This window comes from Patagioenas fasciata, chromosome 21 (assembly GCF_037038585.1).
Source record: "Patagioenas fasciata isolate bPatFas1 chromosome 21, bPatFas1.hap1, whole genome shotgun sequence".
Taxonomy (NCBI): domain Eukaryota; kingdom Metazoa; phylum Chordata; class Aves; order Columbiformes; family Columbidae; genus Patagioenas; species Patagioenas fasciata.
The window spans coordinates 2,757,805-2,895,580 of record NC_092540.1 but is presented as its reverse complement, the minus strand read 5'-3'; the positions used below and the strand labels follow the sequence as shown (position 1 = coordinate 2,895,580).

General features: G+C 51.6%; 7 protein-coding genes and 1 long non-coding RNA gene across 13 annotated transcripts; 4 read left to right on the top strand and 4 right to left on the bottom strand.

The window, feature by feature from the left end:
• Positions 1 to 21,435: 21,435 nt before the first annotated feature.
• On the bottom strand, positions 21,436 to 25,049 carry LOC139829573 (uncharacterized). The gene is made up of 3 exons (XR_011742094.1): positions 24,911 to 25,049; positions 23,603 to 23,700; positions 21,436 to 23,282 (listed from the first exon to the last, which is right to left on the bottom strand). It is a non-coding gene; the product is annotated as an uncharacterized lncRNA (long non-coding RNA).
• Positions 25,050 to 28,290: 3,241 nt separating this feature from the next.
• Positions 28,291 to 45,541, top strand: WNT2B (Wnt family member 2B). Its single transcript, XM_065854703.2, has 5 exons — positions 28,291 to 28,954; positions 40,960 to 41,180; positions 43,133 to 43,410; positions 43,780 to 44,044; positions 44,500 to 45,541. Exons 1-5 carry the CDS (start codon positions 28,791 to 28,793, stop codon positions 44,727 to 44,729), a joined length of 1,158 nt encoding a protein of 385 aa, XP_065710775.1. The 5' UTR covers positions 28,291 to 28,790; the 3' UTR covers positions 44,730 to 45,541.
• Positions 45,542 to 52,100: 6,559 nt separating this feature from the next.
• Positions 52,101 to 75,220, bottom strand: ST7L (suppression of tumorigenicity 7 like). Its single transcript, XM_065854567.2, has 16 exons — positions 74,775 to 75,220; positions 73,763 to 73,845; positions 72,412 to 72,571; positions 71,848 to 71,902; positions 71,064 to 71,179; positions 69,469 to 69,547; positions 68,036 to 68,190; positions 67,195 to 67,292; positions 66,475 to 66,589; positions 64,777 to 64,849; positions 64,041 to 64,143; positions 59,925 to 60,075; positions 59,686 to 59,778; positions 57,069 to 57,208; positions 52,856 to 52,932; positions 52,101 to 52,631 (listed from the first exon to the last, which is right to left on the bottom strand). The coding sequence occupies exons 1-15, from the start codon at positions 74,977 to 74,979 to the stop codon at positions 52,879 to 52,881; spliced, it is 1,680 nt and encodes a 559-aa protein (XP_065710639.1). The 5' UTR covers positions 74,980 to 75,220; the 3' UTR covers positions 52,101 to 52,631; positions 52,856 to 52,878.
• Positions 75,221 to 75,268: 48 nt separating this feature from the next.
• CAPZA1 (capping actin protein of muscle Z-line subunit alpha 1) lies at positions 75,269 to 85,581 on the top strand. Its single transcript, XM_065854623.2, has 10 exons — positions 75,269 to 75,364; positions 78,921 to 78,984; positions 80,288 to 80,339; positions 81,192 to 81,255; positions 81,413 to 81,619; positions 81,995 to 82,074; positions 82,496 to 82,574; positions 83,068 to 83,139; positions 83,478 to 83,540; positions 84,113 to 85,581. The coding sequence occupies exons 1-10, from the start codon at positions 75,326 to 75,328 to the stop codon at positions 84,251 to 84,253; spliced, it is 861 nt and encodes a 286-aa protein (XP_065710695.1). The 5' UTR covers positions 75,269 to 75,325; the 3' UTR covers positions 84,254 to 85,581.
• Positions 85,582 to 87,518: 1,937 nt separating this feature from the next.
• MOV10 (Mov10 RNA helicase) lies at positions 87,519 to 94,643 on the top strand. The gene is made up of 22 exons (XM_065854600.2): positions 87,519 to 87,814; positions 88,855 to 88,951; positions 89,062 to 89,195; positions 89,287 to 89,525; positions 89,605 to 89,845; positions 90,087 to 90,209; positions 90,315 to 90,468; positions 90,548 to 90,702; positions 90,802 to 90,978; positions 91,064 to 91,211; positions 91,301 to 91,462; positions 91,557 to 91,660; positions 91,889 to 91,986; positions 92,242 to 92,361; positions 92,449 to 92,551; positions 92,704 to 92,827; positions 92,911 to 93,102; positions 93,243 to 93,317; positions 93,425 to 93,550; positions 93,663 to 93,751; positions 93,881 to 94,008; positions 94,319 to 94,643. Exons 1-21 carry the CDS (start codon positions 87,681 to 87,683, stop codon positions 93,999 to 94,001), a joined length of 2,916 nt encoding a protein of 971 aa, XP_065710672.1. The 5' UTR covers positions 87,519 to 87,680; the 3' UTR covers positions 94,002 to 94,008; positions 94,319 to 94,643.
• A 490-nt stretch (positions 94,644 to 95,133) lies between these two features.
• Positions 95,134 to 105,053, bottom strand: RHOC (ras homolog family member C). 2 transcript variants are annotated; one of them, XM_065854635.2, is made up of 6 exons: positions 104,897 to 105,053; positions 103,687 to 103,759; positions 97,556 to 97,713; positions 96,773 to 96,893; positions 96,438 to 96,568; positions 95,134 to 95,969 (listed from the first exon to the last, which is right to left on the bottom strand). In XM_065854635.2, the coding sequence occupies exons 2-6, from the start codon at positions 103,691 to 103,693 to the stop codon at positions 95,796 to 95,798; spliced, it is 591 nt and encodes a 196-aa protein (XP_065710707.1). In that variant the 5' UTR covers positions 103,694 to 103,759; positions 104,897 to 105,053; the 3' UTR covers positions 95,134 to 95,795. The 2 variants fall into 2 exon arrangements, with proteins under 2 accessions (XP_065710707.1, XP_065710708.1); XM_065854636.2 differs by lacking the exon at positions 103,687 to 103,759 and having other exon boundaries at positions 104,897 to 105,041.
• A 1,409-nt stretch (positions 105,054 to 106,462) lies between these two features.
• Positions 106,463 to 114,754, bottom strand: PPM1J (protein phosphatase, Mg2+/Mn2+ dependent 1J). Of its 4 annotated transcripts, XM_065854794.2 has the most exons (10): positions 114,504 to 114,754; positions 113,089 to 113,215; positions 112,274 to 112,582; positions 111,653 to 111,765; positions 110,534 to 110,618; positions 108,916 to 109,034; positions 108,654 to 108,717; positions 108,363 to 108,470; positions 108,096 to 108,247; positions 106,463 to 107,846 (listed from the first exon to the last, which is right to left on the bottom strand). In XM_065854794.2, exons 1-10 carry the CDS (start codon positions 114,752 to 114,754, stop codon positions 107,699 to 107,701), a joined length of 1,476 nt encoding a protein of 491 aa, XP_065710866.1. In that variant the 3' UTR covers positions 106,463 to 107,698. The 4 variants fall into 4 exon arrangements, with proteins under 4 accessions (XP_065710866.1, XP_071673884.1, XP_071673886.1 ...); XM_071817783.1 differs by lacking the exon at positions 108,096 to 108,247 and having other exon boundaries at positions 108,248 to 108,470; XM_071817785.1 differs by lacking the exon at positions 108,096 to 108,247.
• Positions 114,755 to 121,560: 6,806 nt separating this feature from the next.
• On the top strand, positions 121,561 to 137,265 carry TAFA3 (TAFA chemokine like family member 3). Of its 2 annotated transcripts, none has more exons than XM_065854501.2 (6): positions 121,561 to 121,695; positions 126,750 to 126,834; positions 127,103 to 127,218; positions 133,866 to 134,015; positions 134,950 to 135,074; positions 135,750 to 137,265. In XM_065854501.2, exons 3-6 carry the CDS (start codon positions 127,104 to 127,106, stop codon positions 135,759 to 135,761), a joined length of 402 nt encoding a protein of 133 aa, XP_065710573.1. In that variant the 5' UTR covers positions 121,561 to 121,695; positions 126,750 to 126,834; position 127,103; the 3' UTR covers positions 135,762 to 137,265. The 2 variants fall into 2 exon arrangements, with proteins under 2 accessions (XP_065710573.1, XP_071673787.1); XM_071817686.1 differs by lacking the exon at positions 121,561 to 121,695 and adding an exon at positions 122,230 to 122,500.
• The last annotated feature ends 511 nt before the right edge of the window (positions 137,266 to 137,776 follow it).

Here is a 137,776-nt window from a genome sequence, read left to right as displayed (position 1 = left end):
GAGCCCCGCTCAGCACTGAGAACTCATGCGGATTGCTGAGCCCCATGGAGAGCTGTGCTGGATGCGCCCGGGGCATACTTTGGAAGCTGGAGCTGGTGCTGGATCCAGGCTGGCTGCTCCTGTCCCAGTGCATCCCCAGGCTGTGGAGCACCCCGCCGCAGGCTCCAGTCCCCTTCGCTGTGCTCCCACAGGGCGAATGGCTCTCGAGTGCCGCGCAAGAGGGAATCCAGCTGAAGAGCTGATGCTGATGGTTTTCATCCTGCTCTGAAAGCAAGAGGGGAATTTGTTTCGTGAGAGTCCAAGAGCTGTTTACATGTTAATGAAGCATCTCCGTGTGCTGCTTGTGAAGAGCACGAGGAGCAGCACGTTCGCTGGGCCCGGGCACAAGCTCGCCTTGTGCCCACACACCGCAGGCAGAGACCCCCCTTGAGCCCCCATGCTGGGGATGGGGCTACTGCCACCAGCATCTACTACCGGGTGCCAGAAATGGTGAAATGTTATGCAGTGCATGGGGTCCGTCAGGGCTGCAAAACCCCAAATAAATCCTGGTGACTTCAGCAATGGTTTCAAACTAAAAGACGGGAGATTCAGGCTGGACATGAGGAAAGAATTGTTGGCCCTGAGGGTGGCGAGAGCCTGGCCCAGGTTGGCCAGGGAGGTGGTGGATGAACCATCCCTGGAGACATCCCAGGCCAGGCTGGACGGGGCTCTGAGCAACCTGAGCTGGTGAAGATGTCCCTGCTCATGGCAGGGGGTGCACTGGAGGGGCTGGGAAGGTCTCTCCAACCCAAGCTGTTCCATGATGTAATGCAAGGTCGCTTGGTGACACAACGGACTGAGACAGACACATGACCTGGCCACAAGCGCAGCAGCTTCCCAGGTGGGTTTTTGGGAGCCCCTTGGTGTGCAACCTGCGAGACCCTCCCAAAATCTCGTCCCCACCACAGCCAGGGGCAGCCCCATCCTCCCTGGGTGCAGGAGCCCAGCTCTGCCACAGCTGCCTCTCGTCTGCAGGAGCCTCACGGGCAGCGCAGCCTCGACCGGGTGATTAATCTTTTGTCATGGAGGAATAGGGAGAACCAGCAATTAATAAACCCCCTGGCTTAGGCAGTAACACGGCTCTGCCATCCCCGCCGTAAACATCACCCTTTTACTGCCTGTGACTCGGGATGTGCCGACTGCCGGGCACGGGCGCAGTGCAGATGTTACTGGAGGGGCTGCCTGCGGGGAGTGGGGTCAGGGCTGTTTGACTAGGAGGAATCGCCATCGGGAGGATGTTTGTTTTTGTAGCAGCTGGATGTGTCTCGGGGAGGGATGGGAACGTCTTCTGTCACTTGTGGGCTGGGAGGAGGCTGGCAGGGCAGGGATAAAGCTCCTGACAAGTTTGGACTAGCAGGCGAGTTGATTAGCTGAGAGATGAAAATTCACAGCTCGGCTCTTGCAGGGGCCGTGAGCTGCCTGAGATGTGTTTATGTGAGGGGAAAGCCCCCGGTGAGCCGTGGCAGCACTTGGTTTGCCCTTGTTTCAGTAACAGATCCCATTGCAAGAACAGCATTCTGGGCTCTGCAGAGCCATGTCCCTTGTCCAAAGCCGTGGTGCAGTGGTGGCCGTGCCATGTCCCCCAGGGCACCACAGGGACCAGCTGGGAGTATGGCTGATGGCAACGTGCTTCAGGACTGTTGTAGAAATGCTCTGTTGGCTTTGACTGTTGGATGAACACAAGGCAAAGAGCACCCCTAAAAGAGGGAGGGCAGAGCAGGGACTGCGGTCACTGCGGGACACGTCTGTCCCCTTGCTGTGGCATCATGGGCTCCTATGGCTGCTCTCTTGGCAAAACATCAGGTGCCCGTAAGCACTGTGACCTGAGCAGGGGCAAAAGTGTCACACACAGACACACACACGTGGAATTTGCAGGCGAGGGTGGAAGAGGAGCCCCGCGGTGAGCAGGGGCCTCGTCAGCTGAGGGAGCGTCTGATGGTCCCGATTACGCGATGATAGACAGAGATAAACGCGTACAGCTGGAGGCAGAATAAATTGATGCTATATGTTGTATAATTGTCTTGAAAATAAGGTAATGACTGGCTCTTGGAATGCTTTGATCTTATCAGAAAGACAAGGAATACACTAATGGCTTTAATTAGACTTTGAGGATGAAATGAATTCAGCCTCCTGGGTGAGCTGGTTTGTGGAATTGACCACTGGTGGGGATAGAAAGGCTTTAATCAGATTTAGGCTCTTTAATACCCACAATAGTGTGTGGCTGCATGTGTGATACAGACCTACTGTTATGCCTGTTTGGGGGGGTCTGCAGGCTGCCTGTGTTTAGGCTGCCCTGCATATTTAGAAACCTTTTTTTCAATGTACTTTCCCGTTTGTGTTTGAGCTCTGCACAGTCCACTCTCTTTATTTATTGACTTGTAAAGGAAAGCTGAAACGACTTATCAGAAAACAGTGGAGAGCTGGTAATTGTTTAATTTCCCAGCAGCAGGGCAGGGTGCTGGCCACGCTTGAGCATCCAGAGCAAGCTATTGCAGCAGCAGCTTAATTATTCCATGTAATGTCTACAGTCAAAGCAACGGGAAAGCTTCTTTTCTCTCCAGGAACATAACTTGGTGTTGTCCCCCAGAACACGTAAAAGAAGCAGTATTTAACCCGCGGAGGATGAGCAGCATCTGACTCAGCACTGTGACTCACCAGCTGAAGCCATTGCTCATCAGCTGTGGTCCCAGCTGTGTGTCCTGGGCAGCAGGGACACAGCTCCGGGGGATTCCGCCTCTTCTCTCCCCATGTCCCAAGGTGTCCCCAGAGGGACCCTGAGTGCCCAAGGGTTTGGCAGGGGCTGGCAGTTTTCACAGGTTGCACCTGACTTTCCCCTCGTCATTTCCCGGTGGAACGGGGTGACTTTCTAAGTAGCAGCAGCCCAGATGTTGAAGCTAAACATGCATCAGTTATTCTTCCCAGGCCGTGTTTATGTCTTCCCTGTTGTAACTACAGATTTGGATTAGTTTGGTAGGTTATTAGCTATCGCATTTCCCTTATGTTAATTTGTTGGGCTTAGATGAGCTCCTGAAAAAGGGATTTAATAACAACAGCTATTGCCAATGAAAGCATAACCTTGTTCAACCATTACTGTACAGCCAAATATTTCTACCGCCAAGCCTCCAGGCGTGGTGTAAGCTGCTTGTAAGTAGCTGAGGTTTTGTGTACGTACGGGGGAGAGCACAGCGAGGGCAGCACAGGAGGAGCTGGGGATGGCTCCCAGCTCTGCTGGGGGGTGAGACCCCCAAGAGCATCATGATCCAGGGCGCGAGCTCCCCAGGATTATCACGATGGTGCTGGGGACAGGGACAGGCTGTGGCAGCTCAGCCTCAGAGGGGGATTCTGCCTCAAACGGCAGAGCGTAAAGCAGTGACCCCCAAAACAGTGAGCAAGGCTGAGCCCCCTCCCTCCCCACATCCTCAGCGATGCTCACCCTGTATCCCCCATCCCAGAGGGGTGACAGTGCCAGTGTGGCAGCAGGACCCCTCTGCGGTCCCCAAGGATGCAGGACCAGACACTCACGGGTGTCCTCATGGATGTCTCACTGCCAGCACGGCCCTGGGAGGGAGAGGATGGAAGGGGAGGAAGGGCCATGAGCCCAAGAACCTGTCACCCCAAACTCCGTTGCCCCAGGTTGTGACAAATCACCCATGTGTGTGTGTGCAGAAAGCTCCTCGCCACGGCACAAACACACACATGCTTAGTAACATAATCTCTTAAAAGCAAAATCCCAGAGATTCCTTTTTCTTCATGGAAAATGTTGCCTGGGGGAGAAGCTCATAATGAAGGATGAAAGCTTAATCCTTGAGGTAGAGCAGGACTTGGTGGGGAGACTATAAACATGACAGTTGTTGCTCACCGAGTCGGAAAAAAAAGGTGAAGGGATAAAAGTCGCGGTGGGGCAGGATGGCGGGTCCAGCTGCGAGGAGCCCCAGCAGCATTTCCTCCCCAGCCGTGTCACATCTGTCACTCCAGTGCCATCTGTGACAAGTGCACAGGGTTATCTGGGCAATTTCAGACGTGGAAAAATGCATTGCCCTTTGGTAGGTGAAGAGACGGTGCTCCCAAGACATGCATTGATGGAAGGAGCTTCTTGACACCTCCCTGCCATCCCTGGGCAACCACTGCTCAAACCAGCCCTCTTCAAAGCCAGAGAAACAGGCTTTGCTTCTCTTCTTGAGTTTTTAGCTCGGAAGAGGAGCGGCGGAGGTGAGGTTACACTCTCCAGAGCACAACCTGCTCTGCCTTTGCTCACTGCGCAGCAACGCTGATTACGGACCCGGATTCCAACCCTCTCCTCTCTCAGGGCTGTGAAGATGTATTTCCTCTTGTGTCATTTCTCCTTCTGGCAGGCAGGCTCCCAGGTGGGTCTGGAAAATGTCAAAGTGGGAAATAAAGTTGTTCACTGAGGAAGAAAAAAATAAAAGAGGGGAAAAAAGGATAAAGAAAACATCAAAAACCCCCAAGTTGGGTGATGCTGGGGCAGGCACTCAGGCAGGAGTTGGGGGGTTAGATGTGGAGCATCACAAGAGCTCCACGCTGGTGCTGTGATGTGCCCAGCACTGGGCAGGATGGTTGTGCTACCGCCAGCGCCTGCTCTGCACCACCGTATGAGTCTCAGTGGCTTTTTATTTCCTGGAGCAGGCTAAAAGCACAGCGCAAGGCAACGTCACAGGGACACACCACGTGTGTGTCGCTGGTGGCCCTGCAACCTCCCGCCTCACAGCCGGCCCAGGTTCCCGCAGTTTTCCTGCCGGGAGCGTGTGCTGCCCCTCCGGGCTCTTCTCCGAAGGCCTCATCGTGCTGAGACAGATGACTCTATTTATCTGAAGTGACTAATGGGCGAGCGCATTCCTGCCTCTGCCATCATCTGGTTCTCGTAACGTCAGGCGTGATTAGCGCCAAGGAACATGCGCCAGTGTTTGCAGCGGCGACGGGAGGCAGCGAGGTGGGCTGGAGGTGGCGTTTGTTCTCAGCCACACTGTCTTTAAACCTCATTATTTTGCATAACAGAAACCCACTGGTATCACTGCACCGGAGCAGCTGCATCGTGGGACCGGCAGAGCTGCCACCACCCCAGCATGGGGACAGAGCCCCATCCAGCACCAGGGCAGGTGTGTGGGGGCAGACGGGGTAGTGAAGGTGATGCAGCAGTGCAACTGGCACTGGGGAGATGCAGAGCGACCCCCTCCATCCCACACCACCCCTGTGCTGGGGAGGTGGGTCCAGCTGCCTCCCCGGGAGGGACTGGGAGCACCGGCCAGATCCCCTCCCCCACCCCGCCCAGGAAACTTGGTTTCCCAGAGAAAATTAGATGTTGACAAAACAATGTTTTTTTCACCCAAACAAGTTTGCTCTTCATGGAAAATATTTGGACTCAAACAGCTCTTCACGCAAACAGCTGGAAGGAAACAGGCGGTGCAGGAGAAGCCCCGCACCGGAGCTGCCGGCACGAGCAGGAGGGGCCCCTCAGGAGCTGACCCATTCCCCATCCCAGGGCAGTGCAAACACCACCCTGTCCGTCCAGTTTCCTGGCGAAAAAGGTTCCATTTGGGAAGCCAAAGAGGTCAGCAGAGGTGAAGTGGCTGTCAGCAGGGCTGTCGGTGCAGTGGAGCTGCTGACCCCAGTGCACCGGGATGATGCTCGCTGCCGGCACCTGGGTACGGCAGGGACCTGCACCCACCATGCAGCTTGGGCTCGCTGACCCTGTGCCCTTCACATGGGGAAACTGGACTTGGTGTGAGCAGGAACCCGGCCCTGGTGATGTGATAACTCACCGCTACATGCACTGGCGCTGGGGCTCCCCAGGGCAGCAGTACAGACAGAGGGACAGCAGTGATTTAGGTGGCAGGTGCATTAGGAAAAGTTGGAGCAGCAGGTTGTCCTCACCCTCTGCTCTGCCCTGCTGAGGCTGCATCTGCAGTACTGGGTCCAGTTCTGGGCTCCCAGGTTTAAGGACAAGGAATTACTGGAGGGAGTACAAAGATGTTGAAGGGTCTGGAGCATCTTTCTGGTGAGGAAAGGCTGAGAGAGCTGGGGCTGTTCAGCTGGAGAAGAGAAGCTGAGAGGGATCTGATCAATGTGATCAATATCTCAGGGTGGGTGTCAGAGGATGGACCAGACTCTGTTCAGTGGTGCCCAACGCCAGGGTGAGGGGCAACGGGCACAGACTGAAACACAGGAGGCTCCATCTGAACACGAGGAGAAACTTCTTTGCTGGGAGGTGCCAGAGCCTGGCCCAGGCTGCCCAGAGCGGGTGTGGAGTCTCCTTCTCTGAGACATTTGAACCCGCCTGGATCCACCTGTGTGATCTGCTCTGGTGACCCTGCGTGAGCAGGGGTTGGACTGGGGGATCTACAGAGGTCCCTTCAACCCCAACCAGCCTGGGATTCTGTGCCACACGTGCAGAGGTGACAGGTGGCATCGCAGCAGCGCGGCGAGGCTGCAGGTGCCGGTGTCACCTCCGGCAAAAGAGGCTCAACCTGCACATGTCTGCGTGCGTGAGCTGCCGGGAGCGGACACACCACGGCAGCCCGCAGGAGCACATGGGCTGGGCACAGATGCTGCGCATTAGAAAATTAGAAAGCTGGGAGGTTTCTGCTGAAGACATTTTTCCGTACATGAGGCCATGGGGTGGAGCTGGGGGGGGGCAGCTGCCTGCAGCAACAACAAAAGGCAGAAGGGGGAGGGGAACACGAGGGAGAGATTTTTGATTCGCACTCAAAAATTACCCAAACTTTATTGCCAAAATGTCTACATTTTTATGTGCTTAAGCACAGTGAGTTATGGAAATCTTAAAACAATGGAATGATCTCCTTCATTGCCCTCGATGTGTTCGAAGCCACCACCCCTCCTAACCAAGTGGAATCTCTTTTTCCGTTTTATTGACTTACAAAAATGTCCCTGCTATCAACACCCTCTGTGTGCATCTCATAAATACGAGGGTGGGACATGGGGCTTTTGGTGGGTATTCTTTATAAACCCATCTCTGCCCCAACCTTTCTTCAAAAAACATTTTTATGGCATTTGGTTGATTTGGCAAATTCTCTCTTAGAACCTGCCTGAACAAGAGGGGCTGCAAATTCCTTGAACCAAGTCCAAGCACACAGCTTTCTGGTTCCCCCGCTCTCATCTTTGCTCTGTGGGAGTCCCTTATCTGTCAGTCACGTACTGATCTTATAAATCTTCCGCAGCTCGATGGGAGAGCATTACAGGGTGTGTCTTACACGTTCCATCTGCCAGGTAAGGGACCGCAGGGGCAAAAGTAAGCGCCAGCAATCCAGCTAGACACATGTTTTGCAGCCCTGGACATGCAGGATAAAGTAGGTATATATATATGTATTTATGTTGGGTTTTCTTTTGAATTTTGCATTGTGTAGCAGGCTTGGAGCAGACCCGTCTGAGCACAACAGTAGCAGAGAGGGGCACATACCCGCACAGGCAACACCGGCAGGACACACGCATCCATCTTCAGGCTTTACATGCAATACTCTGAGTGATGCTCTGCTGCAGGGAAAACAATCCTTCTTGCAGCGACTGTACCTGTGCATGAAACCATACCCGAGTGTGCGTAAGGGCCAACACGAGCAATACGCACAGGGGTGGTTTCCTTTGCTGTCGAGATAATTTTTCCCCACCCCTCCAAAAGATAAGCCTGGGCTCTGATTTACAGCCTGCCATCTGACAGCTACAAGCAGAGAAAGCGCTGATCTGGGAGAAAATGAGGAGCAGCTCAAGGGGAAGAAAGGGGGTTTTGCCAGGGAGGTTTCAGAGCCGTGTGGGGGGATTACAGCCCCCATTCCACCCACAGCCCCCATCCCACCTGCAGCCAGGGCGAGTGATGCCCGTGGCCAAGGAGGCGGGCAGAGGGCAACTCAGCCCCCCAAAAGTACAAAGAATTTGGGAGGAATTGAGGCACCAGTGGCACAAACCCTCCACTAATCCCTTATTTCCCAGGCGCTGGGGCGGATGCTCAGCCCGGCCACGCTGCCACGCTCACGGGAGAGAAAAGCTGTGCGAGCCGCGGGAAAACGTCTGCAGCCCTATAAACTGACACAGTTGTTTATAATATTCCTAAGTGCCATTGCGTGATGATAGCAATTCTCTGACAGGGAAAATTTACTTCTCTTTTTTTTTTCCCCCTTTCTTTTTTAAATAAATTTAGAAAGCTGCAAGTCCCACGAAAGATGTTTTGGCTATTATTCAGGGTTTGTTTGTTTTTCTGCTTCCTATAAGTGACACACTGAGGGCCATTTGCTGCTGATAATGTTACAGGGTTATTCCAGCGCCGTTAGCACAGCAATGGGTTCAGGCTGAACAGGACAAGTCATCTCCCTGCAGCTGGCAGTGAGGAAGAGGGGAGTGATGGAGCAGGGAGTGATGGAGCAGGGAGCACACAGTGCTGCATGCAGCTCAGGGGTCCTTAGTACAGGACAGTACATGGACCTGTTGGAGAGGGGCCAGAGAAGCCACAGAAATGATTCACGGGCTGGATCTCTGCTGAGAGAATTGGGGTGTTCAGCCTGGAGAAAAGATGCTCTGCATAGACCTTATTGTGGTCTTTCCATACGTAAAAGGTGCCGATAAGAAAGATGGGGACAGACTTTTGAGCAGGGCCTGTTGCGATAACACAAGGGGTGATGGGTTTAAACTAAAGGAGGGAAATTCAGGCTGGATATGAGGAAGAAATTGTTGGCCCTGAGGGTGGTGAGAGCCTGGCCCAGGTTGGCCAGAGAGGTGGTGGATGAACCATCCCTGGAGACATCCCAGGCCAGGCTGGACGGGGCTCTGAGCAACCTGAGCTGCTGAAGATGTCCCTGCTCATGGCAGGGGGGGCACTGGGAGAGCTGGGAAGGTCCCTCCAACCCAAACTGTTCTATGATTCCATGATTGAGAAGGGAGCACAGAACACGCATCATGGTGCAGCCTCTTGCAGCTCCTTGGCTAAAGCCCCAGCAGCCTCCTGAGCCACCCGCAGCTGAACTTCCTGGGAAAGCGCCTTGGATTTGAACAGCCAAAAGTTAAAAGTTGTTGACCTTCTGGATAAAACTTAACTGTGCACATTTCACATCCTGGGGGATGAAACCATTACTTTGTCATTACTTTTTGTGTGGAAAAACTCCTCTGTACAAGTCAGGCGCTTTGCTGAGGATGCTGCAATCTCCAGTTTGCTTATATTGTGCTAAAACCAAACAAACAAAGCCTGAAAGGCAGCGGAAGGCTGCAGCAATCCTTCAAGCTAAAAAAAGAGTAGGAATTTATCAGGGTCTTGGTATGGGACACAACACAGCTTCCACAGGGCCGCCAAGCTGACCGACGGGCGTCCCTCCAGCACGGCTGTGCCTTCGGGTGTCTGACGCGGCTGTTTCCCGTGGTTGGGGCTGACATTTCACTGACCTGTCCCTCCATCAAGACAAAGCACGAAGGAGACGTTCACAGCCTGGAACAGAGAGCAGGGCTCATGGAAATCACAGCTGGATGGGCAGACAGACTGATGGAGGCAAGGGCTCAAGTCCCTGTGTGGTGATGGAGCAGCAGCAGCAGCAGGGCAGGAGGCAGGAGCGATGTTGTTGTCTAACACCTGTCCCTCCAACTCCCTGATCGGTGTAAGAAATCAGGCTGGAAGTGAAAGTATCCCTATGTCCTTGAGGAAGAAGTCCCAGAGGAGCTGACAGGGTAATACAGGGTGCTTCAAAAATTTGGAGACACTACCTCAACGTTGGATAGGTTGCACAGGACCCCAAGACTTGCACTGTTGGCCCCCAAGATCCCCAGACTTTACACCCTGTGACTTTTTCTTGTGGAGGTTCATCAAAGACCATGGTTTTGTGCCACCATTAGCAACTAATCTGGATGACCTCAAAAACTGAATCATGGCAGCGTTAACCTCAGTGGACAAAGACACTCTGAGAGGCGTTTGGGACGAATTCAACTATCGTCTCAATGTTGTCCATACATCAGTCTGCATCTTTGGAAAACAGGAATTTAGACTTAGAGAACTTTGTTATCTCTCCATCCATGTTCCCAGATCCCTTCCTGCCACCGGGAAAGCCCAGTCCCATGACCACAGTGACAGGCAATGCTGCCCCAGGTACCACGGCTCTGTGGGCGTTTGCTGCGAGAGCCAGGAAATAAGAGCTGGGAAGTTTATAAACATGCCGTGGATGGTTTACGGAAAGAGGTTATGAAATGCAGTTAAATGTTTTATAAAGTGTCCTGATTGCATTGCTTGGTCGCTGTATGATTTTGACCATAAATCAGAAAATGAGCTGGAACTGGAGACCTGAAGGGAAGGGGTTGGCCAGGAGGGCAACAGAGCAACATGGTTCTTGGGGGGAGTCTCTTCAGCACTTGCTTGTACCTGGGGTTCTGCAGGTGTGATGTTCATGCTTTGGGAAACACCACAGAGACAATTAGTCCCAAGTGGGAGAGGATGTGCGGGTGTTCCCCCCCAGCTCAGCAGCCCCCAACCCTGCCTGATGTTGCTTGTTTAATATGCAACAGAAGTTTTGACACAAGGAAGAAATTGTTGGCCCTGAGGGTGGTGAGAGCCTGGCCCAGGTTGGCCGGAGAGGTGGTGGATGAACCATCCCTGGAGACATCCCAGGCCAGGCTGGACGGGGCTCTGAGCAACCTGAGCTGGTGAAGATGTCCCTGCTCATGGCAGGGGGTAACTGGAGAGCTGGGAATGTCCCTTCAACCCAAACTGTTGTATGATTCTACATGCAGATTACATAGCAAAGGTGAAGGGACTGATGGGGAGGGGGCAGGCACTGCCCTGTGATCTGGGGGGACCCCATGCAGTGCAGAGAGCTGCAAGAACGACCCAAGTCCAGCAGCTCCAGCAGCAGCAGCAGCTCCAGGGCACCAGCACAGTGGCAGTTGGGTACCCAGGTGTGACAAACCAGCCAGCGCACCCAGGGAGCAACAGGGAGAAACACTGGCCAGAGAAGAGAAGTGAACATCAAGAATCCAAATGAAATCGTGTTGCAGCGCATGATTTACGGGCTGATTCAGGGCTGCAGCATGCAAGGCTCCCTGGAAGGAGCAGCCGCCAGTCGGTGTTTACCAGGGACCGGCGCAGTCGCTGCAGAGCTGGCCAAGAGCTGATTGCAACAGTCTGAATCGCATCCTTCCACTGAGAAACAGAGGAACAGGGCCTGCCTAATGAGCAACAGCATGGCCAGCACTCGGACACTGCCTCTCATCTTCCCTGGAACTAAAAACCAAATGTCTTGCGCTACTGGAGAGGAACCTGCAGCCCCGACACCGGGCGTTGGAGCAGCGAGAGTCTGTCTTCTCCCCTAGGACCACGTACAAGGGAGGTCTTGTCACAGTGATTCAGCCATGACTGATACACAGACAAACTTCTAAAAACTTGGAAAACTAATTAACAACCCCCCTAAAGCCTGAAGTGCATCATGTGTCTGACATTTGGCTTCTCATCCCTGAGCTGCTGGACCAACAGCTCGTGAGCCAGAGGTTAAGCTTCCCAGTTCCTCTTTTTGATCCACATCATTCACATTTTTCCATGTTGTTGGACACACACACACAAAAATCCCTTTGAATTAGCAGGCAGGGCGAGACTCTAATTGCCTTCCCAGCTCGTCTCGTGTCAGGTCCAGGTGGCTGCCCAGGGACCCGCACACACACGTTCAGCCTGGGAGCTCGAAAGGTGAAATGAGAACAAGGCTTAGGGTGGACAAACAGACTGCGAAATGCAGCTGAAAAGGCCCTAATGTGACTGCATTGCACTCCAGCAGAGATGCTGCCTGAGCACCTGACATCCCTAGGGATGCCTTCTGAGCACCCAACAGCACCCAGGATGCTGCCTGAGCACCCAGGATGCTACTTGAGCCTCCAACAGCACCCAGCACTTGAGAGCCTCAGGGATGCTACCTGAGCACCCAAGATGCTGCCCAGGCACCCAGGATGCTGCCTGAACACCTGAGAGCCTCAAGGATGCTGCCTGAGCACCCAAGAGCCCCAGGGTGCTGCCTGTGCACCATCCCCATGCCCCGCTGCTGAGGGCAGGGCAGGGTGGGGATGCTCCCAGCCACGCGTGGCTCCGCGTGCAGGGGCCAACTTGGCAGGCGTCTTTCTATCCATTACCAGCTAATGCAATGGAACAGGCTGACAATGGGCTCAGCGGCTGCCAAAATCCAACATGCGGGCTGCAGATGTCCCCGAGCCCAGCAAATGCTGGGAGATCCGCGCAGTACGAGAGTTCCTCCACAATTCGCTTCAGATGCTGCTTGCACCATTCGACAGCCATCATTGGAGAAGGGGGCTCCTTCAGAGAGAGAAGCATAAATCCAGCTCTCCATCCAGACTGTTATTATCTTCTCTGGTTCAAATTAAGTGGCTAAGGTCATTTTTTATATGTTGCAATTCGTCTTTCACCTGAGGGCATTGTGGAAAGGAAAAAAAAGGTGAATCTAGCACGAAAGCAGGGAAGGAGCAGAGTCTTTAGTAGGCAATTAGCTGAACAAACATCAGGTTCTCCTTGAAACATCAAAATGAAGATTAAATGTAGGCAGACACAGGTAATTCCTTGCCAGTGGGTCTGGTGATAAATCAGTGCCTGTGTGTGCGTGGCAGGAGGCGGCAGGGAGCTCATACAGCCCCGATCCCCGGTGATGTTACAGAACAGGATGGGATGGGAGAGACCACAGCTCCTGCACCATCAGCCTCATGTCAGCAACCCCCCAGTTTGCTTTCTAAGGACAAGGAGTGAGGTTGACACTAAAAAAGAATAAAAAAGAAACAAACACCATAACTTCTTCAGTAGAAATATAGACCTAAAGCCAGTGGTCTGATGTGTTTTGATTAGAACACAAGCAGCTCCGTCCCAAAGCAGTCTCTTTTCAATATATTTGGCGATTTAATGAAAAATATTGTTTCCTTTTTGTTGAAAGCAGATGTGTTCCGTGTTTCCACTCAATAAAAATAGAACCTTTTAGGGGAAAAAAATAAATGACTCAAACCTGTTAAACCCACTCTGTTTGTAGCACCCACAGAGAACTTGATCTCGACACCCAGCTTTAGACCTGGCTAACCACAAGCCGCACATGTGCTTTGGGTCCAGCTCTTTTTTTCCAGCACTCAGATTCTTTTTTCTCATGAGGATGAGGCTGGGAAGGACTCAGCACAACACAAATCCTGCCCTTTCACTAAAGTGTAATAAACTTCTTCCCCTGACACATAGGAAAATGTTTTAAGGCAAGACTTTATAGAGAGCATCAATCACTTCAGAGGTGATGGAATTGCTGCAGAATTATAAGCAAGTCTGAAGTGTCTACAGAGGACTCTAAACACTGTCTTCTATTTATTCTCTGTGTCCTTTGTAAATGTAAACTTCAGTGGAGCCCGGAGGCCCTTCCGTCTCCACGGCTTGTCAATCCAGCACCTTTCACCACCGCTAAAATCACAATTAAAAAAAAAAAGGAGGATTACAAAAACAAACACAGAGCTCACGCTCGCCAGTGATGGCTGCGGACTGGTGTGTCGGCTGCTACGGAGGGATCCTGCCCTACGCCCACATCTTCCCACCGTCAGCAGGGAAGAGCCCGACACCCAGAGCCACCGCCTCAATAATATATTAATTTTACTAATTAATTATCACTTAGTAACTAGATATTTAATCATAGAATATCCCAGGTTGGAAGGGACTCATAAGGATTATTGAGTCCAACCCATTGTTGGTCACCATCTGTCACCATGGGCAGGAGGTGAGGGAGGAGCAAGGAGGGGGGACACATGTCCTGGCCACAACACCCAGTCCTGGGTGCCCACCTGGGAACGCATCCCAGCCCCCAAGAGGGGCAGAAGGTAAAAATCCAAACTACATCCTAGAAAAGATGGAGATGGAGACCTGGCCGGACGCACGTGCACCCACATGTGCCCTCACTTGGGTTTTTATCTCCTGCAGACATTAGACTACCAGTGAGGAACGGTTACCGGTGCAGCGCTGAGTAAACAGAGATTATGGCTCCGAGAAGATCAAGCAGAGGACAGTGCTTGACAGCGGGATGGGGTTGGGTGTGGGAGAGCCGTCCCAGCTGGACGGCTGCTCAGAGGACAGAGCACCGGAGTGGGAAGTGACTTTTGCTTCCACAGACAGAAAATAAGATAAAAACTCTACAAAATTTTGAGGAGAATCTACATTAAAACCTTCTCTTCGCCAAAATAGCTGGGAAAAGATATTTTATACATTGAAATGTCCCACAACTGCTTTAGCAAAAAAAAAAAAAAAGGCCTGTTTTGAAACGTACCTTGCACAAGAGGCTTGATTCATCCCTGGAGCATCCTCATCCCTGCAGGGGGACAAAGCCAGCACACTCAATACAGAGCGTGCAGGGGGACAAGCTGCAACACTTTGTCCCTGCCTTTGAAGGGGTCAGGAGATGCACATGGAAAAAAAACACTGGGACTCTTTTGGTTATTTGCATTAGCAGCTGTTTTGGTAGGTACAAGTGGCTCCTTCACGCACATCTGTGCACATCTGTGAGCATCAGTAACTCTGGGCAGACCTGATGTTAAACAGAGGAAAATTCCTGCTATAGCTGACACCACAGCTCAAACCACCATCCACTTTACCTGCAGCTGAGGGATAATCCCAGGTGCCACTTGTTCCACCACCTTGCTGGGACCTTGCTTTATCAGCCGGGATGTCACTGGCTCTTGACAGCATCTCTAATCTTCTCAAAAGACATTTGCCCCGAAAGACAATTCAGAACACAATTATCCTGACAGTAAAGCAGCTTTTTTTTGGAGAGGTCCTCACCAGCTCATGACATCCCTCTGACAAGCCAGAGCTCAGAAGAGTAACATGGGGCACAAATGTAGACAAGTCCACCCGCACCCCCCGAAGCGGCTCCCAGAACCGCGGAGCCGGTAGCCAGGGGGGCGGTAGCCAGGGGGGCGGTAGCCAGGGGACCGGTAGCCAGGGGACCGGTAGCCAGCAGGTAGCGCTGCGGGTCCGTCCCTGCGCTCCGCCGTGTCCCCGTTCCGTGTCCCCGGGACCCGCCGGCCGGGCGCGCCCGAGCCCCGGCACCGCCGGGGGGTTCGTCTTTCCACCCTCCTCGGGCACCCCCGCGGGTCCCTCCACCCTCCTTGCAGGCGAGGACACCCCCCGCAGGGACCATGGGTGACAATGAATTGCTGGGATTCTCCAATACAACCTTTGCTCACCAGTTTCAAACTGGAGTTGGACCCCATGCTCGGGCAGGTGCTCAGGACACGATTGAGCGCAAAGCACTGGGGCAGGTTCCCATTTCACGCCTCCTCCATGCACAGGACCCACCATCCATCGGGATTCCCAGTGGGAGATGCACCAGGGATGCTCCAGCTGCCTGAGACAGACAAGAGCAGTGTTAATTTTCCTTTTTACCAGTGCCACCACCTGCCAGGCATGAACCTGAGCACAAGTTCCTGCATCCCTCTTATGCCAAACAGCTCTTGTGACCACAACTCCCATCCCTCACTGCTGGCTGCATTTAACTGCAGAACAGTGTTATCAGTGGCACAAGGCAAATCCTTCCTTTCTGCACTGTTGGTTCTTTCCTTCTGATAACAGAAATTATTCCAGGGATGTCAGGAGACGGCTCCCTGAGAACTCCCTGCCATGTGCCTGGACCCGAAGCACAGGGCAGGAGCAGAGGTCCCGGCTGCCAGGTGGGTCCGGAAAACAAAATCCGCCTCTTACGCAACTCCTTAGTGAGCTAAGAATAGCTCAGAAGCGATCTTTCCTCAATTGCGGGATCAGATTCCTCCTCTTAATGAATGGGCTTGATCTGTCATTAGTCACAAAGGAAAGGAGCAGCGGTGAGAGGAAAATCAAGCTTCAAATTTGGACAGGCTCCCTTGCCGCGCTGCTGGCATTGGCACAGAGACAGCTTGCCAGACCAGCTCCGACTCCTGACTGTGCATCTGAGGCGGAGGACCATCCAGCTTCTTGCTTCACCCTGCTGAAGAAAAGCTTTAAGGCTAAATTTTCCCAACATCACCCTGGGAGAACAGGTATCACCTCCCAGTGTTGAACTGGGCATTTCAATCCCATTTGGGCTGTCCCAAAGCACTCCTGACTCCCCAGTTCCCTGCGCAGCCTCCACAACTTTCCGCATGCCGTTTGTTTTCACTGAAGAGTTGCTGTAGCAAAAAGTGCAATACCAGCAAAAGCTGGCAGGGAATCCAGGGGCCAAGTCTGGAGTAAAATTCTGATAATGCTGTGTTTATACCAGGAATTTCTTTGGCAGATTAATCAAGTGAGTGAAGTAACAGATGGGAACTAGCTGGAGACACCGCAGGGGGAATTTCAGCGCAGGGTCAGGCTGGCAGCCCTGCTGCATTACAGAAATGACAAATATCGAGGGCATCGTTAAAGGAAATGTCTCGTGCTCCTGCTTCCTCAAGCGCTGAGTACCCTCACCATCCCTGTCTGCTGGTTTTACCAGCTCCAGACTCAGATTGCACTTGGAATTTAAAAACACACAAGGTCAAATTCTGCAGGGAGCAGCTGACCAGCCCAGGCATGGCCGTGAGGCTCTGGCGTGTCCATCCCTGGGGGGCCAGACACCACCTACCACCATGGCTGCATTCTATCTCCCAATGGCTGGGATGCCAAACTCCTCCTGGACTGGAGAACTGGGGAATTATTCCCAGAGTCAGCCACTCAGGTACAGTCTTGTTCAAACAGCATCAACCCGCAGCCGTGTCTGTGTGCCCAGCGTCCCCAGGTGCTGCCCCAAGGAGCCAAGTCTGGCCAAGGGCAGGGAGCAGACACCACAAAGAAGAGGGTGGGAAACTCTTCACCGATCGCAGATGGCTGTTTGCAGGAGGCAATGGCCTTCACATCACTTCCCTCTTCATTTGCAGAACAAGATGGATTCTGATTTTTGGCTGAATAACTGCAACCAGCCAAAACACACCCTTAGCAGCAACACGCGAACGGGAAGGTGGCAGCGGTCCAGCCAGCGCTGTGCAAACAAAAGCAATGAGACAAAAGCCTTTCCCTAGTTCAGCCCTGGCATAGCAGCGGTAGCAGTTAAGTGCAGGCTGGTGGAAATTACCCCAGGATGATTTCTTTGTGTTGTAGGTCCTGGAAAGTGACCTCTTCAAGCTATGCAATTGCCTTAGGGTGCTTCTGCTCCTTCAGAGAACTTCTGTGCTGCTCTGCCAGCAGCACCCATGGGCAAATGTGGGAATGTGCAACCAGGAGCCCAGGTGCCCAAGGAGAACTTCATATCCACATGCTTGACTCAGGTTTTAGCTGCTCCCTGCAATAAAACTGCACGCATTTTTTACTAAGCATGATTTGTGAGAGCTGATGAGTTATTTTAATGACACAGCAGCTTGCTGAGGAAACACCACTTCCCCTCCTGCTCCGTCCTCCCGACAGGCTACAAGAGACGGCTCCAAGCCAAGGGTATCAATTCAATCACGACAGTCTCTTGCAGAGCAAGAGATCCAGGCTAGCTGGGGTAGACTGGAGACTTTTAGATCTCTTCATAAATCTATTGAATTCAGCTCAGCACTGCCTGCAAAGCTTGCCAGTGGCACCAGAGCCACAAGTACACAGCTCCTGCTACCACCCCACAAGGTTCAGACCCCCAAAAAACATCTGCAGCGGCTCCAGCTCAGGTGTGAGCCCGGACGCAACTGTGGACCAGAAGCCTTAGGGTGGGTAGAGCCAGGAACTGGCTCTGTAGCCAGCCAGGCTTCATGCACCACATCTCGGACTGCTCTCCTCAGGCTGCAGCGGTGGAACATATGGGACCCGTTAGCTGGAAGCATATAAAATTCAAAGCTGTATTAGTCATCGGCTCCGTCATGTTCATTCCACCGCTGGTAGACGCTACTCTTGCAGAAGCGACCGACAACCACTTGTGTTTTTACTGTCAGCTCCAATAAACAACTGTGTTTAATGCTGCAGGGGGGGCTTGGAAACTCAGTCCAAAAATAAGAAGTTTTTAAGCATGATATCCTCGCCAGCTGAATGGTTCAGTCTCTCCCCCAGTTTGCTGTGCTGCACTGAGGGGTGCAGGATCGAAAGGCTGGGATGACCCCCCCATTAATAAATCACTGCCCCCCACATGAGCTGCTGTCCCAGCCGCCTTCCCGCAGGAACCCGCTGCATGGCCACGCATTTTCCAGCACATGGGACCCCCGTGAATCACACGCCATTAACATTCTCGGAGTGACATCTCCAAAATACTTCAAGGGTAAACTGGTTGCTGGCTGATTTGCAAAGCATTTAGGCAACGTGACGCAGGGGTGCATGGGTGGGCACCCAAGGGCTGGATCCTGAGCGGGGCTGAGCTCTCCTGGGTCACTCACCCGTGTCCCCAGCTGGGTGCCACCCCTGCAGACAGTATCACACGCCAGCTGGTAAACACGGCATAGCTCTCGCTCCCATAAAGGGCTTAAGTGCCCTGGCGCTGTTAGATAAACAGGACCCTGCTGAACGCACACAGTGACTTGGCAGAGGCCCTTCAGGCATCTGAGCATCTTCACAAGCCTTCCTGTGCTCTCCAAGTGGCCACCAGCCAGGACCCAGTGGCCACCGCTGGCCCATCACCTGCCCACAGCATTTTTCATTGACTCTTCCAGTTTAAGCTAAAGCGCAGCCATATGCAGACCACGAGTGCCTTCACATCTTGTCTTCGAGCAAAAGCAATCAAATAAAATTAGCAAACAGACTACGAACTCTCAGCTCCTCCTGCAACAGCAGCCGGAGTTGTTCCCACTATTCCCACCTCTCCAGGTGGAAATCAAACCTCCCTGGCTGAGGAGCCAGGACCAGGGCACAGGGGATGCAGAGTGAGAGGTTCCCAAACTAGAAGAGACAAGAAGAAATAAACAGGTGGGGGTGAGCGGCAGGTGGGGATCCCAGGGGGGTCCCAGGGCAGACACCCAGCCCGGGCAGATCCGGGCGATAACAGGAGCTCCCAGGGAAGAACCTGCATCTGTCCCTCATCATCAGCACTGCCAGACCCCACGGGAGAAGCCAGGTGAAAAAAAGAGCTGAGGTTACTCATGCTCAATTAGTTCAGGATAAAAATGTTTTGCAAGAGTTTCTCTTCATTATTACATTTTGGAGGTGATATGGAGTTCTGAGCTGTTAGAGGGCTGGGCAGCTGCTGCTGGAAAACCTGAGTTAGGGAGAGAAATGTCACCCCAAATTTATTGTATTTACTTTCTCCAGTGTTTTCAGAATTTTTTACTCTTCAATAGTTTATATTATACACATTTATCAGCTTTCCTTCAGGCTTTTAACCCCAGATTCACTGTCTCAGGTTATAGCAGAGAGTGATGGAATGGGTATTCCTGGGGCTGAATGCTGGCATCTGCTCAGAGGATGGGTTGTGATCAAAATGTACATAATTAAATGGCCAAAATGAACCCAAAACAAGGGCTGCTGTGCACCAAAACCCTCTGTGTCCCTGGCACCGTGGGCTTCCCATGGATCTCCTCACCTCTCAGGCTTCACAGCTGTTAGAAGCACCAGCATATTTTATTATTGGCTCTATCAACATACTCTTTATTCATCAACACTGGATTTGTTCTTTTTGCAGGGAAGAGATGGGCAAAACCACATTTTGTTCAAAGAGATTTGCAACTGATATGTCTTCTTTTGTCGAAATCTCATATTTAAAGAACAAGGCAGCCGCCAGCAAAACAAATCCCACCAGACCATGTCCTGTCTGTAAGAAGCCAGCAACAGCAGAGGGTGAAATTCCCTGAAATAGGGGCAAATCACAGCAGAGAAGGAAGGACACAAGCGAAAAATGGCATTTTAAGCCTGGCAAATATACAGGTAATGAGTAAAATAAACTCCCTGGCTGTGAAACTATTGAAGCCATAGACCCAAAAGCGGATGATGGGATTAAAGTCAGGACCCCGGTGCCTGGAGGGGCTGCAGAATCTCCCCCGGTGATGGGCTGACACCCGCTCCTGCGGCAGGATTAGCCGCAGGACAGCTGAATCAGATGTTCAGCCCTTAACAGGATTATGTTCTTGGGAACTCCAGTGAAAATACAGACGCCCTGCCTGCGGTGCGGGGGGTCAGCGCCCCACAGCCCACCACTCACACAGCGTCCCCGTGGGTCCCCGGGTGGGAGATGCAGCCCTGTTTTGTTTGAAATGTCATAATAAAGCGTTGCGCTGAGCTCCTCATGTGTGCACACGGAGCTGGCTCAGCTTTCATAGAATCACAGAATGATTTTGGTAGGAAGAGGCCCTCAAGAGCATAGAGTCCAAGTGTTCCCCCACCCCGTCACTGCCCCATGTCCTGAGAACCTCATGTCCGTCTGTCCAACCCTCCAGGGATGGTGACTCCACTGTTGCCCTGGGCAGCCTGTTCCAATGTCTCACAGCCCTTTCCAGTAAAAATTGTTCCTAATATCCAACCTAAACCCCAAGAGTCACAGAAGAGACAGCACACGGAGCTGGGATCCCAGCCCAGCATCTCCCAGAGCGGGTTGGAGCCCCCCAGGAGCGCAGGGGCCGTTCCTTGGGGCAGGGAAGGGACATCCCGTCATGCCAGGCACCACAACCAGGGAGCCCACGGGCAGGAGAGCAGCTGGCGAGTCTTCTCCACTTCTAGGTTTTGTACCCCTGCTATCAAGTGGGGTCTTTCAATATTTCCTAGGAACTCTGGATCAAACCCTGGATTTCCATGGAAACACAAAGCTTCAGGTGTCCAACATAAGGGTCTTCTCCACATTCCTCCAGGGAGCCCGGATGCTTCCCGAGCCACACTCCTCACCCACCAGGATTAACTGAATAATCAGATCAAAACCAAATGACAAACGCAGCTCAGTGAGATGCTGCTCTCATTGTATCTCTATTTCCTTGAACAGCAGATTTGCACCAGATCAGACCTTTTTAAGGCACAGGGAAGCACCGAGCAAAACAGAGCTGCACAATTTCCAGGTTAACAATGATTTTCACCTGCTCCAAGCTGCCATCTCCACAATAGCTCTTGCTGCCTAACGCTGGTTCCCGACACAGCAGCACAAGGGTTATCAGAGCAAACGCTCTGTTCTTGGCACACCGGGGCTGAAAGCACAGCTTGCTGCTCTGGCTCCTTGTTGGATTTCAGAGAGCCTGGCGACTGAAAAGCTGATCCAATTTAGCCACAGTTCATTATCCGGCATAGCATGACATGGGGACACTTGCAGACATAATCCAGCTTCCTCCTGCCTTGCAAGATGTATTGACCAAAGGCAAGAAAACAGAGCATTAATAGCTCTCTGCTGTGCAGATGAATCCAGGCAGCAGCAATGAGATTCTTTGGGCTATTTCTAGCCAATCTCACACAAGAGTAAATCAGAAGCTTCTACAGACTTCCATTAAATTTCTCTCCATTAATACCAATGGAACCGAGATCAGAATTTGTCCTCTTTTTTCATACTTTTCTGGTATTTTTTTAAAAAATGCTAAAACTCTTCAGCTCCTAGCTGAGCTTAGGATGAAAGTTAACCTCTGAACCATACCAGCATCTTTCATGTACACAATACAGAGAGAGCTCTTTTTTACAGCGAGTTTCGATCAGCAGCGGGTATTTCAGCCTGTCTCTGTTCGCCCCCATCCTCACCTGGGAGCCGGGATACAAGGGAACCACCCAGAAGGAGCGAGAACCACAAATGCCACCTCTGTCCATTTGAACTCATGTCACCCAGGGTAGGGCAGTCACACCACGCCAATGAGAGCGGTCCCAGTGAAACCTGGGGAACAAGACTGGCCAGGACTGGGCACGAACAAGAGGAGAAAGAGGACCCTGTTCTCCCTGTCCCCAAGAATCTCGCTCTCACAGCAACAAAGAGATATTCATTAATTAAGACATCTCTCATGCCAGAGAGGTTTTAGTCCATATGCGTTTTTTCAAAATATACACATGTGTATGCACACCTATGCACACCAGCTTTCAGTATCCAAACGATCATTAGCGGTCCTCTTTGCACCTACCACCCATCTCCGCTGTCCATAAAAAGGGGATCACAGCAGTTTAGAAGGGGAATAAAGGGCAATTCCATCTCTTGTGGGTGTTTTGGGGTGGGTAGTCGGGCTCTGCAGGGAGCTGTGGTTTCACAGCTCAGAGCAGCCCTGCCGCAGGGCTCTTGCTCACTGCCTGCCTTTGTGGAGCAGCTCTCTGGGTAGGTCGTGTCCACCCCAGACAGATCTTGGGCAGAAGACAGCCTGGAACAGCCAGGATGGATGCTTGGAAGAGGAGGAGGCTCAAGAAAGCATCACCTGGCCTTGCGGTGGGATGTGCCAGACCTCCCAGCGCTGCTCTGCAAAGGGTCAGCACTGCCCACACTAAATGGAAACTGGATCCAAAAGGCAAGCTGAGCCTCCCAGCCCTTTGGAAAGGCTTTTGCAAGCCCTTTGCTTGCCCATCGGCTCCCACACATGTGCCTCATGCTACAGAGAGCCTGTGCACAGGTGCAGCAGGCTCCGGGAGGGGGGTTACTGATAACCATAGCGTCACTGGGGCTGCTGCCAGCTCCATGTAATGCCTGGTCCAGAGTGGGCAAAGCTCGTGGCAGCTCCTCACCATCACAGCAGGACTGAGCTCAGCCTGTGTCCTGCTGAGCCCTTGGGGCAACACAGCAGCTTCATCCTGTCCCATCCTTTGCCCACGTACAGCTCCCAGGAACATCCAGCACCTCCCGGTGTGGGCTGCCAGGAGCAGGCAGGGATGCTGCCCATCCTCCTCCTGAACCTCCACCACCTCCTGCCCTTCCCAAACCACACCTGAGAAACTGTATTTCTTCCCTCCCCGTGGGGCCCAGCAGCCCCGGCCGTGGTCCTGACAGATGCCTCATGCGAGGCAGCGTACGGGCTTTGTAATAACCTGATATCTGATCTGGAGTTCTCTGGCCTTTCCTCTCAGGCGGACAGTCCTTCGAGCCCATTCAGGGACTATGAGTCACTGAAGAAGCACTTAAAATCCATCCCCGATGATAAGGTTAGAGCGATGCGCGGTGCGTTTCCTGCCCTAGTTTGGAGTTATGGGCTCTCTACACTTCTATGCTTATTCCACCTTCTCTTTCTCCTTCCAAATTCCCCATCACTCTGGGCTGCAGAACCGGGGGAAGGTGAACTCGGAGTCTGAGAGCCCCGGGAGTGGGTGGGCGCTGAGCGCGGGTTCACAGCAACAGCAGTAAATCGTCATCACTGTCGGGCACTCGTCCGAACAGCATCCGCAGCTCAGCAGCATCCCCCTTGCTATCAGCTGCCTAGGATAAGAAATTTGCCTTACATTAGTGAAATTATTATTCTTAATACTTAGACGCTGATCATATTCCCAAGGAAAAGGAAACATAAATCCTTCCTGGCACTGACAGCGACAACCCACATCCCTAGATATAAGGGAACTAATTAAGCCTGGTCTTTGCAGCCAAAGCCCAACCAGTGTGTTTGTACAAGCTTTACGGTCAAAGTATGTGCAGGATTTGGCCCTATTTCCCCGTTTTTATTAATCACAGGAAAAATTCTCCATTTAGAAACAATGCTAGAGATATACCTGATAGGGTTTTTTTTTCCCTTGGCCACTTACCACTTGGCAACAGAGATGAAGTTCTGTCTTTGCAAAACATTTTGAAACCTGTTTCTGTTCCAATTCAGAATCACCCACCCCAAAGCTTTCCAGGTTATCTGTAAAAGAAAACTCAGATAAATGGATGGCTTGAAATGCTTCAACTGATAAACTCTAAATATATTATTTTAACTGTAATTTTGGTTTGCATAATAAAGTAGAGTGAAAATGTTAACAACCACAGAAGAAAAAGTCATTGGAAATGGAATGGGTTGTTTTGAAAATGAGGAAACGGAACATTTTCGTGCCCTGGGGACCACCTCAAAGCTTGACAGAGTTTCACAAAACATTTCAAGTTTGATGTGCTGTGTTTCGGGGGGAGCCGAGCTGTCCCTCCTGCGGAGGGCGAGGGAAAACTCCAGGAGCAAAGAAAACAGCTGGAAACCAGGACATGGCGCAGAAGCACCGCAGTGGTACTGGTCCCTCCAGTTGGGTTCCAGTGCTCCCAAGATGGTTTAGGCTCGGCTTTGCAAGCCTGAGCCCTGCTTCAGGCTCTCCAGCAGTGTCCAGAGGACACTGGGGACATGGGACAGACAGCCCACGCCACTCCACTCCTGTAAAAACCCACCTCAAACCCTTGCCTGGTTCTAAATAAAGCAGCTGCTGACCTCGGAGATTAATCAGTGGGCCGGTGTCTCTGCGTGATGTCACCCCGTGTTTTTCCACAGGCCTGTCAAATTTCAGCCCCGTCTGATCTGCCGATGACAGCCGGGGCTTGCGCCTGCCAGACAGCACCGGGACGGCCGCGGTCGGTGGGAGGGAGAAGCCGAGCGGAGGCCGGCAGGATTTATGGCCGTTTTCTCCCCAGCACGCACTCCTGCGCTCCCCGCCGCACACACAATACACAGATGCCTCGGAAGGATGATGGAAACCGGGGCTGCTTGGCGCGGCGCAGGTATTTTTAGGTGTTATTGCACCGTTTCTGGCTTTCGGTGACTTTTATGACTAATGCAGCTGGATTTGCGGCAATCAATCTGAAGCTGGTCGGTCGTGTGCACCGAGCTGCAGTTCACCGGTCTGGTAGGTGGGGATGAGAAAGATGGAGCTGGGTCCAAGCTGATGTTGTGGTGCAGGATGAGTTCCACAATGGGAAACCAGCTCTTCCCAGGGCACCACATCTGGCAAATGCCTCCAGGAAGGCACAAAACCTCCTGGGTGGAAACCTGGGTCTGATATTAGGCAGAGCTTTAATTTCACTATTCAACCTTTACCTGTGCTTGCAGCTGGACCCAAACACCTTCCCACATTTATCAGGCAGGAGTTACCCACCTCTTGCATCAGTGGGCACACATGGGAGCAGAGACTGTCCCCACATTGTGTGTGCCCAGATAGCAATGGAGTCCAAAGGGTCACCAACACTACGCAGCTGCAAAGCCAGGCACTGCATGTCCACACAGCAATTAATCAATTAATCTGAAAAGGAACAAAGCAATTAACAAGGAAACCAGGGGACCAACAAACAAATCATATGTCACGGCTCTCCTAAAGGGCTGGCTCGTGCCTGTTTGTTTGGCTCCTGTTTCTATGGTGGTGGAGGCCGTTATGAAGGGTCAATTCATCGTTCTCGTTATTTGTAGCTATCCAAAATGTATTCTTAGCCTCTCCAACCTTGGAGAAATAGCCAGGGGCAAACCAGGGACTGTTTGGCTCTTGGGAGCTGCCGTTCTTTTGGGGAATAAAAGACCTTCCTTTCATAGCCAAGTACTGAGGTTGTGAGGGCTCAGCGCACCTGAGGCAGCAGCTCAGCACTAACCACATCATCTCCTGTACCGAACCAGCCAGACGCAGTTTGCCAAGAGCTCTCGGCTCTCTTGACCGTTGTGACACACATGGTATAGGCAGAGAGGGGTCACGGGGCTCCCACCATGTCCCTGTGTCACCCAGGACCTGCTGCACCATGGCCGGAGATGTGATGAGCACAGTGAAGGTTGTGCCCAGTGTGCTGCCCCTGCCAACCCGTTGGCCCCTCTGTGGTCCCTTTTACACAAGTTCAGGAGCTTGGCCGGGCTGCAGTGTCCATACCAAAATAAATTCCCAATAATTGTGTTTATAATGGGGCTTTGTTGCCTCAGAAAATAGGTTTCCCGTGAAGGCAGCAGGCCTGGCACTGAGGGTTATCCCAGGACAGTGATTTTTCCCCTTGGGGTTCCAGGTGGCTGTGATTATGCAAGGCTCCGAGTTATTCCTGGGGCTGCTACATGAAAGGTTAGCTTCCTCGCTGTGCCCAGCACGGGCATTTTGGAGCTGCAGCAATCCCTCTGCAATCTCCGCTCGCTCTGCACGCTCCTGGCACAGCCCCAGCACCTGTGCCCACACAATCAAAGCAGGAATCCAGCACCACAGTGGGGGAGACAGCTGGGGAGGGAGAGCGACGTCCCTGCTCGCACTGCCAGAGCAAGTCCTGCTCAGGGGGCACAGCACCCTCACCCACACCAAGACCGCACGTGAAGGCAAGACCACACCACCTTCACCTCTGTGGAAAGATGGGGAGTCTTCTGCAGAGCAGATGTGGATCTGGGACATGTCCCTGCTTTGCAAACCCTGCCCCAGCCGGTGCCTCAAACATGTTGCAGGCTGAATGCCACCTCCGGGCAGCTCTTCGAGGCAGTGAATGCCATGACTGTCCTCACCTGCACATTTCCTTACCCTGCTTTCCTCCCAGGGGTAGCACCAGCCATGGACTGTCCCTCTGCCCCTCGGTGCGGCTCTGTGCTGTGCAAAAGGAGACACCGGGCCCTGCAGCGGCTGCCCCAGTGTGAGCAGCCATCACCTTCAGCACCCAGAGCAGGGCGGGTGTCTCCAGAGTAGCCGACCTGCTAAGAAAATAGAGAGCTTGTTCCTTTGAAGTTAATGAATCGTGAAAGCCTTTGAAAGCAGAGCCTTGTTTATTTACTCACCGCAGCTCATGTGGACGAAGCACCCAGACATCCTGAGCACGCTGCTAATTTGAATGAAAGATCAAATGAGAGTCTCTACCTGGTTGAGCCACAATTGGAGGAGCAAGGGCTGCCACAGCCTCCCTCACTGCTGAACGTGGACAGGCAAAGGAGAGCCTGACCCAGCCCCAGGGCTGTCAGTCAGGTCCTGTTCGGGAGAGCATCCAAATAAGCAATGAGGTCAACAGAGAAATTCGGCACGCTGGGTGCAAAGCTCTGTGAAACCTGTCCCAAGGGTGCAATTTCAACAACTAAATTCAGTTGCAACCCTCCCCACAGACACCCATCGCCCTCCCAGGGCTGACACTGCTGCCTGCACTGACTGCTTCTTGCCCTCATCCTGGAGCCAGTTACAGCCCGACCCAGATGAACACCCAGGAATTTGGCTCTTGTCACCTCCTCCCCTTCCTTTCCCATCAGAGCAGGACACAGAGAACTCAGTCTCTTCTCTTTGGATTAAAATAATGCGGTTACAGAGAAAAGCCCATGAAATGGCAACAGCAGAGATCCCAGCACGCTATCACTATGATGGGTCTTCAAAATAAATGCACAACCTTCCACACGAGCCTATAAATATCAGCCTTTTCAGTGCAATCACTTTATGAATAAGCTGTAATGCAATATTCCATTTGGGCTCTCAGACAAAAGGACAGCATCCTACCAGCACCAGCTCCCTGTCACTGCAGTTTTCAGAAGAATAATTGGATTATAACCAAGTGCGAGTTTCTAGTCCCAGTTTCTCTCAGGCCAGGGAAGTCACTCTCTGATCTGTGACAATGGGAATGGGAAGGAAAGAGCGGAATGAGCTGAGCTGGGGGCAGGGGAGGGGACAGCTGAGGGCTCCAGCAATGCAAAAAAGCACTTCGGTGGATAATGAGGTTTGCGATCCAAATAAATAATTAGGCATATTGAGAAGTGCCAGCAGTGAGAGGTTACCCGTTGAAGCCTAATGCCTGCTCACCTTCAGGGTGTGGAAGGATCAACCAGTCAGGGGCACATGGGAAAGAGGGAGCTCCCAGGTCAGGTTGGTCTTCACCAGCTGCCAACCAACAGTTTCAGGGCGATGACAGAAGGAGAGCTTAGAGCCAAGGGCAGTATGTCCACCAGGTCTCCTTGTCCTGCTGATGGCAGAGACGCAACAGAGGTGGGAGACCTTTTGCCAACCTGGTACAAAGGGGTACGACCAGTGCTCAGGTACCGACTGTCCCAGGGTGGGATGGCAGTGCCTCTCGCTGCGGACATCATCTCCCCAGGGAGCCCATGTCCTGACAACAGCGGCTGTGTCCCCTGTCCCAGGCCACTGCCTGCAGGTCCCCGTGGAGCAGTGGGGTCTGCACCGCCCGTGACACCTGTTCCTGCCCGCTCCTGCCCGCACGGGGGCCGAGGCCGAAGCAGCCGTCGGGTGCGGCGAGGAGCGGTGGCGGAGGACCCGCGGAACGCCGCGGAGGCAGGCGGGCACCGCTCGACCGGCGGGACGCGGAGCCCCGCGCAGCCCCGCGGAGCACGGGCGGCTGTTTTCCGCCCTGCAGTGACACCTGGTGGGGACCAGCGCGGGAGGAGCCGGCGGCGGCCCCGGCCCCGAGCATCCCACTGCGCCCCTTCTCCGGGCGGAGCCCGACGGGGCGGCCGCGGCCGACGGCTCCGCGTCGCGTCCCCGCGGGTGCGGGCGCGGCGGTGGGAGCGGCCGCGGTGCGCGGCGGCGGGGCGGTGGTAGGGGCAGCCCCGCCGGCGGTGGGCAGGAGCCCGGAGGGGGCTGTCCGACGTGCCCTTGCGGAGGTGGGGGTCGGTTCGGCCGGAGCGGCGGCTCCGCGCCTCTGACTCTGCCCAATGAGAGCCCGGAGCACGGCGGGCGCTGTCAATATTTGGCCACGGCCCCCGCGCTCCCATCCCCAGTGCGTCCTCGCCCTCCGCGCAAGGACCTCTATGGCCCGGCCCGGCCCCGCCGCCCACCCCGCGCCACTCGGGGGGCGCCGGCCCCGCTAAGCGACCCGGACCCCTCGGGGAGCCCCGCCGCTGCCGCCCGGCCCGGCCCTGCCCTGCCGCCCCCCGCGCAGCAGCATGTGCCTGGGAGCGGGGGCCCAGCCGGGGCTCGCTCAGCATCGCGGAGCCGGCAGCCGCGCCGCGGGACCGTGACGGGCAGTGCCCCCGAGGGGAGCGCGGGCAGGACCCCCCTCCCCGGTCATTTCTCCGTTTGGACCCCGCCCCGGAGAGATATGCTCAGCCCAAACCGCCTGGAAGCGTCTCCTGGGATTGCCTTGGCCCCCGGGCGTGCGGAGTGCGGAGCCTTCCCTCGGACGGCGGGTGCGGCCCCGCGGCTTTGCCTGCCCCTCGTCCTCCTCCTGCTCGCCCTGACGCCCCGCGCCGACTCCTCGTGGTGGTGAGTCCCCGCGACGGGTTCGCCGCCCCGACGGTCCCCGGGCTGCCGCCGGCGGGAGCTGCGCGGTGCCCGGTCGCGGGATGGGGAAGCCCGGCCGGGAGCGCAGCGAGCCCCGCCGAACCGGAGCCCAGCGTCCGACGTGCGGCCGTGGTAGCACCGCGCAGGGCAGCGGAGCCAGCAGGGATTGGCCGGGACTTGCACGGGCTCCCCGGTTCCCCCAGGGAGCATCGCGGGTCCTGGCTGTTAGCCCCGCGGCTCGGGGCTCCCCTCGGCTCCACCTGCGCGGCTCCGGCGGCGACTCGGGCTCCCGGGGAAGCGCGGCGGGCGGAGCGAGAAAACCGCCGGCGCCCCAACCTGCCGCGGGGCCGGTGCCGATGCTTTCCCCGGGGCGCAGCATCGCCGTGCTCCCCGGGCATCCCCGCGCCCCGAAAGCGCCGTCGCCGCCCGCTTGCCCCCGGCGCCGGGAGACTCCGCGGCTTCCGCCGCATCTGCCGGGGAGCAGAGCCCCACAAACCGTGACCCCCTGAAAGCCACGCCGGCCCGGGCAGCGGCAGGGAACAGGATTAGTCCCTCGGTAGGGTTCGCACCTGCGAAGCGGTAGCAGAGAGCGGCTCCCCTGATCCACCCGCTGCAGTCCCGGGATCACGCTGAAGCTCCCAGATCCCTACGGGCTGCGGTATCGCCCCGCGCACTTATACTATAGCTTCTCGTAAGTTAAGAAGTTGCTGGTCTCCCTCTTTCGGATGAGGATCTGCAACAGAGAGAAATGATGCCATAGAAAATACCAGACTTTTAGAAATTGATCTCCTCCTGTCGCGATTCCTATAACACAATTAAAATTCTTGTATGCAGAATGAGAGCAATTAGGAAAACAAGGACTGTGAAGTTTTCCAAGCTGCTCGTTCAGTAACACTAGGGGAAAAAAATAGTTTGCTGCAGAAAAGTTCTCGGTGTCCCCCACCCTATAAAAGTCCTCTCTAATCTTGTGCAAATCACTTTTTTTCACACCTATCTCATCATCATTAGCATCCATCCTAGCGGATGGAGGAGAACTTAATCAAATTCAATGCATCTGCCACAGAAAGAGCACAGTCGTTTCTGGAATTCCTCGGCTCCTGTGGAGCACATTGCGAGGCCTCGGTACCACTTAGTAGTCATGCCGATAACACAGGTATTCCTAGTGTTTGAGAGCACGTCTGGGCGTGTGGCAGCTGTGCCCACGCTGGCATCCCTGGGAGAGCAATTCCAGGGTGAGGAAGGTGAATGGGAAAGTTGGGAGGGAGAGGGGAGCCCAAGGGAGATGCTGCTCGGGCAGCAGGTTGGAACCAGACACCAAAAAGGTGAATTGTTTGGGGAGCAGCTTCTTCCAGAGGGCAGCACAGGCTTCGGGGGGGCACGGGTAGAAAATAGCCAGACCAATGCCATCATCGGCCATGCCCAGAGGAGATCTGATCAGCCCACGGGGAACTGAAATCCCCGGGCAAGAAAATGAATCACTATCCGTGTGGATCAGGTTGATACAAGCGCTGGCCTGGCTTCCAGATCTCCCCACCCAGCAGGGCAGGTGAAGACAGGATGGCATCTGTGCAGATGGTGATGTTGCTGATATACTAAAAGCTGAGGAAGCAAGGAAGAGTCTTTGGGCAGCAGAGAAGTTGGATTATTTCACTTCATTACCAAGGAGGCAGAAGAAGTGGAGGCTTGTTAGAGCTGAGGAGTGGGTGCGTGGGGTAAAATAGCTGGAAAAAGACGAGGTTTAGAGTAGTCACAGCATCTTCTGCCCAGAGCTGGGCAGTTCTGGTGACACACTGGTTGGTGGGTGAAAATTCTTTCTTTAGGAGGAGTGTGAAAACCACTTATTTTCCTTGCTGTTGCACCCCACTTCTCCCCACAATGACTCCACTGCGGTGTCTGCACTAATTCCAAGCTCCCGTCTCTTCCCAACAAGCGGGAGGAAAACCAGCCACATTTTAAGCCTCGGTAGCTGTGGCTTATTTGGAGGGAGCTCGATTTAGCTCCCGCAGCAGTTTGTGTTCTCAGCTTGCAGACAGACTCCCTGGCTGGCAGCTTTTCGGCCGAGGGAGAAATGGAACAACACTGAACATTTTCAGCAAGCAGAATTGGTCTTAGGGACCTTAAGTACGTAACAAACAAAAATTAGAACCCAGACACATTAAAGTTCACATTTTCAAATGTGCTTTCTCTTCTGTAGACCAGAGCATTCCTAAGAAAAGCCCTCATTGAAGCAAGTTGTGTTCTGCTTGGACCTGTCAGTTCCGATAAAATAAAACGTTTAGTTGAAATCGTATTTTACTGAAAATGGTTTCAACCAGCTGTGGTTTGGGAAAAAGTTATTCAGTGATTTACATAGGTTTCCAAGCACATCTTTAGCACTACTGATATTGCAGTAAATACATTTGGTGGTGCATCATCGTTCCTTATTTTCATTATTATTGCCAAATTCTTCTAGGGATTCACACACAATAAACTTTTGGAAATAGAGGAAATGCTTCTCATTTTCAGAGTTGACTTTTAAAGTAGATTCATAGAAAAAAAAACTGGGTCAGTTCTGATCGCAGTACATGGAAAGGAAATATCAACCAAATGTTTCTTCTAAACAACTGCAAATTATTAATTTTCAGTGACGTCAGGCGCGGCCAGCGCCGCCTCACAAAAACGCCAGGAATTGGTGAACTTTGGTGCTCAAAAAGCGGCCGTGGGTACGTGTGCGTGTGTGTGTGCTCGGAGCAGCGTCCGCACGGGCAGAGGGGACGGGCTGGGGCTGGCACTGGCGAGCAGCATCCATGCAGAAACGCTCCCCAACTGGAGCGCATTACTTAGCAACAAAATACCAGCTGAAACACAGACGGAAAATTAAGAAGGAATGCAACGGGAAAAATCCCTAAATCCCGTTTACACTTGAGCGCGCCGGGGTAGGGAGAAGAGCGTCGTGCAGGGCGGGCGCCCGCCTGGCAGGGCTGTGCCCCGTGCTGCAAGAGCCCCGAAAGCGGCCTCAGAAATTCCTTCCGAAAGATCTGGAAGATTAGATGAATGTTGCTTATAAACATAAACTGTGCAATAAACAAACTTGGTGTAAATAACTAAGTAGAGTTTACTCGCTATTGAGAGCCCCGCTGGCTGCTCTGGTGTGGAAAGCCATTTTAAATTGAAGGTTTGGTTAAAGAAAAATGTACACAAAGCCGTATGCACACACACCCTGCACCCCACCCTCACACATACCCGCTTGCCTGCGAGCCCACATGAACCCCTCCAACCCCCTGGCGCACCAAATCCTCATTAGCTAACTTGTTTATTGCTAACCACAGCCCTTGGAAACTACAAATATTTAATTTCATCTGGCATTGGAACAGATGGGAGGCATCAGGCTCCCAAAGAGATAAAACAAATCTGTGGAAGGAAGACTAGCACAGGCTTGGGGAGCGTGCAGGAGCCCGGCGGCCACGTGGGGCTCTTCAAGGCATCGGTGGGTTCTGGGGGCTCCTGGCAGAGCCACCACACCCCCGGATGGACACTCTGAGGATGCTCTGGTCCAGAGTGAGGCAGCCACCCCATTCCAGCTCCCCTGCTTGGCCAGAGAAGGTCTATGCTCATGGGCAGGGAAAACACACCGAGGGCAGGTCATAGAATTAGAGAATAGTTTGGGTTGGAAGGGACATTCCCAGTTCCCCCAGTGTCACCCCCTGCCATGAGCAGGGACATCTTCACCAGCTCAGGTTGCTCAGAGCCCCGTCCAGCCTGGCCTGGGATGTCTCCAGGGATGGTTCATCCACCACCTCTCTGGCCAACCTGGGCCAGGCTCTCACCACCCTCAGGGCCAACAATTTCTCCCAAAAGTCTGGCTTAAGGTCATGAGGCAGGAGCACCCATTGTGCCCTCCATGCTGGAGCAGCCCCCGGAGCTGGTGTTGAGCTCTTCCCAAGGGCTTGGAAAGGACACCCCCACTGCAGGGGACTGAAGGGCACATTCCCACCACAATGGGCAGGGTGGCCCAGTGCTCCCTCCCGCAGCCCTTCCTCTCCCTGGTTTGCCATTTCATCGTGACACCAGCACTGGGTCCTGGTCCAGATGCAGTGAATGGGCACAAAGAGTGATGGAAAAATCAAGCCACACGTAGGTGTGGATATAGGATATAAGAGAGAGGGGCTCATTTAAACAGGCATCACACCGAGGTGTGTGGGAGGGGAAATAGCATCAATAGGAATGTTTGAAATTAAGCCAAGGGAAAGACAGCTGCCTGGAGGAGCTCCACAGCCCGGCGGTGTAACCCTCGGGGGTGCACGGGGGGGTCGCTGCCCTCCCTCCGTGCCAGCCTAAGCAGGGCAGACCCAGGAGAGCTCTTCTAGCAGAAGGTCAAGCAGCTCACGATCTCCGAGAACAACATGTTGGTAGCTCCCAATGCCATCCGGCACCGTGGACAAGCCCTTCCCTCCTCCATGAGTTCTCCCACTGCAGAGCAGCTCCCAGTCCAGCCGGTCTCATCCCCAGGGATGTCACAGGTTGGGTACCAGGGGGATTCGCCACCTCGAAGGGAGATGATGCGCAGCACTCAGGGCACAGCGAGTTTGCGGAGGCTTCGCACTGGCTGGACGTCTGTTGTTGCTGAGCACTTTGCGTGGCAATAAAAGCAGGAGGTCAGCGACCAGGAAGTCTTTATCCCGAGGCGCTCCGCAGCTCCGGCTGTCCAGGCAGCCGCGCTTTGAAAAATCAGTTTTAAAGTAATGTCAGACTGACGGGGAATGAACCCTGCGGCCTCTGCAGCAGCCCTGGTGTTCGTGGTTGGGGTGTATTGAACAGATGGGTTCTCTCAGTCATTCTGCGCCGTTATAATAATCCTAATTGCGTTTCTTAGTTCATTTTTCATTAGGGTCACTTTCACCTATAGGAAATCTTTCTTACAAAGAAATGCAGAAGCAAAAAATCATTCTGCTCTTCCAAGCTCATTAGCTTTTCCTATTACTGGTACTGATTTCAGTAGTGCCTGCAGCTCAGCAGGACATGGGTGCTGGGCCAGGTCCTGGAGAAACACGCAGCCTCTGCCCTGAGCCACTCACACCAGAACACAAGATACGCCACGGACAAGAGAAGAATCACCCACCCCGCTTTACCTCCAGAGAACTGTCTTACCAACCCACCTCTTAGCAAAGTGCTTTGAGATTTTGGGAGGGGAAAAAAATATATAAATACTTAAGGATAAAGCATAGTTTTGACAAGCAATCTATATTGTATTTGAAGAGCACCAATAACACCTCTGAGGAACAGCTTTCACTCAGCACTGAATGAGATTTTGGCCATTATTGCTGAAATCCTTTTCTCCCTGTGCTTTTATAACCTCCCACCCTCACCCTCCTCCAGCTCCTCAGCAGCCCAAGCGCTGCGTGGCTTTGCTGCTCGCTCAATACATGTTCTGTGCACACCGTATCTCACCTTTGCACATCGCAGGCAGAACAGACCATGATTTCCACGTCACTCTTGATACAAGATGCTGACATTGAACCCTCCCATGCCAGCCAAGGGGACAGCGGGGCAGCGCTGACTGGTGCAGGGCATGGAGCTTGCTTGGGTCCAACTCATGGGGCTGTAGCATCTCCTGGACGTTTCAGTCCTTCCCACAGGATCCGCACCCCGCTGGCTGCAGAAGAACCACCGAGAGGGGACTCCAACAAGGTACCAAAGGCAGATAACTGGACGTACAAGAAACAGAAAGATCACAGTGCAGAAAATGAAAAATATGTACCTTGAATGGCACTGGTAGTGGCTCAGCATTATGATATTAAAAATCATTCAAGTGAGACTAACACTCTCAACATACAGAGTAGTGGCTCTAAGTGAGGAAATTAGGACTATTAATCATTCCAAGGCGTTAACAATTCCAGCAGGCCAGGATGGCCACATTCCCAGTGGCGCTTAATAAAATACTGAGGGTTTATAATAATAAAATAATATCTCAAATGTCTATAGCACCTTGCAACCCAAAGTGCTTTGCAGTTGGCTATAAATTGTCTGCCCACAGCCAGGGAGGGCAGAGGAAGGAAAATGCGGCATCCTTGGGAAGTATGCAAAGAACTTGAAGAGGTGAAACGCTGCCAGGCGCATTGGAATTTGCTCTTTATCAGGCAAAGAGGCAGGGATGTTGGATTTGATCCTATCGGAACGCGGTGTCTCCAATAGCTGCCTAAGGCTTTCCAGCCTTTCGCCAAAATACAGACGAATGAGACTCCATGAGATGGGAAGAGAACAGAAGCCAAGATAGTTTGGCTCCCAAGTTGATCTTTCAGGACTATCAAAGTGACCACGAGAGCAACGGGGAGGTGAATCAGGTTTCCCAGAGGATGGACTTCAAAGCCTCTGATGCCACCAAGAATCCAGACCCCACTCTCATCTCAACGTCAGCAGCAGAAGTCAGCAGCAATGCTGCTCTCTGCAAAACAACCTCAAGGACCTGGAGAAACCCCCAACATCACCAATGATGGTGGAGCCTAAAGCAGCACCAGGCAGCCCATGCTGGAGCTGTTTTGGGGAACAGATGTTTACAGTTGACCACAGCACAACAGAACTGGTGCCAAGGGGAATGTCCTGAGCCGGGACCAAGCCCAGTTCCAGCTTGGTTTGCAGGTGTCTGATGACACCGATGGGAGCTGTGGAGCTGCTCAAAGCTCTGCATTTCTTCCAAACAGCACTGAGGTTATTTGCCTGAGTGATATGAGGTGGGAGAGATAACTGTGCCAGGCAGGCGGTGGCCATCAGAAGATACAGAATTGAGAGGCCAGGAACACCACCTTGGTGCTTTTCTTGCCTGTTCTTTGTTTTGTTGTTGCTTTCTATGTGGTTTGGTCTAGTCCAGAGCCCCCAAGTGCTGCTCTATCCATCCTCACACAGCGCCAGGCTGCCTGCATCTCCTCCCTGCCAGTAACAAAAGGGGGAGCCCACTGGGAACCCCAGGAGCAGTTGACATTGCCAGGGATCCAGGGATTTCAGCTGTCCAAACTGTCTTAACCAAGTTGAGATCCCGTGCTCAATGGGGAGAGGTAGCATCACGAAAAGCAGATTCTCAAGCTGGAAACATGTTAGATGGGATGTCAGAGCTGAGCCTGTTGCCTGTGCTGAGACCCATCTTCAGGTTGGAGAAGCATCTTTTGATGATTTCAAAGCCATCATGCTGACCAGGTTCATGGCGCTGTGTCTGGCCAAAGCATCTCCTGCATTCAACTGCTGCATTCCACTCTGTGCTTCTGTCCCTGCTCTGCCGCCAAACAAGGAGTTTGCAAAATGTCTTTGGGATCCTCGGGGAGAGAGAAGCCACAGGAAGGAGATCTGTTAACCTGCCATCATTTTTCAGCCACAAACCCTCTCTGCATTAACCGGTGATGGTGAAGAAGCTTTGTGTCTCAGCATGGCACAGCAGCAGACCTGCCTGGGAGGTTTGCCCTGCACCAGGCAAATTTATAAAGAAGGGGTAACTGAATTCCCCTTTGCAGCATCTCCCTGCTTTGGTCTTTAGAACTGTGGTTCCTTCTGACCACTGGTTTTGCAGAGCAGCCCCTAAGCCACTGTGAACAGCTCCTGATGCTCTTGATGCCCCTGCATCTGGGCTAGGGTGCTTCTCCCGAGTCTTTTGGTCTTCCCTATTAAAGAGCTCAGTGATCAGGAAGCTGCATCTGCTATGTTGGGGCCAAAAGCACTGGGTTTTGGTCCAGAAAAAAAGAATTGAGGCATGTTGAAGATGGAGGAGGAGTGAGGCATACCGGGATCTGATCCTTGGGACAAGATGCAGCAGATCCCAGGAATTCGCAGCCCACGTGTAACTGCGGGGATCCCCTCCCAACCCGCGGGAGCTGCACGTCCAGGGAGGAGAGGAAAGCTCTGAGCTCTTGAGTCATTCACCAGAGCAGTTGGAGCTGAGGGCAGAGACATGACATGGGCCACACAGCTCTGCAAGAGCTCCCCGAGGAGTCTGCAAGTCCTTCAGGAAGCCGGGCAGGCTCTGGTGGGAAGTGCGGGAGCAGGACACATCCAGCACGGAGGCAAGCCGTGGAAGGGGCTTTAGCACAAAATGCACGCTGCCAAGTAAATAGATGCGTCTGCCTCTGATTTGCATGTTTATCTTAGAAGCAATTTAGGTTTCGCCTTGTTTACAAGAGTCGAAGTCACCAGACTCTTAGAACAAGAACAACAACTGGGAGCCAACATGTGACAGTTGTCTCCTGTTCCCCCGGCGCTGGCGGGCGGTTGGGAAGAGCTCGTTTTGGCTGCACCGGTGAATGTGTCCGGATGCAATGGATCCCTCGCAGAGGGAAGGAAGGCTGGTGGGGATCTGGGAGTGCTTTACCTGCAGGTTCCAAAAACACTTATCTTCATAATGTGGAATCCCCGGTCTTGGTTGCTGCTTGGTCCTTGTGGGTTGGCCAAGGTCCAGTGTCACGCGGGGTGGCACAACGATTCCTGCAGCACCGCAGCTCGCACCCAGCTCCTGGCAGCTGAATTTTAGGAGCAAACGGGAAACACAGCGAGCTTGCGGTTAGAGGCTGATTCGCAAGAAGGAAACTCTGCAGCGGGGTTGGTGCGAGCCTGAGCGGAGCAAACAGCTCTGCCCTGAGCAGGGAGGTGATGCGGGGGCTTCACAGACACTGGGTGAGCATCCATGGACCCTCATTTGACAGGGCAGGGGGTTATTATCCACACATGCACATCATTATTAACTCCCAGCTCCTCGCTGCAAGCTGCTCCTGCCTCCGTCCTTCTGACCATGCAGAAGTCCCGGCCCGAGCAGCTTCCAGCATCAGGAGCGGTTCCCTCTCACAGACTTTTCTGAACTCAGGGCTTGTTTGGTTTGGTTTGTTTTCTGCTAGAATAATGCCGATTCCCCAAGAGTCCAGCATTTCACAGAAATTTGCCACTTCCAGCGCAGCTTCATTTTTTAAAAATGAAGTTCTGATAAGGCAGCTGGGGACTTCTCAGAACATCCATTGTCTTTCCTATTTCAGTGTTTTTAAAATGTCAGAGATTTTTAGAAATAAAATGGGAAGGGATGCTTTAATCAATCCAAAACAAATGTTTGGGTTTTTTCCCTCCCAAAGTTCTGCTTGGCACAGTTTTCCTGGTGTTCCTCGTCTCGCTCCGTTTCCGAGTAACTGAACCCAACTGGAGCGTTTCTCACGCAATGGAAGATCTCTGTCCCGCCGAGATAACCGCAGCCTTTCCAAGACTCATGAGGAATTTTCCTCCGTCTTGTGCCATGCCACTTGCCAATGCCCCAGCAATCACGGGATGGATTTCAATCCATAATTTCTAACGGAGACCTGTAGGTACCACAGCAAATCTGCTGCTTGTTCGCAGCCACAAGCAAAGGGAGACGCAGCCACCAACCCCAGCGGGGGGCTCGGACCCTGCACGGCGAGGTCGTCCCTCGGCACTCGTTGCCCTTCACCCTGCTCTCCTTCCGCTTTCTCCTGCTGATAATGTTTGCTCTGACCTGGGTATTTGGCAGGAGAATTAACGAGAAGTAATTAGCTGACAGTGTGAAAAAGGGAGTGCCTGGTGTTTATCTTGTCTGGAGGGTTTGCCTTGATCTCAGTCTCCCAGGGGATGGGGTCAGTCTGTGCTTTAGCTGCTGGCTCCTCTACCAGCGTGTCCCCCAAAGCCAGCCCTGCATTCACCCCCCCGCTGTGTCCAAAGGGCAGTGCCACAGCTCAGCAGTGCTGGAGGTGGCCAGGGTCACCACAAAGCCCCTGCTGAGCTGGCCCTTCAGAGAACGTTTTACCTTTTCCAGCTTTCCCAGCATCTCTTCCCTCCACCAAAAGGGAACTGTGGATGCTCCTCCATCCTGCAGCACCGCAGCCTTGTCCCAGCTTTTGGCAGGGACACATCAGTTATTGCCCATCCTTGTGGGGACGAGGCAGAATGAATTCAGGGCCAAGGTACCCCTGCCATGCATCCCCATGGGATCTCAGCATCCCCACTCAAGCCTACTGCCCTGTGCCATCGTCCAGCTGGGGAGATGCTCCTGTGCCCTGTCCTGCTCACCACGGGAAGGAACTGGCCGCTTTCAGGGCCCAGCACAAGCGAGACAATTAAAACATCCACAGCCGGCATTGCTCCACGATCTCCTGGTGACTTTCCTTTTCCTAAGGGGCTTCTGCCATCTCCCATGTCCCCTGCTGCAGGATCAAAGGCTGACGAGCAAACCTCTGAAAATAATGCTCACTGGCCCTGAGTCGAGGCTTGCAAAGCCATGGGGAGCCGGGTTTATTATCCTCAGCTCCAGCCTGAGATGACCTTGTGCTTCTGCCAATGCTTAAACAAAATATTTTTTAAGAAAAGGGAACATATCCCATTGCTTTCTGTGCTTGGAGGGCTTTCCTGAGCCTGCGAGCTCTCTCTGGGGCTGATAGAAGTGATAGAACATGGCTAGAGAGAGACAATGAAATATTGCCCAAGCTTATTGCTTTTCATTATTACTAAAGGAAGGTTCTTCCAGTCTGGGGGGGTTGGAAAAACTGAATCCCACCCAAACCTCATCCCTTCCAGCCAGAATCACGCTCTGTGGCAAACATCATCCCCCAGCACAAGCAGCCGCTGCCTGGCTGGGGCTGACCGGGATGGAAAATTCCACGTTGCCACATTGTGCGGGTTGGTGCGAGGCTGCGGGCAGAGCTCGGGGACCCCCCCGCCGTGTGCGTGGAAAGCTGCCCGTGGGGCTCAGCCAGGCTCCACCAGACTGTTGTTTGCACATTGTCTTTCGGCTTCAAGCTCCTGCCAAAGGGAGGGGACCGGGATGCAGGCAGGGTACAGGGAGGGGACCGGGATGCAGGCAGGGTACAGGGAGGACACAAGACACAGTGTGGTTCTCCCAGTTATCCAGTGTCAGGGCATGATCATAAGCGCTCACCAGTGCAGGAGATGCAGGGGGATAACAGCATGAACAAGGACTGCAGCAACAAGAGGTGAAACCTGCTCCTTTCACCCCTACCAGAGCATGGCATGGGTGCCTGTGCCATCGACCAGTGTTCCCACACTGTGTCCCAGTGAGTGTGCAGGCAGAAGACATAGAATGATAGAGTCTTCCGGGCAGAAGAGACCCTCAAGATCGAGTCCAACCATTACCCCAACCCTGGCACTGTCCCATGTCCTGAGAACCTCATGTCCGTCTGTCCAACCCTCCAGGGATGGTGACTCCAGCACTGCCCTGGGCAGCCTGTTCCAATGCCCCACAGCCCTTTGGGGAAGAAATTGTTCCCCAGGTCCAACCTCAACCTCCCCTGGTGCAACTTGAGGCCGTTTCCTCTGCTCCTGGCGCTTGCTCCTTGGGAGCAGAGCCCGACCCCCCTGCTCCAACCTCCTTTCAGGCAGTTCAGAGAGCAAGAAAGTCCCTCCTCAGCTCCTGTTCTGCAGCCTGATCCTGCACCAGGCTCAGCAGGGCCAGGCTGCAGAGAGGGGCTGGGATGGAAGGGAGAGGGTTGGGAGGGAGGTTTTGCACATCAGCAGGTTCCTCTGCTGCCACCCTAGGAGCTCACAAAGATCCCATGCTCTCGGGGACATGATTCCCCCTGACTTGCAGCACCCGGAGCTGGCTGCGTGCTGGGGAGACAACGCGCTCCACGGGGCCCCTGCCGCAGCGACACACACACAGAGCAGAGCTTTGCCCGCCTGGGATTATCTTGTTAAACACAAAGGCCAAAGCCCAGCGGCTGTGATGGCTCAGCAGTGCCCTGTCCCTGCATCCTGCCCGTCTGACCCACAGCACCCACCACGCAGCGTGTTCCATCCCTGGTCCCCCTTGCAGAAGAGATGCTGCAAGGAGGGCACATCCCTGTGGGGGGGGACACCTTTGGCAGAGCCCAAAGCACCTGTGACACAGCTAGAAAGACAAAAGGGAAAGGTGGGCTTCAATATAAGACCCCCCTCCAAGCATGGTGAGGACCTGGGGAGCCAAAGCCCCATACCTGCCTCTGTGAGCAGCAAAGTAACGGCATCATTCTCTCTCACAGGTACATTGGGGCGCTGGGCGCGAGGGTGATCTGCGATAACATCCCCGGGCTGGTGAACAAGCAGCGGCAGCTGTGCCAGAGGTACCCCGACATCATGCAGTCAGTCGGGGAGGGAGCCAAGGAGTGGATCCGGGAATGCCAGCACCAATTCCGGCACCACCGCTGGAACTGCAGCACCCTGGATCGGGACCACACCGTCTTCGGCCGGGTCATGCTGCGAAGTAGGTTCAGCCCCATCCCCTTCCCACCACCGTGTGCCTTGTCTCCCTGGGAGGGTCTCTCCTCCGGCTGGGCTGCTGTGCCCGGTGGCTTGGGTTACTCCTTTAGGAGAGCTTTGCCTTTCCCTGTAAATTAATCAAGCGCTAATGGGTGCAGAGCAACTGCGTTTGGAATAGCTGCATCAAATGAGATGGAGCAGGGGGAGCACTGGGGGAGAAGGGGGAAGGAGGAGACACCTCCAGAGAACAGGCTCGTATGTAAACAGTAATGGGATATATAAATATTTGGAGAGCAGGGTTGGCCAGGACTCAGCGATTCACGTGGGAACTGGCTGTTCCCTTGCATGGCAAGGGAGGCAACCAGAGCCACAGCTCCATCCTCTCCTCGGGCTCCAAGGTGGAGCAGGAGGGACCATGGCACAAACAGCCGGGCACAGACCCTGCCCAGGAGGGACCTTCCCACTCCTGGTGAGGGACAGATGTGACGCAAGCAGGGATGTACCCAAGGAGCAAAGAGGAAAGGTGCGATGGTGACAGGGATAGGGATGGTTGCAGAGCACGAGCAGCATCGTGGCCTCCAGCAGCAAGCAGACCCCAGGAGCCTCAGGGGGAGCCCCAGCACTGCGGGACAGATGCCCTGTGATGTGCCGGGGCGCATCCAACCCCAAATCAAAGGCGGCTGGGAAGAGCCGGGAGCAGCTCATATGGAGGACATGTGAGATGGAGCCGGGCAGCGGGGGCTTGCTCCCAGCTGGCGGGGGGATGGGGCAGCAGATCCTGCATCCAGACCCCCCTGGAGGAGCTGGCTGGAGGGAAAAGGGCTGGAAGTGCCGGGATGCAATACTCACCCTGCCGTGTTGCAGCCTGCCCGGTCTCAGCCTCTCCATCCCCACAACAGCACCTTTCCTCCTGCCGGCATCCTCTCCATGCAGAGGATGGGGAATGATGAAAGCTCCTCACCACAGCCCCATCCTGCGAGGTCCAAAGAGAGCTCTGCTGCCTTTGAAGTTGCTTTCAAAGGCTCTCAAAATGAAGACGAACATGGTTTTGATTTGCAGCTTCTTTTACAGCGTTACAAAAACAGCTGCGAACTTGAACCGTAGACATAAAATAGCAGGCGGCAAGCTGTGCCACGCGGGGAAAAGCTGAGCCCGGCCGGAGCTGGCGCCAGCTCCTGTGCTCAGCATCGCCCTGGGAGGGAGGCTGCCCCAGCTGAAGGGTGACAGCTGGTCCTGTATCCTCAGCACCCACGGGCACCCAGCGCAGCGTGAGATTCCCCTTAATCTGGAAGGCGGCAGGGAAGCTGAGGCTGGGCTTGGTGACCAGCAGAGACTTGGCTTATCCATGTGCAGGATGGTCTTAGCCCCAGCTGCAAAGGTGACACCCTAGAACCACAGAATCATGTTGGTGGAAATACACCCTCAAAATTAACAAGTCCAACCATTAGCCCACCCCTGGCACTGCCCCATGTCCTGAGAACCTCATGTCCGTCTGTCCAACCCTCCAGCCAATGGTGACTCCAGCACTGCCCTGGGCAGCCTGTTCCAATGCCCCACAGCCCTTTGGGGAAGAAATTGTTCCCCAGATCCAACCTCAACCTCCCCTGGTGCAACTTGAGGCCGTTTCCTCTGCTCCTGGCGCTTGTTCCTGGGGAGCAGAGCCCGACCCCCCTGGCTCCAAGCTCCTTTCAGGCAGTTCAGAGATCAGAAGGTCTCCCCTCCGCTCCTGTTCTCCAGCTGAACCCTCAGGTCCCTCAGCCGCTCCCATCACACTTGTGCTCCAGCCCCTTCCCCTTCTCTGAACTCACTCCAGCACCTCAAGGGCTTTCTTGGCGCGAGGAGCCAAAAACTGACCCCAGGATTCAAGGTTTGTCCTCACCAGTGCCCAGCACACACCCAGCGCTCTGCCCCTTGGTGCACGCTCACTTCCCGTGCCCGTTTCTCTCCCCGCGGCAGGCAGCAGGGAGGCCGCTTTCGTCTACGCCATCTCGTCGGCCGGGGTGGTGTACGCCATCACGCGGGGGTGCAGCCAGGGGGACCTCAAGGCCTGCAGCTGCGACCCGCTCAAGAGGGGCCGCTCCAAGGACGAGCGTGGGGAGTTCGACTGGGGCGGCTGCAGCGACAACATCAACTACGGGATCCGCTTTGCCAAAGCCTTCGTGGACGCCAAGGAGAAGAAAGTGAAGGACGCCCGGGCGCTGATGAACCTGCACAACAACCGCTGCGGCAGGATGGTGAGCGTAGCTTCCAGCGTCCCACTGGGACCACACAGCAGGGGAACGGGTGGCGGAAGCAGCTTGGGGGTAGGACTGGAACCCTGAGGGGGTTCCCAAAGGGTAAGTCTTGCTGCAGCTGCTCTACCTTCCCAGTGCCCCCCTGCATGGGGAACAGCCTGGAGGGGTGGCAGGACCCCACTTTTGCCCCCAGGATGCGTCCTCGCTGCTGCTGGCATCAGTGACAGCGGGAATAGGTCCTTGGTACGCAGCACCCCTCTCCCGTTAGGAGCCCCATCCCACAGGGCTGATAAGCTGCATGAGGGATGAGCAGACCCCAAGAGCGATGCTGGAGCCCAACCGGTCCTCACAACATCCCTCTTCCCACAGGCTGTGAAGCGTTTCCTAAAGCTGGAGTGCAAATGCCACGGGGTCAGTGGCTCCTGCACACTAAGGACTTGTTGGCTGGCAATGTCAGATTTCCGCAAAACGGGGGATTACCTGAGGAAGAAATACAACGGGGCCATCCAGGTGACGATGAACCAGGACGGCACGGGCTTCACCGTGGCCAACAAGAACTTCAGGAAACCCACCAAAACGGATCTGGTGTATTTCGAGAACTCACCTGATTACTGCGTGATGGACAAGTCGGCAGGTAAAAACTAAAGCTCCAGTCATTGCCCAAGAGCAACTCTTTCTCCCCTCCAGCCCATGGTGACTCCAGCACTGCCCTGGGCAGCCTGTTCCAATGCCCAACAGCCCTTTGGGGAAGAAATTGTTCCCAGATCCAACCTCAACCTCCCCTGGCGCAACTTGAGGCCGTTTCCTCTGCTCCTGGCGCTTGTTCCTGGGGAGCAGAGCCCGACCCCCCTGGCTCCAAGCTCCTTTCAGGCAGTTCAGAGATCAGAAGGTCTCCCCTCAGCTCCTGTTCTCCAGCTGAACCCCCCAGGTCCCTCAGCCGCTCCCATCACACTTGTGCTCCAGCACCTCAAGGGCTTCCTTATCACGAGGAGCCCAAAACCAAACACAATCTTACCGCTGCTCTAACAGTGGGGTGGGGGGGCGAAGAAGCATTTGAACACCCTGACCTGCTCTCGCTTCCTTCTCCAGGCTCGCTGGGCACGGCCGGTCGCGTGTGCAACAAGATGTCCCGCGGGACGGATGGCTGTGAGGTGATGTGCTGCGGGAGGGGGTACGACACCCGCCGCGTCACCCGCGTCACCAAGTGCGAGTGTAAGTTCCACTGGTGCTGCGCTGTGCGCTGCAAGGAGTGCGAGGACACGGTGGACGTGCACACGTGTAAAGCGCCGAAACGGGCCGAGTGGTTGGACCAGACCTGAGGAGACGGGAACGCCGAGGGAAGAATCCACTGCCACCCCCCCTTGCAATCTTTTTAAAACCCCGTGCCCTGAGGGCCATGACATTCTGGGAGTTATAGTTCAACTGCATGGCTTTTATTTAATTAATTCTGCAAAGCACTAAAGAAAGGACTACATTTCCCAGGAGGTACTGTGGACCATTCTGTTTGCTCAGCAAAACTAATCCTGTACCTAGGAGGAGTCTGCAGTCCTTGCTTAAACTGTGAAACCAACGTTGCCCCTCGTTCTCTTTGCAAAGGGACGGCGCAACCGAAACGGACTTGGAGGACCGATCGTCGGGATGTGATGGCTGAGGAAACCTGCACCTCCCCAGAGATTTTTACATCGCAGTAAACTCTCACCAGCGAAAAAACACTAGTTCAGAATAATCTTGCAGAAAGCACTCTTGCTTCTTTACCTTTTTGCAAGGCTGGAGGAAGGGTGTTACGGACTGTGAGACAGTTCCGTGATACCTGCGTTTCCCTCGAGCAGACCCAGCGCCGCCGACCCCGCTGAGCAAGAGCGACCTCCGCACGAGGCTTCTCCCGTCCCCCCAGCCAAGGCGACAAGCGGAGCTGTAAATTGGGACTGAAACCCGAGTGACTGCACAAAGACAAGGGCCACCCCAGGTGCTGGCAGACAGAGAGGGCTAGAGAAAGCAAATCAAACCTGTGAACTTCCCGGTAGGTTCTGAAGTCGACGGATACGACAGCGTCTCTGTAAAACTCACTTGTATGTTGTGTATACTGCTTATTATTTTAAGTCAAAATCCATTATAAACCTATATCAGAAAATGATGTTCTTTGCTTTTTGAATTCCCACACACACTTCTTCTACCTGCTTGCAGCTCCCCTAAAGCACAGACCTCCCGTCCTGGGAGTTACTTGGTGTTTCCAGACTGATTCCATGTAAAATCCCTGGGGAATCCTTCATGAGCAGCTCCAGGACATCTCATGACATGGCACTGGGTGCCAGGTTCGCTTGCAAACCTTTCCCATAAAAACAGCAACAAAACCCAAACCAGCCCCCCAAAGCTTAAACTACCAACTAAAACTGAAGCTGCAGAGCTGCCAGTAGATACGGTACAGATGTCAACTCATCTCACCTCTAGAAATTTCCTCAATTCTTTTTTTCCCCCCAACCTGATTACAAAGGTGCTTTATTTAATGTAACAGATATTTTATGCAGTCTGGTCAGAAGGTATCAACCCATGCAGACAGGCAGTTGAACCTGCAAACTAAATTGATCCCCAAAAACCTTAATCATTGCAATTCCTGAGCATATTCTGGCAGTTACTTCCACACTCCCTCCCAGAGCTCAGCTGTTTTCTCCCTGACACAGGAATAATGTTAATTTTCCTGATGTTGATCATCATTGGGCAGATGGATGCAGGTAAGGATGTTTCACACACTCAAAGCAAGTTTTCAGAGTTCTAAGCTTACAACTACAGGAAAGGACAAGTCAACAGTAACATTCACCTGTAAATAGCTTTAACTGGGCTCTGCTGGTGCTGCTGGAGGGGCTGTTGAAGCTCCCCAAGGAGTCCAGATGTGTGGGCAGAGGAAGCTGAGCAGGTGAAACAGCCATGTCTAAAGGAAGGGCAAAGCAGCTTAAGGCAAAGATTATTCTGGTCCTAAGCCACCCATCGGCTGCTGCACAAAGAGCATCTCTGAACAGGGATTTTACCCAATGGCCCTAGGAAATATTAGTTTAAGTGGTGAGAAAAAACCCCTTTGAAAACTGCTTTGCTAGGAAGTGCTCAAAGAATTTAGGAGTCTGCCACAGGCCAGATTAGAGCACCTTACCCTGTGCCAGACACCGCTGAGATGGCTCATGCAGAAAAAGGACCTTCAGCAGAGCCGTGGACAAGGAAAAAGGTGACGTTTCAACAGAGCTCTTAAAAGTTACAGGAATCCTACCTCCCCACTGCTTAACCTGTTTCTCGTAGAATTAAACCACCTTTCTTTTGAATCCTGGAGTGACTGAGCAGCACCTTTCACACCCCACTGCTCTTGTAGAACTTGCACCCGAGCTGGTGTTTTCTTGGGGGCTCCCAGCTCTCCCCCAGGCCATTCCAAGTCCTCTGAATTTCAGTTTTCCGCGAGATTTGCTCCGTCCGGGCTGCGCTGAGGAATGCTGGCAGGTGAGGCGCAGGTCTGAGCCAGGCCAAAGGCATCTCAAGCCTGGTCCGTCAGCACGCACGCTGATCTACTGGGAAGAGCTCCTTCATTTATCTTCATTACTGCTCCACCTACCAGCAATTTACGGCGGGCTTTAAGAAAACGCTGCCCCCTTGGCAATTAATCCAAGCCTCCATCCTGCTCCCAATTCAGGGCACGCTCCATGGGCCGGGAGGGACCCAGTGCCCTGGGTCAGTCGTCAATAGACATTTCGTCTTCTCTAGAGGACTTTGGGAAGCGTCTTCCAGCAGAAATCCTGCTTCAGAGCAGATCTGTAGCCCTACCTGATGAATGACACCTTAATCAACAGCTGCTGCCAAAATACCTCTTCCCTTTGAATGCAGATGCTCAGTGTTTTAAAACAAAGGAGAAAACTCCCAAGGACAGGTCTGTCTTGGGTTTACTGGCTTCATCTGTTCCCAGCATCACCAAGATGCTAAAACTGGATGCTAAGATACTAAAAGTGGATGTGTTCAGCACTTTGTAGAACAACCGTAGCTGAGAAGACAACCCACTGCAGCTGCCTCCTCATCACAGCACAGTAATAAATCAGAGTAAAAGCACCTGGGAGCAGGTACCAGCATTATAGAGGAGGCACCAGTATTACCTGGAGACAGCCCAAGGGGCTCGAGTCTACCCAACAGAAGAGCCAAGCGTTTCTTCCACGGGTTAAGCTGGAGAGGTTATATTTTGTAATGCTCTTCTGTTATTTTGAATATAGTGTAGTGAATCTATGAAAGTTGGTCCACATTCATGGAGAGGTCTCAGAGTTTTACGCTGTCTTACCTGCACACAAAGCTTTGCTTGCATACCTGTGCCAACAACAGACCTGCTGTGCAGGTCTGGCTCTCGGGGACAGATTTATGGGGCATTTTAATATTTGCATAATATCTGTGTGGGAGCTTTCCCACCCTGTGTTACCGAAGGCGAGTCAGGGAGGGCTGCTCCAGCAAGCCGCAGGGGTTACTGCTCTGGAATCGCAGCTGATGAGTCAATGCAGGAGAATGCAATAGTCACATACTGTGTCACCCTGTTTTATAACTGATGATAGCCCACAGCCAAATCAGAAATCAAGAGGTTCTTAAGAGAAGGGTCTGAGCTGATGAGGCCCTGGTATAATTGCACAAATTCAACGCATCCAGAGCAAAAGGAAAATGTCACTGGCCAGAAAGAACCCAAGCAAGAAGATCCCCGATGGAGAGACATCCTCATCGTCGTGGATGCAGCCTCAGTGATGCAATGAGTGTGGGTGTGTTATCCAGCGTTCCCCGAGGAGCAGACTCACCGAAGGGCCTTCAGCAAAAAGTACAACACGACAATCGAAGCTGGAAAGGAGGAAAATTCCAAGCACATGAGCTGCATCCCTGAGCACCGTCTTCTTCCTACAGTGCTGAGGGCGGTGGGGTGTGCTCAAGGAAGGGAGGAGGGAGACAGGAGACCAGAGACAGAGCTGGAGACTGAAGCTGCCTTTCCTCTATTAAAAGTTGGGTCAATTCAGACCACATAAGATCATACACAGAAGCCCACTATGACTGCTACTGTCAATGTGACCCGGTGTTTAGAGATTTTCGACACACAGGCATATCAGAATAGCTCACACATCACCTATACAGTCTTAGAGGCAGAAGGGAGGAGTGAGTCTGTCTGTTTTAACAGCAAAACAGGGCAAGCTGGGTACTGCTCAGAGGCTGGTGGGGTATGAACCCCATCTGCTCTCTCTGCACTTGCTACCAGCACTGTCCTCTGCTAAGAACACGGCCCCGGTGCACATCTGCTCCCAACCTCCACAGCTGGTTCCATTCCGAACCCTCCGCACAGCCTCACGTGGCTCCCAACCACACACCCCATATATTAGTAGCCTGGGAGGTGCATCTCCCCTCCGTGTGTCATCTCTGGGCAGGGGGAAGGGCAAAGTTAATTTATGTCTGCACGAGCCCTGTACGTACATCTCCTTCTCTCCAAGGGAGTTTGCTCTCATATTTAACCTCTTCAGCCTGCTGGCACCGGAGGCGGATGATGCAGTTTGTAGAGAGGTGCAGGCACTTCACTCTCCCCCTCCCCTTGGAATCTTCCTCTCACTTGTGGTCCTTGGGATTCACCCAATGTTTCTCCAAAAAAAAAAAAAAGAGACCTCAAGACAAGTATGCATTTAATAAGCAGTGAGACAAATAAGCTCCAGTTATCCCAGTAGAATTACAACACCAGAGAACAATTTTCTGCATTCCTCTGAAGGCCTGAAGGAACCCAATTGCCTGCTCTCAGCCTAAATAGGTACCAGACACCAAGTGCTCCATAAGCAAACAGAGCCCCCAAAGTGCAAAAATGAAATAAGTAAAAAGCTTCACGTTACATATAAACCAGCCGTTTGCACCTTGTTATTAATGGTCTTGACTATGACCTTTAAACCCTGCCTTGCTCAGAGTCATGGATCTACGAGCCTTGGCACCCTCACAACAATTCCGGGATGAGGAGCAGGAATAAAGAACCCTGGTCAGTGTTGGAGATGCAGGAAGGGAACCGGCCTGCGATAAACCTGGGCTGAGAACCACATCAGAGCAGCAGCCGGGGCTAAGAGGTGACCATCTCCACTACACCTTTGTCAGCATAACCTGAAAAGTTCCATTGCCACGTATACACATGCATACGAGCTCGTGAGGCATCATCTATCCCCAGTGACAACGAAGGGCTCACAGCACGGTAAATAACTGCAATTCAGTCCCTAGAGGATAACTCTGATGTGGTTTATAAGGCCACATGAACCAGAGTTGCCTTTACCCAGGAATATTTATTAGTCTACACTGTCTCACTGCTGCTTTAAGAGTTTTATGGTTATAAAAGCACCAATAAACCAGTGGGAAACTCTACCCCATGAAAGCTGTTCAGTACGAAGTCACCATCTCTGGAGGACACCGCCCTGCAATACCAGCCAGCCAACATTAGAAAGTCCTGCTTTGACAAGATAACAAATCATGTTTGCATCATCTCTCCAGATACATATGCAACACAAGTCCTGATCCACAAACATCTTTAGACACTTTCCAGTAACATCAGTGGTAATGTAGGGCAAATGCGTGTAAGAATTGAGTTGTCTCACAAACAATAGCTTCACTATCTGGTAACTTGTTCCTTCTTGGAGATAACTTCTGGAAAAGCAAGAGGTTGGCAGGAAGCGATGCAGCATTCCTCCGCCTGGACATTCTGATCAAAACCCAACCTGCCATGACATGGTGAGACACTGTGAGCAACAACAACACACAAACAACAAACCAAACCTGCCCCAAATGAATCAGAGACTATAATGACCCTGTTTTACAAACACACCTATTAGCATCGGGTATGTAAATAAACGCTGATTTTCAAGTTCCCTGACTTTCACTGGCTACTTGGAATGGAAATCTAAGACACATACAGCCTCATGGGAAGAATTTTGCCATCCCAGTGGCTCTAAGGTCATGGTTCAGGGAAACGGCAACAATCAAGCGTTATCTGTGCTGAACTATAATTGTCAATTTATATATAAATATATATATATACACATACACATGCATGCAACTGAATTGCATGTGGACTGATCTGGTATTCCTATGGCATGGATCAGGTGGTCAGTCCCTAAGTGGCAAAGGAATGTTCCTATAAAGCACGAACCACCCTGCTAGGAAATGAGACGGGGAGCTCCTCCTTCCTCCAGAACTTCGAGACGGGAAGATTCTCACGACACAGCCCGTTGCCAGCTCCACTTTCAGCACAAGCCCATCCCCTTTCTGTTACTGTTATGTCAGGGGAGGACAGTGAAAGAAAGCAGCTCTTGGGATGATACATGGGAGGCAGCGCTTCATTTATAACCCCACACAAACGCTGGAAAATGTTCAACTTTAAAAAGCATTAGGTTGGTTACCTTATGGGCCCCTGCGGACCGAGAAGTGAAATTACACGAACACAACAGATCTATTAATCACCACGATGATTCCACGGTGAGAAACAGCCCCAATGGCATACGTTCAACTGGAAAGAAAGTTGAGAAAATGACCTAGTAGTAGTTAGGCAACTCAAAAAAATTTGGTAGTACCTTTCTGTAGGGCTCCCCTCTTGACTCCTCAATGAATTCAAGTATTTAACTTGGATTAAAGCCCAGTCAATAGAAATATACAGTGGAGAGTAACAATGGCACTTCTACCTAAACACATGAATTTCCTCCCAGCCAAAGTTACAAACAAGCAACATTCATATGAGATGCATAGGTGACCGTCCCCTCCATAGCACTTTGTTTAAAAGGTAAAGAAGGATTTGAAAAAAGAAAAGGAAAACATCATCCCCAGTCTTCTGTGTCAAGATGGATTATAGGTCAACTCCAATCGACCTGTAATTGATTGATTCAGGTATTATTTCGAGAACAGAGTAGGATACAGCAAGATTACTCCATCCAGGATTCGGAAAACAGAATAATCTGCAACGCCTTTGAAAGAAGCCACCAACATCACAGCTTGCATCAATCCTTCACAAAGATCAGTGAAGATTGAGTATGTAAAAATCTCCCTACTTATTACGGGTAAGTATACGTGTTTTCTGTAAAATGTAAGATGACGGAGAACTTTTTATGAGCAGAGAATTAGCATTTCTCCGCAAGCCTGTGCTATTTTTACCACTTCCACTTTTCAGAAGCCTTGGCTAACACGGCTCTGCTTCCTCAATGCCGAGCAGCGGACCCGAAAGTGAAAAAGGAGACATTTTCTCTAATGGGGGAGAGTGGAGATGGAGGTCACACCAATTACCTCAAACCACTTGGCCGCCACAGCCATCTTTTCACCTTTGCAGTAAACAAACCCTTGTGGCCGGTCCGCAGACGAAGCAATTTCTCCGCAGAGTGCTCCACGTCTTGGTTCTCCGCAGGTCGGGATATCAACAACACTACTTTGGGCTCACACCTGAAAGTTCAGGTCTCCCCAAAAAGACTCCCATGCAGATACCACAGCCACTCGGGGCAGTTTCAGAAACTATCCTGTTCTTCAAAGCAAAGCAGTTTGAAAGGATTAAATAAAGATTCAAGTCTAAAGTAACAATACGAAATAGAAGAGTTTATACTACAATTTCCTTGTGTAATGCAAGCTCGTGGGATACGGAAGATCTTTGTTTGCACACTATAGTCTATATTAAACAGACTTAAGAAGTCAACAAATTCAACGTGTTAAGAAGCAACCTTTTAATCAAGAAAGCAGAACCATACTTTGCTGTTAACAAATATTTTGAAAAAGGCTTACAAAATTCAAACTAAGCCAATTATCTGGTGCATCTGCAGCTGAGAAGGAAGCGCCAACACTCCAAACACCTGCTCAGTTTGTGTCCTTTCTTACAGAGGAAATACGAGCTTCCAGTTGGACAAGTGCTTAAGAGAGGTATTGCTCAACAAAAACTACTTTCTTAGATGATTACAGACTGAGGCCAAAGAAGAAATTCATGTTAAGCACCATTACTGACATGGAAGGCTGTCAAAGATACCAGTTTGAAGAACACAGCTTTTTCCCTTGCCCCACACGTCTAGGGTGAGCTAACCAGTGTTGGCGAGGCTCGTGAGAACAACAACAACCAAACCATGGTGGAAAAGACACTCCGATCTCACTGGAATCGGTTGATGCCACAGAGTGGACAGCAGGAGGACCTCGGTGTTTCCCACAACGAAGCTGAAGGGTGAAAGAAGATTCCCAAAGCACTGGAAGAAACAACACAACAAGTTAGCTCAGTTTCCAAACCAACGTCCTTTTACAGGCTCAAGGTATGAACAAAATAAACCACCCTGCGTCTTCCCCTCAAGGCAACAGAGCTACAATCCCCTCAATGTCAACGCCATGAAATAGGGTTGTAAGCATTAAATATTAGCCAAGGCACATAAACGAAGGAAAAACCCCCTCTGTAAGCCACAGTTTGTGCACTCACCCCTGCATCCCTGGCATGGGCGCTCAGCTGGAGGCCAGGACACTGGGAGCGCTGGTCGGCCACAGCACCCGCAGCACCTAGGAGGGGACAGAGGGGTGAGCACCGCGGTTTTCCGCCCCACAAACTCCTCCAGTTGCCCCCAGCACGGAGCCCACACTGCCGAACAGGAAGGTAGAGAGTTTTCTGGGATGTTCAGACATAGATTATTTATAGGGCATCGACTCAAACGTGTGAAAACTGAACAGACCATCCACCTAGACCAGCCTGCGCTTCCAGACAGGATCCATATTCTAGGTGCCATCTAAACAGTTCCAGAAATAAAGATTAGGCTAAAATAAATGGTGCAAACTCCCCTGCACCTTCTCAACCCATCCCCCAAGTATTCCACTGGGACTTGTGTTACCCTCGTACAAACCCTCTTTTCATGAGGCAGCAATGACAGGACTCATTTACTTTGAGGGTTTTACTTTGCCTCTCCTGGCTTCTATCATAACCTCAAATATTACATTAAAAAGGCTTTTAAAACATAACATTCGCGGCAGCGCGGGAGCTTTTCATTGCCGCTAGCTTCTTCCCTGCCTGTTTGCGTGTGGCACCTTCACATTAAGTGCATGAGTTAAGATGTAGCTTAGCAAGGCAAGAAACCTTTGCCCTTGGCATCGACACTCAGCTGTGACAGGAAACTTCAGGCTTTTTTTTCTATGAAGTGTAGAACCACTCATTAGACATTGGCAGGGAAGTGCACATCTCCAAACTATACACATTTTCTCTTAGATAAGCAAAAGACTCAAGTGTTTATAAATATGAAAAGTTCAGCAGCTGGCTGAAAAGTTAATTCTCCAGTCTCATTTAATGAGCTTTGGGGAAAGTGGTAGGGGGATTTGTTCAGAAAGTAAAGCAGAGTTGTCACAGAAAGCAGGACTTGCCAGACGAGGCTCTGTTTAGTCCTATTTTCTGTCTCTAGATGGCTGCTATCAGCAAAATGGCAAAAGAACCCTCTAATAGGGAGCTACGGGACAACCAGAATGAGAAATGTTTTCTCATCTTGCAATCATAAAAATTAGCCAATTTTTAACTCAAGTCCCATGACGACTTTGTTGTGAAAATATCAAGCAATCCATATCAAAACACTTTGGAACATCGGATTCTGTCCAATTCCTGCACAAGGAAGTTGTTTTCAGGAGGATTCAGCAGCAACACCGCTGGAATATTTTTTCAATACTTCAATATTAACTAATACTGGTCTATTCCAGGAGCATAAAGTTTGGACTCAAAAAAAGGTGCTGATTTGCTTGAAAGGTAGGCATGTTAGCTGTTTTCATGAACTTCTGAGACTATTCACAGTGCCTGCTATCACTTGGCATGCCCAGTTCTCTTGTAGGCACACTTCCCAGTGTCTTTATATTACAGAAGGAACCATGCAACATCACCCTTGCAAGGTGATAACACACCTACCCTGTTCTCCACCCATGTACTTAATAAAACATAAAAATTAATACTGAATGGAAAAATAATCAGACCCTTTTATCTGCAGTTTCAGACGCTGTTTTATGTGAGAGCGTTTTTCAGCTTGCTCAGTGAACTGTATGGATTGTTGTCACCCCTCTGGCGTACATCCTCCCTTCCGTCACTCACTGAGACCATTCTGAACAGCAGCTACATCAGAAACAGAGCTGTCTCTGATGATCAGGAGCACTGATTCTCTAAGAAGTCTGGCTGAACCAGCAGTTAGGCTGAGCTTTCACCCAGAGAGCACTTGCACCCACAGTGCGGCTTGTACAGAGCTGTTCCTGTCCTCACCAGCACTGACCCACACGGTACATCTTCCCTTAGGCAAAGAAGAGAATCATTGAACTATTTGGGTGGAGGGACTTTCCCAGCTCCCCCATCCCACCCCTGCCATGACAGGGACATCTTCACCAGCTCAGGTTGCTCAGAGCCCCGTCCAGCCTGGCCTGGGATGTCTCCAGGGATGGTTCATCCACCACCTCTCTGGTCAACCTGGGCCAGGCTCTCACCGCCCTCAGGGCCAACAATTCCTTCCTCATATCCAGCCTGAATCTCCCTCCTTTAGTTTAAAACCATCACCCCTTGTCCTATCGCAACAGGCCCTACTCAAAAGTCTGTCCCCATCTTTCTTATCGGCCTCTTTTAAGTACATAAAGGCCGCAATAAGGTCTCTGTAGTATAAGTCCAAATTCAGAAAGCTAAGAAGCCACAGCTGGCTCTCAATTAACACCAAACACTTTGTCTGCAAACCCTTCTACATGTTCAAGACAAGGAAAATTCCTTTGGTGCCCAGTCCCGGGGCTCACAGGAGGGCTCCAGCCTCTGCGGATCGTGCATTACCCTGTGTACACTGGAACCAGCCAGCGCTTCCTCGTGATTTTTGGCCACTTGGAATATTTTAGCAGTTCGCCAAGGTTTACCCTGTGATTTATTATGGAGGAAACAAACTCAAGCACTAACAAAATGAAAATATGTAAACTCTGACTTTTCAAGTTAATAGAAAGGTATTCGGCTTCTTAAGCTCCTTTAGCAGCACAGAACTCGCTGTAGATTCATAGTAAAAATACTGAAGCAATCTAGGAATACAATTGGAAGCCCTAGTTCGATACTGAGTATCATTGTTTCTTACAAGTTCTCTGAATGATTCTGAAGACATCAGGAGTGGGATCAGGAGTACAATAATCTAATAATGAAAATGAGGAAGAACCTTAGTCATTAGAGTATGATTGAGAGTTAACATTAATTCTATCTAATATAGCAGAATACTGGAAGACGCCGTTTCCTTCTCAGCTGTCAATCTCAAGAGATGAACACAGAATTCACTTCTCGTGTGTTCATCTCCACAGTATTTTGCCAGTATTAAGCTGGCAGCGCGAGTGGCAAGAGCCCCTTTGTCTGTGTCTGTCGCTGTGACTTGGTCGGCGGAGTGACGTGATGATACCCACGCTTCTTGATCATCTTTGCAGCTGAATAGACACTATCCACCCTTTCCTACAGAAAATAAGCGAAAGAAACACCCTGCCAAAAGACCAAACCCTGGGAGTTATTTCCCCACATTTGGACGTGTCACTTGATGTTCAAAATGCCATTATGCAAAGCCAACTAACTCATACAAAGTCCCTTTTTTCTTTGGTTCAAGAAACCCAGCAGAGAGAAGTTCACCAAGCAATTCTTTGTTAGCATAACATTTGACCTTGTATCTCTTTGGAAATCATACAACTTTGCTAATGCAGTCCTTACAGAATTAATCAAGCAGATAGTTAGACCCCAGTTACTATGAACCCAGCCAATTATGAGCAGCACTGAAATTTGTCACTGGCATGTCCGACTACATTTTCCAACATAAAGATCAACAGAACTGTGTGGAAATGAGGCCCCACTCTCAGACCTGCATGACTTGGACACTGGAGACAAGAATTGTGAGCAAAGCCAATGCTTTTAGAAACAAACTATTGCTAAAAAAATGGCTTACCTCCCCGCTCGCCATTACCTGCTGCGTTAAAACAGCAAGAAAGCATGTATTTCACCTTCTATTTTGACTAGTAAAGCTAGAATAAATGATTCATTGAGAGTTCGGAGCTCTTTATTTGCCACTCTGCTCTACTGCATGAGATCCACAACTCTAAAAAAAAGCCAAATATCCTGAATGGCTTAGTTTGAGGGTGCTTGTGTGGTTTGTCTGTCGAAGTCAGACAGCTTTCAGCATCCAGGGAAAGGGGACAATGTTACAGTCAGCAGCAATGTTAACAGATAAGCAAGGAAAAGAAACCCTAAAAGGAGCAGGGTGGGGAAAAGGACAAAAGAGGTGGGCCCAGAGGGCACCCATAGGAACAAATCTCCACTCAACAAATGTATTTTTAAGGCTCTCACACTGCAGTCTTTCACTTCCATGAGAATGAGATCCACACTCACCGCAGTGCTCTGCGGCAAAGTTTCTCTGGTGTTGAAATGCTGCTCTCTTACCCTTAGAGTGCAAATTAAAGCCATGGTGTTTCATAGTAACAGCTCACCTTCTTGTCAAAAGAGATCTTCTGCCCAAATTTCAACAAGTGTTTGTCACTAACGAGATTCTTACCAAAGCAGATAAAGTAATTCATGCTCCACAAGCATGAGACTGAGCAGGGCCTACTCCACCATGGACCTCAAACCTCCCAAAGGTCCCGCAAGTGACCTAAGCAAAGCTCACGATGGAGACACTACTTACAGCCTTAGCAAAAATGACCATCAGCTCGGGGAACTGGTGCGTGAGCAGGGCGAGCATCGCCGAAAAGGAGCACAGGCCCGCTGTGAAATGGATGAAAAAGGGGAGCTCCTTCTGCGGGTAAACAGAGACTTCGTGAAATGCTGAAAGGAAAGAAAATGAAGAATATTGACATTCGATAATTGAGGACAGTTTGCTGAATTATTGTCTTGTAACTCAGTAACTTGTAACTCAGTTCTAGACTTTGAAGCAAACGTGGACTCATGACTATTGGGTAGCACATTAGGTCCCAGTATTGGTACCTACTTGTTTGACAAGGACAGACGGAAGGACTGTAAAATTCACAAGCTGTCAGACCAATTTAAACAATTCAGGTGTTTTCAACACTCTGAAGCACTAATGCTGGTACCTGAAGAGAACAGCACATCTCCCCATCCTGTAGGAACCTGAGCAAGTACAAAACAACCACCGCTGTTACACATCCATGCAAGGTAGCTCCTTAATACTTTCCAAGGACTTCTGGTTGGTAGGCTACACTAAATTTGTTCAGAGCAGCTGACAGAGTAGACCTCAAAGAAAACAGTACCAGGACGAGGTTATAAATTCTGTACATAGCAGCTCCCGGTAATTTCCAATCTATGGTAACAAAATCAAAAGAAGGCGATTAGATGGGAGGAGGGCTGGCAGATGGAGCTTTCAGCACTCAAGACACTACTACTGTTACTAGCTGAGGACCTGCCTGGTCAATTTGCAATTACTGGCTCCGAATACCTGCAGCTCCGACTTTTATCCAATGATTTTAAAGGGCTTTTAAATGTAGAATAGTTTCTACAGGCGTAAGTAATTAAAGGGCTGCACGCTCCTTGACAAGCCGTTTCGAAAACGTAACATAGGTCTCAATACGTAAGCCTGTTCATAAAGCAAGAAAATACAATTGTATTCATTTTTAAACCGAAATCTGAGGAGGGAAAAGACACTTTACCCTCTCAGTTCCCATTCTAAGAGCAAGCCCAGCAATGGCAAAGCACTCGGGTTTTGGTTTGCCTCTAAGTATATGATTTTGGAGCACTACTGAGTAGAACATTCAAATTACCATGTCTAACCCCCTTCAAAGATATTTAACGTTATCCCAGAGATTATCGGTTCACCTTCTTCACACACAACCAGCCCTGCTCGGCAATGATACAGTAAAACAGTAACACACACCAAAGAAACCGCTTCTCTCCTATGGAACTCTCATGTTCTCACACTACATAGAAACTCATCTGTGGAGCAATATAATTTAGAAAAGGTCTCAATGTAAGTTAGGAAAAAAACTAGGAAGGGTTCTTCTTGCACTGGTATTTCCCCACACTGAGAAATTAAAATAAAATCTGAAATAGATACGAAAAACTAAAGATAATTCTACGCGTTCACAGCCATTTGGAAACAGTTGCTACTCAGACCAATACGGGATTTGTGAACCATTAATTTGGTCAACATTATTTTAAATAGGTAAATTTAAAAGTGTCAAGATTTCTCAAGGAAGTACTGCAATAAAAGTGTTAAGATGATTTTATTTATGGGTAGTTTTATATTTAAAACATAACAGGAATGCGTGAGTGATCGTGTTGAAATATCTGCATGTGTTGGGGTTTAATTATGCTGGGAAGTCTACAATTTAGGGTTAGTCGCTAACCAAGGAATTCCTTGTGCAATATCCTGCATAAGTGAGAAATGAGTAATTTAGAGGAGTCTGGGGGCAAATTTAAATTACACATTTTAAATATAACTTCAGGCTTTTAAATAGAAACACGTATGTGTAGTTTTCCTTTCCACAGCTGTGGTCTCGGTGGGTTTGCTGGTGCTTTTGCAGTAGCACTTTCCAGTCCCCTGGGACTCGCGTTTCTTCGCAACGCAGAAGTGCAGCCCCAAAGGAATTCTATCAACATGTGCAATTAACAGTCCAATTCTAATCTAAATTAACGTTATTTTCCTAAATAAGATGAGCACAGGCCCTAATGATTTAGTTTATTTGCCTTTGCTAAAGAAAAGAAACATTTAGGCTCATGATTGCATGAAGAAATCTTGAAGGAATGGGCAGCTGGAGATGACTTTATAGTGCCAAGCATTAGGATAAATCCACAAAAACACCGACATGGATGAAAAGTGCCAGGAAGCAGGCAAATATGTACCAAGGAATTAATGACAGCAATACATATGTTAAGAAGCTATGGATTAACCAAGGATTCTCTGTCAGATGACAGAGAGGCTCTGCTGGACTGGAACGGTGTATTTATTCCCTCCTCTACAACAGCAGTCAAATCCACGACGTCTTTGAGATGTAATTTAAAGAACCGATCCATTTTGTTGTGCTCAAAGTTGGCCCAGCTTAGTCTGAATGTACCACACACAGACTCCATCTTCGAGGGACTTATTACAGAATCGAGCTAACATTTATCATACCACACACACACGTCAAGTGCTTCAGGATCGTCTGGGAGGGACATCAACAAATAGCTGAATCCCCTTCCCGGGAAGCTCAAACTAAAAAATCACAGTAAGGTAAATACAGAATACCACAAACCGAACACGTCCTTAGCTCATGTTTTATTATCATTACTGCTTAGAAACCACTTACTTGGCAACAGTTCTCTGTCTGCTGTTTCTGTGCAGCTCGGGTAGGGATAGAAGAGATGACCTTTCTCTAATGGGTACGGGATCATCCTAAATGCTGGAAAAAAAGAGCGAGTGACATTAGATCTGTATCTAAACCAAGCGACCAGCTTCTCACAAAGAGAACCAATCGTGTTGGGGGTGAATAAAGGCAGAGAGATTAGTCTACACTGTACAGAAAATAAAACAAGGAGAGGTACTTACTGCCTTCCCATGTACAGTGCAGCAGATTTAGAGCCCCTTCTATCCTCTTCCAGTGCTGGAGGTGAAAAAAAGCGTATGCTACTGCCTCGCTGTCCCCTCGCTTCAGAATATGCTCTGGGGGTAGCACTAAGCTTTTCATTTCTAGTAAATACTGGAAGTAAAAAATGGAAAGCACACTTGGTTACATGGAATATTCCAAAATCTTTACGTGTAAATCATAAAACGATGCTTTGAGGAATAACCGAACGTATCACACGTGGGCACGAAGCCACAGCCCAATGCTGACACAGCACGTGCAGCCCGTGTTTGCATGGGGAGGGAAGATGAGCAGAACACAGATCTGGGGGTAAGGCTCCTAAAATGGGGGTTTCACACACAAAATATCAGGGGTAGCGAGGTGGACTGCGAACTGGCTGAAGGGAAGAAGCCAGAGAGCCGTGGTCAATGGGGCAGAGTCCGGCTGAGGCCTGGATCCAGTGCAGTGCCTCAGAGTCAGTGCTGGGACCTGTATTATTCAATATATTCATCAATGATTTGGATGAGGGAATAGAGTTTCTGAGAAAAAAATAAACCTTCAGTAAGGGAAAATAAAAATGCATGCTCATGGAATATACATGAAGTATAATGCTGCAGGTACAATACCTATGAGCTACAAGTTTAGGCTAATTTAATAATTAGAAAAACCACCCACACAACAATATTTTTGTTCATCATTTAATCGCCGAAAGTTTCAGTGTAGGAAGTAAAGTACTTGTTAGCTCTCAAGTACGAGCAGCAAACCAGAAAGTGTCAGTATGCACCTAATAAACCTAACCCAGGAAAATCTCGGTTTATTGTGGCTTTGCTGGACTACCACAAAGTATCTCCCATTGCAGATTTTTTCAGCTTCGGCCTTCTCCCTACATCAGCAGAATATCTGATGCACAGAAGGGTCAAAGAACACAAGGATTAATCATTTTCCATTTCCCTTGAAACACAGGACGTGTCATTTTGTTTTCTCATGGGATATTAAAAGCAGGTAGGTATTCATTTGGACTTCGCTTTCAAAAACAGATGAGTAATTTTTACAAGAACGAAATGACGGTTTCAGCCCTAGGATTTACCTGTGAGTCGTTCTCTCCTAACATATAGCGTCCCATTCAATAGCAGCCAAAGTTAATCCACATCTTTAATCAATGTAGCTGGCAATCCCTTTGACTGTCTCCCAAAGTGTAAGAATGCAGCTAACTCGCCGATTTATTTCAGCAGATGCCACAAACTATGAGATTATTTACTAATCCAGTTTGAGGACTTAACTTTTCCCATTCAGATTCTTGAAGGAATGTAGGAGGGGTTGTGCCCTGGCCAAATAAAGCACATTTACTGCCTGGCTAGGTTCTTCTCTTAGTGCCTTGGGCCTGCACTCCAGAGGGTAATATTCTTGCTAATCCCCTTAATCCTCTTCAATTTTTCTCTTTCTTTTTTTAACGCAGTAAAGGATCACTCACACAGGGCTGCTGTGGGAAAATGGTCTCAAATATCTGACCCCTGACCTGACTCCTCATGCTCTCCGCGGTGCCACTTTTCCATTGTACAAAAACACGTCGCGGGGAGCGAGGGGACAAACGCAACCACAGTGACCAAGCGCCACCGCTGCTATTGCCACCGCCCAGCTCCAGGATTCGGCCGTCTCTGTGCTCATGGTACCACGCAAACAGAAAATTCCACCGTCTGGCAGGTTTTTGTGTCGGTGTTTAACCACAGAACAGGCACTGAAAGTATCTTGGGCTTTGGAGATTTAAGGAAGTCTTCATACACAACAAAAATCTCTGAGATGTTCAGAAGATGATTGGGTAAGATTGTTTCCTGCTTTATAAAAGCGGAGTCAAAGATCTCTACCTTGAAACGGCTTGAGTACCATTTTCCTAGCACTCTAAAATGCCTTCCCAACTTTCCAAACAAAACCCATCCTTGTAAAAGCAAAACTCAGAACAAAGACAAACACCCATTACTTTCCTTATGCAAAACCCACTTTCATCAGATGCACGAACAGGGGATCTCTGCTTTACATACTCATCTATTTTCAGTCCATGGGACAGAACTGGCTGCAAATTCAAAACACAGATTTTCTTCCTCACTACTTGGCAAGTTACATCACTTGCTTATGACCTTGCTCATTTGTTTCCTTTGACTATGAGCATTTCAGAGCTCTAGAACACCAATAAAACTCTGCCCTGCCATCTAATAAATTGGTGTTTTGAGGCAATACTGTAATAGAAAAAACAAAACACGAAGGCTGGATAGTTACACAGTTAGAAGATCAAATTACTGCAACCTGGAATCAGTTTCTGTGATTGTCTGTCGAACCCCAGAACTTATTTTGCAAGCAGCCTGTTTGAAATGGTATCTAACTTCTCTACAAAGATCTACGAGGCTCCTGAAACAACTGGAGGACACAGAAAATAAAAGAACTTTTAGATAATGATAATGCGTTATAATCTTCTTCCCCTCAAGGCAGAAGCTAAAGAAAAACCTGTCTGAGACTGTCTGAAATGAACTTGCTGCGCTCTTGATCAGTCATGCAAACAAGCAGCAATTTCTCCGAGCAATTAGCTTTCTCAGTGCACATTCTATTAGATTGGACAGGCAGACAGAATAGAGCGGCGGGATAATTCGAGCCTTCACAGCAATAGTCATTCGGACTCCACGATCATTTGCAGAGGATTAGACCCAGGACTAAGCCAACCTCCTGCACTCAAGGTTTCCAACTGAAGGCATCCCCAATACTAACACAATAAAAAGCAACGCAAGATCTTATTTTCACCCAATGCTCAGCGGAATCCACATCTTGGCCACTTCAAGTAAGGCCAGACATGAAATCACCAACTCTTGATCTTGTTTACACATGGATGAAGAAAATAAGTGACTGTAGATCTTTCACTAACCAGAGTTCTGGAGCTGTGCTTGGGAGCACAGCAGAAAAGAAGTATTCTGAAATATTATCAGTGGTTACTGTTCAGAGAACTTAATTTGGCTACAGGGATTTTAAATACCTAAATGTATATTTATTAATGTTTGCCCCTTACCCAATAATGGGCCTTCATTAATACATTACTGGATCTTTCCAACAAGTTAGAGTTTAAACTTTCTTGCAAAAAACCCTGTTTGATCATCACCTACCGTGAATAACTAATACTGGCCACCAAAAATATCTGATATAACTACAATTGCGTTTAACACAGAATCACAGAGTCACAGAATGTCAGGGGTTGGAAGGGACCTGGAAAGCTCATCCAGTGCAATCCCCCCATGGAGCAAGAACCCCCAGCTGAGGTTCCACAGGAAGGTGTCCAGGCGGGTTTGAATGTCTGCAGAGAAGGAGACTCCACAACCCCCCTGGGCAACCTGGGCCAGGCTCTGCCACCCTCTGTCAATCTCCCCCTTAAGCTTTGCAACCATGTAGAGCAGATCTCGCACCTGCTCACACCACACACAGGTGGGATGCTGGCCATCATCACCCAGCAGCAGCCAGGAACCTGAACAGCCACGGTTCAGGGCAGACAGTCTGCCTGAGTTGCTACAGTCTTCTTCAGACAAGCTCTCTTTCTGGTCGAGACCATGGTTGGCAACAGTATGAGACAGTGGCAATAGGTGAGAGAGTCTAACTAGCAAAAGATGACAACCTCTACACCCCAGTGCACGAGTTACCGCACCCGCTGCTGCAGCACAGCGTGGGTGCTACTCACCCGCATCACAAGCCGATTGCCCCTTCCAGCACCTGGTGGGCAGCGATGCTTTTCAAGAGCGGGGTGGGGGTGTGATCGCCCTTGCCATGGTAATGCCCACTCCATGTCAGCTGCTCTCGCAAGGGCTGCCCAGAGCTTCTGGGTCTCTCAATATCAAAAGTGCCCAATTGAGAGAAAAAAAACACCCAACAAAAGGCTTCTCTGTACGTCAAAGATTTTGCTTAATCGGGACCCGCCAAGCTGCCTCTGATCAGCTGATCTCAGGGAACAACTTGATGGTTGGAGTTATAGCCAACCTCAAGAAAACATGGGGCTAGAAAGGCTCCGATAACAACAAGGCTTTTTCAGAAGACAATAAAAAGCTGTCCAATAGGAAATAAAATACTCTTACCTTTGGAACATGAGGGTTAAACTCCACAGCTCTGTGAATTGCTTCCACAGCGTTAATTTCTGCTGTACTGAGCCCTCTTTTGGAGGCAGTTTCTGGGGAGAACCTGAAGGGAAAACCCCATGCTGAACAAAAGTAATAAATGCTAACCAGGTGTTTATTTGTATTGTAAGCTTCATTAAAAATTGACTGATTTATCAAGAACGATAAACAAACCCTTCTAGGAGACAACCGCTCATGCTAATTTAAGTATCTTGACTGTCATCCACACCCATAGGACAATGTTTTAACTTTTTGAAGCTTCGTGTCAATCACATAAGGTAACTGAGTGCCTGGTCTTTCATAAGGTCTTTACAGCATCCCATACTCAGAGGTAAAGCCAGAATCAGCTGTGCCAACAGCTCAGAATGGAAGCGAAATGCCAGCAAAAACTACCACAAACATCCTGCACCCAACCCACATAACAAAGAACTGTTGAACATAAGACACTGGAAACAAAACCGATACAAAAGCGCACATGAAAAACATCTTCACCTCTATTAACTTTATGGATATTTAAGAGAAACTAAGTTTCACTTAACTACACACACATATATATATATATAAATGTATATATATGAATCCTTTTAACTTGCTCTTAGAAATGCAGCTGCTACGTATCGGGTTTAGACCTTTGTCATCATGTTTTGCAACGTAACCCAAGATTAGCAACAAAGCGCTGTTTTCACAACTTGCTCACCTTTCTGAAACAGCTCTGGCTTTTAACAGGGCTGCTGTGTAACATATTGCTGCCGATTTGGGGAGACTGATATCTATGATAAAATAAAACAATTACGCTGTAAGATTCTATGGCAAGACAAACATTTTAAACCCACATCCTTCCAGCTTAAAGATTTTCACTTGGGCAGACAACGAATGTAACATCTGGAACATCTCAGCTGTGATTAGAAGCTCTCAATTTCTTTGCACTGTCTTCTTTCTGGTCACCAGTCAGTCTTGGATTAAAACTCAGAGTTGTAGTTAGGTGGTAAAGGGTAATATTTTCTTCTAAATGTACCAAGACACTGAAACTGAATTCAAAAAATACACACTTAAGAAGTGTATGTTTCTTGTGTTAACCCACAACGCTTTAAAATAAGCTAATCTTTACCTAATTCTGCAACTGTACATTAACACAGTCCTACATAATTCCGAAAGAAAGACTGACAAGAAGCTGACCAAAAAAACTACATTACAGACAGGTAGACAAATTTTCATGAAAATGCACTTTCCATTCTTTTCCAGTTCCACGGGGAAAATTTCTATTAGATATTGTGCAAAACTTACAACTAAGGCCAAGTTTGAGCTGACAATTATAGATTAGAAGGTTAGCGCTCCACTGTAAAGTTTACTTTAAAAGCAGACAAAGTCTGGGGTCTAATTCCCAAGTACCATGTTGTGTATAGTCAGATGGCTCTTGCTTTCTTTGTAAATCCCATCCTGGGCTTGTCCATCACTTACTAGAAGTCTGGCTGTCGTGTCAAGCAAAACACAGGGGCGCTACAGAGAGTTTGAAGCTCACACTCATTTTTCCAGATGCTTAGGAAAAAAAAAAAAATCAGCAACCTTTTCTGAAGAAAGTGTCGCAATTCCTGATGTTAAAATAAAGAGGCACCAGGAAAAGAGCAAAGGGTTTTGTTAAGTTAGCAAGAATCCACATAAAAGAACGTGGTGGTCAAGTAACAGGAGGCTGCTGGGTGGCACAAGGAGCACAGGATTTGGCATGAATAGCACATTTTTGATTCCCTGAAGCAATAAAGAACAGAGACAAGGGAGAACACGACGACTTCTCAAGGGCAAGGAACAATGGCCACAAAATACTGCTTTTACATGAAGATGATTTAAGGGACAGCAAGACTCTGCACTACCAATACGGGCATCATCTAGGTGGCAAAAACCTTTATCTAGACTCGCAAAACACCTGAAGCGCATTAGTTGAATTGGAAAGGGACAGCAGATTATAGCCCTTTAATGGACCAAAGCTCGCACAACCTCAGTATTACAGAACCACGAGGCCAAGCCTGGAAGATGGCAGAAAGGAAAACTACCTTTTCTAGCTTATTTACATCAATTACTTCAAGGGTTAAGTGCTGACTGAAAAAGACCGATGAATTTAGGCATAATCTTGAAACAAAGCGAGTGCAAAGATTTCTTTACAGATTAGAAATAACTTAAAAACATAAGAAGTAATTTGTGTGCAACTTAGCTTGCCTAAACTTGACTGCTTCATTCCAAATAAAACCAGACTGGCATTCTGGAAGCACCTATTTGTTGCTGATGAAGGGAACTGAGTTAAGTAGTGAGATGATGGGTAGACACCTGGTTTTGGACGGGCACATCGTGTCCCCTTCACCCCCTTCTTACACAAAACCACAGGGATTTCCCGACCATCACTTACCATCATACTTCGCTAAAACTGCCTGGACATCTGCATAAGCCTGTAACTCCAGCAGGGCCTCCAGGAGGTTTTCATGAATATTCAGCATGCTGAGAAGTGGAAACTCTTTCATCAGCTGCACATCGGTAAACAGAAATAAATTGGGCACGTAAGAATTGCTCTGGAATCCCTGAAATGCTTCATAGAAACCAGTACAATCGTGTCAGTTTTTTCAGTGTTCTTTCGCGGTGTTAGAAACTCGTGTGTAAGCAGCATGAAAAGAAGTGCAACATTTCTACCTTTAAGGCATCACTTTATTCCTATACCCTCCTACCAGAAATAAGAATGCTGAGGTTCATACAATGTGCTCTCAGCACACATTTGCACATCTCCAGCAGTGAGTTCTTTTGGTCGGTAATATTTTCCTATGTAAAAATAACTTAGGAGAAAAGAAAAATCATGACAAAGTATGAAGTTGGCTATTTTGACAAGTCAGTTGTTGAGTCAAGCATGAAGCAAACGGGACAACAGGAGAGTGAACATGTGAAATTATAGAATATAAAAATTTAGAACCTAGATGTAGTAACTCAAACTGTTCTCACAAAATCATGAATCGTGATGTGCAAATCTCATTGGAAAATCATTCATTAGATTATGATGCCTAGAAAGGAACTTTCAAATGTCAATTTGGACAAGGTGAGTGAAAATAACAGGAGGTGCTCTTTCTTTTTTTACACTTACATCTCTCATCATTTTTACGGCTTCTCGTATCCTTCCAAGTTTTCTTGCACACATAGCTAGTCGTCTTTTCACGTACACCAACACATTGGTGTCCCTTCCTGATTAAAAAGGCAAAGAAAAAAAAATTCATCAGTTTTAACTCTCACCTCACCCTCCCTCCCAAAAAAAAACCCACCACGTTTTTCCTAACCACAGAATCCCAGAATGTCAGGGATTGGAAGGGACCTCGAAAGCTCATCCAGTCCAATTCCCTGTCCTGGAACTGAGAGGCCAGAACTGGACACAATATTCCAGGTGTGGTCTCCCCAGGGCAGAGCAGAGGGGCAGGAGAACCTCTCTGGACCTACTGACCACCCACTTCTAATCCACCCCAGGTACCATTGGCTTCCTGGCCACAAGGGCCCAGTGCTGGCTCATGGTCACCCTGCTGTCACCAGGACCCCCAGGTCCCTTTCCCCTACGCTGCTCTCTAATAGGTCATTTCCCAACTTATACTGGAACCTGGGGTTGTTCCTGTCCAGATTCAAGACTCTACACTTGCCCTTATTCTATTTCATTCAATTTTTCCCTGCCCAACTCTCCAGCCTGTCCAGGTCTCTGGATGGCAGCACAGCTTCCAGTGTCAGTCACTCCTCCCAGCTTGGTGTCATCAGCAAACTTGCTGATAGTGCACTCTATTCCCTCATCCAAATCATTGATAAATATACTGAATAATATAGGCCCCAGTACTGACCCTGAGGCATTCCAACTGCCTCGCCAAACCGGGAATCACTAATTTAACACACATTTTACATTTCTGATCACAGAAAAAGAAGAGTTGCTGTGGTTCAGAAGTGCTTACTCAGCTGCGCTTCGTGCTGGGGACTTTGGGAATGGCAGTTCTGCGACTTTCTGTAAATCACTTCTCCGGCTTTCAGAGCCTGCTTGAAATACTTCTCGGCATCCACAATTGTCGTTGCTTCTTCTTCGGCCAGGAGAACGTATGCAGTGGCACAACTGCGGTAAGGAAAAAGCTAATTACTCCGAGGGACAGAGTTCAGTGCTCTTTGAATAAGTGTTAAAAGCATTAGAGACAGACAGTTTTCACTTATGTATAATAACTAAGCACTGGCAATAATTAAGTACCCCTCAGTTCCAGGACAGGGAACTGCTGGAGAGAGTCCAGCGCAGGGCAACAAAGATGCTGAAGGGAGTGGAGCATCTCCTGTGTGAGGAAAGGCTGAGGGAGCTGAGGCTCTGGAGCTGGAGAAGAGGAGACTGAGGGGGGACGCATTCATGTTTACAGATATATAAAGGGGGAGTGTCAGGAGGATGGAGCCAGGCTCTTCTCGGTGACAACCAATGATAGGACAAGGGGTGATGGGTTCAAACTGGAACACAGGAGGTTCCACTTAAATATGAGAAGAAACTTCTTCATGGTGAGGGTGGCAGAGCCTGGCCCAGGCTGCCCAGGGAGGTTGTGGAGTCTCCTTCTCTGCAGACATTCAAACCCGCCTGGACACCTTCCTGTGGAACCTCAGCTGGGTGTTCCTGCTCCATGGGGGATTGCACTGGATGAGCTTTCCAGGTCCCTTCAACCCCTGACATTCTGGGATTCTGTGAATATTGACTTGAGTTCAAACAGTGAACATCAGAAACTTTGTCCATTTTACAGAAAAAAAACAACAATTTGGAGAAAGAACAAAAGAAACAATTGCAACAGCAAGTCATATTAGTTTCCAAAAAATGTTAAAAATGCCCCAGTAATTGTCTGGAGAGGCTTTTTTGTGTTTGGTTTGCTTTGTTTTTTTTTTTTTTTAAAACGAGGAGGTAGACATTTTACACAAAAACAAGGAGACTACATCACAAAATGGATCACAGAAGAGTGTGAAATCCTTTGGTTTGTGTTATAAGAGTATTTTTAAATCCCTCACCAGAGTGGCATCTGTGAACTCCAAATACAATATTATCACAATGCCACCTCTGGATCTCATATTCAACTTAGACTGTTCCATGTCTGATTAAGATTTCTCACTCGTTATTACTACTGATACAAAGATATTTTTAAAAATATCAAGAAAGAGAGAGAACAAAAGCTATTTTTAAGGGAACAGTTTGATACGTTGGTGTCACTGTCACATGTGTCATTCTCAATGTCACAGAAATCCCCCTTAAATTATCGAGAACTTTGTTAGTTCTAAATTATTAGAACAAGAAACTGATAGTGTGCTCAACATCACTCGCTTGATCTTTTACGCTAGAAATACAGCAATTGAACCTGTACTCTAAACTTACTCATTGTTCAACTCCAAAGCTTGATACGCTGCTTTAATCCGGGCTTGAGGGTTTCGCTCTCGCCAGGCTTTCTGCATAACTGTTGCAAAAAGATATGGAAAGGCTTGTGAGGGACAGGGCCACCTTAATTCACTTCCATTTCACACATTCCTGGTTGCTATATGATCACTAAAGGGTAAAGTAAATGAGTCTTTTAATTTCTGCATAAGTTTCCACCAGCAAAATGTTGCAACTTCGCGTTATGCCCCAAATTTGAGTTCAGAAAGCAGCACCACCAGGAAGATTATTCACTGCCCATTTAAGAACTCCTAGGGCGAGAGGCAAAGGCAGCTTACATAACCAGGCAGATGTACCATTTCTAAATTGCTACAGATTTTTGGAAACAGCTCCTAAGGTTTGTTGAAAGCTTGGCAGGAGCGACTGTTCAACACAGGTTCTTGCAGGGACCTGCACAGAATTTTAATTGAAGCTTTCAAACAGAACATCAAAGCACACAGTGATACAGTAGGATGTGTCTTGCACAGGTATAGGTTCATATTTAAGTATTTAGACAACTACCAGATCATAAAAGGGTTAAACAATTCCATTTTTTCAATGTACAAAGCACATTTGAGTGTCATAAGATGGTGACACCAAATCAAGACGTACTATAATAACTTATCACCTTATTAGAAAGTGTCCTAGGAAACTATTTTAAAGGGTGAAATCTCTTCAAAAGGGTCATTTGAATTACAACTTATATCCAAAATTATGGTCCGAAAACAAGCAAACAAAGTTCAGCGCAGTGACTCTAATTCCATCAGGGAAAAATAGAAATCCCAAACTGAAACCCAACTTCTAGCAAAAGAAAAACAACATACTCTGAGTTACCATTTTCTATGCAGAATTAATAGCTTTCACACTAAATAACAGTTCTGAAAGAACTCCAAAACCTGACGTCCGTGGAATTACATATCTGGCCTATCTCAAGTACGATAAGAAAACTGCAGAATCTATACATGTTTCTTTTGGAACAAAACCTTCCGCTGTCCAGCAAGAATAACGTGGAAAAATGTTGGAGTTTTCTTTTGGAAACAAAATATTAGTCTTGGCTTAGTAAGTGAGACAATACACTCCATTTGTGAAAGAAAAACACACCGTTCATATCAAGCATGTCACAGCCAGCTGACAAATAACGCTTCCGGAACGTGACAAATTGACAATAGTTCACACCTCGTCTGACAATAACCAGGTAGGGAACGTTTTCTGCACTAAACATGTGGAATGAAAGAGTTCTGGAGACTGCACTACTCATTAGTAAGGTTTAAATCAGACCACGTCTTCGGCTGTTCATAATACAATCCAGGTTTTTAATAGGGTGCTGTTAATTACTTGAAAAGGGCAAGATCTTAAACTATGTCAGGATGCTGACAGCCTTAAAGCGAGTAGAGAAAGCAGGAGGTAAAAAACACACTTTTTTACTAAATACATCTATTAAGCCTCTTAAGTGGTAGACAAAGGCTATCATTGCAAAAATGGTATAACTTCAAGTATATTAAAAATACCTACTTTACGTTCTCCAATAATTTTATACCTTATGCACAGGACATTGGTACCTGTATCTGAAGGCCGGAGAGCATCTGTATCGCACGTGAAAAAGTTCTGATGATCTTGAGCAGACAAATTCATGTCGTAGTATGTAAGGGGCTCCTTCCCGGTCACCCACATGTATCTTTAATGGGAGAAATTTCAGTAAGAGTCACTCTTCATTAATAGTAATGCCAATACCAAGGGGGATATCAGATGTGGCTAATGACTGAACCCACCGCAGAAAAGCTTTATTAATAAGAGACAGGAGCTACTAAGCAGAAGTTTCGAAGCACTACTACATAATCTCTACAGGTTGCCAGAAGGTTTCCTGCATGGTGGGGGGAAGTCCTTTTGCTCCTAAAGTTTAAAAAAAGTCAGGAATTGGTTTCCTAGGAAGCAGCTTTTCCTATGAAATATCACAAGGAGACTTACAACACAGCCCTATCAGTGTAATAAAAGAGAATTTAGATTCAGAGTCACTGTCTCAACCTCTGAATAAAGCGATAAAAGCTGTAAGACCTTCAGTCTCATAGAGTTTTTGAAAAGAGGAGGAAAAGAATTCTGGGAGTATTTTTCTCCTACTTTACTCTTAAAAAAAAAAAAAGATGTTACAGTAGAATTTGTATCCTTAACACTGAAACTGCCAAAGCTTGGGTAGGTGCCTGGTAAACACAGGATGGGCATCAATCACCCCTATAACGCTGCAAGTCTCAGCTGTCTCCGATACTACTACAGCAAGCTCTGTGAATAAGTCATGTATGCTCCTGCTTCCTTTTAAAAACACACAGTGGAAAGTAAGATAATTCATACCTGCTATACTCTGCCCCTCTGAAAAGATTGAGAGGATTTCGCCACACTTTGCACTCTGAAGAGAAAAAATAAGGCACTGTTTGAATTAAGAGCACAAGAAACACCATCTTGAGTTTAAAACCCAGTAATGCCAACTAAATTTTACTTTCAAAAGCCTCTTTAATGTAATTTTTTACCGCCTGACTGCAATCACAAGAACCTCGTTCTCCCTAAGCTTCTGCTATCTCATAAATATTTTTGCTCCCCCGCATTACCGGGGTACAAAAGCACACGGTGGAAAGACTAAACACCGTTGTTTATAATCATGCAGTGTTTATCTTGCACATATTTAAACTAGCAAATACCTAACGCTACTGAAACAGTTTGAGCTAAATGCGTAATATGTTTTCTAAAAGATGTTTTCATAATAAACATTCTAGGCCAAAGATACACTATGACTTTACCATTATTTAAAAAAAACACCTTATAAGACGTAGGCCTTTTTCCAGTTACAAGCACTAATGCAGAGTCAAAGCCCTTTAAAAGCCAGTTGAGGTGAAGCTGCTGGGACACGAGAACCATCACCTGGCATGTTCTGCCTGCTCGTCTCACTCTCTCCAGCCGAGAAGGCGGCTGGTGCTGCAGGGCTGTTTTCTGCGCCACCGATGAGGGGCCTCAAATGACTCACAGAAACCTGCTCGATGAAAGACGTGCCGTATTTTCGGAAGTGCCACCACTCAAACACCTGTCACAGGAGGAAAAAAACATTAGAAATGTCCTCAGGCAATGCCCTTCCAACAAAATTCAGCTATGAAGTGCTGTTCACAGCCAGGACAGCCCTTGCAAGTGACTACAGATGGAACTTGCCTACATACAAATTAACACTAATTATCTGTTTTGGCCTGTCTTGCCATGCAGGATCACCCACATAACATGAAAGGGACTGAAGTAAACCAGTAAGATTTTAGTCAAGCATGAGTTCCTCCCTCCTCAGATCATTAGGACAAGTTCTAAACCCTTTCAGAAAGTGCCTATGAAGTGAAACCACAGAGGTAAAAACTGCATTACAGCAAATAGTGGCTGGCCAATAACCACCAGTTTTTTCTTTTAAGAGCAAATCTACATAAAAAACCCTATCACGAGCAGAATCCATCTCTTGACATGGCTTTCCTCAGGTCATTCAATCAAAACCCAAGCAACATGACCTACAGCAAACAAGTTGTTTCTGCCACACAAGACACTTTAAAGCAAAAAAAGAGTGGCTACAAAAAAAAAATCACCTAAGAAATAAGTTTCATTGATAAGAACAGATATTTTCTTTAGCTTTTAATACTGAAAATAAAGATCAACTCAAAAAATGTGTATGTAGGATCAGATACTCATCACTGCAGAAACAGCTGCCCCAGCAGAAGTGACAGTGCAACCATGTCCCACCAATTCTGTGCACACTGTCATCTACAGATGAGCTGAATTATTGGCTCATTTTCACCCCAAAGTCATTAAGATCGTTACAAGATGACACATGCACAGATGCATCCCCCCCAAAATTAATGTGGGAAGCTAAACTCTTCACTACTTAGTTTAAAAGGGATTAAAATATCAGTGTTTTCTTTACTCAGAGGTCCGCAGAGTTTGCATGTATATTGTGCATTTTTTATGCATCTATGTATATACATACATGTATGTACACACAAACATATATGTACACATACATATGGACACATACTTCCTTAAAACAAGCCCGAGTTTCTAAAACAGGCACCCCAACATACACAGCCAAAGAGTATGTACAATACATCAGAGAAGGTACTAAACGAGTTCCTTCCTAATGCAAAGGCCCCCTCTAGAGTCTGATCAAAAAAAGCCGACTGCATTCACCCCTAACGAAAACACCCCAGAGGTGCTAAAGTTTATTAAAAAATAGGGGACTACTTACAAATATCAGTCCAGATATAAAAGACGAAGTCACTGTGAGGGCAAAGTAGAATTTCGGAGTCAAAGTGCTTAAGAACACAGTCACTGTTAAGAGAAATGAAAAGCCTTAACAAGGAGAACTGAAAAACACGATCAGCTTTTTATTACATAATGCCCAATTAAATGTTATGGAAATATATAATACAATAGTTGGTAATTTTAGAGATGTTACTTCGTTAGAGAATTCGTTCTATATATTAATCACCACTTCTGACAGTGAATTAGGTTATATACCCAGTGTAAAAAATTCAGTGTAAGTTCTTAGACAAAGCAACCTATGGTTTCAACCATACAACAGCTGGTGGATCACAACAAGCTAATTTAGTGCATTATTTCATTTTAATCTAAACCAGAAGCGTACAGCTATGATGCAAGTTTATATTCAGTGTTAAGATAACACATTTTCCGCAGACCTCTCCTTCCTGGCCTTTCACAGAATGTCAGGGATTGGAAGGGACCTCAAAAGCTCATCCATTCCAATCCCCCCACCAGAGCAGGAACACCCAAATGAGGTTACACAGGGAATGGTTTACAGGGAATGCTGTTTTCTAGCGCTACCTGACCCAAACTGCACATCAGCTGTGTCACCCGCCACCAGCCCGGGCAGCGAGGGACCTTGGTGGCAAAGAGCAGCCGGGCTGGACACCCCCGGGGCTGGAGCGGGTGTCTGTGGGGACAAGTGACAGAGCGTGGGACACGGAGCGGGAACACGGTTAGGAATCCCCGGGACACCGGCGGGGAGCGCTCGGGCGGCACCACGGGAGCCCCCGGCTGACCCCTCCGTGGCGTCCCCCGTCCCCGCGGTGTCCCCAGGCCCGGCACAGCGGGAGCCCCGGGGCCGGGGGGACGGGCCCGATGTGTCGCTGCGGGAGGCCCGGGGGCTCAGGCCAACCAGTCCCGCCCCGGTGTTCCCACAGCACGCCCCGAGGTAGCGCTCCCCCGGCGAGCCCCCCGGTGTCCCCGCCGCGTCTCACCGGCCGCCAGGCTGTCCCGGAGCCGCAGCGGCACCCGCAGCACCACGTAGAAAAGGCCGAGCCCGGCAGCCACAACCAAGAGCCCGCGGGCCCACGGTGCCGGTGCCGCCGCCGCCGCCCGTCGCCGTAGCTGCTCCCAGCGCCGCAGCACCGCGGCCGCCCCGGGGCACGGCGGCTCCCGGCCGCTGCCGCCACCGTCCGCCATGGCCGCCGGGGAACGCCGGGAGAGGGGCGGAGCGGCGGGGCGGGGTTCGGGGGGCTCCGCCGGAGCGGGGAACCCGCTGGCCAGGCGCGTCACGGCTTCCTAAGCCCATCCCCGCCGGTAAAGCGCGGACCGAGCGGCCCCTCACACCGAGCCCAGGAGGCACAAAGAGCCCCGCATCGCCTCCACCCGCTACCGGCACAGCCCATCCCGGTGCGCCCGCCCTCTCTTATAATGGCTGCCGCGCGGCGTCTGCCCGCAGCCAACATGGCCGCGCTTCCGGTCCATCCCGGCGGCGGGGTGTCGCTCCCAGCATGCTCCGCGCGGGGCCGGGCGCAGAGCTGCCAAGATGGCCGACTTCGAGGAGCGGGTGTCGGATGAGGAGAAGGTGGGAACGGGGACACAGCTACAAACGGCACCCGCGGGAGGGCAGCGGGCGGGGGGTGACAAGGAGGCTCTCCCGGTGCCGGCGGGTCGGGCTGAGGCCCGGCTTCCCGCTGCTTCGTGGCGGGCGGGCCCCGGGAGCGGCCCGGCTGAGGGACCGGCCGGGTTTCCTCATCGCCGGAGTGCAGCCGAGGCGCCTCGGCCCGTTTTTGTGCGTGAAAATATCGGGTGTTTCAAAAAGGGGAAGCCGATTTCAGAGCGGTTCGATTACCGCTTTGAAATCGGGTCCATCTTTTTGAAACATGCTGTGTGTTTTTCTGCTGCTCGACTTCTTTTTTACCCGGGTCAACGAATTTAGCAGCGTCTTTAAAAGGTGCTGTGACACCTGTTCAGTTCCAAGCTTCAGCTTTGTTTTGTTGGGGGTTATGGTTTGAGAGCAAAGGAGGCGAAGCCTCCAGTTCTTGGAAAGCACTTACAGGGAAGATTTGCCCTTCATGAAAAGGCTTTTCAGAACTACGAGTCCCCAAGTACCTTATCTGGTGGAGTAGATGGGATTTTGCTTGGAATCAGAGCTGGCATTCTACTTCATGTCCCAGCTCAGGCAGCCAAGATACAATTTAAAGTAGCTCCGTGCCTGGCACAGGTAGAAAAAGATAAGTGAGGATCTGAAAAAGAAATGTGCAAATATTTACTGTAGGATCTGCTTTATAACCATTCACATAGGTCTAGAACTTATATAGAATGTTTCCTTTTTTCAGCCTGAGCTTAGTAGTGCTTTGAAATAAATTGAACAAATAAAAACATCAATAGAGCAACAAAATGAATTAATTCCTACTAAAGCCTCACTTCCTTATTCTCTATAGGCATATTTTAGGTAAGCTGAGGGATTCATTTTCATTTAAGGTCTACTGCAACGTACCCTCTTGTCTACTTAAGCTGATTCTCCTGCCATTTGCCAGTTTGAATTAGTGGTTGAGCAGTTTCCCTCTCGGACGCGTCCCCGTTTGAGAAGCAGGAAGTTCCTTTGAGCTGCAGAGGCACCTGAAATGGCAGCAAAGGGCAGGAAGTCGGGCAGTTTGCAGAAAGTCTTATTTTTGTGCTTCTGCAAACGAGCATCCTGCCACCGAGCTGACACTGCTGGAAAGAAATCCGCTCTGAAACCAAACAGCAACTTAAATGGTTGACACTTAAAATTCATTACTCTGCAGCCTGTTTCCTGCACTCCACTCCTGATTTTAATAGCGTGACTGAAACACTATTTTATTGCTCCACAAGAGAGGCAACATTAGGGATACTTTATAAAACTAAACACTTTCCACTTGCAGGGTTTGCTTTACGTATGGCTGGTTTTGCAGTGATGTTTGATTGAATGCAGAGGCATTTTTGTGACGGTTTAATTTTGTTCATCCTTCCAAGTGGAAGAATTTATGGAAGACTGTAAAAAAATCTCTCCTGTAATATTTGCTTGGCTTTTTTCACATGGATCGGTTTATGAGAACCCGTTGACCTATAAGTCAACCTATTAAAACTGTGGCTCCTTTTATGAGGGTTCCATGTACAGTACAATTCTGCAGCCACAAAACTGTTGCATAAATGTGTAGGATACTACATTTTATTGCTTTTTAGGGCCTTATTTCTCCATTTATGCTATTTCAATATATCTGTTCATCTGAGGAGGTGGTTTGCAGGATGTATTCCAGTGAAACCCTCCCACTGAGAGGCATCATGTACATATTTGTAAGCACTTCAGCGCAGCCTGGCATGCCTGTACTTGTGCTGACACTTGTGCTTTTTTAGAAGGGCACATGGGCTCATTTCACAATTTTTTCAGCCTTTTAGGGCTGGCTCTCAGCAAAGCCCATAGGGGACATAAAGCAGCAATGTCCCTCTTAGTTACTGCAGGTTTTCATTCATATTGTGCAATTATTTAAGGCAAAAAGAATGTACATTTTTTAAAAATAGATGCTAATTTGGAAAATTATCGATTTTTATCTGAAACTCAACCCAGTTAAGGCAGAGTTGTTACTTGATACTGAATACCCTTTGTTTGGAAAGGTGCTTATTTCCTTTCATGGCTTGCTTTAAGTCTTTATGTGACAAACAATACAAACACTTTCTAACTAAAACAAGAAAGACTGTTGAAAGAAGCAAGTTATTTCCAGCTCTGGCAATAACTCAGCTGAAGTGGTTGGATACATACACGCTTTCTTTTACTGCTCCAAATGAAAAGTAGAAGTAATCAGAGTTGTAACGTGCACTGTTCTGCAGTTGTCTTCAATAAATGTCTAGTTGAGCGAGAAAGGCGATTGTACGGCTTTGTTAGCTGGGCTTGCTGGAAGGAATGTGACATTTTTATTATTCTAAGGGAGAGGTTTAATTTTGTAACATTTCCTGTTTCAAGTCTTCCAAGATGATTCTATTCCCTTTGGCCCTGTAAAAACCATAAAATATTTGATTATGGAAACCATAAACTCTTAGTAATTTCAACAGAATCAATACTTAGACCACCTATATTCTAACAATCCAAGACATGTATATTGGATTTCAGAACACAGTGCACACTCACAGTTCCACATGCCTGAATTTTTCCACTACTCTGACAGCTCACGTTTGTACTGCAGTACAGTTTTCAATAAAATCTTATTTCCAGATGAGAAGAGTGATGTGCTAAACAGTGACACAGGCTGCTCAGGGTTAGAAGTGGCCAGGCAACATTAGAGGATCAAGGAAAAATAAAATAACCTGCTGAAGTCCAGATGGTTTCATCTGGAGGCTCTGTCAGAATTCTGGGGTTCATTTTGGCACTTTCCAGCATCTCCCCGATTTCTAGCAGTCCCCAGCTTTTACTTTATATCTCCATCCCACCTCCTGCACTCTGAGCACATCACTGGCTTATCAGAGTGCGTAAGGCATAATTAACTCTGGAATCAGTCCCGTGGCAGTTGATTGATTTACTGCTCCTTTTTAAGAGGGATCCGCCTCTCGTCCTTCAATGCTGGTTGCTGCGAAACAGCGGCTGCTCCCCCAGCCGTTCAGCAGCAACGCTCAAGTTGTATCACAGGGAATCGCAGCGCCTTGCAATATGTGTCAGACACTCCTGAGCTGCAGGGCTGTGCTGCAGGTTACCATCTAGTTACAGGGTCACTGCCGTGGGTTCTTTATATACCGTGGCATTTAGGATTCTAATCACTAGCAGGGATCAGGAAATTACATTCTTTAGGAATGTCATCTGGAAGAGTGACCTGCCAGCATTGAAGTTCTGGTTAGTGCCGTGCAGGTTGAACAGTTCCCATTTTTACAGGTGCCCATGTGAAGTTTGCGCTTCTTCCCAAGTACACTTGGAATTCTTCTGCTTGGTTACACTGAACAAAAATCTGGTCTTATGAGACTGTTTCTATTTTGACAACGCATGCGTAGATTGCTCCCTGAATCTGGCATTTATTCTCGCTGTCAAGAGTTGGGTTTTTTTTGGTGAACTGCTTCTGTGTAGGTTTGAATAAATAGAAATACAGTAAATTATCTTTTCCCTTTAGTTTAGTTACTTTTCTGCTTTATTGTAGGTGCGTATAGCTGCAAAATTCATCACTCATGCACCCCCTGGAGAATTCAATGAAGTATTCAATGGTAAGTAAATAAGGAAAAATGATTGTTAGCATTCTCTTCATGTTTCATCTATTACAAGAGTCTAAGGCTGTGTCACAATATACTGCTTCTAAGGTTAAGAAGTGGCAAGGGAAAAGCGTGCTGTCATTCTGCAACCACAGAAATGACACTTCATGAAGCGATTTAATCATTTTAGTGCTTGCATTTCACAAAAATCACAGAATGTCAGGGGTTGGAAGGGACCTGGAAAGCTCATCCAGTGCAGCCCCCCCCACCGGAGCAGCAACACCCAGATGAGGTTACACAGGAAGGTGTCCAGGCGGGTTTGAATGTCTGCAGAGAAGGAGACTCCACAACCTCCCTGGGCAGCCTGGGCCAGGCTCTGCCACCCTCACTGAGAAGAAATTTCTTCTCAAATTTAAGTGGAACCTCTTGTGTTCCAGTTTGAACCCATTACCCCTTGTCCTCTCATTGGTTGTCACCGAGAGGAGCCTGGCTCCATCCTCCTGACACTCACCCTTTAGATATCTGTAAACATTAATGAGGTCACCCCTCAGTCTCCTCTTCTCCAAGCTCCAGAGCCCCAGCTCCCTCAGCCTTTCCTCATACGGGAGATGCTCCACTCCCTTCAGCATCTTTGTTGCCATGTGCTGGACTCTCTCCAGCAGTTCCCTGTACTTCTGGAACTGAGGGAACCAGAACTGGACACAATATTCCAGGTGTGGTCTCCCCAGGGCAGAGTAGAGGGGCAGGAGAACCTCTCTGGACCTACTGACCACCCACTTCTAATCCACCCCAGGTACCATTGGCCTTCCTGGCCACAAGGGCCCAGTGCTGGCTCATGGTCATCCTGCTGTCCCCAGGACCCCCAGGTCCCTTTCCCCTACACTGCTCCCTAATAGGACATTCCCCAACTTATACTGGAACCTGGAGTTGTTCCTACCCAGATGCAAGACTCTGCACTTTCCCTTGTTATATTTCATTAAATGTTTCCCTGCCCAACTCTCCAGCCTGTCCAGGTCTCTGGATGGCAGCACAGCTTCCAGTGTCAGCCACTCCTCCCAGCTTGGTGTCATCAGCAAACTTGCTGATAGTGCACTGTATTCCCTCATCCAAATCATTGATGAATATATTGAATAGTACAGGCCCCAGTACTGACCCATGAGGCACTGCACTAGATATAGGCCTCCAACTGGACTCCGCCCCATTGACGACGACTCTCTGGCTTCTTCCCTTAAGCTAGTTCACAGTTGAAATTGAAATGCCTAAAGAGAAACATTTAATCAAAAATTCCAATAACCTACCTGAGCACTCTCTTCTCCAGATGTCCGGTTATTGCTTAACAATGACAATCTTCTCAGGGAAGGAGCAGCACAGTAAGTACTAATATTGCAAACACTAGTCAAATTACCATCAGAGATGCATATATCTTCTTACGTTTGTAATTCTGCAAAGCAGCAAGACATTTGTTATATTGCAAGCAATAATCTGTAATTTTTACCCCTGCCAGCAAAATACGCAATGAAAGGCACAGATGATTCTTTTCAAAAGCCCTAAATTGGAATTTGTGCTGTAGAAGCCGTATAAAACCGTCAGGAAGGCACTCTGCCAAAAAGTTTAACTCTGCAGCAGCAATGTCTGATCGTGTTGAAGCATGATCAGTAAAGCAAGCGAAGCCTGAAATACTGAGTAATCCTTAGCTGAAGCTTAGAAAGAGAACTGCCCTTTAAAAAAAAAAAAAGGCGCTTTCAAAATATCTTGTTTACTTGCATAGGCTCATCAAAAGGTGCTTAAAGGTTACACATACTAGCTTTTTAATGCCAAAATTTCACTTCAAGCTAGGTGACATGTCCGTCAGCAGGTCTTTATGTACAAAAATTGTTGTCAATATTAGTCTCCTCATTTGTTTACCTTGCTGCTGTCTAAATTGCAGCTGGGGTGGTTCCTCCTTTGCCTTGGCTTGCTCATATTCCCCCAGGCTGCCTCCTGTTCTACTTTTGACCTCTGTACTTTCCTGGTCATCTCTAAATAAACCTGGCTTTAGATCTGGGGTTTTATGGCTATTGTCAATAAAAGGTGTTGAAAAAAATCCTTCAGAGTGTTCATGTGTATTATTTGCCAAATTAAGCTGAATTTGTCTATGATATAAATTCCACCGTGTACTTATTCTGCAGTCAAAATAAATATGCCTGTACAGCTAAAATTCATGTTCTTTTAATTCTTAACAGTGCATTTGCACAGTATAACATGGATCAGTTCACTCCGGTGAAGATAGAAGGGTATGATGATCAGGTAAGAAAGAACATTTTACACTTCAGCATTGTATTACTACACTGTGCAAAACCCACTAAGTGTGTTGTTTCATGGAGAATCTGTTCAAATAGGGAAAAACGCAGAACAGCACGTTTACAGCAGCATAAGTGTATTCTAATTTCAACTTCTTTTACAGGTCTTAATCACAGAACATGGTGATCTGGGCAACGGCAGATTTTTAGACCCAAGAAACAAACTTTCTTTCAAGTTTGATCATTTAAGGAAAGAAGCAAGTGACCCCCAGCCCGAGGACATGGAATCAGCTTTAAAACAGTGGAGAGATGCCTGTGACAGCGCACTGAGAGCTTACGTGAAAGATCATTACCCCAACGGCTTCTGCACTGTTGAGTATCCACCTTGTTTCACTGAAGTTCATTGTTCGTGTCAGTCGGTACCTTGAGGGGACGTTGTGCTTGGCAGCGCTGCATGAATTCGCCATCTTCACTAGCATTTTTGCTAACTTTGCGATAACAAATTCCACAGGGGGTGCACACAGTGGTAAAGATGCAATAAACCTTATTTCTCATAGTCATGACTGCCAAGCACCTTACCACCTGCTGTTAACAAAGGGCATTATTTGCACAGATGTGCAAGTGGAGGTGCGGGACAATGTTCCCTGTGAGATACCACAATAGAAAACTTGCACAATGCTGCCAAGAACAGAAATTAAGAATGACTTTCCTCAGCTCTTGGGCTTTAACTCTTTTTCCAAATACAGGTTTATGGTAAATCTATAGATGGGCAGCAGACAATTATTGCCTGTATTGAGAGCCACCAGTTCCAGCCCAAAAACTTCTGGTAAGACTATTTCAACGTAGTGTATTATCTTCCTTTACTAAGCAAACCAGTCCTTTATATCTTCTGTCACAGTCTGAAGGGCAGGTATTCTTGGGCTTTGCAAAAATCCTGTCTCTCATTCCATAGTCCGTTTTCCTTGGTGCTTTTCTAAAGCCTTCCGTGTGCCTATCCAGAGAGGAAGGCGTTAGCAGAGTTAGATGGATGCCCCCCGTACATATTCCAGACCACAAGCACACTGGAGCAAATTTGTACTGAAACTGCACTGTATTCACCTGTGCTTCCGAAGTTTAATTCAATGCCATGTAAAGCACTGTAATACTGGTCATAAGATGACAGCAGAAACAACTTGCTCGTGTTAATTTGGTTCTTTTTGTTGTTGGAGCTTTTCGGAATACAGTTTTAACGCTTTGGTTGTTTTTAGGAACGGTCGTTGGAGATCAGAATGGAAGTTTACCATCACACCACCAACAGCTCAAGTGGCTGCGGTGCTCAAGATCCAGGTGAGTTACTTTTTCTGGCAATAACAGGAGAAGCCACATTGTGCTTCTCTTATACTAATCCGTTTGACTCGGAATGAGACGCTGAAATACAGCCGAGATGCCCTTCTCAAGTCAAGATACAATTAAAATATACAATTCAATAAATTAATTCTTAAATCTAGTGGTTTGGGCATCATCCACCATCTGGCCTGTGGTTTCTTAGCATTACCCTATGTGCCTCCAAGTCTGCCTCACTTTATAGGGCTAAAACCTATACCATGAATTCTTTTATAATTGCTCTTATTTCAACTCTAGGCGTTTACTGCATTAACATAATCTTGAACAGTCTTGACAAAGAATGAAACCTTTTAGAAAATCCATCCTGCTTTTAGTCTCCACGTAAGCAGAGAAGACTGGCACAACAACGCCGTTGTGCCATTCTGGTAGCATTTGGGGGCTCTAGGGATTATAAAATGAGTGTTAATGATAACCTGCATCTTTTCTCTTTGTTCAGGTTCATTATTATGAGGATGGCAATGTTCAGCTGGTCAGTCATAAAGACATCCAGGACTCTGTACAGGTTTCAGTAAGTATGCTAAAAGATATTTTTACGATAAAGCAACTATTTTATTAAAGATCTCATGAAGCAAACATTTCTATTATTTCATTCTCTTGACTTAAAAGTGATGTAATTTTAGGGTGACTAGTCAGCGTAGTTGCAGTGTTTAGAGCTCAAGCCCATACACACCTCTCTCCTGAACCCATCCCAGACACTAAGACATCCATAGGGAGCAAAAAGGAACCCAGCTATACACAAGGCAGAAACACCTATACACAGCCTATCACTTCAGAAGAAATCTCTAGTGTAGCTTTTGTAAGTTGCTCTTAATTAAACATAAAGACAATTATTTTTCTCCTTTGTAGAGTGATGTCCAGACAGCTAAGGAGTTTATTAAGATAATAGAAAATGCAGAAAACGAGTACCAGGTAAGATCAATGGTTGTTAAATAAATATGATGGAATTATATCAGTTTCCATTTACTGTTAATGAAAACGTTGAAAACTCAACCCCTAATTCTGTTTCTGGCTGAGTCTGGTACTGACTGTAAGAATTACTTAAAAAAGGGCGGTAGTGTTTGTTTAAAGAATAGAGTTGTAAAGCTATGTGCAATTAATAATCAAGTTGGCTGTATAGTTATTTTAAAGGGTTACAAATGGTGCCTGGAACAAGCAGGGAAGGGGAGCGGGTGAGTCTGAACACATTCCTCTGTGCCAGTTAAAAACACTGCAAAGGAAACGTGGGCGACAGCTTTTTACATTGTCCCAGCCTGCATGCAGAGACTCGATACAGAGAAGTCAGTGAAACACCTAAGGAGATGCTGCTACATTCACAGCAGAGCTTAGCAGAAACTCTCTTACTTGCACATGCGTTGGTGACTGCATTATTAATTTAGTTAATAGCATGCCGTTGCTTTGTAGAAAGGGGTTTGTAACTTTAACACAGTCACATTTTCTCAGAGTATCTTACTACTGCTCTAACAATCTCCTCGCCCCTGCAGACAGCGATCAGCGAGAACTACCAGACCATGTCAGACACCACTTTCAAAGCCTTACGCCGGCAGCTCCCCGTCACCCGCACCAAGATCGACTGGAACAAAATCCTCAGCTACAAGATCGGCAAAGAAATGCAGAACGCTTAATGCGGAAATAAGGAGATTTACGAAATGTTTGTGTGCAAAAAAACAAAATGTGGTCCTATGCCAAGTAGATGGTTTCTAAGCCAGTGCAGCGTTTTTCTAGGGCTTTCAAAGTTAACAGGTTTTCTAGCCTCAGAGAGAACTGTGGAACAAATAGCGTTGTCTTTGTGTTTTGTGTTTCCTGCCGCATAAACTTCCTGTTGTGACTGCATTTGCTGACAGGTCATTTTAGTTAAGTCACATCCATGGTTCAGAAGTGTCGCTGTTTTCAGTCACTGATTGTACCGGTTGGAAAACTTCCTAGCTGGAAAAGCCCTACGATAAATACAGCTGGGGGTGCAGAGCTTTCCCTTCACCCGTTTACAGCACTCCAGGTACTCCAGGTTGTCAGATCTGCCAACAGCTCCAGGCGCTGTGCTGCAAGATGTCAGAAATGCAAAAGACAGGAAGCCCTCATGTATCCTTATTACCGACCTCCACAAAGCAAAAAGCGTGCAGGCTTAGATTTTGCTGTATAAAATGAGTTTACAGGATCCTTTACAGAAATCCCTACACGGACAGCTCTTCCAGGGACCTTTTTTTTTTTTTTAACCTGAAGATTTGAGCCATGTTCCCCAAAAGTGAACATCTTTGCTCTCCCCTCCCTCGTGTGTGTACGGTTATCAGACATCGGCATTCTACGGAACTGCAAGTTCCTTCGTTAAATCACTGCTGATCCAGCTAGGCTGGATGGTGATTAAAAATGCAAACATCTACAGAATAATAGATATGTTGTGCTTTAATGCTTTGTGGCAGGTTCATAGAATTTGTATCACAGGTGTATGGATGGATAGCGTACAAAATAAATAAACTTGCACCAAAGTGAGAGAAGAAACCTTTCCATTTTGTCTCAGTTGTGGCCAGTTTCTTGTCATACTTGAAGGTGATTTTGGAATTCATCTCTTCATTGCTCTCTTAAGCGCTTGCTCTACATTACTTTGTTCTTCTGTAAGATCAAAACTAGCAGTCCTAAGGTTTAAGGGGCACGTGTGTGCCTTTCCCAATGAGAACTCAGAACGTGGATTCACTGCAGAATGAAACCCCTTTGGTGAACTCCCTTTGCTTTGTTTGCACTTGGTGATCACTGGGCCTTTTGCAGCTTATGGTTTTTAAACTGGCTATTGTCTTCCTGCTTTTAAACACACAAAGAAAGGGGGTTGGGGAGATAGGGATGGGACTTCCTGTGCATTACGCTTAAGGTTTTACACAGTGATACCACAAAATAAGTGTGTCTATCCTTTGTGAGAAGTTTTGTCTAAATAAAATATCTTTGCATTTGCTGTTGAGACTGACCATTCATCCTACAGGCGTCCTCTGTATCAAATCTACTAGAAATACACAGGTCTTTGTTTTAAAGCCATTTGTGTCTGTTCTTCCGTGACCTCGCTTGTGTTATCTCCTGAGGAAGGCAGGTGACAGCAGAGGTGACATTGCTGGTGAACCCACCAGTGACACAGACCAGGGAACCAGAGGTCTAAGAACTTACAGATTAAAAGTCACACAGCTCTAATGAAGCACTTTGGGGAGCACATAGTGGACAAGGTTGCCCTGCTCATCATCTGAGTCTTGCTGTAACACCTCTTCCACTGGGTTTGTGGTGCACTCGCTGCCAAACACGTCCTGTGCCGCGACAAAGTGGGACGGTGCTGGGGGATTTTTCTGCCGCTGTGCAAAGGGCCACTCAAGGCCAGAGCTGCTGCCGGCGGGGGTTTGTTTGTGAAGGGGTTTTCCTCCCTGCCCAAAGCACCTAGAGATGAAGGGTTAGGGGGATGAGCACCCGCCGTGCTCTGGGCTGTGGCCCTGGTCCCATCCAGACAAGCGCTGCAGCAATCCCAAGAATGTGAAGCTGAAGCGGGCTGAGATAAGGCTGTGCACACAACAGAGCTTTTATCTGCCTCAAGGCTAGTCTGCTGCTGCTCCGGGTTAGTTAAACTGCGAGTAGCTCACTGCCATTTGTTCCAGCCTTAAGACCGTCTCTATCTTTTTGTCCTTCTCCAAATCTGTAGCTAATCATCCTTTAGGGCAGCTCATTCCCTGCCTGCCTCCTCCCGCTTCACCCCACCACCCTTCACTGCAGCAGGGCTGGCTGTCCCAGTCCCAGCCCCTTTCCAGCTCCTATCTCTTCCTTGGAAAAGCAACACTTGACGTGACTCACAGCCACTGGGGCAGCAATTGCCAGCACAGCAGTGACACACACCCAGATGCATTCTAATCCTTAAAACCATCAGCTGTCACCTGCTGGAGACCAGAGGTTTCAGAGGACACTGCAGCCCATCCTGGGCTGGGCTGTGTACAAAAGTCAAAGCCTGGCCCCAGGTGAATCTCAGTGAGCAGGCAGTGCAGCTTAACTAAGTCAGGGGAAGGCAAAGCCAGCCCAAAACTGCAGGATGGGTCCTGCCAACCCAGACAACAGTCAGGTTACGCAGCTGCCCACCAAGGAAAGAGGTTTCCTGTCTGTTTGCAACATCAAAACTCAAAGCTCCAGGATTCTGTCCACAGTACATGACAGAAAGACTTACAAGCAACTACTCCAAAGGCAACACACAGTCTTCAAGCCTCAGAGCCCTCCTGCAACCTGCCAGAGGTCCTGCACCATCACAGTCAATCAGCCACCAGGCAGTGGCATGTCACCTATGGTGTCTGGGTCAGATGAAAAGCCACCCAAGCCAAGCAGGCTTACCCCAGCATCCCTGGGCCCGGGAGCAGTCCCAGGGTCTTGAGCTGTTTTACAGAAGCAGGTGAAAGTACAGAAAAGCAAAAGCAGAGGCAAACAGAAAAACCAGCTCCTGATGCAGCTGCTGCCCTATTTATAGAGCAACCGTGTGAACTCTGGGAGCTCCTGCCCCATCGCTGGATCCAGCAATGCGATGCACCTGGGCCCCTCTCCTGCCCTGCCAGCTGCCCCGGCTGAGGGCAATCAGTGCCAGGGGATGCCATCCAGCCCAGACCCTTGTCACCTGACAGCGCATCCCCCCCGGTCCTGCAACCCCAGTCCGGGGAGGGGTGCACCCCTGGGGGTCCCGGGTTCCACACGCAGCCACGGTGATCCCCGCGACCGCCTGGATCCCGCAGCAGGGACCCTCTGTGGGATGCGGGACCCCCGGGTGAGGCTCTCCCCGAAACGGGCTGCGGACCAGAGGTGCCGGGCAGGAGCCGCGCCCCGGCCCCCCCAGCCCGGGGCGGGCGGGCCCGCAGAGCGCACGGCCCCTTTCGCTTTCGTTTCCCCGTGCAGGGCCACCCCCGGGCCAGCCCAGCCCCGTACAGCCCGGTACAGCCTGGCACACCCCGGTACAGCCCGGCACACCCCGGCACACCCCGGTACAGCCCGGCACACCCCGGTACAGCCCGGCACACCTTAGTCCGGTTCGGCACGGCGCAGCTCGGCTCGGCCATGCCGCAGTTCAGCGTGGCGCAGTGCCGGCGCTTTGGGGATCAGTTCGTGCAGTTCCTGCGGGACACGGGCCGGGAGCAGGAGAGCCGACGGGACGAGCTGAGGAGCATCTACACCCAGGAGTTTCGGGCCAGGTGAGAGCCGGGCGGTGTCACCTGGGATGGTCCCCGCAGCCAGCATCATCCTTTCCCCTGGCCAGCATCACTGGACCTCAGCCGGCATCGCTGGGGGTTCAAGTGGGGTGTCAGGCCAGCTCTGGCCGGGAGCTGGGTGTGAGGGTGGCACTAGGGAGCAGTTGGGGGCTTCGGGGGCCCTCCTTTGTCACCTGTGGGGTGGGATGGAGTAGCATGTGCGTTCCAAGCACCACCTGGACTAGTTAAAACTCAAATGCAGGGATTCTGCTGTCTCCAGGCATGGAGAAAACAGAGCAGCGTTGCTGGGGCAGCCTGTGTCCTGCTGGGCTGCACCCCTCCATCTTGCCACAGCCCCATTGGGAGGTTCCCTTGCTGCAGGGACCCCCAGCAGCCACCTAGGCATGGCCTCAAGCACCAGCTGCTGGCTGTGCTTCACTCCGCTGACACAGGTCACACTGGCCCCTGTGCAATGTCACCGCTGTTAATCATTGGCAAAGTGGGGGTTCAGCTCGCTGGTGGGTTGTGGGACATGTCCTGGGGTGCAGGAGGAGGTGCCTGAGGAGGTGTCGCTGCCGGGAGTGCTGTGGCTGTGCCTTGGATGACCCCCCTGGGGCTGTGCCAGGGGCTGACCCCTCTGGATGGTCTCTTCTATCGAGGATCTGGGGACAGGGACACACATCCCTGCCCTGCTGCTGCTTGTGCATTGGCAGGGACACAGACAGTGTGGTTGTCAGGGCCAGATGGTGACGCTTTGGCACAGCTGGCACGGCCATGGCACAGCTGGAATGACCATGGCACAGCTGGCACCACCATGGCACAGCATGGAGTTGCTGGAGTGGCCTGTGGGGATGTAAGCTTTGCATGGGGCCAGCGAAAAGCCTCGGTCCTTTTCCCTCTGCCTTCCACCTCAGTGCAGAGGGGAGTCACCAAGTGCCCCCCTTCACCCTCCTGTCCTGCTCGCCTCCTCTCAGCTTCCTCTGCCACCAGCAGCCCAGCCTTGCTCCATCCCACGCAGAAACCTCCCTCTCTTGTCTGCACAGGATCGATATAAAAACACCCAACTTCTCCTGCATCTTGTACGCGCTGAGGCTGACTCACCGGGCGCAAGTGTACGGGGCGTCGGTGCACTTCAAGAAGGTGAGGGATGCCCTGGGCTGGGGCAGCAGCTCTTGCACCCACCAGGACTGGCCCTGTAGGAACCCCCGGCAGGACCCTGGGGCCATGCTGATGCTGGCTGCTCCTTGCAGGAGAAGAAGCGTGTGGTGGTGGCAGACCAGTACCGGAGACCCAGGACAAATGCAGAGGTGGTGGTGTCCGCGCCTGGCTCAAGCCAGCAGCCCAGCTCCGCTCCACAAGTGCCCCCGAGCCGTGCCAAGAAGTGGTATGACCAGCAGCACCCTGCCCACACCTCCCCAGCACGGCTTCAGGGACCCCCACCCCTCTGGGAAAGTCTGAACCCTCCCTTCCTGCAGGGCTGAGTTAATCCGTGTGAAGCATGGGGTGGACGTCGTCTCGGAGCATGACCAGGGCAATGGGAACATTCGCTTCCCGGTGGTGCCCAGTGAGCCCCGGACGGTCACCATCCTGGTGCAGAACCGCGGGGCAGAGGCTGTGATGCTGCGGCGGTGCCAGCCACGCCAGCAAGCGCGGGAGCTCTCCTTCACGGACGAGCAAGGGGTGACACAGGGCCAGTCCCTGGTGCTGCACCCAGGTAGGGTCCCATCCCCTGCCCTGCACCCTGCCGTGCCGGGGGAGACGCAGGACCCAGCGGTTGCCTCTTTGCCTCGCAGGCGGCACGTACCCCATCCAGGTGCGGTGCCTGACCACCTGCAATGGGTACTTCCACGCTGTGCTGGTCTTTGAGTTCACCAAGGAGCCGGATGAGCCCTTCAGCATCGGGCGCTACATTGCTGCCATCGCTGAGAGCCAGCTGGCCAAGGACCTGGGCCCCTCGGCACCTTTCCAGCCTTACCAGGCCAGCCTCCAGCGCCCTGTCACCGTCATCACGGAGGAAGGCATCCCTCCTGACAGGTATGTGGCAGGGCCACCTGCTGCCATCCTGCACAGAGGGCCATGGCCTGTTGTCTGGCTGGGACAAAGCTCAGCTCCTTGGGACCTGGCTGTCTGGCAGCCCAGGACAGTGCTTCATCCCCGTGCAATGGCTGGTGACAGCAGGGATGGGGACACCCTGCTTGCCGGGGCCGTGGGTGGTTGCAGCCTGGGGGCAGCCCAGCCCTGCAGTACCCGTGGCACTGCTGTCCCCTCTGCCCAGCTCCCTGAAAAATGAACTGAAGAAGGAAATCCCTCTGGGCACCTACCAGTATGCAAAGAGCCTCAAGGACACGATCCTGCTCGGACCCAACGCCAAAGGCAGCTCCAGCTGGGCTGCCATGCGGTCAGTGCCGAGGGCTGGGGACAACACCACACAGCCCTGTGCCTCCCCCTTGCTGCCCCTCAGCCGAGGTGTCCCCGGACCATGGTGATATCCCGCTGCCTGCAGGTCGCTGCTGGAGGCCCCTCTGCAGGTTGACAACTACCAGCAGAAGTTCCAGCTGCTGCTGCACCTGGAGGAGATCCAGATGGAGGTGGACATCCGCCGCTACGACATGCAGGACGTCACCATGGTGCAGGACAGGGGGCTGCTGGTCCTTGATGTGCGTAGCGGGAGCTGGGGAGGTGGGAGGGATGCTGGGGCTCCCCAGGTGCCCCCATCACGCTGGCTGTTCAGCACAGGTGCCCGGCGTGGCCGAGAACCGCCCGTCCGTGCTGAAGGGCGACCACCTCTTCGCCAACCTGAGCAGCGAGCGGGACCACTCCCCACTCATCCAGTACAAAGGTTACGTGCACGGCGTGGAGCTGGAGAAGGTCAAGCTGGGCTTCTCCTCCAAGTGAGTGATGTCCAGCCCCGGCCGGGCTGCCAGAGCCGCAGCAGCACCGCTCAGAATGGGGGAGCTTCCCCATGCCCTGCTCACACCACTCCTTTCCAGGCTGCAGAAGAAGTTTGTGAACAATCTGAAGTTCGACGTGACGTTCACCTTCAGCCGGCTGCCGCTGCAGCTCCAGCACCGGGCTGCAGTCCTGGCCATGCGGCGTGGCTTGTCCAGCCTCCTCTTCCCCACCGCCTCCTGTCACAAGTCCCTGTTCCCAGGCACCTTCCAGCCCCGGTGAGACCTCGTGCCTGCAGGATGGGAGGGGACAGGGGGACAGGAGGGGATGGGGACCTGGCAGGCTCAGCCTCTGCTCCCGCAGGTGGTTTGACCGCAAGCTGCAGGCGAATGAGGAGCAGTGCAGAGCTGTAACGCACATCGTGACAGGGATGTCCAGGCCAGCCCCATACCTCATCTTTGGCCCCCCTGGGACTGGCAAGACGGTCACCTTGGTGGAGGCCATCAAGCAGGTGAGTGGCTGGTACCCAGGTCCAGCACGGGCATCACTGCCCACCCCGGCCCATGGGGCTCAGTGGCAACATCCTCTCCTCCCACCCAGGTCTGGACATGCTTCAAGGATGCCCGGATCTTGGCCTGTGCCCCTTCCAACAGTGCTGCAGACCTGCTGTGCCAGCGCCTTATCAAGGACATCGCCCCCCGGTACATCTACAGGCTCATGGCCAGCTCCAGGAGCTACCAGGAGGTGCCTGCTGACATCAGGGTAGGTCCCTGCCCCTCTGTCCCTGCATCCCACAACACATCTGGGCTGGCAGCCCCTGGAAAGAGCAGGGTCCTACCAAACGCCCGTCTTTCAGCCCTGCTGCAACTGGGATGATCAGCAGAGCTGCTATGTGTACCCAAGCAAGGAGCACCTGGGGCGCTACCGGATCCTCATCACCACGCTGGTGACAGCGGGAAGGTTGGAGGACCTGGGATTGTCTCCGCCACCCACGGCGGGTGGACCCAGGGGTTGGATTGCAATAAGACTGGGTGGGCAGCCCCACTGCGGTGCATTGGGGGTTGTGGAGGAGGGTGGGCAGCAGGGGGGACCCCTCCTCTGTGGGAGGGTGAGGATGAAGGCAAGGGGAGGAAGAGTGGCCAGCCAGGGCAGGGATGCTGAGGCAGCTTCACTGCTTCTCTCCCCCAGGCTGGTGTCAGCCAACTTCCCCCCAGGCTATTTCTCCCATGTCTTCATTGATGAGTGTGGCCAGGCAGTAGAGCCAGAGAGCGTGATCGCCATCGCAGGTGAGTGGTGCCCGGCTGCTGTCGTGAGGACCAGCAGGTTGCCCAGAGAGGTGGTGGATGCCCCATCCCCGGAGACATCCCAGGCCAGGCTGGATGGGGCTCTGAGCAACCTGAGCTGGTGCAGATGTCCCTGCTCATGGCAGGGGTGGCACTGGATGAGTTTTGAAGTTTCCAAGCCAAACTATTTTGTGATTCTATGATCTCTCTGTGAGTTGGCAACCCTCCTGTCCCCTGCTGAGCTCTTCCTCTGCCCAGGGCTCCTGACTGCCATGGACCAGGAGACCAACCCCAACGGAGGGCAGCTGGTGCTGGCAGGAGACCCCCAGCAGCTGGGCCCTGTCCTGAGGTCACCACTGGCCATTGAGCACGGCTTGGGTGAGCGGGGAGAGGGATGAGAGCACTGCTGGTACCCAGGGGCCGAGCAGCCTCACAGGGAGCCATGGGGTCTCTCTCTGGGCACAGGCACCTCGCTGCTGGAGAGACTGATGCTGCACAACCCCCTGTACAAGAAATCGAGCGGAGGATACAACCCGCAGTTTGTCACCAAATTACTCTGGAACTACAGGTGGGGATTGGGACAGGCAGGGATGCGGGATCTGTGCCTGCACCCCAGGCTCCAGCAGCCCTCAGCATCCCAGCTGGTGCGGGAGATGGGAATGCACTCGCTGTCCTGGGTGCACGTGGCACCCACCCTGGGCACTGTCCTGCCTCTGCCAGGTCCCACGAGGCCATCCTCAGGATCCCCAACGAGCTCTTCTATGACAGTGAGCTGAAACCCTGCCAGACCGATGAGCTCGATGTCCGGAATCTCTATTGTGCCTGGGAGGAGCTTCCCAAAAAAGTGAGGGGGGCAGCAGGGAGGGGACCTTGAGGGGAACTCCCAAGCTGCAGGCAAAGCAAAGCCCAACGCTCTCCAATCCCCAGGGCTTCCCCATCATCTTCCATGGGGTTTGCGGGGAAGATCGAAGAGAGGCCAAGAGCCCCTCGTTCTTCAACACGGCTGAGATCGAGGTGCTGGTCCACTACCTCCAGAAGCTGCTGCAGAGCCGGGGCAAGCGGGGCTGTCCCACCATCTCGCCCAAGGAGATCGGCATCATCTCTCCCTACAGAAAGCAGGTGAGGGACAGGGCTCTGCAGGCAGGGGACGGAGAGACCTCCCCAGGGAACAGGGAGCACTGGGATGGATGGGCAGCCATGGGGCTGGCACACGAGGACAGCTGGGTGGTGGCTGGACCGTGCTGTGTGCCTCCCCCCAGGTGGAGAAGATCCGGAAAGCCATCACCTCCCTGGACCCTGTCCTGCGGAAGCTGCCGGACATCAACCTGCTGAAGGTGCGGTCCTGGGTGCAGAGGGGACAGGAGCCCACCCCACCACGGGCAGAGGGAGCCCCGCCAGCCCCGGCGGTGCTCCCCAGTGCCTCACCTGCTGTCCCCCGCAGGTGGGCTCTGTGGAGGAGTTCCAGGGCCAGGAGCGCCGTGTCATCCTCATCTCCACCGTGCGCAGCTGCAGCGAATACCTCCAGCTCGACCAGACCTTCAAGCTGGGCTTCCTCAAGAACCCCAAGGTACCGTGCCACCCCGAGCAGCCCCATCTCCCCTGGCACTCCCTGGCTGAGGCTGCGGAGGGGGACAAGGCGCTGCTGCAGAGTCAAACCCTCGCTCCTGTTCCCTTTGCAGAGGCTCAACGTGGCCATCACCAGGGCCAAGGCTTTGCTGATCGTGGTGGGGAACCCGGCCGTGCTCAGCAAGGACCACCACTGGCAGAGGTGAGCCCTGCCCGCTGCAGACGATGCTCATGAGCTCCTGCCTGCCCTCCCCTGCTGCCTGTGGACATGCCCATGGAGACAGCATGGCCATGCCACCTCCTGCCCTCACTGCTGGCTCTGCACCCACAGGTTCCTCAGGTACTGCAGGGAGGAGGGCGGCTACACGGGGTACCCCTACGAGGAGGAGAGCCCAGCGGAGGATGAGGATGGCCTCGCCGCCAACCTCCACGCCCTGCACCTCAGCAATTAGCAGCCAGGTGAGCAGAGCTGGGAGCTGCTGGTGGAGCCTGGGGGAGCAGCAGCACCATGGCCATGCTGCGCTGGTGCCAAGCCAGGGTATGGGCTCGTTTGGGGAACATGGTTTAGTGTCAGTGTTGGGTTAACAGCTGGACTCGATGGTCTTGAGGGTCTCTTCCAACCAAAAATGATTCTGTGATTCATGTGCGCAAGGGGCACAGGGACATCTCTCCTGGAAGCCAAACAGCAATTGTCCCATGCAGTGAGTGCGACAGGGCTCAGCACACGACCTCACTTAGGGGCTGACTCTGCCATGGGGTTTCTCTGCAGGAAACCCATCTGGGAAAGGAGGAGAAGTCCCACGGAGCTCCAGCACCCCTTGGCCTGCCCCTGGCCTGCAGCAGCCACCTGCTTTCCCTGCCTTGGTCCCGGGGTGCTCAGAGCACCCTGCATCCCTGCAGAGATGGGGCTGAGCCCCCCAGGCAAGGTGGTCCCTCTGGCATTCACTGCAGCCTGGGGCTGACACCTTCCTGTGCAGAGGGGACCGTGCCAGCGCTGGACTGGGGCCACTCTCCATTTTAATCAGTTTTTGGCACAGAGGTGGAAAACCAATTCTTTGTGACTGGTTTTACCACTCAATAAAAGTCTTACGTGAGCATGTGGCCTCTGAAGAACATCGCTGGGTGCCCAAGGGAGCTCAGTGCTGCCACAGTGGGTTCTGGGGTGCAGGCAGGGACCCCACCAGGTGCAGGGTGCTGGGGTCCCCTGCAGGCAGCTGCCTGGCTGAGAGCTGGCACGGCTGTGCAGGCACCCTTCGTTCCCCTGAAATAAATGTTTAGAGAAAAAATGATGTATTGAAGTCAGCTCCTGGGCTCTAGCAGTGACTGCAGTGCCTGTTGCTCTGCCAACACAGACCAGGCATGGCCAGGGAGCTCCCACCCAGCCCTGTTCACATAAGCTGCTCGCAGGATCTTACCCAAGCATGTGGTGATGAGCCCTGATCCTGCACCAGCAGGTGATGCAAGAGGGGATGGGGAGCCAAACAAACCCCCCCACCCTGCAGCACATGGATCCAGCCCCCAGGCAGCAGCCTGGAGCAGCACAGGGGCACGAAGGACAGCCAGAAGGATGCCACGCAAGCAGCGTTACAATTACTGAAATCCCAGTTTGCATTTATTCTCCCAGTTAGGCAGTTCGGTTTACCGGTGCAAAGTCCACGACCAACACAGACTGGAAGAAGGCATTACTGGCGGAGCTGGGCAGAGGTGCTGCCCCAGCACGGGTCCCGGGAGCAGAGCAGTTCTGCACACAGGGCTGGAAACGGCCCTGGGCAAGTCTGTATAAAAAGCTGGTGTGTGCCCACACAGCCAAGGGGAGCGGGCAGAGCACCCGAGGGTGCAGCAGACCCTACACATGAGCTGTGGGCAGCAGCCAGCGGCACCTCCCGCTTCTGCAGCACCTGCCCAGAGCTGGAGAGGGAGAGCAAACACCGCAGCAATCCCCACGGGAGAGGCGAAACCAGGGAGATCGGTACAAAACAGGGCGACACGGAGAGCTACACAAACACCCAGCCCACAGCGAGCAGCGGGGACTGAAGGCACCGGCCTCTCACAGCCCCAGGGTGACACAGGGACACCCACGGGCTCGGGTGGCAGCTCTCACGCGGAGGGTTGGGGGCAGGTACTGGCACCACGAGGTCCCACGTCGGCCGTCTGCCAGCGCTCCCTCCCCGCCGGCGCAGGCAGAGGGTGCAGGCAGCAGTGCAGGCAGCAGGTGCAGGCAGCTGCCTGCTGGCCCGCTGGGCTGCTCACAGCAGCGGGCAGCCCCGGCGCTTCTTGTTCTTCCGAACCTGCAGACCCGCACGGGTGGCCATCTCAAAGACCTCCCGCACGCCCTCCTTCGTCTTGGCCGAGCACTCGAGGTAGCCAAAGGCATTGATCCTGTTGGCCATGTCCCTGCCCTCCTCGGGCTTCACCGGCTCCTGGAAAGTGTTAAAAAGAGGGTTGGGAAAAGCACAGTGACTGCCTTTGGAGCATCCAGCCCAGGATTCACATGGCAAAGAAAGATGGGGCAGACTTTTGAGCAGGGCCTGTTGCGATAACACAAGGGGTGATGGTTTTAAACTAAAGGAGGGAGATTCAGGCTGGATATGAGGAAAGAATTGTTGGCCCTGAGGGTGGTGAGAGCCTGGCCCAGGTTGGCCAGAGAGGTGGTGGATGAACCATCCCTGGAGACATCCCAGGCCAGGCTGGACGGGGCTCTGAGCAACCTGAGCTGGTGAAGATGGCCCTGCTGATGGCAGGGGTGGGATGGGGGAGCCTGGAAAGTCCCTTCCAACCCAAACTATTCTGTGGTTCTCTGAAAGGGGAGCCCCAGCGAGGTGGCACAGGAAGAAGCGGATGCTGGCCAAGGCAGCAGGACCCAGGACTGTCCCCAGGGCTGTCCCCACCTGCTTCATCTTGGCCAGCTCCCGCCGCGTGTGCTCGTCATTCCGCAGGTCCTTCTTGTTCCCCACCAGGATGATGGGCACATTGGGGCAGAAATGCTTCACCTCTGGCGTCCACTTCTCAGGGATGTTCTCTGCAACGAGCAGACGTGGAGCCCCCTGAGCTGAGGGGCTGCTCCCCTACCAGATTCCTCAAATCTGCAGGAATCAGCTCTGGGCTTTTCCCACGGGAAGCGAGGAGCTCACATGGGGGGATTCCCAACATCGGGTTGGGGGTTAGCAGCAGCACCCAGACCTACAGGAGACCCAGACCCCCCTCCTTGCATCCTGAGCCCTACCGAGGCTATCGGGGCTGTCAATAGAAAAGCACATGAGGATAACATCTGTGTCCGGGTACGAGAGGGGCCGCAGCCTGTCGTAGTCCTCCTGTCCCGCAGTGTCCCACAGGGCCAGCTCCACCTGCGAGGGGAGAGGGATGCAGCTCAGCAGGATGGCGGCGAGCAGGTTTATCTTCCTCAGTTATAGCTACAGAAAGGGTTTGGAGCATCTTTCTGATGAGGAAAGGCTGAGAGAGCTAGGACTGCTCAGCTGGAGAAAAGAAACTGAGAGGGATCTGACCAATGTGATCAATATCTCAGGGTGGGTGTCAGAGGATGGACCAGACTCTGTTCAGTGGTGCCCAACGCCAGGGTGAGGGGCAACGGGCACAGACTGAAACACAGGAGGCTCCATCTGAACATGAGCAGAAACTTCTTTGCTGGGAGGTGCCAGAGCCTGGCCCAGGCTGCCCAGAGCGGGTGTGGAGTCTCCTTCTCTGAGACATTTGAACCCCCTGGACCCACCTGTGTGATCTGCTCTGGTGATCCCGCGTTAGCAGGGCTGGGTTGGGGGATCTACAGAGCTCCTGCAACCCCAACCAGCCTGGGATTTTGTGATATGGTTTTCCTCAAACTGGGGCAGGTTCAGGATGACACAGAAAGGTGGGAACTGGGGGACTCCCTGGGTGCTGCGGGTGCGTCTGAGCCTTGTGGATCAACCCATGTGGCAGCACCAGGTCGCGGCACCGCCAGTGCAGGACTGAGGGGACAGGAACAGCTCCAGCACCCCGTGACGGTTCTTACCTGCTTCCCATCTACCTCTATGTCAGCAATGTAGTTCTCAAACACAGTCGGTACATAGACCTCGGGGAATTGGTCCTTGCTAAACACAATCAGCAGACACGTCTTTCCACAGGCACCATCTCCCACAATCACCAGCTTCTTTCTGATGGCTGCCATCGCTGTGGGGACAAGAGTGGGGGAGTGGGACAGAGCCATAGAATCATTTTGGTTGGAACAGACCCTCAAGATCATGGAGTCCAACCATAACCCACCCCTGGCACTGCCCCATGTCCCTGAGAACCTCATCTCTGTCTGTCCAACCCTCCAGGGATGGTGACTCCACCACTGCCCTGGGCAGCCTGTTCCAATGCCCCACAGCCCCTTCTGGGAATAAACTGTTCCCAAATTTCAGATTATAAACTCCTCAGGGCAGACACTGTACTCCAGATTTCACCCAGGCACGCTCACCAGCTCCCAAATAATCCGATCAGCAGCAGGAACACATCAAGCCAAGCTCTCAGAGGTCTGGGCAAGCACGACCTGCATGCCTGGCACCTGGCGCCAGGCTGGCCCCGTCCCAGCCCATTTGACAAAGGAGCCTTTGCCACATAACGACCGAGAACTGACGCTGGCACCGGCAGCAGGAGAAGCTGCCAGCCATCACTCAGCAAACAGAGCCGAAACCTCGCAGTAAAGCAGGCTGCTTTCTGCCCCAAGTCAAAAGGATACAGTCCTGCAAGTTAAACTATGCCTTCGCGTCGCTGAGTTTCAAAAGAAGACGACAGCCAAGCCTGGGAATTGTGTGGGACGATGCCATGAAATGCCTGCCGTGGCATCTGAACAAGGCACAAGAAAACTGGCGGTGGTGGGATCACATCCCTCCCCAATCCCTGGCTCAGAATCTCTTTCCCATCCCCAGCTCCTCAGATGCTTCACCCCAAAGAGCCCAACCCGGTCCCTGTGCACCCACAGCACATCACCCTCTCATCGTCCCTGCAGAAATCCTGGGTGAGACGCACACTGACAGCTCAGGGTTTAATCCCTGGAAGGGCACAGGCTGCTCTGAGGGCTGGGGGAAATGACAGATGACCAGAAAACTGCTCAGGAAGGCAGGGATGCTCCACGTCCTCCAGCCAGCCCAACCCCGCTCCAAACCCCTGTACCCAGGGCGGCGGGGTTGGAAGGGACAGTTTGTGCTTGAGGCATCAGAGATGTGCAGAGGAAAGAACCATGTGGGAAGGATGCTCACACCTACACAAATGCACCGTGCTGGGACCAGTTTGCACTGGGATTATGCTGGGAAGGCCTGGACATGGCAAACCTTGCATTTCACCAGGACACTCACACGGAGCCTTAACGAAAGCCCAGTGCTTGTCCCCTCCTAGAGTGATCACACCTGCATCCTTCTCTGGAATAAAAAGAAGGAAAAGAGAGAAACCCAAGCAAGGTTGCATCATAATTAGCTGCAAGAGAAGGATTAAGAAATTAGACTCAGCAGCTGACTTGCATTTCAAAAGCGGCCTGAGGAGAGCTCCTCTCATCTGCATACTTAGCAGGTCAGCGCTAAGCTCCTGCCTGCAGGAAACCCTGTCCCCAGGGCTGTCACACAAACCCTGTCCCCAGGGCTGTCACACAAACCCTGTCCCCAGGGCTGGGAAGTCTCAGGGACCACCACAGCTCTCACAACTCCAACTGCCCAACCCACCGTGTGGCTGGGGCAGGAGAGAGAAGGTTTAACCCAAATCTGGGCCAGATCTTTGCAGGTGACAAGCACTTTGGCTCACAAGGCAAAGCAGGAATAGTCTGTGGCTGCTGAGTGCTGTGGAGCCATTAATAAAAATAGTACACTCATCCCAAGGAGACATGACATGTGTGTGATGGAGCCAGATAAAAGGGCTGGAGGAGCCTGTTGTCTCCTGCCCACCTGAAGAGAGGTTCCTTCAACTCTTGAGGACAGCATATCCCTGGGGACATAAGAAATGCATCATCCCCCTTGCAAACCATCCTCCTCGTCTGACCAAAGGCTCGGCCTCTCTCCAGCCATCACCTCCACAGCACAGAAAAAGGAGAGCTCATGGGCAAAAAACTCTGTTTACTTAGACAGAAAGTTCCTTTGCCCACAGCTAAATGTGATTTGCTGCTTTGTGGCTCTGTATCTCAAAGACAAACAGAGGAAGAAAGGTGGTGTGGGCTGCAGTGCTATCTAATCCCCAGAACACAGGAGACACATCTGCAGCTCAAAGAACAGAGGATACCCGGGGAGATAAACACCCGCTCCAGACAGACAGCGAGATCTGCCTGTGCCCAGTCTGCCAGACATCGGACCTAAACAACAACAACCGGAGTGTCCCAGTGGTGACACAGCTGTCCCCCCCACCTGCACGCTGTCCTGGCTCCAAACCGAGCAGAGTCCCTGCACCCAGAGCTCCTTCCCACGGCCTCTGGTGTCCACCCTGCCCCGGGACGGCTCCTGAGCCTGGCGTCATGCTGAGCAGTGACTCACAGGGCAGAGGCACCGTCCCCACCCAAAATCACAGCACGATTCATTCCATTACTCACGAGAGTGGCCCAGAAATAGCCCATTACTAATGCAGAGCCGGCATGCAAAGCAAGCAGGACGAGGAGGCTGCAAGCATCACGTTTCGGTGGCTGGACTGCCCCAGCCATGTCCTTGTCCCCTGAGCCAGGCAGTGTGACACAAGCACCTGATGCCAGTGGCACTCTACTTGGGGGACATCAGCTCCTCTGCCAGGGATGCTCTGTCACTCAGCAGGACAAAGCCAGTCCCTGGGACCCTGCACTGTCCCCAGATCGTGTGCAGATAAGAGGGTGGAAAACATGGGGACAGTTTGAGGAGGATAGTTTTGCTACAACTGCTAGCAGGCCAAATGATTAAAAGGACACAGTTGCTCACATCAGACGTGGAAATTCAGATTTTAAACTCTGCTGAGCATTAACCATCCCGAGTTACAGCAAAGGCTGCCCAGCCAGGTTGGCAATTCAATCTGGCCCAGACAGCACCTGTGGATTGGGGGCATGAGCAGCACTTTAGGTGCTTCACTGGAGATGCTCGTTCCCAGAGATAACACAGGGGAGCAGCGACTCTGTGCTGGCACCTCCCGCAGAGCAGCGCTGGGTTGGGTCTGTGCCCCAGTCCCAGCAGTGCCTGTGGTGACCACACCGGCTTAATCCTGAGCAGGCAGCTCCTCCAGCATGCCAAGAAACGGTAAAATGAGGCCAAACTGCTCTGCTTTCCAAGCAGCTATTCTAAAGCCATCATCATAAAACCAGCCAGGCTTCCAGGACAGCCCTTGCATTATTGCTTTGTGCCTCAAAATGTGAAGTTCCTGCTGAGCAGGAAACGGGGAATTCCTCTGGCTGCAGGATGCGGCCGTCAGCCAGTGTCTGCTGCGGGATCTCAGGAAACAGCAGGGAAGGACGGTAACACTTTGAAGAAAGGCTCAAACAAGGGATAGAAATCTTTCAGTGAAGCTCTTTGGCGAGACTCGAGCTCCCTGAGCCAACAGAGGGGTTTTGTTCTTAAGCAGAAATTCCCAAGCGCTGCTGCTGACGGCCGCACCCCGGCCGGACCTGTCACACCGCCTATCAGCAACACCAGATGAATTTCTGTTCTGCCCACAGCCCTGGCCGGAGGCACAGCCCTGAAGCCAGGGCTGGCGGGGACAGAGCCGTGCTGGGAGCAGCCCTGTCACAGGGACACCCCCAGCTCCCCACAGCCCCTGGGGGTTCACAGTCCCACTATGAACAAAACCTACTCATTCCCAACGAGCAAAGAGCGGAACAAGGAGGGTCAAGCCTCCAGCAGCACTCATGCAGAGATAGCATTGCCCTGGTGATCTTGGCCAGAGACAGGAGAACAGAGCTGGGGCTGGTGTTGACAGGACAAGAGGTGACGGTTTAAACTAAAGGAGGGAGATTCAGGCTGGACATGAGGAAGAAATTTTTGCCCCTGAGGGTGGTGAGAGCCTGGCCCAGGTTGGCCAGAGAGGTGGTGGATGAACCATCCCTGGAGACATCCCAGGCCAGGCTGGACGGGGCTCTGAGCAACCTGAGCTGGTGAAGATGTCCCTGTCATGGCAGGGGTGGCACTGGGAAGGTCCCTGCCAACCCTAACTGTTTCATGATTCTATGATTCGTGCCTTGCAGAGCTGTCACCAAGCATCTCCTTACAGGCTGCCTGTCAGATGATGAGAAAATACTTCTCTGTCCCAGCAGCTCCCTGGTTGCTCCCCCGAGACTGGAGCTCAGGGAACAGCCAGCCTGGTATGTGTAGCCCCATCACCACACAGCCCAGGCACCCATCCAGAACCCCCCGCACCAAAACACAACCACAGTAGGAAAAAACACCTCCTTGAACAGACAGACCTTCCTGGCATCGCTGCGTCTTCAGCTCAGCTAAACTTTGCAATGGTTTAACAAACAAAAGCATCCAAGTGCTTGGTTGGACTGTTTTGATTCAACTCCTCTTTGGGAAGGAGCTGGGCTAATGCAAAACAGACCAGGCTCAAGGTTAGAACCACCATGAGGCATGTAACTGGGTTTTAAACCCTCCAAACACAAACCTCAGGCTGTGCAACATGGATCACAGACAAGACCCAAGGGAGCTTGCAGCATCCAGAGAGCACAAAACACCAGCAGGGAGCACAGAAGATGTTTTCTAACCAGCGCAGCCAGGGATGAGCTGTCTCTGCTTCTAAACATGGCTCTGTGTGTGTGCACAGGGCTGCTGCCATCGGACACGCCAGGCGAGGGCACCTCAGGACAGGACCCTGCAGAGCACCCACCGGGCAAACAGGAGCCACTTTGGCCACCAACCGAGCTGCCAGGGCATGGGGGGGACCTCCCTTCCCACCCCACCAGCAGGGCAATGAGCACAAGCAGGGAACCCCCCAAAAGTGTGTGTCAAGGCAGCAGCTGCCCCCAAATTAATTGGAATGAGATTGAAAGTGTTAGGGGACAGAATGACAGAGGCACACAGGTCATTTTTGTGAATTAACCAGCAGAAAGCCCTGCAGTGCTGTTTCACAACAAAAACAGTTTTAAGTTGGGAGGACTTGCTGGCACAGCTGGTGCAATCAAAATGAAAGTGATCATCCAGATGAAAATCTGACAGGTATGGCCATCGAGGGGAACTTAATTTGCTGAGACATCTAAATCACAGCCACAGCAGCACAGGACAAGTGTCCTGGCAAGTGTCTCGGGTATCAGAGGGACTCTTATATAGAAGCAAGTTCCAAGAAGGGCTTGAAGCGAAGAGCGATGCCAAAGGGAAATGCGCCGGCCAGGGCAGAACTCGGGCTCCAAGCTCCTGGGCTGATGGCAGCTCGGAGCCCATCAAAGTGCCGCTGGTTTTGGCAGAGCAGCAGCTGTGATTTCAGGCTCACGCACCCCCCGGGCAGGCCAAGCTGTGCCTTTCAGCTGAGACCAGCGTCCAGCTCACACCACCAACCATCGCTGACACCCACAGCACGACCCACACCCACCGGCAACACCAGCACCCGCTGCTTGGAGCCTTCCCATCCCACCTGCCCCGCTGCCAAAACCACCCAGCACCGAACACCCAGGACAGGAGTTGTATTTACCCCCGGAAAGCGGCCTGAAGCTTTTGCTTAAGACCTAGACCTGCAATATCCAAAATATAATGGAAAAAGGAGCTCAAACTCAGCGATTTTAGATGTTATAATTTTTTTTCTAAAGTTGTGAGCTATTTTTCAGGCAGTCTGGATCTATAGCGTGCTCCAGCACAGCAGTGAAGGGCAACTGCCCCAATCCAGACCCAAAGCAGAGCGGCTTGTTTTCATTGCTAAATCCCACAAAAACATCCACAAGCAAACACAGAGGAAGGGACTTCGAACAGCAGAGCTTTAAAGCCCAAACAAGGCTTGAACCACAAGTGCTTGTGCTTTGTGGGAAAACGCCGCCTGCCCTTCACCTCCTTTTCCAAAAGACATCTTGCCACGTTCTTCTTCTACCTCCCACAGAAGCGACAGCCTTCCCGCACTCATGGCCACACAAGTGTCTTGCTGAAAGCTCCAAATAACGTGCCACAACGTCCGCGGATGCCTGTCCTTGTGCAAAGCCTGACTGCCGCTGCCCCAGAGCCAATCAATATTTGCTAATACATTCCTTACTTTTCATGTCAATACGCCTCTCCAGTGTAAACAGCAAGTTAGGAGGTGAGCCTGGTTAAATGCTCCCGATAACCTGTTGGAAGACAGTGACTTGGCTTATTTTCCACTTAAAAAGAATGTTTCTCTAGAGAAGCTGTAGCTGTCAGGAACATGGATTCAATTTAAGGTCCATAAAATCCCACACAGCCTTTAGCTATACTACTTGTAGCCGAGAAGGAGGAGCTGAACATAAATTAAAACTGTGCAGACACCAAAGAGCACTTGAAAAAATGAAAATAAAATGCAACTGGTCTCAGTGAAACACAGGCAGCCAAAGCCACTGCCTCCTCATCTCTGGTTTCACAACCTGAATGCTTTGCTGGGGATGCAGCAGAGCTCAGCTCAGCCGGGTCCCCGTCCCCAGCCCACCCCCCGTGCAGATGAACCCCGCAAAGCAGCCCCAGGGATCAAATTGCTGCTTTCCCAGGGGGTACTGAGAGACTGAGAGTGGATTTAGGGGGTTTGGTTGCTTCTGGGAAGACTTGGCTGCCTGATTGTTAGTGCTGGAAAGGGCCACGCAGTCATGGTTTTGGAATGCTCCCTTGCTCCTAAGACATTACATACACAATTATTTCTCCTCCCCCCTGCAAGCCCCCCTAATATAAATGTTTAAAAATGAGCTCAGCAGTAAGCAAAGGGAACTTTTTTCCTTTTTCTGAAGAAAACACAGAACGGCCACTCCGTGACCGAGGCTGCATGCGAGGACACTGCTTGAGCAGGGGGATGTGAGGGGGGACGGTGGGATGGGGCAGCAGCCCCCAAGCTCTCAGCCCAGGTCGGTCACCAGCTGGGGGACAGCGGGGACCCCCGTCTGCGCAGCACCCAGAGGGCAGGACCCACAATCCCTTGTGGGACAAACCGCGGTGGCCAAACCACCACTGACCCATCCTAACCCCACACCCAGGGACCCACCCATCCTGCCCCACCCATCCCAGCCAGAGCACCCATCTCCCATGCCCCACTCCCCCACAGCACCCCAGCGCTGACCCACCATCCCACCAGTGCCAGTAATCCCAAACCCCAGTTCCCCCAGACCACACCAGATCCACCAGACCCCACCAGTAACACCGCACCCCGTCTCCCCCCAACCCCAGCACTGACCCCAGGGTCCCCCACACCGCTCAACCCCCCAGGTCCCCGCGCCCCGAGCGCTGCCCGGCCCAGCCCGCACCTCTCTCCGCCGCTGCCCCGGTCGCGGTCCCGGTCCCAGCTCCGGCCCCGGCTCCGCAGCGGCTCGGGCGGTGCCGCCCCGTCCGGGGGCCGCCCGCGGAAGGCGGGGCGGGAGCGCTTCGAGCCGCGCTCAGCTGAACCGAGCCTTGCTGAGCCGAGCCGAGCTGAAGGGCGGGGCTGGGGCCGTGCCCCTTCCCCGCGCAGCCCCCGTGGGGCCGCAGCCAGCCTGGGCTCCCGGAAAGGGTTTTTTTGTCCTTATTTTAGGTTCCTGATGCCAGGCAGGATGGGGGGCGATCCCGGTGCTCGGTTCCCAGAGCATCCGGAGCTGCCAGGAAGGGCTGAGCTGCTGCTCCCAAACCCCGCTCCCGGGTAGGACCAATAGCAAAGACCACCCCGTGCTTTGCCCCCTAACCAGGAATCCTCCACCATCACCATGGGAGCCCTTCTCAAGGAGACACCTCCCCCCTCCCATGAGCTTTATTTGTGGCAGCGCCAAAAGCCACCACCAGCAGAAGCAAATCCCAGCAGCCGATCCCCATCGCGCCCCTCCTGCATCCCCCATGTGCCACCCAGCCGGCTGCTCGCTCCTTAGGGAAGACCCTGTTTCCCACCATCAGAAACAGTGGGGGTGTGAGGGACGTGCCTTGTCCCAGGATCTCAAGTCCCCTCTGCAGGGGCACTGATAGAGGGGGACTGTGACACATCAGGCCTCACATCGAGGTGACCCCCTGGGGTCTCCTTTCCGCTCTGGGCTGTCGGAGAGGGAGGACGAGGCTGCTCCTCCCCATGACACCCCAGCTGCAGGGCTGGGTCCCTGCCAGGGAGAGGCAGTCCCAGGGTCCTGGCCCAGACCCAGGCTCATAAACTGCTGCTATTTTAAGGGCTCAGAGACAATTTTTCTTAATTTATCAAGCCCCAAGCCAGGAGCTGGATCCAAAGGAAATGTTTCCTTAATAAAAAAAGGGAACCACAGAGGAAGCTTTAAATGCAGTCTCTGCCTCCTTGCTTTATCCAGCAGCTCCCAGGCAGTGACCTGGAAAAGCAGAGCCGGTTCTCAGCTACCAGCACAAAGAGCTTCATGCCAGGGGAACAGGGCTGTGCAAACAAGTGTGGGGAAAATCACACGTGAGCATCAGGAGCACCAGGTGGCAGCCAGGGGGACAGGGGACAACAGGGATGCTTCCAGCAGGCAGCCTGTGCTGGCCACCAGCAAACCCAGGCAGCACCATGAAGAATGCAGCAGTTCCCATTCACCATTGACACCAGAGGGATGGATGCTCCATGGGGTCCAGCCAGCACCAAGGGCAGAGGGACAGTAGCTCACATGGCTCTGCCTGGACCTGTTTGCTACCAAGCCTGCCTACGTCAATTAATCAGAGCTAATTGGCTTTTAGGTAAGTCTTCTTTGCAGGAGCTCTGCAAGAGACTTTGAAGCAGGACCCTGAGTGGCAGAACATTTATTCGAACACACTGTGCTATGCAAGGACAGGCTCCCGGCCCCAGTGTCACTCCCTGTTCTCTTCAGCACAGATGTCAACAGGTTAAAATCTTTCTGGATAACTTTCACTTCTCATTAAACACACCCAGTTTATTTACATCTCACTGATTACAAGAGACAAACAACATTCACCAGAGGTGACACTTGACAAGAGCTGGCTGCACCCAGTGACAACAGGACAAACTGCAGGTGCCACAGAGCTTTCCCAAAACAAGGGACCATGGCCCAGCAATCCCCATCACCCCACTGCCAGGATGGGACCATCCTACATGTTTTTGGAGTGTTCACCACCCTGCAGAGGTCCAGGAAATGCATCCTCCAGGTCAGAGGTATGTGTGATGCAAAATAAGAGCCTGTGCAGGCATCAGCTGCTGCTACAGCTCTGCTCAGCACCAGCTGTACTAAGAAAAAGGACAGAGTTGTCCATCCTTCCCAGTCACAACCAAGCTGCTTTTATTCTGGGTTTCCAGCCCTCAGCTAAGCAGATCCATGCAGCAGTTTAAGCTGTTAAGCTGGGCTGAATAGGGCTGCTCTGTGTGCAACTGCTGCTCAACAGTGGCCAACTTGGAACCGCTCAAAAATATAGACACATATTCATACAGACTCCCCACACCAAGGAAGGATTTAGACATTTTTCCAGCTCAGCTCTCCACTTAATAATAAATAATTGGCTCCAGAAACACAGCAGTGATCCAAGGCATGAATAGGGGTGGGGGAAGAACCCATAGTACAGCCAGTGCAATAGCTCATTCCTGCCCAGGGGCTCTTGGTGTGCACAGTGACCGAGTGCTGCCCCAAACCACAGACTAAAACAAGGTACACAGCTGGGACCAAGGTGTGAGGGGCCAGTGTCACTGGTGCAAGTGTCACAGGGCAGGGGGAGATGGTTGCAGCAGCAAGGACACGCTTCTCCAGGTACCAGTGTCCCACCAACCCAATGGCCATCGTACATCCTTGGAACCAGCACACCCAAGCCTGGGGTGAGGTGCAAAGGACACACCAAGAAGCCAGGAAGGATGTGGGGCTTTTCACAGCAATGAAAAATGTGGCAGCATAAAAACAAACACCCTTCAATCCCAGTCCCTGCTCTCTGGTTGAGGCCTTTCCATCTCCACCCAGGGCTGGGATGCAGCGGGTAGAGATGGATGCTCCGGGCAGAGGCACAGAGGCTCCATGTTTCTTACTCTTCTCACAGTCAGTTCAAGAAGGAAGTGCTCACAGGAGAGGTGGCCCCAAGGCAGCAGCGGCATCTTGCTCCTCTCCATCCAGGCAAAGTGAGCCCATCTGCCCTGGGGTCTTTGGGCATTACGTGTAGTTGCCTGGGCCACCCAGAGGGATCACAAAGACTGAAATGTCGTCGCCAGAGCCCAGCTTGTCATTGGCCAGTCGCCAGCCCCGCTCCTTCAGCACCCCTCTGGACCGCACCACCAGCTCCTGGGCCACCATGGTGTACCTGGGGACAGATGCAGCAGCTCAGCAGCGACCCCAGAGCACCCAGATCCCCTGATGCAGCATGCTGCAGTCCCTGGAGGAGCTAGAAGGGCAGGGAAGGGTCTCTTGGAGAGATCTGAGCTCAGACACATCCAGGGGAGCACCACACCAGCACCAGCCTCAAGGGACATGTGGCCACAACACTGCTCCAAGGAGCAAGGAAGATGTTATAGAGCAGGACACACTTGTTCCCCACCTGCTCTCAGCTCACCTGCATGGGTCATTGGGCTCGTAGCTTGTCAGCACCTCCATCACCACACTGGCCACCTCCTTGTCATTGGTGACATCCCAGAGCCCATCGGTCCCCAAGACCAGAACATCATCAGGGCAGTGCTCATACTGCGTGAGGTCGTAAACCCTCACCTGGCAAGCAACAGGGCAAGATGTGACAGAGGAGGTTCGTGCCACCATGGATCTGGTCACCCCGACTGGCTCCAGCTGTCACAGGAACCCCTGGGCACAGAGCAGCCAGGCTCACCTCAGGGAAACAGGACAGGAAAGGCTTGATGTGGATGTTGGAGCTGAACACCTTGAGGTCATGGTCTCCCAGGCCCCGTGTAACCCCAATCGTGGCCATCACCCGAGCCTGGAGAACAGCAAAAATCAAAAGAAAACTTTTAAGCTGCTTCATCTCCACCTCCATTCCCAGTTGAGAAGCTGTAGCATTGGAACAGCAACAGCTAATGGCAAAAACAGGCTGGAAACCCTCAGCTTGGCAAGTGCAGGCAGGAAGTGACCCCCACACAGCTCCTATACCACAGCACTTCACCTTTTTGCCTTCCCCATAGATAAGTGGAAACTTCAGGTCATCCTCTTCTATCTTTTTGTAAGCCCTGGTTAAAAACAAGCCAGAGACAAGGTATCAGCAGGTGAAGGCTTCCAGCACCTGCCCACTCAGGACACAGCATCCCTTGGGACAAGGTCCCCTCATGGCCTGGGCACCCAGCGTGGCACAGCCCCCATCCCACAGGAGGGGATGCTGGAGGTGGGACCCTGGGCATGGAGCCTGCTGGGGGTTGAGGGGGTGTTACCAGCCATTCATGTTTTGGTCTCTGTACAGCATCTTCTTCCCCAGCTCCTTGGGCTGGATCCTGCGGGGGAACTCGAGGTGGGTGAACTCCTTCCCCAGCAGCTCAGGTTTCAGGAACGCCTGCGGGGAGATGCGGTGGCTCAGCCACAGGGCTGGGAGAGTGGGATCCTGGCAGCAGTGCCCGCATCACCTCACCGGGCACCACAGCATGAGACCCACCAGCCTGCCGGGACCTCGGCTATGGCATTTCATGATGGGAATAACAGAGAAGGCCAGGCTGGATGGGGCTCTGAGCAACCTGAGCTGGGTGAAGATGTCCCTGCTCACGGCAGGGGTTGGACTGGATGAGCTTTGAAGGTTCTTTCCCACCCAAACCATTCTGTGATTATATGATCAGCTGATACCACCTCAAACAAGTGGTAATAAAGCAGCTCCAAACCACCCGTCTGTGCTACATCCAGAGGGGAGATGAGAGCTGGGGAGAGCCACACCAACACCCAGCACAAAGGTGATGCTTTTGTATGGAGAGTTTTGGGAAATAAGGATCTCTGAAAGGGATCAAAACCCAGCAAATCGCAAGAGAATCTGGAATTTGCTCAGGAGGAGTTCGAGCCACTTCCTGGGACCCCAGGCTCAGCACAGCACTTGTCCAAGGAAAGGAACGAATGGGTCTTTTCGGAAACTGTGATGAAAGATGAGAAGGAGCACTGAGCCCTTCCCAGGACAGCACCAGCAGCCCCAGAGCCTCCTGCTGCACAGCGTGCAGGGGACGGGGAATAGGGAGAGCAGGAAAACGCAGGTGGAGGAAGAAAGAGCTCAAAGAAAGGAGGAGAGCCCTGGGGAACAGGGCAGGGTTTGGTGCAGAGGCACGGAGAGCCCCATCCCGCTCCGGGGGGGATCCTGACCACGGCCTGGGCACCGTGCAGCAGAGCAAGCATGTGCCTGGCCCCCTGCCTGCGCCCTGCCCAGCACAGCAGCTGGAGAGGATCCCACTCGCAGCAGTTTCCTCCTCTCGGTCATTCAAAAATAGACTCGGGGGGAAAAAAAAGAGCACCTCAGTGTTTTTCCAAGTATGTTGCAAGCCAGGAAAATGCATCCAGCAAGACCTCCTCCAACACAAACGTCTCTCCCCTGCGCTGCCGTCAGAGAGGTCTTTATGACCTTAAAAAGTCTCCCTGTGTGGCACGGGGGGGTTGTCCAGGCCAGGCAGGAGAGGGAGAGCTTTCAGGAAGAAAAACTAGAAACCCGCTGGCACACATCAGCACCCCGTGTCCCCAGGGAGCAGCTGGGGAAGAAACCAGAGCTTGGTGTGAGCTCTGCAGCTCCTTCGACCATGAGAGGGAGCAGAGCCACAGAGCAGGACATGATGGAGCAAACCAGCCCCAGGCCAAGAGCCCGGGATCCCCAGGTCCTGGCCAGGCACAGCCCCTCACACTGACCCCACAGAAAATTGGGGCTCCACAAGCCACAAGATTCCCCCACACCAGTGAGCCAGGGCATGTCCCCATGTCCCAGAGTCTCTCCTCAACCCAGCGAGCTGGCTGGGATGGACAAGCGCCATCAGAAGGGGCTGGGAGGTGGCTCAGTGGGAATTAAGTAAGAAGAAAGGTCTTTCTTACTAAAAACTGCAGCCTCTGCCTCTCTGTCTCTGGAGTAAACTCCCTGGACATTGGAATGATTTCCCCGTTACGGATGATAATGGCCCTGCAATGAAACATGGAAGGATGAGATTAGAGAAGAGGAAAGGAGACATGGTGGGGGAGCTAAGCCCAGCTCTACAGGGCCAATTCCCTGCTCAGGCTGTAAAACCCGTTCCCTGCCCCAAGGTGGGGGGCTGTTTAATGGCTCCGCTGCAGCTAAACCCCTCTATAGCCCCCAAGCAGGCAGGACACAGCTCCCTCCTGCATGGGATAGGGACAGGGAGGAAGAGAAAAATGGAAGAGAAGCATGGGGCAGAGGGGAATGAAGCAGAGCAAACCAAAAGGACAGGAGATGGTTAGAAAAGGAGCAGCACAAAGGTGGCGAACCCTGCTTTAGAGGGCGGCTGCACATGGGACAGGCAGAAATGGCCAACAGCAGGATGCGGCTGTGGGTGCCCAGCACACACCAGCACCGCAGCTCGCTGCTGGGGCTGCTCTGATTGCTTGTCGTGTTAACAAAAAGTCTAATCATGAGATGTTTCTAGAGGTCATGGGGGGACTGAGGATCTCCAACACAGGTGCCACACCTGCTGCAAATACATTAATACACCCAAGGAAATGCATGTATCAGTCAAAATCCTTGGGCTCCAAGCTCCCTTGGGATTTTGTCTACATATAGACTTGCATGTCCTTCTCCTGGAACAGTTCACCAATATGAAGTGTGTCCTAAAATGACCTCTTGCACGTTTTCGTTTTTGAAACCCTTGCTGAAGGCAATATTCACTGGGTTTGCAGCCCAGGACAGCTCTGGCAGCTGGGGCCAGTGTATGATCCAGAGCCATCTGGAAAGGAGACAGGAGCGAGAAAACCCCAGATTTTGGGAGGTGATTCTGCAGCCGTCTCTGTGCACCAGGCAAACACAGAGATCACAGCAGGGCACGCTGTCCCCAGGGTGTGCAGGCAGGGGGGACTCTGCCCTCCCCAGGACAGCCCAGCTTCAGGTGCTCCTCACCAGCTGTGCCTCCAGCACCGCCCTGCTCTACCAGGGTGCCCCCCAATTACCAGGGGAAAGGCAGGGGCTGCCTGGCAGGGCTGTACCTGCTGTCACCGGCGTTGGCCACGTAGAACTTGCCCATGAGGTAGATGGCAGCCAGGGCACAGCAGCCCCCAGCCAGGCGCTGGGACACCCGCTCCCGCTCGATCTGGTCGTCCTGGGGAGACAGAGAGCAGCTCCAGGCAGGGAGGGCAAGTGGCCCCATGCCAGCAAGCAAAGCTGCAACAGCCTAAAATAGTGCTTGGCTGCTGAATACACCAAGCTCTCAATCCAGATGGGGAGCAGCAGCCAGATGGGGCCCCGGCACCTTTCCCCATGTAGCCCAGGGATGGCTGCAGGACCAAGGTGAAAGAGGGTCCTGCAGGGTAACAGGGGATGTGGTTTCACCAGGGCAGCAGAGCAGGAAGGAAAGAGCAAGATAGGAAGGGAGCAACTGAGACTGCTGGAACAAAGTGCCATGAAGCTCTCTGCACCTGCACAGGTCCAGAGCCCAAAGCCTCTGTGTCCTGAACCCCAAAATACAGGGGAGCAATGCAGTGCCTTCTCCAAGACCCCCCTCCTCACTGCAGAGCTGCCTTTTGCCAGCAGGGACAAGCCAACACAGACACAGATAGCAAGAGACATTCCCAGGGGACACCTGGGTGTCCTCGCAGTCAGGGACTCACCATGTCCTTAAAGGCATTCTCAATGGCACCAATCACCAGGCTCTCATGAGAAACTGCTTTCTCCAGGTGAAACCGTGGCGCAGCATCATTGGGGACCTCCCCATCACACTCTGCAAGGGACACCCGGCTCGGCTCTGCGTTGTGTGGGAGGCAGATGGGGGGTGGGGAGGGGTCTTGCAGGATGTCCACAAGGTCCCGGAGCTGCTCACAGATGTGCAGATGGAGCCTCTTGGATGCCATGACAGCAGCGCCACTGCCTGCGTGGCCATCAAACAAGGCCCAGTAGTGGAAATAAAAACCCCTCCTGTCCTGCAGAGAGAGAATGGAAGGTTAAGTGAGCCTGGGAGGAAGCAGATGGGATGGGAATTCAGAGCAGCTGGGGTCACCAGCTGAGAACTGCAGCACAGGGCTTTGCCTCCAGCTTGCAGGTCCCAGCACAGGCAGGAGTGATGTGGCAGCTGATCAAGAGTGTCTGGACACAACAGACTGGACAGACAGCCAGGCTGGTCTCTGGCTCCAGCCCAGCGCTGTGTCAGGCACCTCGTGCTGCCAGCAGCACGTCTCTGGCAGCCAGCTCCTCCAAAGGGGAGGCACGACAAGGCCAGTGCAGCAGCCACCTCTGCAGCCCTCTGGGGCATGCGGGCCAGCAGCCTCCCTAGCCAGCCAGCCCTGGTGTGGTCCAGCAGGGACGATGGCCACAGCTAGCCCAGGAACCAAGGGAATCCCTGAGGAATCAGTGGTGGGCAAACATCACCACGTGCCCCATCTCATGTCCTGCCACAAGGCCTCCTCCCTGTTGTGTCCCCAGCTCTCACCCCATCCAGCTCCCCGCTGCCTTCCCTGGACGGCAGCCGGCCCCTCGGGCTGGGTCTCCTTTCCACAAACACCACCTCGCAGCACGCCTGATCCTCATTGTGCTGGCTCTTCCCCGCATTTATCACCCTGCCGAGAGGAAACAAAATATAAAGGCTCTTTCTTTCACGCTGTGCTCCAACAAAGGCAGCACCTCACCCCTGCATCCCTCATTTGTGTCCCCATGTCCCCAGGGATGCTCTTTGCAGGTGAGATGTCCCAGACCAGTTGGGGCCAGCAGCAGCGCTCACTCGCACCAGCACAGCCAGGTCCGGGGCAGCGCAGACATCCAGGCACCCACCAAGGGAGGCGACCAGAAAATCTGCTGGCTTTTTGCTGCAAGTCCTAAACACAGCCACCGTCTGAACCCCTGCACCAGCCTCAACACACAGCCCCAGCCAGGACTCCTGGACACCCAGCAAAGAGATCACAGCCTCATCTGTGTCCCATCCCCTCTCAGAGGGAACAGGTGCCTCAGAGAAGGAGAAAAAGCAATGAAGGCAAAACCAGCAGAACTTTTGTAAAAAGGATTCACATGAGCTTTTCACAGCCTATGCTGGCACAGCAGATTTCAGGACTAGAGTGCAAAACCCACTCACAGGAGGAAGCTGTCACCATGCACAACAAGATGAGCTTTTTCCACGTGTACTTTTCAAGCGGTTTACAGACAGAAGTATTAGGAGACAAAAGAGAAGTCTTACTGCTGAACAGAGGGTGGGTTTTGTTCCGGATACTCCTACCCCAGTACATCCTGGGGCAAATTAACATCTCAAAAATCTCCCTAGAATACTGAGGACATCAGCCTAAGCAAGAGATCCAGGAGTGGACTGACAGCACTGAGCAGCAAAGGTGGCCTTCAAAGCCTGACCTTCACAGCTTGCCTTCAGTAAAGGATGGAACTCACAGAGAGTGAAAGGAGAAGAGAATCAGGCCCTCGAAAGGGAAGTCGAAATCAGGTCCCACTCCCCAGCCAGCTTCAATTCCCTCCTCCCCGAATTCAAAGAGAACCACAACAGTTCCTTCACCCCTCAGTGTCAGTTCCCCATCAGCAACACTGGGTATTATTCACATACGTGCAGAAAACAAACAAACGAAAAAACAGAAGAGCCTGAAACCCCTAGGGATGGGCAAGAGCACAGATTCGCGCTGCCGGCTCTGCCATCAGCAGGCATTTACAGAGCGATCTACCCATCTGCAGAACCAGCCGCAGCTCACCGCCCTGCCTGCGACCCAGTTTAGCTCCCGAGGATCCCACACAGGTGCAAACGCTGCCAGTTCCAACACCACCCCCCCGCTCCGGGCTGCAAAGACCCAGCCAGAGCGCGTCCAGCCCCGGCCCCGACGGCACCCCCGCTCCAATCCCCCCGGTCCCGCTCACTCGGCGTAGCCGGTGCTCCAGGGCAAGCGGCGGCGGCCGTCGCGGGGGCTCTGCACCGCCCGGCCCGTCTGGTCGTCGGCGCGGCGGAGCTCGTCGGGGGTGAGCTGGAGGAAGGCCGGCCGGCAGAAGGAAGCCCCCACCGGCGACCCCCCGTCCCCGCCGCCCCGGGGCTCCGCAGGGGGCTGCCCGCCCGCCCCCGCTCCCAGCCCCGCCACCAGCTGCGCCACGGCGGCGCGCACCCGCGGCAGCATGGCCAGCCCAGCTAAGCCCAGCCCAGCCCGGCTGGGCCCGCCGCTCCGCCCCACGGCCCGCCCCGCTCCCCCCGGTAGGGAACGGGGAGGGAAGCGGCGGGGGAACCGTCGGGCGAGCAGCTGAGCGTGTCGCCCCGCAGTTACTCGGTGCACAAGCCACACGGTTCCCAGCCCAGGAGAACGGAGAGCCCTTGAGAGGGGTCACCCCAAACGCAGCCCGGAGCTCCGGGGGGAACTCTCCGCTCTCAGCCTCGGAAGAATGAGCCAGAGCTGCGCAGCCCCGCAAGAAGCAGCTGCGGGAAAGTCTTTTACCGGCTATAGAAGGAAAAGCAGAGATGCGTCTACAGGAGAGATCGGTTCGTCCTGCCCACGCGTGGCTGTTCCCCTTCCAGCGCTTTGCCGGCAAAAGAGCAGTTGGTTTCCTGGCTGTATCTTCCCAGGCTTCCAGCAGAGCCACCTACTCAGAGACAACATCCCACTCCAACGACAGGTGCTTTGTCACTCTCCCTGTGCTCATCAGCAAAACCCAACCTACTCGCAGCCGTGCCAGGCTATTAATAAACATCCAGCCTGCAGAGGAGCAAGGAGTTAATGTGAGAGGACTGTGAGCTGAATCTCTCCAATCCCAGCTGCTGTACTCCAGCACTGATCAGGACACAGATTTAGCTGGCCCAGAACAGCATATTCCCACTGGCTTAGAGAGTAAATCTGGTAGCTTGAACAGCATCACTTACTTAGCCCAGCCTCAGCATCTCCCTTCCTCTGGGTTCCTATGACAACAAAAACACTGCTGGAACAAAAAAAAAAAAAAAAAAACAAAAAACAAACACAACAACAAATACAGTATTTGCCTACTATATGGTAAAATTGAAGCTATTTCCTGAGACTTGTGTGCATCAGTGCACTCAGCTCCCTATGAGAATTGTCTTTCTGTACAGGGATTCTGCACTGCAAGGTCAGAGCAAAAACAAAGCTCTCACTGCTGGTTCTAGAAACCCCTCTATATGCTTTAGTTGTCTTCTTCAGCCAGGGCTCTTTTAATTGCATTGGATTATTACAACCACTCTATAGAAGCTATTGAACACCCTGTATTCTAATCCCCAGTTTTAGGCTATTCAGCAACCTGCCTTTTTAAGGCCCTCACACACAAACTTTCCTTTCTTACTCTCCTTTCTGCTGCTTGCTCACACACCCCTGTTTAAAGCTGCAGCTTTATTTTCTACCCTGCTTTATACCCACTGTGCACCTGGGTGTCCCAGCTGTTGCTTGGCTCCAATTAAAGTGTTCCCCAATAAATATGCCCCTGGTCTCCTATTACAGGTGTTAGAAGAGAAAACTAGAAGCAGCTAGGATCTGTGCCTCCTTGTGTTGGAAGTCTAGCTATGATGCTGGTGGCTTTATTAGCAGTTATATGCACAGTTCTTCATTGCATCTCATATTAAATGGTCAGATTTTATTGTAGCTTCTTAGAATTAACTGTAGGGATCCCTGAAGTCTTGTGTAAACTAGTGAGCTGCCCAGGTAAGAATATCTCTCTCAGAGCTTTTTGTTTCTCTATATGTTTGCAGGAGTTGTGTGTCCTTGTACTGTGGGGTGTGCTGTAGCTGTGCCCCGGCCCTTTGCTGCTGATTTATCACCCTGTGGTCCTTTTGCTAGTGGGGTCTTCCTGGGGATGCTCAGCAGCGGTAGGAGGTGGTTGGGGGGGGCTGCAGGGAGCTGAGAAGGCGCTGGGTGGCGACACAGGCTGCGTTACAGCCCTGGGAGCTGGTCCAGCCCAGCGACGCATCCCACCGGCTGCCCCGACCCTCGGGGTGCAAATGCTGCTGAGGAGGGGGCTACGCCAAGGGAAAAGCCCCTCAGCCTCCTCCTGCCCTTTTCTGGTGAAGGGCAGCAAGGGTAGAAAGTCTGTTTGCTACATAAAAATTATTTTAGGTTTCTTGGTTCTGTCAGGTCAGTGTAGCTCTCTAGAAGCTGCTTTGGGGCTTATCACAGTTGGGGGAACCAGGGAGCCCCATGGTTTGGCTGGGTTTGCAGTCCTATCACAGGTTACACAGTTTCTTTGTCACTGGTCAGGATCCCTCTGGTCCCTTTCCAACAGCCCTGGGTCCCCTCTCTCTGCTCCACATGCCTTCCCCCTTGTGGTAGCTCTGGTCACACAGGGGGGTCTCAAATGTTACGAGTACCATAACCTCTGTGTTTTTAAGGCTGGAAATCACTGGATTCTCTGGGGGATGTTTCTCTCCTCTGTAGGGCTGCCAATCCACCCTGTGCTGCTGAGTCACCAGGATGCTTTCCTTGGAAAGAAGGAAATGGCAGTTTCCAGAATTACTGCTGTGTGAGGCTGATCCTGTTTCGTATTTGTTGTTTCTGTTATGCTAAGCACTGTGCAGAAAGAATGGTCTGACATAAAAACATGTGGTAAGAATGCTCCCTGGAACAATGCAATGCTAATCAGTGTTTTCTAAGAAAAAGGGCTATGTTTCCTCCTATTCATCCTGCCTGCCAGCTCAATGTGGAGTTGCCTCCTTGTCTGTGGGTCTGGTGTTCCTCTTCCCAAGGCTGCCTGGCATGTGTCTGGGGACACAGGTACAGATTGAGTCAGACTACGAGATTGAGGAGGTAAATGACCACTTTGGATGTCACTGGCTCTGCCCTTTGCCCTTCCCACCACTTGGGATTCCTGCCTGGAATGCCCAAACTTCCCCTCCCTGAGCACAGGGCCAGGTGCTCACCTTTCATGGAAATGGCTTCAGGTGGGCCTTGGATGCTTTATTGGGCAGATCTGTTGTTCTCTGTGATTCCTGCTAAACCCACGAGCTTTCTGCTTCCAAACTCTGCTTTGGAGATGCTTCACTCCCAGGCTGCACTCATTGAGCTCTTCTTAGCAAAATTAAATAATGAGAACTCCCCTCAAGTGGGTGCAAAGCTGGGGAGACTTTCTCCTGCAGCATCCAGAGCTGTTGGGAGTCCTCAGGCTGGTCTAAACCCAAGGTTTCTCTGCAGCTCAGCATTGTTTGAGGCTTCTGCTGCAGCTGGATGGTGGGGGTTTCATTCCCCTCCTCAGTTGGCTGCCTCCCTGCCCCACAGAGCCAGGCAGAGGGTGAGTTCTTGGATCCTTCTCTCCCTCCCTAATCTCCAAGGGTTTGCCTATGCAGAATAGAGGGGATGTAAGGTTAAGGCATCATCTCTGTTTCTGGACAAAGCTATGTGAAAATGATAATGGAAATGATTCCTTTTAATTTCTAGAGGGGAACTGGATGAATAATTTTCAAAAGTCCTTTTTTTAAATGAAAAGCTGTACTTCAAAGGAGTAGGGACTTCAATTCCTTTCAAAAAGTAATTTTGCTTTGAGGAGAGCAGCCCTTTTGCTGGTTCTGCCTGTCTCTGTGTAGGACAAGGGGAGCTGAGCTCCCCAGGGCAGCAGCCACATGTGCATGGGGAGCACTGGGACCGATAATCCCCTGCCAGCCAGCTGCTGTGATACACACCCATTCAAAAACTAGTAGCCCAGGAATTAGTCTGAAATTGCGTTATTTTGCCTCATTTCTTGTGCAGCCACTTAGCATTTTAAAAAGCCTTCCTGAGTTTCATCTAAGTTTGATCATTCAGCCATGTTGCTGAGCCCTGAAGGAGGTAGGACATTCACATTCTTTGTGAAAGAATGACATGTTGGTGACATTTAAGCCAGAACAGAAGTAAATTAAACATCTAGATCATAAAAGTACCAGAGGATGTTTTAAAATAGGCTCTTTGCAGCAGTGCATTAGTTGAGTGCACAGCTTTACTGTGTAATGAGCAATATATTAATTTATAATTAGTCTAATACAGTGAAGCTCAGCAAATAGCTCTGTGCACTCTGGATAATTCATCAACAGAAGCAGCAGCTCTTAATGGTTTCCAAGGTTTGCCTGTCCCCTGTAATTGGGAAGTTCAGAATTTATTGTTATTTCTTTTAAGGGATAATTTGATTGCAACCACCCATCTTTGTTCCGTGCCTGTTCCTTCTCGAGCGCAGAGAAGCTCTTGGAGCATTGCAGCTCAGGGTATGTGACCTCTCCGCAGGTTGATGTAGTCAGGGCTTTGCAGACCAGATAACTTGGTGTTGGTGCAGGTTTCCTGCAGGTTTTTCACTCTCATCTCCCCCTTTTGCAGAGGGGAGTCAGCAGATGAACCTCCTTGGGTCACTTGGCTTTTCCCCCTTCTGCTGCTGCCAAAACTGCCTTATCCCTTTCACATCGCCTGAGGGATCTCTGTCCTAAATTCTACTTTCAAAGGCTTAGTGAGTCTGTTCTCATATAACATCACCTGACAGTAGAAACACAGAAGGACAGTAACAAATGTATGATAATAAGGCCACTCGGAATTTATGAAGCCTTTGGAGATTTTATTTTTCAATTTGGAAGCTCAGACTCAGACCCCAGAAGAGACAGGGACCCTGAGCAGGGCTTGTCCCTGCCTGTGTGGTGCCCTCCTTTACCCTCTATTATCGGTTAGGGAATCTGCACTGAAATTCCCTGTTGTCAGCAAAGTCTTTGGAAAAAGAGAGAAAACTCCTCAGAGTCAGGTGCTCTGTGCTGAGGCAGCCTGGAGACACTGGGGCCTCGCCAGAGAGGTGGATAAACCAGCTTGAATCTCAGTGCAGTGACACTGAAAATGGGGAAGGACAAACCTTCCCCAAGAATAGAATGTCAGGAGTTCTGCTGTTCACAACTTTAATAAAATAATTTGTACATCTCTGCCTATTAGCTGCTGCTAATTGATTGCACTGATTTAAAGTCTTCTGTGCCCATCTGCTTTGACATAACCATCTAACCCTGAGTTTTCTGCCTTTGAAGAGCGCGTTGGTCATCTATAGAGTACAGAAGGCTTCCAGGTATGTTGATAGCCCTCCAGTCTAAAGGGAAATTATTTCATATGTGGTAGGACTGTTCATCATGAATATTTCTCTAGTGCAGTTCCTTTTCTTGCCAAATCTTTTGTTACAGGTATTAAGAACTGTTTCCTCTTTTCCTTCTTCCCACCCAGTGCAGTAATGAGCTCCTGGCGGAGGGAAGAGGGCGATGCTGACGGCTGCTGCTGGACAGTCAGACAAGTCAGAGAGGAGGAAATACTGTGTTCACTTCGCGGAATTTAAATGAAATCGGTTTTTCCAAAGTCTTAATTCTTCCCCTGCATTGAAACGCTGTGATCCGGAAAGCAGCACGTTTGTATTTCTGTACTGTTGCATCAATAAAGAGCTTGGGTTTTGAAGGCTTCCTTATTGAATAATCTGGCCTAATTTAATTGGAATTTGGCTGGTGTGAAAGGTAGTTTTTGATTGCATTTGCTCTTGATCATTTCCATTAAAACTTTGAGATCTGAAAAGTAATATGTTTGTATTTACTTATCATAGCAATGGAGACCTGAATTGGCAGACTCTCTATGAAATTACCCGATGAATACAAATAGCACATTTAGTTTGGTTTCATATTGATTTTTGCCATTATTATTAAAACCCTCTGATTTGAAGAATGAGGTGCTTGTATTTCCTTAGTATCTTATTACTGGGGTTTTGGTTAATCTTGTGAAGCTTTTCCCTTTTGTGCAACCAAGCCTGATTAATTGGAGTTTTACATAAGCCAATTTTGGCTCTAAAAAGGGGGAACAAGAGCTCAGTTCCCTCAGATAAAAGAGCAAAGAAATCTGTTCTTATCATGGGCCTCTTAAAACTGGGAGTAGAACTTTAAAACCAAGGGCTGGTGGCTGGGTGGGGACAGGGGAAGAAAATAGCTGGGAGATTTGCAAACTGCCCACATGTGGTTTGTCTGAACAGCTCCCATTGACCTGTAACTCAGGTTGGTCTTGGAAATCATTCAGTGCTTCCAGCTGAGCAGTGGTGTGAAAGGTCCAGGAGTAAATGCTGAGCTGTCTGCAGAAAACAAATGCTTTCATGGATACACAATTGGTTTTGAGTAAAGAAAATGAGTTTGATGTGATCCCAGCCTCTTGTATCAGCTGTCCAGAGGCTGGGGGACTAACTCCTGAGAGCAACTGCTGTGAAAATTCAGCCCTTGCTTTTGCTGTTTGGTGATGTTTTATGACCTGTTACTGCCAGTTGTCACATAGTACATGTGGATCTGTGTTTGGAGGTGCCCTGGGTGGGGTCTATTGGGCCAGTCTAGAGCTTCTTTGGGTCAACAAAAGCCCCAGAAGGGTGTCAGGGTCCCCTGTGTCAGGCTGGGAGTCTCCTGCAGGGCTGAGTTTGGGTCGGTACTGAGATTTTAGCTGTTCTTTGCTCCAGGAAAGCTCCATGTTTTGGTGTGTTGAGATGAAAGCCAAGCTCCTGCTTTGAGAAGGAGAGTGTGGCAGGAGTCTCCTTCTTTGGAGACATTCGAAACCTGCCTGGATGCCTTCCCATGTAACCTCATCTAGGAGTTTCTTGTCCAGTGGGGGTAGTGGACTAGATGATCTTTTGAGGTCCCTTCCAATCCCTAACATTCTGTGATTTGGCGAGTGGGGCTGATAGTCTGTCTGTCCGTCCCTGTACCATATAGTACCATCACACCTTTTTTAGGAGAAAATTGATTTTCAGGTGAATTAGCTGTCCTCCCTGCTGGCTCCACTAATGAACACGGGGCTAATTGGGGCGGGGCAGCATCCTTCCAGCAGTAACCGGAGGTCGGGTGGGTGGGTGCGAGCCCGGGATCGCTGGTGCCGGTCCCGGGGCGGCAGTTGGCGGCAGGCGGCGCTGCGCATCTTCTCGGGTACCGGGGCCACTCGGCTCCGCCGCCCCCGCCCAGCCCAGCCCCGCACCGAGCCCAGCGCTGCCGGCGCCGCCGCCGCCCGGCGATGCCAGCGGCCCCCGGCCGCAGCGGCCCGCGGACGCGGCGCTGACCCGGCGGAGCGGCCGGACGGCGGCCATGGGCAGCGGCGGCCCCGGTCCGCACGGACGGCACCGGCAGGTACGTGCGGTTCGGACGCGAAAGTTTGGGGTGGGACGAGACCTCCGGGTCGGTGCCGAGCGCGGCGCAGCGGCAGCGCTGTCGGTGTGCCCGGTCCCTGGGGCGGTGCGAGGGGATGTCGCACCCGTCCCGCTGCGGGCTGAGCCCTGACGGGGGTACCGCCGGGGGAGCCACCGGGCTCGGCGTGGCCGTGGGCATCGGGAACACCGGTCTGGGCTCCACAGCGGAGCACGCTCCGGGCCCGGGTGCAGCGTGTCCCAGTCCCGTGTCGCCCCCCGGGGCCGTGCGAGGTTTCCGACCCCCCGCGCTGCGCCGGTCTCCGGCGGCCCGGGGCACAGTGCGGGGCTCGGGTGGGTATTGGCAATAAGTTTGTCCGCGCCAGCTCCCGCGGTGCGCTCCGTTACAGGTGACTCCAAAAGAAGGGGTCACCTCCGGCTCCTGGTCGCCCTGCGAGGGGGGCAGTGGCCATGGGAGGGGGTACTCTCCCCGAGAGGGGCCTGGGTCTGGCAAGGTCCTGCTACGGGGGTGAGCTCTAGCCAAGGGTGCAGTTTATCTCTGGTGAAATGATTCCACCAGCTCTGCAAAGCTGCTTGTGGTTTTGGGAGGCAAAGCACTTGCTGGCGAGCTCTGAGGTTACAGCAGCCAAAAATGTTTCTTCACCCTGGAAGGGCAAATCAAGACCAAGCGCTGTCTGCCTTTGGGGCAAGCCGGTCCCTGCAGTCAGAGCTTCAGGCAGGACGGGATGCCATGTGGGCTTTAGCCTTCCTCTGCTTTGTTCCTCCCTGCTGGATCTCCTTCAGCTGAGGTGGGTTTGGTTCTGGCCAGGGCCAGGCTGCAGTGGGGCAGGGGAGCCTCTGTGCTCTTGGCTCGAGGGGTGCGGGGTGGGGAGCAGCTTGCATGGACCAGGTGTCCCCCTCACCGGCGAGGGGAGGCTCAGGAGAGCATGAGTTGTGCCGGTTGTGTTCTGGAGGGCAGCAGGAGCAGTCCCATATCATGGTGTTGAGCAGAAGTCTCCTCCTACCATTAGCCATCCATTTTGATGCCGCGTGAGGCTTGAGGGGCTATTCAATGTGCAGGTACCCTCACCCTGGAAGAGCTCATCTGTGCTGGGACACCCACACGCCAGCAAAGACACTGCCCAGGTGAGCTGTTGTATCTCCTGGGAAAACAGTTTGAGCTATCAAGTCCTCTGCTTTTCTTCACTGACAAGACTGACTGAGCTGCTGTTGACTTTGGGTTTCAACACCCCGGACGATGGCCACGCTCTGCCAGAGACAGGTTCCTGGCACTGGATGAATCTAAAGTTCGAGCTGTCAGCAGAGCTGACCTTCAAAGTGCCAGTGGCAGCAGGGTGGTGGGATTCACCAAGTGAAGGAGCAGGAACAGGCCTGTGCTTGGGTGGAATTAGAGTTAACCCCCCCCCCGCTCACCTTGGCTGGGAAGGAAATGCTGCAGATGCTGGAGGAATGAGCAAGGAGCTGGAAATAAATCAGCAGAGAGAAGAGGAGGAGAGAGCACGCTCAGGGGAAGGAGTCCTCTGCATTTCCATGAGTTCCCCAGCCACCTCTTTGCCAAGTTGGAGGGCAATACCTCCTGCTGCTGTGGGGTTTCCCTTTGGGGAGGAGCAGTGCAGCGTTGGGGGAGGACAGAGCGTAGGAGAGTGTGAGAGCTACTGCATGAAGCTTCCATCAGTGCAGATCTGAGTGGGCACGCCAGCCGCTGCCCCAGCTCCATGCCGTGCCTTCCCAGGGGGCTGTGGAGGTGTCTCCTTGCTTGTCAGGATCTATCAAGGAGGTGTCAGCTTCTCGGGAGGCTCAGCAGCTTCTCTGTGCGGATGCCATCGCCTGTTGTGCAGCCCACAGAGCTGTGCTTCGGGGTGAGGGAAGGACACCTTTCCTGTGGGCATGGGCCAGGCAGTGTGGTCGGGGGGTCCAGCCCTGCCTCTTACACAAACCAGGATCAGTTTGGCTGCTGTTGTCGTGAGGTTTGGCACAAGGTTTGACAGGTAGCCGCGTGGCATGGCAGGGATGCACAGGGTGCTCCTGCACAGTGGGGCATTTGCTAAGACAGTCTGACCTTTTGCTTCAGGGAAGTATTAAAATAAAATCACCCTGCTCCAACAGGCAGCATAACATCTCCAACATCATGGAAAGGTTTTGTGCCTGCTGGGCTCTGGCCAGGTGTCCACCCTGCTCTGTGACACGGGGCTGCCCGGCACAGCAGAGCCACGAGCTGTGCTCCATCGGGCCGAAATCTGCACCAAATGAAGGTGCTCACATTCCAAGAAGTCCTGAAACAGCAGGAGTATGAAAACAGCTTTTGGAAAACTGGCAGAACCATAGGACCAGGTGTGCACAAACATTGACACTGTTGGGGAGGGCTCATGTCACCCAGCACAGACGACCAGCCGGTGTGCTGGTCTCCTCCACCTCGCTCTGTTTCTCTTTTTGGGTGGATTTCTGCTAACTATAATTATCCAGCTCACATAGACTTCTGCAAACAATGCTCCAGACCGGCAGGACTTGGAGCATAATTTGGCACGACAGAGAGTCCCTCATTAGCAGCGTGGGGTGCAGGGCTGCGTTCAGGCCGAGCTGCGGAGGAGCAGTCGGGGCTGCAGGATGGCAGTTCTACGTGTGGCTTTAATGATGAAGGAGGAAAACTGCTCTAGTTCCTGTGACCAGGGTCTGGGAGGACAGCGTGGAGCTGCTAACAAAAAATGTTAATGAAAAATTCCGTAAAATTCCAAACAGAACGTAACAGAAGAGAGAATATAGTTGTTTTCAATCAAAATTAAGTGCTTTGATGTGCCGGAATGCCACTCTTCGTTTCAAAATGACATTCCAGGCTGAAAAATTTCAAGTCAGACCAAACATTTGTAGTCGGAGTCTCACGATGATGGAGGTTGATAACTGTCAAAATAGCAATTTCTGCAAAGCTGTGTTTTCTAACGGGAGTTTGTGCATGAGTGGGAGCCCCGAGCGCCTGTGCTGGCATCACTGTGGAGAGGAGCATCGCTCCAGCGGCTGCTGCTGGGGGTGGCGCCTCAGCCTCGTGCTCCCACATGCTCCCCAAACCCCACATGCTCCCTCTGGCCATCAGTTTGGCTCCTACCGCTTGGCACCATCCCTTCACTTTTGAGTGCAGCGTGGACAGTGCGGGCTGCATTATTGATAACTCCCTGATTTATTTATGCTTCCTTGGCTATAGCAAACAGCTCAGCCTTTCCGAGCTAAATATAGTTTACACTGGGAGTGCATCCTTGTCATGTGTGGGATGGAGGGGGCCAGCGATGAACCTGTTTTTTGGTCCAGCTGAGACATTTGGGGCGCTTCATGACATGAAAGTCCTTGAGGTGCTGGAGCGAGTTGAGAGAAGGGAACGGAGCTGGGGAAGGGGCTGGAGCACAAGTGTGACGGGAGCGGCTGAGGGAGCTGGGGGGTTCAGCTGGAGAACAGGAGCTGAGGGGAGACCTTCTGATCTCTGAACTGCCTGAAAGGAGCTTGGAGCCAGGGGGGGTCGGATTCACATCAAGGGCTGAGCAACCCAGAGGGAACCGTTTACTTTTTCATTGAGGAAACAGTACGTGTTTTAAGCTACCATCAATGTTCACACGACGGGCTGTGACATCTCTGAAGGGACTTGGACAGCCCAGGCTGTTGTGTGAAAATCCCCGCTCCGAGGAAGCCTCTTGCAGCGCCGATTCTGCCGACAGCCCCACCGGAGCGCTGCAAATCGCTTAAATACGGCTTTACACGAGAGAGTTGGTGCCGTCCTGTCACATCAGCTCGTAGCCACTTCAAGGAGCGATAGTTTTCTTGCAAATTAAGCCATTTCAGGGCTGTTCTGGGGATGCAGTGACTCGAGGGGGCTGGGGCAGCAGCAGGGGGTGTAACCTGAGCGAGGGTCCTGCTGTCCCTTGGCACCGGGTGGGCAGGGATGGAGCCAGAGAGGACAGTGGGACATCCGTGTGTCCATGCCCTCCCTCACCATGCTGCAGTCTGCTCCTCCTCAAGCTGACTACCCCACACCATTAATCAGGAGTATTTTCTTACCTCTAAATTATTTGCTAGCATAAAATATGTCTTTTTTTGAAAAGTTATCTTCCTCTCTGGGCAAATGTCAACATTTTTTGGTGACATTTTTCTAATTTATGTATCTATTTTTTTCCAACTGGAAGAATCAAAATCATTTTAAATCAGCATTTTGGAATGAAACATTTTTCCTTTTGAAATGCCAGTTTAAAACGGAGCGATTCATTTGGAGATGCTTCAAAACAAGAAATGCCCTTTTGCCACCTTAAATCACTTTGTTTTGATTAAAAAATGTCAGCATTTTCTATTCTGGCACTTCATTATACGAGGCTGTTTCACTGTCTCAGCCTGGGTCAGAGCAGATAGAAATGTAGATGATAGAAAATTAAAGGTATCTTCTCCCAGCAACCTGGGTTTGCCTGGTCCCCATCAGCATCCCCTGGCTGGGGGTGTGGGCAGCGGGGCCACTGCCCCTTCTCCCAAGGAACAAGTGACAGAACAAGAGGAAACAGCCTCAAGTTGCACCAGGGGAGGTTTAGATTGAATATTGAGAACAGTTTCTTCCTGGAAAGAGTTGTCACGCTGGGCCCTGGGGCAGATGGTGCCGTCTGTCTGTCTGTCTGTGAGCGCTTTGCAAAGTTCCCAGCCCGTGAGAGCCAAACCTTGGGCATCACTGCAAGGGACTTTGGTGACGCAAGGGTGACGAGAACCTGGAACCGCGCACGGAAAAGCCAATATCTGGGCATGACTCACACCGATTTACTCCGGCTCTTCCCACACGCTCCGGGTCTGTATTTAGCATTTGTGATCTGCGTTAATAACATACTATACCAGGCCTGATTTCGCGCTCTCAACCGTACGATCAGCAGCGACTCCTCTGAAGCACAGTCAGTGTTGTTAAATGGGGGTGAGCAGGGTGACGGGCTGAGTTCCCGGGGGGGTTTTGGGGTGTGCGATGTGTGCTGGCGTGGGGCTGGCTGAGCCCCAGGGTGTCCCCAAGGTTTCTGTCTCTCCTTTCAGATGCGCTGATGTCTGCCCTCCGCAGAGACCTGGCCTCCCCGGGGTTGGCAGATGCGCAGGCGCTGGTGTGAATCCCCAGTAAAAGGTAACTATCGCTCGTCTGTGCTGCTGGCATTTCCTTCTGTCCTTCTGTTGCAATGGCTGGTGATGCTGAAGCCCATCCAAGGGTGGTGGGTGAATCCTGGGTGTGTGTCTTGTCTCCCAGGGCCATGTCCCTGCAGATGGGTCACCCCGGTGACCATGCACGTTTGGGGGCTGCATCACTCCATGCAGCAGCATCTGTATGTGGGGGCTGCACCTCTTAACCCTCCTCAGCCCCTCTTCCTCCACCCGTCTCTTCTTGTTCTTGGTAGAATGAGTGAGAGAGACATACAAAGCCTGAGCAAATGGGTTTTCGTGCTCACTCTCTGCCTTACCACGCTGTGGGGAAGACTGACGCTGGCCTCCACCCATCACAGAAGCCATTCAGGTAGGGGAAGCGACATCCTCGCTACCCGCGTGCCATCGCCCTGTGATGCTGGTGGTACCCTGGGGTCTCCGTGGGGGTTACATGGGGCCGAGATGTTTGCTGTCCATCACTTCTGGGTGGGAGGACAAGTGCAGGTGGTCTCTGGTCTTGGTGAGCATCTCTCTGGGGACCAGAGGCCAAGGGCCCAGGGGAGTGCGGAGTCCAGGTGATGAGGATGAGTGCGCTGAAGGTGCAGGGCAGAATCCAACAAAGATGCTGAGGGGCACTGCTCTTTTCTCTTCAGTGCTGTGGAGACAGACGTGGGATTTGCATTGTGTCCATACGTGCAGGAAACCCCCTGGGCTGCTCCTTGGGGACAAGCAGGAACCTGGAGCTGTAGAGCAGTAAAGATGTTCCTTGGAGTTGCGACTTGGAAATACTTAATCTGGGGCACTTAAACTCTTGCTTGGTGAGCCTAGCTAGTCTGAGGAGCTGAAAAGCAAATTTCTTCGTGTCTGTAGCAAAATCTGAGACGTATCTATGTTTTCAGGGTATTACTGAGGTAATTCTTGATCTGTGAGCAGCGAGCCATAACTCTTTCCATTGAAGTTGCAGTGGGTGTCACAAACAATGCTTGTTATGCAATGGGTGCTCTCCACTTTAGGCTTTCATCAGAAGTGCAGATTTTCAGCCCTCTGGTTGTAAAGATCAACTTGAAACAAGTATAAACTGATGCAGAACTGGAGGTATCGATGGAAAGCACAGCCTGGCCTCTGGGCTGTGGATTTGTCATTTCCAGCAGTGGCTTTGAGGTCCCACTCTGTGTGTCTATGCTGGGATGCTGGTTTGTGCTATCCATGTGATTTATCTTCTTTGGAGGGGTTATGTGAACCAATGGTTGAAGTTTGTGTTTCGAGAAGAGAAGCAGCTGAGAAGTCACGCTCAGCCCTTCGTGCATGTCCTGCCAGAGGTGGGGACGGTCCCCTGGTCCAGGGCTGGGGTTTCCCGTCCCCCATGAGAGGGAGGGTGTGAGGATGATGGGGTTGAAGCCGATGTTGCTGGCAGCAGAGGTGAGTGCTCAGAGTCCAGAGCGATCCCAGGGCACGTGCCGTCTGCCCCTGGTGCCCATGTTGAGAAAAGAAGGCATTTAAGGGTTAATTTGCAATTATTCGTGTGCCTGACCCCACACCTAACCCTGTCCTATTTCTGTCATTTTTGCCTGCCAGTTAAAGCAGTTCTAATCCTATAATCCCCTCCCTCATTGCTTAAAACCAAAACGCATCTTCCAGAGTGGCTCCCTCAGCCCACGAGTCAGCAGTTACCTTCCTTCCCCTCTTTCTAACCTGTAGCAAGCGCAAGAGAAGATAAAAACTCCTCAGTCGCTTCTGGAATGATTTTTTGGCACCAGCAGCTCCCCCAGGTTCAAAGTGCAAATGCCTCAGTGCCTTCCTGGGGTGTGAATTATGTATAAATCTCACTCCATACATGAGGAGCTCGTGTATTCACCTGCTTGCAGCCAGAGAGCTGGGGATTTTTCACTCACACAGACTTATCCACTGTGGACCAAATCTTGCACTTCTTACTCAAGCAAATTGTAACCCACAGCAAAGAGGGCATACCAGGAGCAAATACTTAGAAGTTGAACCCCGCTCTGTGTCTATATTAACATGATTTCTTTCTCTACATCCTGGATTCCTGGCACTATAAGAATTTTGCAAATGGGGGTATCTGTACCCCTGATGCCTGTGACCCGCAGGATCAGTGATGCTGATGGATTATGTACAGAACAGGAGGGACGTATCCAGTCCTTTCAGCCATTTAGAGCATTGTGTTTGTCCACAACTAAAACCAGGTATGGCACTTAAAAATGAGTGATAGCAAAGGAACGTTTTTATTTGTGACAATGTGGCCACGAGGTTTCAGAGCCCCCAAACTCATGAATTTCTTGAACAGGAAGCCCATGTGCAGACCCTGTGTTGGCCATGCATGGAAACACCACACTGTGAACATCTGGCTGTGGAAATTGCATCACTTGTGGCCACCAGCACGTGGGGACAGTGATATGTCCACACCAAGCGATGCTTCTTGGGGTACATGGTTGGATTTAAACAGCCACATGAATCAAGTGCAGAGATTAAGTCATTTGGAAATGCAATAGAAGACTCCTTGGTGAAGAATGATTCACCAGCAATTTAATCCCCCATGTAACGTGGTGAGCTCTACAGGCTGAACAGGGCTTGCTTGGCTGGATATGGCTCCCACAAAGGTGGCCCCAGCATCTTCAGCTAAACCCCTGTAACGCTGATAATCAAAGTGCCATCTTCGCCTTTGTTCGCATTCATCACTCAACCCAGGGCAGAAGTAAAGACGTTTAGTCAGCTGGGATTTGCTTTGGGGAAATGAGGTTTTTCTGAGTGAATGGAGAGCACTGATTTCTGATTATCTCGTAAGAGAGATTTACTGGTCAGTGCATCGCTGCTCAGAGTGAAGACAGCAGCTCAGTGGCGCTTATTTGTGAGATGCTTCTGCAAGATTGCATCTTGTTTGGTGAAGTCTTGGTTTCTCCTTCAGACACATGGTGTGAATTTTGGGGTTGTCCTATGCAGGGAATCAATGGACTCAATGATCCTTGTGAGCCCCTTCCAGGTCAGGACTTTCTATGATTCTATGTGCAGCCTTTACGTCCACATGGAACATTTTCCTGAGCCACCCTCTCCAGATGAGGCAGGAGCTGCGCTGGGTGATGGGAAGCACCACAGGTTGGGTGTTGATCCATCTCTCGCATGGTGGCAGAAAACTTGCAGCCGTGCTCAACACAGCCCAGACATTTGGTTGTCTGCTTCCAAGTGTGAAGTGATGGGCTTTGCACGGGCAGCTCATGCGTGTGCACACACTTGCACGTGCAACGAAGGGGGACAGAGCATGATGTGGAGTCTTGAAGTGACAAGGTAGTAAAAAATCCCAGCTGACACACAGTGATAATGAGCAATAAAAACAAGCTTGCTTCTCTCCAAAACCCCCTTAAATAATAAATGCATCTAAGGTAGGAGTGATTTTAAGACCTTAATTATTTAGTGCGTATTAGTAGTAGAGTTGTTGCGGGCAGGGAGCACAGATCGCTCACGCCGCTGCTGCTCGGTCCTGGTGTTCACAGGAGGGTTTGGGCAGTTCCATGTATCCAATTTCTCTTTATTTTACAACTCCCCACCAGCACGCAGGGTGATATTTTACACTGAACATGTGGAGCAGTGCCCAAGACCTCCCTGAGACACACCAAATGTGTCATTTCAGGTTATACCATAAAAAACCCCATGTTCTGCCGCTCACTTAAAGGTCAGCCAGAGTAGGACAGCGTTTTTCTTTTATTTTTGCATGCAGGATTCAAAAGCCGTGTGCTCTTACGATGCTTTTATGGTTCCACGAGATAAGATTTTTTTGTTTGGTTGGTTTTTAATGGTTCCAGTGGGGAAATACCAGAAAAATGGGAGGGAGAGACATGCCAGAGGCTCTGGAACTTGTCCCAGGCTCTCTGGGGCTTTCCTGCTCTTGCTGTTAAACGCACCATCCGATTTGCATTTGCAGTCCTATCTGGTCGGAAGTTTCCTGCTGCTCAGCACAAGGAGCAGCCTGGCTGTGGGCGATGGGCCATCCGTCCACATGCACCGAGCTCCTGGGTGGCAGCTCTACCCAGGACACTGCAATTTGCTGCCCGACACGGAGCAGCAGCTGCCTGGGCTCGGACAGGCTCAAAGGAAAGCTCTCTGCTTTGGAAGAAAGACAAAGGCTTTCTGAACCTTTCTGTGGTGAAGCTCGCATCTGCCCTTTGTGCTCCCTGCAGCCTGGTACAGGGTCCTGTCAGTGAGAGCATCTCTCATCTGCTCTGGGTTTTGCGTCCCCCCCATGCTGTGCTTGGATAGCTGGGGGCAAGGCACAAGCCGGAGATGAACCATGTCTGTCTGTGCTGGTGGGAGCATCTTCTTTCTGTCTGCACACCTGCCCAGGATGGCTGTGATCCCTTGGTGCGACCGGCAGGGACACAGTGGGTGCCCGCGGGTCCGGCACCGAGCTGCTGTGGTACTCAGCCACAGCTGAATTTTTGCTTTATCTCCGTGCTGCACCTTTTTGAGCAAATTAAAAGGGCTCTGGTGTGTTAGCGAGCTCTTATTGCACGGCTGTAATGAGCGATTTCTCAGTTCTGCCTGGCTTTCCCTCGGCTGAACCTTTGTAAATTAGCTGAAAATGAGAAGCCAGAGAGCAGAAGTGAGAGGGAGCAGAGGGGTCGTCTGGCCCTTCCCCCTGGGAAGAGCTCTGCTAATGAAGCTTTGCAGGAAGGCTTTTATAAAAATGAGTTAAAACCACAACTAAGTGTGAGCACTGAAGGAGTTGGAGGGTATAAAAACCTCTTTTTGGAGTGTGTGGGGTGGGTGAGGGACTCCTTGTGGTCCTGGACCAGAGCGTGGTGGGAATGGGGGTTCATGGTCAGCCAAAGCCAAGGATTCCTCAGATAATTTGAACGATCCCATTAACCATAAAACCAGGGCAAAACAGTCATGTTTGTTCTGTAATGAGTTGCTTTCCTTCTCGCTGTCACCGAAGTCTACCATTTCTGCATACAAAAAGAATGGAAATTATCATTAAAGCTGAATTATGATGGCATTTAAACGGGAGGATAAAATTTATGGCCAGAGATGCTATTACAAAATACTTCCAGGATAGGTAATTGTGTAATTATTATGGGCAGAAATGAAAAGCGATGGTTCATTAAAAGAAAAATGACCATGAAATAACAATAAATAAAGCCCAATTAAAGCCGTGGTAATTGCACAGCCCATCCTCTCCATGTGCCGGCGGGTGCAGGGGTGTGTGGCTCACCCAGAGCAGCCTGCGAGGGATAAGCGGTGTTGTCACTGCCCACGTTCACATTGGAATGTGGCCTTTCCACGCAGCAGCTGATGTCTCTCTGCCGTGTCCCCAGGCTGGTGGTATCGCTGGGTCCTGGGGCGGCTCCTCATGTCCTGCTCTTCCATCTCCTGCCTGGTGCTTGGCCATGGTGGGATCAGGAGAGGGACCAGGAGTGCTTGGGCTGCAAGCTGGCACAGCCATGCCCAGCTGGGACAAACTGAAATGTGGCATTTAGATCAGGATTTCCCAGCAGGGCTGTGAAAATGCTGCTGCAAGGCAGAGGGATTTCCCCCGGTGCCTGGGGAGAGATCCCGTTTTGTTGAGCTTTCATTTGAGAAGGTGAAGTGGCTGCTTTCCAAAAGCTGCTGGAGGAGGGCCACGAAGTTGGTGAAGGGTTTGGAGGGGAAAATGTATGAGGAATGGCTAAAATCATTGAGTTTGTTCAGCCTGGAGACTGAGGGGAGACATCATTGCGGTGTGCAGCTTCCTCACAAGGGGAGGAAGAGGAGCAAGGCGTTGGTCCCTCTGGCAACCAGTGATACGACCTGAGGGAATGGCAGGAAGATGTGCCAGAGGAGGTTCAGTTTGGACATTAGGAAAAGGTTCTTCACCCAGAGGTGCTGGAGCACTGGAACAGGCTCCCCAGGGAGGTGTCACGGCCACAAGCCTGTCACTATTCAAGAAGAGACTGGACAACGTCCTCAGACACATGGTGTGAATTTTTGGGTTGTCCTTTGCAGGGACAGGAGCTGGACTCAATAATCCTTGTGGCTCCCTTCCAACTCAGGATGTTCTATGATCCTGTGACCTCCAGCAGCAGTTGCTCAGCTCCCTGCAGCCCCACGCATCCCACTCGCACCTTTTCCTGAGCCTTTGCTCCAGCAGCAGCCGAGGGCTCCTGTGAGGGGGCTCCTGCCTGCGTCTCGGGGTGTGGAAGGGGCTCAGTGTCCTCCTGAGCCCAGGTTACGGAGCAGCTGGGTCTGACAGAGGGATGCGTGCTTGTCTGCACGCCTTTGGGGATGGCACGCTGCAGAAACGCAGCTTCCCCAATCCCTCTCAGCTTGGCTCCTGCTCGCTGCAGGAATAAAAGCCTGTTCCTGGTGACCCAGGGGATGTCTCCGTGCTTGACTCGGCACTCGCTCCCCCAGCGCTCATTAAACAGGACGTGCAGGGAGCTCCTGCTCTCAGGTCATGGGGATGAAGTCTCTCCAGCCCTGTCTGGCTAATTTGTATTGTGCTTGTGTGGGCCATTACCCAGCGAAAGTCATTGATTTGCGATGCTAACTAGCTTCTAAACCCCGATCCCAGAGGTGATAAGCCAGCACATTAGTTTTCTTTCTTTCTTAATATTTTAATGGCGCTGGGAGGGGGAGCAGCAGAGCAGCCCAGATTTCTGATGAACACCGTGATGTTTCTGTGTCACCTCAAGGCAGAAATGCCATCCTGGTCCTCTGTCCTCCAGCGAGAGGATGGCGCGTGATGGTGAGATGGGAGCGTTGGTTTTAGGTGGGCTCAGAGGCGGTGGGACTCTGCATCCCCTTTTGTAGCAAAGTGTGCATCTCGTTATCAGCTACAATTCACTAATATGCTGACTGATTTCAATAAAGCTCTTGGCTTGGCTGTGGCGAGAGGCTGTTAATTTTGCTGGGCAGGATGGATGGGTGTGAGGGCTGTTAACATGATGCAGGAGCAGGACCGGTGTGCTGGAGGTGGCCTGGGGGCTCCGTGCACAACCCTGCGTGACAGTGGCTGTTTCTCTCCCGCAGTGCACGTGGAGCCCGGCACGTGCGAGGTCATTGCAGCTCACAGGTGCTGCAACAAGAACAAGATCGAGGAGCGCTCCCAGACCGTGAAATGCTCCTGCTTCCCGGGACAGGTGGCAGGGACAACACGGGCGGCTCCCTCCTGTGTGGATGGTGAGTACCCCGTGGCCGCAAGCCAGGTACCGAGAACCCTCCCACCTGTGGCTCCCCCATCGGTCAGGCTGGTGCAGAGTTTCTGTGCCCCTGGAATTAACAGGGGAGACATGCCCAGGGGCTCCTGCAGAGGGGGAGAGGGAGCATTTTGGGGACACTCCATCTGCGTGGCTCTGTTATCCCACCCCATGCAGCCCTGGGATTTGTACCGTGGGTGGCTTATGGTGCTCCAGTGGTTCAAGCTGTTCCGGTGCATCACTGCACTGGAGCCAGGCACCGCAGCATCGATCTCTGCACGTCTGCAGGGACTTGACTCCAGCCGTGCAGCACCATCACCTGCCAAGAACAAAGCTCCAGCCATGTATATTTTATCAAATGGCATCACCGAAGAGCCAGCAGGAGCAGCTGCAGCCTCTGCCAACATGGTATTGATTTGCTTGACAGCAGGTGTCCTATGAGTGCCAGGATGAGTTGTCAGGGACAGCTTTCCTTGTCCCAAACAGCTCGTGTGTGTCATTTTTCCCAAAGTCAGGGGAGCTCTCTCTGGTTACCCATGTCAGAAGCATCAATGACAAGAGCCTAAGAGAGTTGAGTAGTGGCAAATGGTCCCGTTGCCTCTGTAAGAGGAGCCTGCAGTAGGTCAGTGAACCACGCTGTGCTCCCTGCTCTTGCTGGGAGCGAGGACAGGGCTGTCATCAGGCCCTTTACCCGGAGTAGGGAGAGAAAACCGGGTGCTTTGGAGGCAGGTGGAGCAGTTGGGTCAAAAGAGGCTGGGTCACTGCAAACATGGGCTGTGATGGAGAGAGGCACTGCACCCCCTGCCCACTTGCACCCCTCGAAGGCAGCAGGGCTGGAACCCCAGCACCCAGAGCAGTGCCCCCCGTGCCGTGTCCCCCATGCCACAGCCCGGCCACCAACGCCATCTCTCCCGCAGCCTCCATCGTGCTGCAGAAGTGGTGGTGCCAGATGGAGCCGTGCCTCGACGGAGAGGAGTGCAAGGTGCTGCCCGACCTCTCAGGCTGGAGCTGCAGTAGCGGCAACAAAGTGAAGACAACCAAGGTATGTCCATGTTGTGTCCCCCGGCAGGGTGCTGGGGGGAAGCCTGACTGTGCCTTCCCCAGCCTGGGGCATGGAAAACCCAGGAAAACATCCCAAAGGCAATCATCTGTGACAAAGCGCTACATGATTATTATTTTCATGGCTTGCTGAATGCCCCAAAGAACAAGGTATAATTAAAATTTTATCAAACTCATTAGTAATTACATATATGCCATGGTTAATCAGTTGCATAATTTTGTAATCATTGTTCAAATTGTTGAGTGTAATCGTTCCTTATGCTTCAATTTTTCTCACCCCACATCCCCTGCCATAAAATTATTGTATTAAGTCATGTTGGGATTTTTTTTGTGATTGCCATCATTTTTGTGCAGAGAAAGCACTTTTAATGCTCAAGTGTTTCTATGGATGTCCAAGAAGGTTCCTCTGGCCCTGGGCATCCATCACTGACTGATAACCGCCACACTACATTTAGCTCATTGTCTTTTTCCTCTTGCCACCACCCCATTAATGACCACCCAAGCAAATGAATGCAAAGAGGAAAGGAGATTTGCATCTCCCGAGGCTGCTCATGGACAATTTGTGGATGGGGCGGGAATTGGCTGGATGTGTTGGGTAACACTGCAAAGAGATGGACTGCTCCCATTTCAGGTGTCTACCCACTCCTCTCCTCTGCAGGTCACCCGATAGCCTCCAAGCAGCCCAGCGTGGGTCCCCGAGGCTCTGCGGAACCATTGGCAGCAGGATGTGGCCCAGGCAGTGTCCATGGAGACGGGATGCTCCGAGATGCTCTGGGGTTGCTATCCTGTGCCGACTGCTGGGACTGTACCAGGTACTGGATTGGAGTATCCACTGAGCTCCAGCTTCCCCAGAAGCTGCAAGTGTGGGACCCCAGCACAGCTGCAAGACTCCAGTCACTCTGCGGTCTCCTCCTGCCCTGTGGACACACTCACTGACCAAAAAATGGGCTCATTTTCCCATCCTCTTGAATAAAATACTCCAGTCATGCAAGAGCTCTTGACAATACAGAGACCGACATACAGCAGTCCTCCAAAATGGTTTTTATTCTGAAATAGCTGAAATCATTGCTGTGAATCACTTTTCCCCATCTCCTGAGATGTTTAAGCAGGATCACATAAGGAATTGGGAAGTCAATGGTGTGTGAAACCCTTCCCGGTTTGACTCGGAGCTCCTGGCTCGATGGGTTCCCAGGTGCTGATCTCCAGCCCTGACCCTGTGTCACCGGGGGGGCTGCTCCGACCCCCAGAGCGTTGTGCTTTCCCTGCCCCATGACCTGGCCGCTGTGCCCACATGCGGTGGATGCAGAGATGTGGCCAGAGCTGTCTGACACCCCGTCAGTCCCCAGAGATGGTGAAATGTCTCCCTGGAGCATGCTGCTGGCTTCTCCTTCCCCGGTAACTGCGTTAATCAGGCTGCGAATTTAATCTCTGTACTCTACCGTGAGAGTCCCAGGCACTGCTTGTGTTTGCAATCCGATTTCAGAATAACGAGCGGGGGAAGCCCTCAGGTCTGGTGAGCCTGACACTGTGCAGATACCCAGCCAGAGACCCAAACCAAACCAGGCTTTGTTGCATTAATTAAAAATAAAGAAAAATGTACCATCTCCTGGTGCTGAGCTCATGACCTTCTCTGGGATGCACAGTTTCCCCTGGCTGGGCAGCTCGAGGGTAGAGGATGGAACCCCCATGTTCCTGATGTCACCAGGGCTGGGGACCTCGGGGCTGCTGTGCTGGTGGGGTCGGTGGCATGTGGCCTGAACAAGAGCATTGCAGTGGGGCAAACACCTCCCTGGGCATCCGTGACCCCCACAGGGACATCCCAGCTCAGGGAGGGCCAGGGCCACAATGCTACCCAGGGATGCTGGTGTGCGGGCAGCTGCCTGCATCCCTTATTTAGTCATTTTTGTAATGGGGTACATAATAACCTGCTCCAGATGTGATGTAAATACCAGACTGTGAAATAATAAATTCATTTTAATCTCTGCAAAAGGATCTTTTCGTTCTGCAGCAGAGGGAGGCTTTGGGAGCACTTCTTGTGTCAACCGGATCCGAAGCGGAGAGGCTGGGGCTCTGTCCTGGCTGTTCCTGTCCCCGCTGGCTCGTGCAATGGCAGCAGCTCTTATTACTCATGCAAACGCATACTTCTCTGGCTCAATAAAATCTTTTGGCTGTGACTTACACTCTCTAATTACATGTTGCATTAAAAAGGCATACTCTTTCATTTAGCCGAACCGCAGAGGAACAGTTCGGGTGATGCTCAACGGACTGATTTTCGTCTCTATTTCACTGACGTTGCTGCAGGGAAGAGTCTGCCTGTGTCTCTCCATCTCTGCACACTATGATCTGACTGGTGACAAGTGCTGAGATCTGACTGGTGACAACCTCCTCCATCTCTGATGGGCAAGTAGCCCATGCCCTGGGGCCACAGCCACTGATGTACCAGCGCGTTTGTCCTGTAATGGGCTCTGTGTGGCTGCTGGGTTACCCAGCAAAGGGATTTCACGTTTTGTCACATGTTTGGATGCTGGTTTTGTTATTAACTATTTCATTGACTGGAATGGTTGGAGGAGCAGCAGAGGGCAAAGCCCCACGGAGGATGAGCTGGTAGCACATGGGGACATCGAGCTCTCCCAACATCAGGATATTGCTGTCCCCTGTGGGACAGTCCCTGCTGCGTGGTGTCTT

What these genes read in the sequence shown, in the direction of transcription:
- TAFA3 (XM_065854501.2), top strand. Translation starts at nt 127,104, where the DNA reads ATGAGTGAGAGAGACATACAAAGCCTGAGCAAATGGGTTTTCGTGCTC. An exon ending in CCATCACAGAAGCCATTCAG is followed by an intron (nt 127,219 to 133,865) that starts GTAGGGGAAGCG and finishes TCTCTCCCGCAG; the next exon opens with TGCACGTGGAGCCCGGCACG. An exon ending in GGCTCCCTCCTGTGTGGATG is followed by an intron (nt 134,016 to 134,949) that starts GTGAGTACCCCG and finishes TCTCTCCCGCAG; the next exon opens with CCTCCATCGTGCTGCAGAAG.
- PPM1J (XM_065854794.2), bottom strand. Translation starts at nt 114,754, where the DNA reads ATGCTGCCGCGGGTGCGCGCCGCCGTGGCGCAGCTGGTGGCGGGGCTG. An exon ending in GCCAACGCCGGTGACAGCAG is followed by an intron (nt 110,619 to 111,652) that starts GTACAGCCCTGC and finishes GTTTCATTGCAG; the next exon opens with GGCCATTATCATCCGTAACG. An exon ending in TCTATGGGGAAGGCAAAAAG is followed by an intron (nt 108,471 to 108,653) that starts GTGAAGTGCTGT and finishes GCTGTTCTCCAG; the next exon opens with GCTCGGGTGATGGCCACGAT.
- CAPZA1 (XM_065854623.2), top strand. Translation starts at nt 75,326, where the DNA reads ATGGCCGACTTCGAGGAGCGGGTGTCGGATGAGGAGAAG. An exon ending in ATTCAATGAAGTATTCAATG is followed by an intron (nt 78,985 to 80,287) that starts GTAAGTAAATAA and finishes TCTCTTCTCCAG; the next exon opens with ATGTCCGGTTATTGCTTAAC. An exon ending in CTGCGGTGCTCAAGATCCAG is followed by an intron (nt 82,575 to 83,067) that starts GTGAGTTACTTT and finishes CTCTTTGTTCAG; the next exon opens with GTTCATTATTATGAGGATGG.
- RHOC (XM_065854635.2), bottom strand. An exon ending in TAGAGGTAGATGGGAAGCAG is followed by an intron (nt 96,894 to 97,555) that starts GTAAGAACCGTC and finishes CTCCCCTCGCAG; the next exon opens with GTGGAGCTGGCCCTGTGGGA. An exon ending in AGCTGGCCAAGATGAAGCAG is followed by an intron (nt 95,970 to 96,437) that starts GTGGGGACAGCC and finishes AACACTTTCCAG; the next exon opens with GAGCCGGTGAAGCCCGAGGA.
- MOV10 (XM_065854600.2), top strand. Translation starts at nt 87,681, where the DNA reads ATGCCGCAGTTCAGCGTGGCGCAGTGCCGGCGCTTTGGGGATCAGTTC. An exon ending in CCGAGCCGTGCCAAGAAGTG is followed by an intron (nt 89,196 to 89,286) that starts GTATGACCAGCA and finishes CCCTTCCTGCAG; the next exon opens with GGCTGAGTTAATCCGTGTGA. An exon ending in AAATTACTCTGGAACTACAG is followed by an intron (nt 92,552 to 92,703) that starts GTGGGGATTGGG and finishes TGCCTCTGCCAG; the next exon opens with GTCCCACGAGGCCATCCTCA.
- WNT2B (XM_065854703.2), top strand. Translation starts at nt 28,791, where the DNA reads ATGCTCAGCCCAAACCGCCTGGAAGCGTCTCCTGGGATTGCCTTGGCC. An exon ending in CGCGCCGACTCCTCGTGGTG is followed by an intron (nt 28,955 to 40,959) that starts GTGAGTCCCCGC and finishes TCTCTCTCACAG; the next exon opens with GTACATTGGGGCGCTGGGCG. An exon ending in ACAACCGCTGCGGCAGGATG is followed by an intron (nt 43,411 to 43,779) that starts GTGAGCGTAGCT and finishes CTCTTCCCACAG; the next exon opens with GCTGTGAAGCGTTTCCTAAA.
- ST7L (XM_065854567.2), bottom strand. Translation starts at nt 74,979, where the DNA reads ATGGCGGACGGTGGCGGCAGCGGCCGGGAGCCGCCGTGCCCCGGGGCG. An exon ending in GCCAGAGCTGTTTCAGAAAG is followed by an intron (nt 64,144 to 64,776) that starts GTGAGCAAGTTG and finishes TTTTCCCTTCAG; the next exon opens with GTTCTCCCCAGAAACTGCCT. An exon ending in TGGTCATTTTTGCTAAGGCT is followed by an intron (nt 52,933 to 57,068) that starts GTAAGTAGTGTC and finishes GTCCCCTCCTAG; the next exon opens with GTGCTGCGGGTGCTGTGGCC.